Source organism: Macrobrachium rosenbergii, chromosome 51, assembly GCF_040412425.1.
Source record: "Macrobrachium rosenbergii isolate ZJJX-2024 chromosome 51, ASM4041242v1, whole genome shotgun sequence".
Classification (NCBI taxonomy): domain Eukaryota; kingdom Metazoa; phylum Arthropoda; class Malacostraca; order Decapoda; family Palaemonidae; genus Macrobrachium; species Macrobrachium rosenbergii.
This window is the reverse complement of record NC_089791.1, coordinates 73,644,677-73,788,855: the sequence shown is the minus strand read 5'-3', so window position 1 is coordinate 73,788,855 and position 144,179 is coordinate 73,644,677.

Here is a 144,179-nt window from a genome sequence, read left to right as displayed (position 1 = left end):
TGTGAATGAACATCTTTTACAGCTCTTTAGTTTCCAGTAGAATGCCACGAATTGGTTATGATCTGTGGCACATACTTTTCAGTTGAATGTTTATAGATAGTATTGTTTCTCTGACCTGGTAATATTCAGACACTACCTCCTTTAGATTTTAATATATATTGCAGGGAAAAATGAAAGACTCGTCCAACTTTCCAGTACTTGTTGGCATCATAGTTATTTAATGTGCAGCATCTAGTGATTGGTCTTTCCTGCATTTTCATCTCAAGGATTTTACTGCTAGAGCGAGAAGAGTGTACTTGTCACGTCCCGGCAATATATGAGTAATTTTTCAATGCATCTTTCTTATCATGTTTCAAGTACTTCATAAGTCACTAAATTTTCTTATTTATCCGTAAACTATGCGTCAAACACAAACAAATAATAAATATGGATGCCAAATGCATTTTATACAGTGGGAATCTCTGAATATTACTTGAGTTGATTTTTGTTTTCAGTTCAACATTACTTTCACGTAATCTTCCACATTTCTGTATTTTCTCATTCCCATTTTTTCACACTTCCTTAATTGTCATTTTAGTTCCTGTATTACTAAACGATCTGAAAATAATTTGTTCCTTTGAATCGTCCTTCCAACCATCAGTTCCAACTAAAAACCCTACGGTTAGTAATTTCCTAACAAACTGGATGTAAAATTCAATTAAACACTTAACGGAGCACATACAAACAGGAGAAGGACCTAAAAATAATTTTTCTTGTATAAATGAAACAAAACAAATTACTGTTACCATGATGTTTCTTGCCTAAACAGCAATTATTAATTAGTTGCTGTAAATGCAATATGAACATATTTTACTGCCAGCTCCAATATTTTATACTGGTTGTGTTTCAGTGAGAGAGAGAGAGAGAGAGAGAGAGAGAGAGAGAGAGAGAGAGAGAGAGAGAGAGAGAGTGTAGTGTGGAGGGGGTGTGATTAAGGATCCCTGGGTTGAACACCGGATGGTACGGTTGATGTAATATCTAGTAGAGGATTTATTTGAACCGCTTTCTGCTTGTTCTGCTCTTTAGAATCTGGGTGCAACTGACGGTTACGACTGCCGCTAGACTTCACACTATTAAGAACAAAATCGTTCTGTATCCCACACTTAGAGAAAGACAGTGGAGATTGTCTTAGTAAATATACAGCAAAATGAACCGTTATGCAGATATGAGTTTCTTAACATTTTTTTTTTTTTTTGCCTTTTTCCCTAGCTGAAAACTAAGATTTAGTGTGGGTCAGGCTCTGATGCTATTTGGTAGAGTCAAAGTGGGAATTTACGCCGTTAATGGTTTATCACTTGTATATTTTGATAGCGTTTGAAAAGGTGAGAAGAAATGGGTTCCAAAAGAAGAAAATTTTTAATTCCAAGTCTTGATTTAGTTGTCTGCGGATTTCTTTAGAACCTATTCAGATTACATCATAATTTTGTGCAGTAGCCTATTCAGTTTTTCTAGTTTATGAACACCACTCTCTTTTGAATTTTATGTCTGAAACTATAAGTAAAACTCTGATATTAGATGAAAAAAATGTTGCCCGTGACATCAACAACCTTTCTTTTATCATATTTAAAGATTTCTTCATAAGTTTTCCAATTTGCTAATGCTCTGGTATTTCCTTAAAAAGACGTAAATCATAAATAAAATTTAGTTCTTTCCTAAATTTCTAATTAAGGGTTATTTCTTTTCTCATTTTACTTTGTTGGCGTTTACCCTAACTTCGATTTCTAAGGATAAAAGCGCTTTCCCTGACAGTGCACTCTTGCGTCATAGAATTTCCGAACGCATGACAAAAAGCATTCGCACGAGATTACCAGTCACAAAGCCATCACGCTAGGCATTCCCATCCACGGACCAAATACACTCACACATCACGTCTTCAGGGCAGATACTCTCTACATAAACGTTCAACCAAAACCCAAAGGTGATATATTAGCTATTCAGCTATTCGCAAGAGACGCCGCATTATATAAAAAAAATAAGCAATCAGAATTTGCATTACAAATCTGCTTTTTTTCCCTGAGGCAGTAAAAGCTTGACTTCTAGCATCACTATCTGAGAAAGTAATGTAAGCTAAAGTATTTATGGTCAGATGTAACTTTAAACTTAATCCTTTAGACTAAATCATTTACACTAAACTAAACTTTTTCATGCTATTAAACAAAGCTTTACAGTCTACTGATTGAGGAATACATGTGTAATATGGATCCACAGAAATATTGTAGGGGGAGAGGAACGTAAATGATAACTACTTGAAAATATCAAGAAAGTATCATTAGTTGTTCAGTAGATTCACATTCTCCACGACTGCTAGTGCACTGTAGTGAAAGTCGACTTTTCATAGGGTCCACTCCATCCCGTCCATACGGGACAGAACCAGAACACGGTCTTAATACTAAGACTAAGTGAATGTGGAATCATCCTCCCTTTATCTGTGATATTGGGTTTCCGGCCTCAAGCCGAGAGCCCTAACCTAAGGATCAGCATCTACTGGATTCCGAAGAGCAAACCCTTAAGGATACTTCTGCTAGAGAGGTCCGTTAAACCTCTTTCCAACGAGATCCCTTCTCCCATTGACCTTGGCTCTGAAATTTGACAAATAAGAGAATGCCTACGCCATTTACCTCTAATTGTTTCCGATATCATCACTTATGTAATAGTCACTTGGGTTGGATAGCAAAATGGCAGAATGCTGATAGGCTAATAATATGAGAGATTAAGAGATTGAAGTAACAGTGAGAAGGGGAGAAAGATATATAAAGATATTTACATAGATCTAAACCAAGTGAAAACAGATTCTCAAGGTTCGAACATCACAATGCTTCAATACATAATATTCCAGGGTAAAGCCATATGACTTCAAGAAGGAATTGTCTCACTGAGAGGCTAATAAAAGAATGGAAATGGTAGCTAAACTGAAAGAGAATAGAAGATGCAAAGTACAACCATCAGGTAAGAGGATGCAGACTGGGTGATACAAGGTGTTGTTGGATTCCAACGAGGACTCACGAAAGTTATAAAGGAGTTCATACTGTCTGGGCATTCAACTGGTGAACCATCTGCTTGATAAGCAGCAATTCAAGACTGGACAATTGATAGTCATTTAGAGCCTTAGAAATCATTTCAAATTTTGGTGTTTAATACTGTATTAAAATTTAACACTGTATCTAAATCTTTCTACCGCGATTTCTAATGGCTCAAATTTCACAATTTAATTATTTTACACCCGCAGGCTCTTGAAAGTAACAGGCTCTCATCTGTGTTTTTATTGAATTGTTACTATATCCCATTTCTAAAGTAATTTAATTGTGGCACAAAATTGTAAAACCTTTTGGTATATAAACCATTAAAAACAATGATTTCATCATAATTTGGGCATATTATACAACTAGATGTGTGCATCTACCGATGGAAATGGAAAATGACCAGGAGAGATAGTGGTGGGTTTAAATATAGTGTCTATAGAAAACCCATTTGCATTTATCAGGTTTTCAAATGGGAAATATTGATGATGAAATAGATAAGATTAGGAATTAGAAAAAAATTAATGAATCATATCCACTGATAGTGTATTGAACAGTGGATTTGAAGCGGTAAAAAAGACTATGATTAAACCAGAAAGAACCTTACAACACAAAAAATTTGCTTGTTTTTGCCTTATAATAATAATATGTTTAATAATTTACAATACAACAATAAAAATATATGAACTGACAATATAAATGTGTATATAAAATTCCGTGTATCTTGTGGAAAAAGAATATAAGAAATGTATATATATTTGTACATATAAGGGGCAAAAGATTGTATATATAATGCATCATATATATAAAAAGAAATATAATATAATATCAGTATATATATAATATCAAAAGAAATATTATATATATATGTATTATTATCAAGATAATACACTCATGTCAGGTGTGAATCTGATGGGGTATGGTCTGTTTATCAACAATTCCCTGATGCAATAAGTTAAAGGAAAAAGGACTAAGCAATTAATTCATCAACTTCAATTCATTTGTATTAATCATTGTCAATGGCAAATAAAGTCGTGGTAATGTGTGATAAATGAATCACTCAAAACCTATATCTCTCACCACTGACTTTGGTTAAAGGAAAAGGAAGCAATTAATTCATTCAATTTAATCTTGTAGGCTTTTCTTGTCCAAGTGCTGCCGGAATTCTTTTCTTGTCCAGGTGCGGACCTGATCAGAGCTAATCGTCGCCCAAGGCAGGTCAGCTGGCGAGTTGAACATGTTCTTTCCGCCATCTTGAAAGTTCAGCCATGCTGCCCGCATTTCCATGTGGGCAGAACGATCCAAACACCACCTAGGAGGAGAAAAAACGTAAGTCCCGAAAATTATAAAGGGTCTTGGAGAGAGACGCTCGGCCTTGGAATTGTTCAGGCGGCCACAGAGGACGGATAGCCTGTCCTTTGCTCCATTAAACTGCCTATTTCAACACGTGTCTGTCAGTAACCAAAGTAACTTTTGTTGTGAACTAATACACTTGCCTCCCTCTCACTGGCCCTCAAAAGAAAGACCAGGAACTTCCTAGCTCCTAAAAAGCTAAAGTACCAGGATTTATATTTTGTTTTTCATCAGCATTTACAAGAAGTGTAACATTCCCGTTTTCTATCAGTTCCTCGATTCAATTACAGTGCTAGTTTCGGAAAATAGTTCTTTTGGAGGGTGGGTAGAGCTTTTTTTATTCATCAATGAAGAATTAGAGGAATTTATTTCTGGTATTAGAAATTCAGTTTTCGTCATAATGTGGTTCGATATACCTATAGTGAAACCTGTTATTGTGGTCTTCTTATATTTTGTGCTGTTTAATTTGCAAAGCATTTACAAGAAGTGTAACCCCATAACCGTATGATATTCGAGTCACTGGAATCGAGTTCAGTCTTACACTACCACTCTTCTGATGGCGTTTTCTTTTGCAAATATAATGAAGTTAAACCTCGATTCCTCCCCTCTTGATTATTTTGTTGTTTATAATTTGAGCTGACCTCAAGGCCAGAGTCCAGATTTTGTGATAATTAAGGTAAGTTGCATATCATCTTAGTATAACCCATTAATCTAGCAAGACCCCAGCTTTAAAATTATAACACTGGCGATCAGATTGAGTCCTTATCCTCTTTGCAACGTGCAGTTATCAACTAAATAGCCTTGCTAAGAGCTGAATGCGAGACAAGAAACGAACCTTCCTAATTAGCGTAAATTCCCCTGTAAGCGCATAAGCGCACAAGTGATCCATTTCCACTGTAAGTATCGTGTTATTATTTTTATTTTTGTTACGTACGAACAAAATCGTGAGCGAGATAGAGTTGGGAATTGTTAGAGAACGTGCATGCATCCCAGTTATAGAGAAGAGAGAGTTATTAACCTTTATACACAAGCTTTTGATGGCTAACACATGATAGCTTGCATAACTTCCATAATAGGCTAAATAGAAAAAGTGAAATTACGAAGGGTGTAACACGAAATAGTGCGGGTATTTCCTTCCCCATGTCATTTAGCCAATTTTTAATTCGGAAAATCCTAGTTATGCACATTGCAGCCCACTCAGGCTGACCCAGTCCAGCAATTTTCATATCACTGGAGATGGGATATTTTTACTCTCTCTCTCTCTCTCTCTCTCTCTCTCTCTCTCTCTCTCGTAGAGGTTAGGAATTCGCTAGCCAAAGATATTATTCCTCCTTATCGAATAAATCTCACAAATCCGTAAAAGTTTGTTCAGGCCATGCAAGCTGAAAATCTTGGTTAGTACTTGCATTTGGTTAAATTACTCTATAAACAGAAATGCACATGGTGAAGTCCATTCCATTCAAATTTCAGTAAACAAACCGTGAGAAAAAAGGTAACACCCGTTCATTCATTCCCCCAGACGAGAGGGAAATCTTCCAAAATTTTTCAGTCATCCCATTAAAATTTGCTCAAAGCTTCACTCGGCCAGGTGTTCAGCTGAGCCAGGACTGTGTCGTATTTGTTCGCTGTATTTGTTAGTTGTTTCTCTTCACGCGCATGTGCGGAACTATCCCCTGTCCCGAGGGATCGCTAAAGGAAACACTCCACGCCATGCTTAATCAGGTCTCTAGAATACAGTAGATATTTTTTGTTTCCCTTTTCCCTTAAGCACGTGAGATATCCTTGATAGTACTACTCTGTCCGTGCATGGTAAATTTAATTTTTTTTTTCGTACTTGTCATATTCTACCGAATTTTAATATCGTGCTTTTGAAATCAGCACATTCTTTTCTTGTCGCATTTTATGCATTTTCTCTCTTAGCCAAGAAGCCAGCTACATTGTTCTCTAGCATTTAATTGCGTATATTCAGAAGCAACTGCTCTCTATTTGCCTAGAGCAATATAATTTTATAATATTCGCTGCCACTGCCAGCATAATCATTCATTCACACATTTAGTTGCGATTTTTCGAAGCTACCGCTTCTCATTTGCCCAAAGCAATTTTATATTTGCTGCAACGCCAGCATAAGCATTCATTCAGGTACTCTGACTATTTATGTGAGCAAGTAAAAATTAAAAAGAATATTAAGCGGTACCCAATTCTACATAAACCTGTGATTTTAATTCTGCCAGTTCTGACAATTCTCTGCAAATCATTATTTAAGGCTTGCGTTAAACCTTGTGCTAAAAATCCAAGTCCTTATGGGACTGCCTTATTCCAGCTCATCAGAACAACCTTCAGTCTTCTTAGACATGAAAATCGAGTCCATTTCGAGACTTTATATTAGTGTATTTCACACAATCCAAGTCCTTGTGGGACTGCTTATTCCAGTTCATTAGAACAATCTTGAGTCTTCTTAGACGTGAAAATCCAAGTCCATTTCGAGACTTTATATTCATGTATTTCACACAAATCCAAGTCCTTATGAGACTGTTTATTCCAGTTCATTAGAACAACCTTTAATCTTTTTAGACATACTGATTAGTTCATTAGAACAACCTTGAGTCTTACAAGACCATTTAGCAAAATCAAATTCTCATGTTATGATCTCGCCTTTCGAGCACAAATAAACAAAATTCTCACGAGAACACAAAACGAAAAAGTTACCTTAAAATTAATCGCGTTCAACATGCACGAACTTGATCAAGTTCCCTGGAACGCCTTTAAACTTTACAGCAGCAATCAAAACTGGAAAAATCCGTAGAGTGACATAAAATCCATTAAAAAAATTATCAAAAACATAGGCATGGGCAGTTCAACATACTTTCGAATAAACAACAGGCATAAATAAAATTCGTTTTAATCAAATAACAAACAAACTAAGTCTTATTCAGACATAAATAAATAAAATTCGACAAACTCATCACAAACAAACTAAGTCTTTGAGACATACTGAAAACAGTTCATCACGAACAAACTTGAGTCTTTTCACACACCCTGAAATTTGAGTCTTTTCAGACATATTGATTATTTAAAGGGTCACGCCCATATAAGCGTTATCTCAAGGTGTCTACGACATCCAGAGCCCAGCAAAATGAGTACTTCAAGTTCTATATGTCCACTGGAAAGGACATGCAAATTCGTTCATGGAACGCCTGACTGTCAGGAAAAAGCCCTGAGGGATTGGGTTTATCCAAACAAAGAAGTCTTATTAGACGATGTCAAGGCGGAAAGAGAGGCAGAACAACAGGAGAAAGAGAAGGAAAGAAAAGTGCGTGAGAAACAAGAAGAGGCAGAACGGCAGGAGAAAGAGAAGGAATGAATTGGCCCAAGGGAGAAAAGGCGGAAGAAGAGGCAGAACGATAGGAGAAAGAGAAAGAACAACAGGAGAAAGAGAAGGAATGAATAGCCCGGGAGAAACAAGAAGAGGCAGAACGACAGGAGAGGGAGAAAGAAAGAGCTCATCAGCTTGCGATGATGGCTCAAGGCATGCTCAACACTCCAACGCCCTCTTAACATTCAAACCTCAGCAGTGTAGGTTCCCTCATAAGAAAATGGGATGAAGCTGAGCCTGAAGCCTGGCTCGACCATATTGAAAACGTCCTGACAACCTATCAGCCCTCTACTGAAGAAGTGTCTCTGATCCTGGGACAGCACCTTGAAGGGAAAGTTGCCACTGCCTTCAATACTCTCCCTCCTGAGGATCAAGGAAAATCTTGCTCTTGTCTGCCAAGCCATTATAAAAGCTTTTGAAATAACTCCCTACTGTTGGAGGAAAAGGTGGAGAAATATGCCCAAAGAATCAGGCCAAACCTAGTCTGAGCGGATCTTCAAAAAGACCCAGGCCCTAAAACGATGGCCAGAATCTCTTAAAGTCACTAGTGTGGAGGACATCCTCAAACTCTTCCAGCTCGAGGACTTCTTATTTTATTCCCTGCCAGCCTTCACCAGCCATCTATGCAACAAGGCGCCTGAGACAGTGGTCGAGTGCTGTTGTTGGGCTGACGCCTGGAGGACCAATCATCCTCATTTTAGTTCCCATGGAAGAAAATTATATCCCTCCTTGCCTGCCTCATCCAATTCTCAGCAATCTCTCAAACATGGGCAAGCCCCAACGAAACCAGTGTGCGGATATTGTGTTAGGAAAATTGAAGAAAACAAATCTGGTCTGGAATGCCTTAAACTGATTCAGTCTATACAGGCAGTCCCACTTTACAACGTGGTCCGCTAATGACGTTCGAGGACGACTGGCCTTTCAAATATATTCATCAGAAATTATTTCCCGGTTTATTTACGCATGTTACAGGGGTTACAACGCTTTACGACGCTGAGCCAACGTTGAAAATATGGTTCCAAAACGGCAGAATAATCAAAATTTAGAGGTTTTTTGATGAAAATCAATAAAAATGCAGTTTATAATTTTCAATGCACCAGAAACATTAAAAGTAAGGTTTTCTTTGGATTTTTACTTTTCAACGATATTTAGGTTTACGATGATTTTCGGTTCTGACGACGGTGTAAAGGCGGAACCCCCGTCGTGACTGCCTCTACACTATCTGATATATAAATATTGCCTCCATGGCACCTTATCTCAGTTTCCGCAAACCGCAGGGCCAATGTCTATTGTAATGAAATGGAATATAAAAATTTTGAGGTAAAGGCCAATCGCTAGAACCTATGATGAAATCACGCAGCGCTGAACCAATGTCTAATGGCAAAAATATAGTAGCTTGTCAAAATTACTTTGTTTCTTATGGGAGAATTTTAAGGAAAATATTCAACTATTAAATTACAGTAAGAAATAACAAATCAAAAGACAAATCTCGAGTCTTAGCTTTGGAGATTGGTGTGAGAATACTAATTTTCAGGTCAAAATCACAATTCTTTTATATCTGATACCTTATGAAAAACATGACTGCTTTTGTTTTCTGAAGAAAACTGAAAGCCTTTGATACTGCCAAGGTATCTACTTTACTTAATGGCAATGTTGAGAATATGTTGGCTACACTATAGGTTTGATGAAGTGTGGTTTAATTCTGCTGAGTGGGTGATTTATAATACTGCTTTTACTATATATTTGCATGGAGGAGCATTATGCCACTCAGATCACTTCCTCAGGGATTATATATTGTCTTATTTATGTTTAGGTATAAAATGCTGTCCAATCACCTGAAGAAAGCAGCCTTGTTGTGAAGGTTTTTAAGAATAAAAACATAGAAGTCCTCGAACACTGTAGTTCTACAGTGCTTTCAAAATACAGCACCATATCTCCAGGTAGTACCATAAGCCTTTGGATGTCAAAATATATGGCAATTGTTACTTGTCTCTCGTTTTTTTAAATAAGATTTCCTAAGTGACATAGTAGGTCAAGTGTAAATCTAATTTTCTATAATAACGTAGTGGGTTTTACCTTGAATTTCGGAAATTCTCAATCACTTTACATAGATAGCTTTTAAATCTATTGGTATACAGTTTAACTGACAACTAGAATCAGGTTTTGGTATTGGAATGACTATGGCATGTTGTCAATCTTTTGAAACAGTCTCTTGTTCAGTATTGCTTATAGATCTGACATAAATAGCTTCTGACTACTGGGGCTGGATGACTGATCAATTCAAAACTAGTGTTGTGACTTGAAGATGAGTTGTTGAAAAAGAGGGTTAATTCTAATTCTTCAAATGAAATATTTATTATATAGTAATATAGATACTGTATTTGGTCATTTCACAATTGATCATTTCAGATTCTTGCATTTTGTTTAAGTTCACAAAATATGTATCAAGCTTCTGTTCACTAATAATATTAGCCTTTCCAAGTTTATGCTCAGAAACATTGTCCATTATATTTACAGTATGCTCCTGTGTCCCAGGTTTGATACATTAATTTTTAAAAATTTGTACAAAGTTTCTTAATAGGTGTATATTGGGGAGATGTGTTAGGTGACATACAGTTACCACAAATTATTTTTCCTCTTATTACTTCCTTCAAATTTACCTGATAAATGACTGAATACTGATTTTAATGTTTTGTTACTGACTGTTAAACATATAATTTTAGGTATTTTGTCTTCTTCAGAGGGCCAAGATTTACATGATTATCAAGCTCTTCTTTCAGTCAGTCCAGCTGATGATGATTCTATGTTTTGGAGACTCACTTGATATTTCTTCAGACCAACTATGGACTTTTTTTTTTTACTGTTGGTTGGTAAGGATTGTGGATCTAATAGTAATGAAATTTTGTGATATATTTTATGCTTCATTTGTATCTTTAAAAGACTCATATGAAGTTTCTATAGTATGTAAAATCTTTTCCAGTCTGGTTATTTTATGTTAAAGTTGTTCTTGAAATTAGGAACATACACTAATGTTATAAGTATGTAATTTTTTAGTCAATGAGCAAAGAATTTAATTCAACAGGATATAGTAGTAATCTTATCTTTAGTACCTTGAAGGAAAGTACTAAAGAGACGATGTCTTCAAAGCAAATGTGACAACAGTTATGCATAAGTAGTCAAATAATTTAATGACTCACTCTAACTGAATGGGTAGTTCATCTGGCGGTAGACTCTGATAAACACATTTTCTGAATTTTCACTGATCACTTACATTCACGAGTAAATCAGCTTCATTCCTGTGCTGAAACATAAGTGCTTTTTCCCTGTAGCCTGATTAATAGACAAAATATAAAAACTGTTGATTCAAAATGAAGAGAAGCAGTCCTGAATATTATTTGAACAGCTGAATCACATCAAGTCATAATTGAAATCTGTCATTTTAATTACAAACATTAAGCAACATATTGTAACAGCAACAGATTTTAAATGCAAAATTAGAAAGTTCTTGTACAGGTAAACTAAAGCAATTTCATTTGGTGAATTTATCTGAACACTGATCTAGGTATGTCATAAAGTTAAGGTCATCAAAAGCCAAATTTATAAGATTCATAATACTGTACACTGTTTTACATAAACAGTCATTAGCAAAAAGATGATTTCATGAAATTACGAATAAAATTAAATAGCCAGAAGCATCTAGGGATGATAATAAGTTTGGAAGCTTGATGGAAAATGTTTGTCTCACCAAAGCAACTTGTTATATCCCCTTTGAAGGGACAGTCTCTGATGATGATAAGCTTTATGCCTAATAACTCAACAAATAGTTACTGGTTTGTTTGGAAATTATTGAAGCATCAAATGCATGAACCAGATTTTGAATATGCACTCTAAGCAAAGCTCAGGCTGATATATATCTCCAACTTTCAGGTCATACAGAACTTACCGCTTAAGAATAGGTATCTAAAAACTTACAGCATATCCTATAAAGCCCTAATACTTCTGTGATGCATGCTTTCAAAACTATGTCATCTTTCCTATCAAAAATTGAAAATGATTAAAACAAAGAATATGGAAAAACAGATCACAAAAACTTTTATCAATAACTTTGTTATAATATTGACAGCTATATTTGTGACAATATGCAATTTACTGCACAAAGTACTTGCATCAATATTCTCCTTGTATGGAAAACTTCAGCCATTCACTGACATCACTACATGTACCAAATACACAGCAGTTCCTAGCTATTAAGAACAGCACTTTGGAAATACAGTAAACTTCTATCAGAAACAAACTTATTTATAATTAACTTTTTCAGGCTAATAATAACTTTTATTAGAATAGTAATATGGTTTCTTACCAGCAATATAACAGATTAAGTTGAACATTACTTGAGTTGATATAACACATCTGCATAAATAATATCAATCCCATTGTCAGTTTTTTCAAACTTGCATAGTGCAAAAGGAACAAAACTTAACATTTCCACAATTCATGTCATTGCAACTGGGGAAAAAAAATGTTCAGGTTAAATTTTTATCTGGAGACTACTTCTGCAACAGATACTAGCCCCATATAGTACTTTTGAAGTAATGAAATTTTGCAATTTGACCCTTGTTCAATATTTTATTTCTGTTGCTTGAAATGGTTATATCATTTCTGTCAAATTTGGCTAAAAATGCTTAATGAATTTCCTTTTCACACACACATACACACATACATAAGCAAGAGTCAGGAAAGCTGATGCTGTACAACAACAACAAAAAATGGAAACAATTGTCATCCCACTGACTGTGACAAGCTTTTGAACCTACCACCTTCAGATGGGAAGTTCAATTACTTATCTGTTACATAACATAGTCTTGTTAATGAGAATGATAAAAGTGAATTATATTCTTTGAACTACTGCATTTAGAATCCTAATTTATAACTTGCTATTACCTAAAGAATATTTTTCATAATGTCACCACAACTTTATTTTTCATTTTCATGAGGTTGTTTTATTACTTTAAGGCTCTGAACATAGCTTTCTTATTGCAATCAAGAAATATATGTACACAGTCACTACTGCACTATTATTTATTGAGCTGCCTGTTTTGAATCTGGGTATTTGTCTACCCAGCTATGTATAATATTCCTGGAATCTGGGAATGCAGAAAGATACTAGATGCTCTGAATCTGGGAAAATAACTCAGATACAGAGTTATCCATCCCAAAATCCAAGTAAGCAGCAAGGCTATATAAATGATTTCTGGGAGACTGTACTCCCTGGCCAGATTCAAAAGTCCAGGTAAGCAGCCGCCCATAAATAAAACCCGGTTTGTATTCCAGTACTTCAAAGCAAAAACAAGGGATTTTTTTCTGAGAGAGCAAAAGGAACAAAAAAGTATATACAAGTTAAAAATGTCAGCATAGATAAGACTCAGAACCAAATACTATATTTCCCAACAAAATTCTCTACCTACTGCTGAAAGCACTTGGGACTTCCACCTCACATCATCTCCTGTTTTATTGCCCTCACCACAATTCAAGAATGATAGGCTGGCACAAAGGTTGGAGTAAAAGAGCCAATCTGTCTCATGGGCTGCATGAAAAGGTCCTTTACTAGAAGTTTCATACCAAGCAAATACTGTACAGTATCTAAAAAGGCCATCTCGTCTTTATAGAATGCAATGAGGAAGTTACTAGTTTCTGGGGTGAGAACTACTGCATGTACCTGACACTGGAAACATTTAAATACATGCCACTGCTACATAATGAGTCTGGAAATGAATGAAAATGTATAATTTTCAAATACTGATGATACTGTGTAAAGAAAGTAATTTTAGTCTTACTAAACCTCCATTTAAAAAAGTGATTAACTATATTCATCACATAAAATCCAGTATTTAGCTGATAGTGATATGGCTTGATTCATTGTCAGCTGCATACCTACATTTGCTGGAGGGGGAAAAAAGATTTAAATACATTAAACAGAGAGAATTACTTACCCAGCAGGGTTTAAAATCCTACATCTCAATGCTACTTAGACAGCCCTCGAGTTTCAAAGGTATGGCTTTTCTGATCTTGTTAAACAATACTAAAAGTAGTGATTAAATAATCTTGTACGAAGCTTTTATGAAGAACATATCTGTCCTAAATAAGAGGGAGGAAGGGCCACGTTGGTATAGGGTAATGATTTGTATTTTGCATAAATTTAATAATAAGAACTTACAATTCATTCCATACAAAGGCAATAAGTTGCATCATACTTGAAGAAAACACAATAAATAAATAACAGAATAAATAACACTAAAATTAAAGTTGATTCCATGAAATATGGTAATAACCTGAAGTCAGACTCACAAATGCACAAACACAACATAAAATCATAGCAAATCATCTTCTGTACTGTTATAAGCACCAAATAAGGACAAAAGAAGACTGACAACCAAATACCAACTCCCAGCAGAGAAAATAAAGATTTAAAAGCAAAACTCAGGGAAGAGGACTCACCCAAAAGCATTAATCATTTCCATTTCTTCCTCGAGATCCCAGGCAGATAATCTACAGCAATTAATGGAATGGTGATTCTGGTAAGGGAGGGGTTACCTATCACAGACACCACCTGCTTACAAAACATCAAGTTACGAACATCTTTCAGAGATACGAACAAACGATTGTCAATTAAAATTGTGTTCGGAGAGCTCCTTTACCAACCCATAAATTTAAATTTTGTGCCGCACACCCATGTTCTGCTTAGTTACAATTAGTGAAGTACTATACCTATAAAAATATAGTACTGTATACAGTGTACAGTACTGTATTGCATTTTAGATGAAAACATACAGTACTGTATTGAAGACCAACTTATGAACAATTCAAGATACAAACAGCTGTTCGGAACATAATCAAATTGTTTGTATGTAGGGTAGTGTCTGTATCTATGTATCACTTTCATTTTACGAAGCTATTTAAAAATCTGTCTGGTTACCCTACAGGCAATCAGCTGTAAATAAGAGGGTTCACTGTTTGCATGAAAATACAGTAGGTGCATCAATCCAGTGCCCCAACTCTACACAAATTCACAACCTCCTTCATGGAAATCTAATGCCTCAACTTTATTTAATGATAAGACATTCTTGTCCTTTTCCTTCATTACTGCTTCTCTATAATGTTAATCTTGGCTCAAAATTTTATTAATCAGTTTTAACTTCTCTTCTATACCAGATACGAGTATATTTGTGTAACTACTACTACAACAACTAATAATAATAATAATAATAATAATACAATAATAATAATAATAATAATAATAATAATAAATAACAATAATTAATGCATTGTGGCAGAAAGGTTTAGCTCATCGATGGACTGCCGCTAGCAACATAACTGGTCAGCTGCTGACGTGACCGCCTCCGAAGTTGATTCCTTGGGAGCATCTTTACCTATACTCTCCTCAGTCTACCCAGCTGTAAATGAGCAATTCTTCTCGATGGGGTAGGGTCCAGAGTTATGGTTAAATAGCAAACTCAGCAATGATGGAAAGAGATGAAAAAGAATAAACGACAACAACGTAAAATGGAGCCTCTGGTAACAGAGAGGAGCTTCTGTCCAGCAGCGAGGCATACAACCCTATCGACGGGGGAGGGGCAGCCAGCAACTGACCACCACAACGACAGTAACCAGCAACCAGAGACTGAGCTACAGAGGCAAATCAGAAGAGGAAATGGACAAGAGAAGAAAAGGAAATATGGGAGATGCTCCATCAAAAGCAACCTGGACATAAGGAGGAGGCAGAAGAAGACTGGTCAGCATCTGAATGAGAAAAATAACACCCTCAAACAGAACAGAGGCTGGCAAAACAAGTAAAAACATAAAGAAAAACAACTGGCTCTCCAAGCAACAGAGAGGAACTGAAAGAGAAATAGGCACTCCAGCAACTAAGGACAAGAAGACGAACTAAGAGATGATGACACAGAAAACAACAGGAATGATGAGCTACCAAACAATGACACATGAGGAAACACCAAACATGTAACAGATAGCTCGGAATGGGTGGAAAGATCAGACAATGGATGAAGCCAGACACAGAAAGAACAAAGATCCTCCATGAAAGCTTACAACACAAAGAAACTAAGTTAATGAAATAATGAGACTAATCCACACCACCAGTATCACAGAAACAAATAAATCTGGCATATGCAGGAACAAGACTAGTAGTAGAACTCGTATGATACAAACACCAACCCCACATCACAACCAACCCAACAGAAACTAAACAGCAACCGCCTTGGAAGTGCCTGAAAAACAAATCATGGTGATGAGGTCTGACTTGAGTAAACTGGAAAGAGATGGCAGAAAAAGAGGTTAAGAAGCAAGAAAACACGAGAGGAAACTGAATGAGAAATATAAAGTACAGGAGAAGGGACTCAAAAACACAACAGAAGATATAAAACAGAGGCTTAAAGCCAAAGCACATAAGATCCAATGGTACATGAACAGGAACAAAGGATACCAACAGAACAAACTCTTCGAACAAAAACCAGAAAAGACCATATAGACAACTAAGATGGGAAGACAACTGCCAGAAATTCCTGAAGCAGAGCCAAGTACGAGACTCTATAAAACATATGGAGCAATCCGTAGCACACAACAAACATGCAACATGGCTCCGTGAAATCAAGGCAGAAAAAAATGGGGAGAATAAACAAAGATTTACCGAGATCACGACAGACACAGTCAGACACCAACTAAAGAAAATGCCCAACTGAAAGCCCCAGGTCCCGATGAAGTCCATGGATACTGGCTCAAAACTTCAAGTTCCTGCCATCGAATAGCAGAACAACTCCAGCACTGTATCACAAACCACCATGCACCCAAATGGATGACCAGAGGGAGAACATCCTTTAGTACAGAAAGACAAGGACAAAGAACATAGTAAAGGGTACAGGCCTATCACCTCCCTCCCAACAATGTGGAAGTTACTAACAGGCATCATCAGTGAAAGGCTATACAACTACCTAGAGGATACAAATACCATCCCCCACCGACAGAAAGGCAGCAAACGGAAGTGTAAGAGCACAAAAGACCGGCTCCTAATAGACAAAATGGTAATGAAGAATAATAAGAGAAGGAGAACCAGCCTAAGCATGGCATGGACTGACTACAAGAAAGCCTTCTGGATGATACTGCACATGTGGCCACAGAATGCCTGAAAACATATGGGGCAGAGGAAAACACCACTTCAGCTTCCTTAAAACATACGCGAACTGAAAATACAGCATTACAAGCTCTGGGATAAGATTAGCAGAGGGTAACATCAGGAGAGGGATCTTTCATAAGCGACTCACTGTTCCCACCATTTCTTTGCAGTAGCCATGATTCCTGCAAGACAAAAGTATTGCAGAAGATGGATGCTGGGTACCAAGTCAAGAAAAGGAGGTAACAGAATTAACCATCTGATGTTCATGGATGCCATCAAGCTGTAAGGTAAGAGCATCATGAAATAGATACCCTAATCCAGACTGTAAGGATTGTATCTGGGGACATCAGGATGGAGTTTGAATAGAAAAAATGCACCTGGTCAACATACAAAAGGCAAAGTAACAAGGACTGAAGGGATAAAGCTACCAGACAGGAATAGCATCAGACACATAGATGAGATAGGATACAAATATCTAGGAATAATAGAAGGAGAGGATATAAAACACCAAGAGATGAAGGACATGATCAGGAAAGAATATATGCAAAGACTTAAGGCAATACTCAAGTCAAAATCTCATGACGAAAGCTATAAACACATGGGCAGTACCAATAATCAGATACAGCACAGGAGCAGTGGAGTGGACGAAGGCTGAACTCCGCAGCATAGACCAGAAAAACTAGAAAACACATGGCAGTACACAACGCACTACACCCAAGAGCAAATACAAACAGACTATACATAATACGAAAGGAAGTGGGGAGAGGCTACTACACAGAGGACTGCATCAACATCGAGAGCAGAGCACTGGGGCAAAATCTAAAACCAGTGAGGATGAGTGGCTAAGGAGGCATGGGAAGAAGGACTGATAAAAGCAGATGAAGACCCAGTAACATACACAAGACAGGAGAATTAAAACAGAACAGAGGAATGGCACTACAAAACAATGCACGGAGAGTACATGAGACAAACAAAAGAACTGGCCAGTGATGAAACATGGCAATGGTTACAGAGGGGAAAAATCAAGAAGAAACAGAAAATGCTAACTGTGGCACAAGATCAGGCCCTAAGAACCAGATATGTCCAAAGAACAATAGATGGAAATAACATCTCACCCATAAGCAAGAAATGCATTATGAAAGACGAGACCTAGCAAGTGAATGTCCGGCGCTTGCCACAGAACCAGTACAGAAAGAGGCATGATTCAGTAGCAAAAGCCTCCACTGAGCCTGTGCAAGAAACACCAGCTAGCTTGCAGTAATAAGTGGTTTGAAACACCAACCTGAGGGAGTGATAGTGAACGATCAGGCAAAGATCCTGGGGACTACCACCCTATCAGAACAGATAGTGATCCTGCCAATAGACCAGACGTGACTGTTGATTGACAAAATCAAGAAGAAAGTATCACTTCTTGATGTCGCAATACCATGGGACACCAGAGTAGATGAGAAAGAAAGAGAAAAAATTGATAAGTATCAAGACCTGAAAATCGAAAATAAGAAGGATATGGAATAGCCAGTGGAAATTGTCCCATAATCATAGGAACACTAGGCACGACCCCAAGATCCCTGAAAAGGAACCTGGAAAACTAGAAGCTGAAGTGCTACTACAGACAGCTCACACAGGAGAAAAGTGATGGACTCCAAGAGGCAGGTTGCAACCCGGAACCACACAATATAAAACCACCCAGTCGAATAGGATGACTGTGATAAACCACCACCCCAAAAGTAAATAATAATAATAATAATAATAATAATAATAATAATAATAATAATAATAATAATAATAACGAGAATGGAATGGGCATAACGTTTGCTGTTGTTCTTACTAATGACCCTAGGTCAAATGGAACACCCACTTACACATACTCTGAACCTTGCTCCTACGCAATGCTGCTTAATCCTGCATCCTTAACAGTTTTATAGTAAGCAGTTGGTTTTCTCATAAAAGTACAGCTAAATAGTATCTATTACATCTGATGCTTGTACAGTCTTTACATCCAAGTCGCTCACAAACACACAGAGAGAGAGAGAGAGAGAGAGAGAGAGAGAGAGATTTCTATGGAAGAAGAAGAGGAGGAGGAGAAGGAAGAGGGGGAGGAGGAGGAGGAGGAGGAGGAGGAGGAACTACTGTAATAAGCAAACAGCGGTGATGGAGCTACTGGTCCTGTAGTATCTGCCTACAGATAGCTGCAAGAAATAGCCATAGTAGTTCTGTGACGCAAACCTGAGGGAATGTGCAGTTTTAAGAAAAGTGAGAAAGAGTCATGTAACTAGCTAGAGGCTGTGTGACCTTATTAGAAGAATTAAGTTGCTACGACAGTTTTGGGAAGCAGAAAATATACTGTGTGGCAGTAGTGTTTATAAATGTATATTTACACATTTTAGCAAACACGCACGCAGCACACATATATATGCACATGCACACACACACACACACAGATATATATATATATATATATATATATATATATATATATATATATATATATATATATATATATATATATATATATTATATATATATTTACGTTTTTCCGTGGTTTTAGTTTGAAATATGCTCTGTGAGACAGGTAGCAACAATTTAAGGTAATTTAGCCTTGGAACATTCATGCAAGATTTTCAGTAAGAAAAATAAGTTAAGAATAGGAAAAAAGTTAGGAAAATTATATATGCTTGATTGTTTCCAAAAGGCAGCTGCTCATTGTTCAAATGTATATTCAGATGAAATCTTGTGGCATAGACGATTTTATCATCTTGGAATGAATAATGTGAGAAAGTTGATTTCCAAAAATGTGGTTAGTGGCATTGATTGCAAAATTACTAATGACTCATATGTCTGTGAAAATTGTTCTGATGGTAAAATTCATAGATCCTCATTTCCTACTGAGAGGTTAGAAAGAATATAAGGTTTTAGATTTAATTCACAGTGATCTCTGTGGTAAGATGAACCCAGGTTTTGGTAGAAATATTTTTGTTAATTTTATAGGATGATGCTCAAGGTATGTTTGGGTGTATATTTTGAAGGGTAAAGGGATGTTTTTAGTGTTTTTAAGAGTTGGAAACTCTTGTTGAAAACCAGTATGAGAAGAAATTATGATTTTATGCACAGACAATGGTAGGAGAGTATATATACATCTGTTGAGTTTGAAGGATATCTGCAAGATGAAGGTATCTGTCATAAAAGACACCTCAAGACTCCTGAACAAAAATGGGGCTGTAGAACGTATGAACAGGACTCTTGTGGAGGCTGTGGAGAGTCATGTTATTTGATGGTTGCCTAGACCTTTGGGCTGAAGCTGTGTCAACTGCAGCATATGTGCGTAATAGAAGTCTCAATTCTGTCTCTGAAAGACAAGGCACCATGAAGCACTGAATGGACGGAAGCCTCTGTACGTAAAACATTTCCGTACCTTTGGCTGTATTTCTCAAGTCCATAATCCAAAGGATGAAACAGAGAAATTAGATTCTAAATCAAGGAAGTGCATTTTGCTTGTTATGGTTCTACAACCAAAGGCTATCGTCTTTACAACCTTGACACAAAAAGGATTTTTCATAGCAGGGATGTTATTTTTGATGAATCTAAGTCTGTAATTTTTGAGGAGGAGTCACCATGTGAGGATTCACCATGTAGTCCAAAGTACATTGAATTTCAAGCATCACCTGAGAGTGATATTGATGAGTCTGCTGATCCAGAAATAAATATTCGACGTTCAGCTAGAGAAAGGAAGCCTCCTATCAGATTGGGAGAATGGGTTAATTCATGTATAGGAGAACTGGATGAACCTTCAAAAGTTGAAGGAGCTCTTTGTGGTCCAGAAGTTGAAAAATGGAGAAGAGCTATGCAAAATGAGATGGACTCTATGTACGAGAATAATGTGTGGTCCTTAGTTGAATCTCCATTAGAACTAAACCCATTAATTGTAAATGGATCTTAAGAAGAAAAAGTAGATGCAGATGGAACTGTGCTCTACAAGGCCAGATTAGTGGCACAAGGTTTTTGCTTCATTCTTGGCTTATTCTGTTGTCATGTAAACCTTGTATTATACAGTATTACAGTGAATAAAAGCCAACTGATTATGAAGAGATCATCTTTTAGCTTCCAAACCAACCAAGTTTTAACACTTATAGTAGGTAAGGTCCCTTTCTTGGATTCTGTTGGAATCAAGAAACAAGAATTAGCCGATAGTAAAATTAAATCAGTTCTGAAATTCAAAAACTTCGACATAACGCCAAGGGAGAAGATTCTCTCTTTTTACAAATCTAATTTTAAGAGACCTTTAACATCTGACTCCGAAAATTCGGAGTCTCTGAAAGGTCATTCCCGATATTCAGGATATAATTCGATAATTATGAGGACATATTCCAGAAAAAAGAGCCATTGTCTTCGTTCTGTATTTTGAAACTATACCATCAAGATCTCGTTTCTGGTATTCTTATGTGGGTGGAAAAATGGGACAACTTCCTCTTAATGAGAGGTTGTGTTAGAGAAGAGAAAGAGAGGTCCTCTAGAGCGTTTTCATTTGTTCTCATCAGTTAAACCCGGAAGTTCCTTTTGAAGAAGCAGCTGTAGAAGAGTCCGAACCATGAGAGAGAAAGAGAGAGAGACAGAAGGGGTCGTTCTGTAGGTGCCACCAGCTGCCTCTCTCTCAGGAGGAGGAGGAGGAGAGAGGAGGAGGGAGGAGGAGGAGGGAGGAACACAAACTGAAGAGTGAAGACCTTAGTCAAAACAGAAGAAGAACTACAGAGGAAAGGAGGTTCCCAATGGTGGTGGGCAGACCTTCGCTTACCGCTGTCCAGCCGCCATCTTTCCGCTCCGATTCCCTCTACTATTCCTCCTCCTCTTCCTCCGACAGTGGTCTCTCACCTCTATTCCCTTCCCTTCCCATTGGAGGAGGAGGAGGAGGAGGAGGAGGAGGACAATTCTACAGGCTCTTCGCCAATGGCGTCATCACTCCCCCATCCTCCCCTCCCAAAAGGGATAAAAGGGACAGCCCTGAACACTCTTGAGGGGAGGGAGGAGAGGACAAGAAGAACTACGCCCCTCTTGAGATTCATCTTGAAGGAATCAAAAACGTGTAGGCCTACGAAAACTTTTCTGAGTCGTCATCATTAGACTCATTATTATTATTATTATTACTATTATTAAAATGAGGTTTTATGTATTATATTGAGACAATGTAATGACGTCACAAAAACAGACAGGCAGACAGTTCTGCAGACGATTTTGGTCAAGTCCTTAGAAAGTTAGCTTTACCCCTGTCCAGCTTATTTCTTCTTCTTCTTTCTTCTTCTTTTCTTTTTTTCTTCTTTTTCTTCTTCTTCTTCTTGCTGTTCTGGACCAATCAACTTTGTTCTTGCATCGGGCTCGTGGCTATACAGCCCAATTGCCAGCGGAGGCCTTCCTGTTCTCAGATGGAGCTAAAATGACTATCCCGTGACGTCATCTGATTCTTTTCAGTCTTCAGCTGTGGTTTCTGATTTGGTCTTTCTTTCCTTTTTCTTCTTTCTTATCTGACTTACAACACCCTCTCTCTCTCTCATACTTAGTGTTGGTGTTCAGTTTATTTTAGTCCACCTTGAGTATGTTTTTCATTTTCTTTGTTAGCCTAGTGTTGCCATAAACGCTAGATGTTGTAATGAATGCTGGTGTTGCAAAACTGCATTTTCCTTTATGCCTAATTTGTAGGTCTGTAATGTTTTTATTGAGTTTCTGTAAAGGAGTAGTGACACTCATTTGTGTATTATCTTTTTCAAAAGTGTTTGTCTGTATCGTGTTGATAGTCCACTGTTTGTTGTGGGTGCCTGACAGATTGTTGGAACTCCAAAAGCCTAGCAGGTCCATGCTTCATTCTTGGCTTATTCTGTTGTCATGTAAACCTTGTATTATACATTATTACAGTGAATAAAAGCCATGCTTCATTCTTGGCTTATTCTGTTGTCATGTAAACCTTGTATTATACATTATTACAGTGAATAAAAGCCAACTGATTATGAAGACATCATCTTTGCTTCCAAACCAACCAAGTTTTAACAATGGTTATGGGCCCAGTCACAAGTGAAGATGAGAAGACAGTTTACGGTGTACGGTAACGGTAAGCTAGGCTATGGACAATAATCGTTTGTTTTGGGCGGCTGTGATTCGACGGAGTACCAAGGCTGTGATAGGCTGGATTAATGCAGAACCTTATTAGCAGGGACAGTTGTATGCCACAAAGAATAGTTGGTGGGTTACTGTCATTTTTGGTGTGCTGTCGTCATCTGTGGATGTCGGTGGAATCCTGTCATCATCGACTGTCGTCGTTGTCGGATTACTGTCATTTTGGTGAGTTGTCAAGAGAAGATACCCAGCCATGGAGTCTGGTAAGATTGCCATAGTACCGTTAAATGAGAAGAACTATGCTACGGGGAAAATGCAGGTAAAAATGCATTTGGTAAAAGATGATTTGTTCAGAATTGTGGAAGGAACAGAAGAAGCTCCTTCTGCAATAGATGCTGCTGCAGCTGTCCGGAAGTTTGAGTTAAGAAAAGACAGAGCTTTAGCTGCAATTGTGTTAGCGGTAGAGCCTAGACTTCTTTACTTAATTTAATAGGTGATCTTAAAGATCCAAAAGTGGTATGGCAGAAACTGCAGGATACATTTCAGAAAAAGTCATGGGCCAGTAAATTTAGGTTAAAAAGAAAATTATACAGTCTGAAGCTGAAGCCTGGTGGTGATTTACAAGGACACCTTAAAACTTTTGCAGAAATTTTTGAAGAATTAGCAGTTATTGGTGATCCAATAGAAGATGAAGACAGGGTAATAAATTTATTAGCTTCACTTCCTGATGATTATTCAACTTTAGTGACAGCTCTGGAAGCTTTGGAAAAAGTTCCGGTAGATCTAAAGGAGAGCTACGTCTCGTGTTTGCAGAAGAAAATATATTTTTCCGATGTATTTTTTATTGATTATGCTGAAACTGATCATTAATATTGGTGGCATCAAGCAGTTACACCCTTTTTCCCATCTAACAATCTTGGGGGATCCCGGTGGGAACCGGGGTTTTTTTTTTGGGGGGGGGAGCAGGAGAAAAGTGATTTCCAGGGCACTACCTAACCAAACAACCACCTAACCTAACCTAGGGCGCCGTTCCCTTACCTAGGCCTAGCGGGGTGGGGGCTTCGACCCCCCTTAAGGGCACTACCTTCCCTGCACACTTCATGACAATTCCGAAAAATTTGAGGGGCCATTAGGCTAATTAGGCTAACTGAGAGACAATACTCCAGCATATTTCACACGATAATCAAAATACAGGAAATAGCTTACCTTACAGTGGAGGATAGAGTTCAGCAGCAGCTTTCACAAAGGCGTGAAACCTTCGTAAGGGGTCTTGAATGTGCAATTTAAAATATGCAACGGCTAAATATCCAACAAAATGTTTTTTTGTCGGCCATATTTTGGGGACCAAATTCTTGACATCTCTCCACCGTCTCTCCATGGTATTGGTATGGGCGCGAGTTTGTGGATCAACAAAATTTACACTGTGATTGACCTGTAAATGTTTGTAGCCCTGCTTGCCAGGCAATCGTATGCTTTCCAGCAATCGGAAATGATTGTTGTTCCTGGTTCGATGTACTGTTTAATGACAGCAAGCAAAACCTCAGAGTTTCATTGTTCAACAGGATCCATAAAGAACTCCCTAGTTTCCCTACAAATGCCCCCAAATACCCACTGACCCTCTATAATTCTGCCCACATTATACTTCCTCTTACCAAATTTTGATTCATCAGTTTCCACTATTTTACCCTCCCCTCCAATTTTATGAGACCGTCTAAATACCCAATTTACTATTACTTCCCTACAAAATGAAGCCCAATCATTGGTGGTGGGATCGCTGAGATGAAGCTCAAAACTAGCAAACTTATAAGAAAACCAATCAGATACAAAAATAAAGCAAAATGTTAAATTAGTTTCAATATCCACGTGAGACTTGGAGAACCATGAGTTTTTAAATATTAAGACATAAAAATTACACTTTTTTTCCTTGTTTGGACACTACATACGTTTTATCGCACCGAAAGGCTTTTTTGTTCAAGTCAAGACGGCACTTTTCCTTACATGTCGGGCAAATGTGTTCTCTTGATTAAACCGTGATTTTGGGCAAATGTTACGAGCCTTTCCATATGCCCAAATTAATAGTTTGTGAAATCTCTATAATTCACGTAACAATTTTCACACACTGCGGGGAAACTTTCCTGGGGAACACAATCGGAGCTTGTAGACGGCCCTGCTAATTCACTCATGGCGCTAGTGCAAGTAACGCTTAGTTGGAGAAAATAGGTGTATTTGCCGAAAAAATGAACGACTTGGCAACGTTAAATATTTGTCATTGGCTGAAAACACTGTGCTTTCTTTTGTTTCAGAGAAAATTGAAACGTGCTTATTTATGACTGGATATTGTCTAATGATGTCACTTTTTGGGTGGAGTTTTTTTCGTGATGTCATTCGGAAGGTGTGGTTTCCCCATGACAATTTGAGACTGCGCAGCACACAAACGAACGAACAGGAGCTCAGTAAAATAGGTGATACGACAGAGACAACAGGAAGGACTGTTTTTTTCTGTAGGTACAAATATTCAAGTTGTGTTTTCTAGACCGATAGGACTTACCGCCACTAATTTCCTTCTTCATTAGAACATACCGAGTATCTTCTTTCAATGTATAAACACATTTATACTAAAAATCGGCCGGAGCACTTATTAAGTTTTACCGCCTATGCAAGAAAGTGAAATTAAGTCTTTACTTGCTAAACGAAAAAAGAGTGTTAAGTGTTTTGAATGCAACAAGACAGGTCATGTAAAGAAAATTTTTTATATTTTTATTGAAAAGTGCAAGAAAAGGAAAGAGAATAATGAAAAGAGTCAGGGTCATAAGGTTAAACAAAGTCTAGTTGCCAAAGGGCAAGGTAGTGATGATGAGGTTACTCTATTTGTAAGTGTTTTATCTACTAGTGACATGTAATGACTCTTGGGTACTTGATTCAGGTGCTAGTCAGCATATGTGTAATGATAAGTCTTTCTTTTCTAATTTTGTAAATCTAAGAACACTTGTTAAAGTTGAGGTGGGTGATGGGAGACCACTTACAGCTGTTGGTGAAGGCAAGTTAATTTGCCTAACAATAAGGTAGAAAACCGTATACTTGAAAAGGTTTTGTATGTGCCAGATTTAGCTTATAACTTGATTTCTATTTCTCAGGTTACAGTAGGAGGTAAGGTGACACAATTTTATGAACATTCATGCAAGATTTTCAGTAAGAAAAATAAGTTGCTAGCTGTGGGGAAAAAGTTAGGAAAATTATATATGCTTGATTGTTTCCAAAAGGCAGCTGCTCATTGTTCAAATGTATATTCAGATGAAATCTTGTGGCATAGACGATTTTATCATCTTGGAATGAATAATGTGAGAAAGTTGATTTCCAAAAATGTGGTTAGTGGCATTGATTGCAAAATTACTAATGACTCATATGTCTGTGAAAATTGTTCTGATGGTAAAATTCATAGATCCTCATTTCCTACTGGAGAGGTTAGAAAAGAATATAAGGTTTTAGATTTAATTCACAGTGATGTCTGTGGTAAGATGAACCCAGGTTCTTTGGGTGGTGGAAATTATTTTGTTACTTTTATAGATGATGCCTCAAGGTATGTTTGGGTGTATATTTTGAAGGGTAAAGGGGATGTTTTTAGTGTTTTTAAGAGTTGGAAAACTCTTGTTGAAAACCAGTATGAGAAGAAAATTAAGATTTTGCGCACAGACAATGGTGGAGAGTATATATACATCTGTTGAGTTTGAAGGATATCTGCAAGATGAAGGCATTCGTCATGAAAAGACAATTCCCAAGACTCCTGAACAAAATGGGGTTGCAGAACGCATGAACAGGACTCTTGTGGAGGCTGTGAGAGCCATGTTATTTGATGCAAGGTTGCCTTAGACCTTTTGGGCTGAAGCTGTGTCAACTGCAGCATATGTGCGTAATAGAAGTCCTAATTCTGTCTTGAAAGACAAGGCACCATATGAAGCACTGAATGGACGGAAGCCTAATGTAAAACATTTCCGTACCTTTGGCTGTATTTCTCATGTCCATATTCCAAAGGATGAAACAGAGAAATTAGATTCTAAATCAAGGAAGTGCATTTTGCTTGGTTATGGTTCTACAACCAAAGGCTATCGTCTTTACAACCTTGACACAAAAAGGATTTTTCATAGCAGGGATGTTATTTTTGATGAATCTAAGTCTGTAATTTTTGAGGAGTCACCATGTGAGGATTCACCATGTAGTCCAAAATACATTGAATTTCAAGCATCACCTGAGAGTGATATTGATGAGTCTGCTGATCCAGAAATAAATATTCGACGTTCAGCTAGAGAAAGGAAGCCTCCTATCAGATTGGGAGAATGGGTTAATTCATGTATAGGAGAACTGGATGAACCTTCAAAAGTTGAAGGAGCTCTTTGTGGTCCAGAAGTTGAAAAATGGAGAAGAGCTATGCAAAATGAGATGGACTCTATGTACGAGAATAATGTGTGGTCCTTAGTTGAATCTCCATTAGAAAGTAAACCCATTAATTGTAAATGGATCTTTAAGAAGAAAGTAGATGCAGATGGAACTGTGTGCTCATACAAGGCCAGATTAGTGGCACAAGGTTTTTCTCAGAAAATTGGGATTGACTATGATGAAACATTTAGTCCAGTGGTAAGGTTTGAGTCTGTCCGTTCATTGTTGACTCTGGCAGCTCAGCATAACCTTCATGTTCACCACATGGATGTGTCATCGGCATTTTTGAATGGCAGACTTTCAGAAAAATTGTATATGACTCAACCTGAGGGTTCTATTGAAAAAGGGAAGGAAAATTTTGTCTGTAAATTAGATAAGGCAATCTATGGTCTTAAGCAGGCTCCAAAATGCTGGAATTCATCCTTGGATGCTTACCTAAAATCACTGAAATTTCAACAGTCAAGTAGTGATTCCTGTATTTATACTAGTTTTTCTGATGATGTCTTGTGTATTGTTGCTGTGTATGTTGATGATATCGTAATTGTCTGTGAATCTCTGGATTGTTTAACAGAAATTAAAGCAGCATTAAGTAACAAGTATAAAGTGAAAGATTTGGGTAAGTTGCATTATTTTCTTGGTGTTAGTGTTTCAAGATAGTGATAAGATTTGTATTAATCAGTCTGCTTATACCGAAACATTACTCAAGAGATTTGGTTTAGATGAATCAAAACCTGTATCTACTCCTGCTGAAGTTAAGTGTACCCTTGAGAAGGCTACAGAAGAATCAGATTTGTTCAGTAGTGAAATTTATCAGTCTGCTGTTGGTAGTTTATTTGTCTACTAGAACTAGACCTGATATAACATTTGCTGTATGTAATGTTGCCAAATTCTGTACCAATCCAACAAAGTATCATTGGCCTGCTGTAAAAAGAATTTTTCGTTATTTACGGGGCTCGTGTGATTTAGGTATTGTGTATTCTAAACAGAATTCATGTTCTTGTGTTGGGTACTCAGATACAGATTGGGCTAGTGTATTCTAAACAGAGATAAAAATGATCGCAAATCTACATCAGGATATTGTTTCTCACTTAGCAGTGGCTTAATATCATGGCATACAAATAAACAGTTATTGTATGTTGCATTGTCAACTGCTGTCTAGTGCTGCTCTAGAGGCAGTTTGGCTAAAGTCACTTTTTAACGAATTACATTTTGGTAATAGAGGTCCTATGTTATTATATGAAGATAATCAGTCTGCAATATGCCTTGCTAAGAATCTCAAGGACCATCCTAAGACTAAGCATATAAGTATAAAATATCATTATGTTCGTGATCTAGTTGCTTGTGATCAGGTTGAAGTACAGTACTGTCCTACCTCTGACATGTTAGCTGATATTTTCACAAAAGGTTTGCCTACAGAAAGATTTGTTAGACTCAGGTCAATGTTGGGTGTGTGTTAGTTTTGAAAAACACGCTCAATGTGAGAAGGAGTGTTGGTGTTCAGTTTATTTTAGTCCACCTTGAGTATGTTTTTCATTTTCTTTGTTAGTCTAGTGTTGTCATAAACGCTAGATGTTGTAATGAACGTTGGTGTTGCAAAATTGGATTTTCCTTTATGCCTAATTTGTAGGTCTGTAATGTTTTTATTGAGTTTCTTTAAAGGAGTAGTGACATTCATTTGTGTACTATCATTTTCAAAAGTGTTTGTCTGTATCATGTTGATAGTCCACTGTTCGTTGTGGGTGCCTGACATATTGTTGGAACTCCACAAGCCTAGCAGGTCCATGCTTCATTCTTGGCTTATTCTGTTGTCATGTAAACCTTGTATTATACATTATTACAGTGAATAAAAGCCAACTGATTATGAAGATATCATCTTTGCTTCCAAACCAACAAAGTTTTAACACTTAGGTCATGTAATTAGTGAAGATGGACTGCCCTTGCAAGCAGGCAAAATAAAGGCAATAGTTGAATGGAATAAAGAGCAAGAGACAGCCTTCCAAACACTAAAGAGTAAAATGACAAGGAATCCTGTATTAGTCCACCCAGATTTCTCTAAAGACTTCTATTTAGCCTGTGACGCCTCAAGTACAGGGCTAGGACCTGTATCATTGCAAAAGGACAAAACCAGAATGAGGGCAGTATATTATGCCAGTAGAGTCTTAAATGCAACAGAGAGAAATTATAGCACAATAGAAAGGGAATGTTTAGCATTATACCGGGGATTAAAGAAATTTAGGCACATAATCCTAGGGCATAAAGTTAATGTACTTACTGATCACAAACCCATTTGTGATTTGTTTAAGAAGAGAACTTTTACAAATAACATGAAATTCAATAGATGGTTCATTAGTGTGTTAGAATTTGCTCCAGAACTCAGATATATCCCAGGGAAATTTGGTACACTGGCAGATGCATTATCCAGATCCCAAGAAAAAACAGAAATGCATTACCATTAATACTTTTTTGTTTTAGCTGGCAAGCAGTAGACTTAGACTTAGAAAGAGTACAAATACAACAAGAAAAAGATACAGAAATCAGACAGATAATAGGACAGTTAATGATAGATGACTCTTCAAAACCTGATTTTGTTTTAATCAATGGGTTATCGTATAACAGACCAACAGAGAAGAATGGTTATTCTCGTCTATACATCCCAAAAACACTAATCAGAGAAGTTTTAGAACTAACCCACTCATATAAGTTAGCAGGACATCCAGGAATTAAAAGACAAATAGAATCATAACCAGAAATTATTTTTGGCCACATTGTGGTGAAGATGCCAAGAACTTTGTACAAATTGTGAAGTTTGTAATAGAAACAAGGGTAACGTAAATCCAAAGGCTCCACTTGAAAAATATCCATCGGAAATTCAACCGTTCCAATGCGTGTCAGTGGACTTTTTAGGTCCATTTCCTACCACTGTTAGGGGGAATAAACAAATACTAGTCTTTCTAGACTATCTAACAAGATATGTAGAGATTGTACCAGTAAGAAGTAGAGATGCAATTACAGTAACAGAAGCTCTTAAATCTAGAATTATCACGAGACATTCATGTCCACAAGTTCTTTCTGATAACGCAGCTGAATTTACTAGTGAACTTTTAAGAAAATTGTGTGAATTTTACGAGATAAATAAATGTCAAATAACAGCATATAAACCAAGTTCAAATGGAGCAGTAGAAAGAACAAATCGTAAAATAAAGGATATCCTGCAACCTTTAGTTAAACCTAGTACAGAAGACTGGGGTTTAGCTTTGGAAGACGTACAGTTTACTATAAACAATACTGTAAATGAAACAGTAGGAGAATCACCGCACTACTTATTATATGGGTATCAAAAACGACTACCTAATACCTTACTAGATGATGCAACACCACCCCGACATACTTATAATTATAATGACTATATTGCATGGAAAACTAGACGTACTTATGAAACGATCAAACAGACAAGGACTAGACTTAATGAGTATCAAAAAGTTCAAGCAAGGTACTATGACAAAAATACGACTAAACCAGACATTATAGTAGGTGCTCAGGTACGTGTTCAGAATCATGTTCCAGAAGGTCCTAATGCAAAAGTTTCTCCTAAATTTCATGGTCCTTATAGAGTATTAGAAGTGTTAAAATTAAATAAACTTAGAGTTATTAATGAGAGTGATCTAAAAGAAAGGATCGTTTATTGCAATCATGTGAAGGTAATAAAAGCAGACGCTTGGTTCACTAAAAAAGCTAGAAGTATTAAAGTAAGATAAGGAAGAACAGGATAAGCAAAAAATATGAGTTAAGAAAAAGATAAATTTATGTAAAGTGTTGAACTGAAATATCATATGTAAAATGTATTTGTAGAAATTAAAATACCTCATGTATATAGAATATCTGATAAGGCTTATTCTCACAGATACAAACATGCGGCTCCTCTTGGTTATCATAACCCTACTTTGTGTGTCATCTGAAGTGGTCCTCCGAAAGGGTGCACTACTAGAGAAAAAGGGATCTGTGAAATTAATAAAGGATTTAGGAATTGTAAGTATAGACATTTCCTCAGTGCTTATCAATGAAATGACGTTGAAAGATGTTCAAAAAGAACTCAAACCATATTACAGAAGAATGATAATAACAGTGCCTTACCATTGTTGAAAAGATTAGATAATTACATAGGAAATGTATTAAATACAAGGTCCAAAAGATCCCTCTTACCTTTTATAGGAACAGCACTAAATCAACTGTTTGGAGTCGCAACTGAATCTAATGTAGAAAAAGAAAAGGCCCGAATTGATAAACGGGAACAATGGGCAGCAATAAGAGGTATAGTGTTAAATAAAATAATAACTTCTCAGAACTTAAATGCCCAGGAGATAGAAAAGCTAAAGGTATTCATTAATAAAATAAGTAAAAATATAACGAAAGAACTAAATGTTTCAGAAAATCAACAGTTTTTGAATAGTTTTATTCTGAATAGTGAATCAATCTTGCAAGAACATAGAGACATGTTAAACGCAATTTTGTTAGCTTATGGGGAAATGTTGAGCCCAACCTTAATCACTCCTAAAGAATTAGAAGATATAATTAATAATTTTTTGGTAGAAGGGCATTATACCCCTATGGTAAAGGATATTATAACCTATTATAATTTGATAACCACCAAGGTGGTTAAAGATAAGATTATTTTAGTATTACCATTTAATAATTTTAAAGGAAAGAGAATACATCTGCAACCTTGATAACCTTTACGAAACTACTAATGCCTATCCTTGTGTTCAAGAAATAACTGAAAATAAAAATCAAGAAAATGTATTATGTATCCATTTATCCAAACACAGTTTTGTTTCCATCTTAGTAGAACAGTCAATTTTTGTGTTTTCACTAGATACTGTAACAGCCATAATCAACTGCCATAATCTAAGCACAGAGGTAAATTTCAATAATGTTCATGCTTTTGATAAGACTTGCAAGTTAATAATACCAAACCAGTTGTACTATGAACCTCATGTTTTTACTGAAATCAAGTACACAAAGAAGGCCCCATACATGAACTAAAACGACTGAATGAGTTACCATTGGTAGATGAGTTTTTCTACTATAAAGAAAAGGTTTCACCAATTTTATCTCTGTTCGATTTGTAATTGTGATATTTGCAATTTTAGCCAAACGTGCGGTGATGTCAAATATTGAAAAGATTATAAAAGAAATAAAAAGGCCAAGGAAGAAGAATAATGTTCTTATAGACATGATTTATTGCCAATTTCTCTATATGTTGTTAATTTCATTGTGTATTCACTATTGCAGTTAACCATTTTACAATGTGATAATTCATTGTATGTATGAATGTTTCTTTTAAATGATAATTCATTGTATAATGTATGAATTTTCTACAGTATATTATTAGTCTGATATTTTAACATTAGTGTGTTGACTCAATTTGTGCAATATTTTGAAAGTATTAGAATGTGGGCAGTCCTATAAAATGCTTTTTGTGTGTGAATATACAATTATCCATTTGAAGTATAGTTTTCTTGTCACACTGAGGGCAGTGTGAGATAGCGTGACCGAGTGGTGTTAGGAAAATTAGATAAGGAAAGAATAGAAAGAAAGAGAGAGAGAGAGATAGAATAAACAGAGAGGGAGAATAAAGAGAGAGAGAACAATAATTAAGCCCGGGTTGTTTTTGCATCAAGAGACTAGAAGTGCTGATTAACTTAAACCGCCTTCCACGAACTCAAAACAGTGAGCGAGTATATTGCGCCCAGGGCCATAAAACTGATAGTAAAATCTGGAAACTGTGGCCTCACGATTTAGCTTATTCAGGATTACTCAGCACCTCGTCAGAAGCAAACATTTCAGCCAAATCTACAACCTCACCTTCAATAGGTGGCGTTTATATGGAATTGAGGCTGGACAAAGTGATGTAATTCAACACCCTCCAATCAAACATTCTAGGGAGGCGTCTTTACACCCCCTCCTAAGATCATTTCCAGTCAAATCCTCTAAGGAGAGATTTGAACAACACCCACCAAAGTCCTTCCCAATCAACTGTTTGAGGGGAGGCCTTACAGATAAATTCTTCCAGTGGGACACTGGAAAGAGGAGGAGTTGCAGATTGCAAGAAAACCCAGGGGTTCCAGAGAAACAAGAAGCAAGAAGAGCTGCATTCGAGTTCCTGTCCACCAACAAGGAGAGTTATATCTCTCATTGCTATCATGTTCCCAAACAGACTGAATTGAACTGTCTAACAAGAGTGATTTCGCAATCGTAACTGTAACCGTAATTTGTACTTAAGTTTGTAGTTAACTTTCATCATTAAAGCAAGAAACTACTGTCTCGTCTCTATTACGCCTTTCTGAGAGCTAACATTACTTTAAGATAAATTCCCTTCGAAATAGCAGACTCGTTAGTGGCATACGACAAGAGAGGCGCTGTGGACGGCTGTTTCGGCACTTAGAAGAATCTTGCAGATAAGAAGGGAATAAAAAGAATGTCGGGCACGACAATTGCAAAAGAATAGGGCACCCCACCGAGCAGTGCCATTTCAAGGCTGAGGCTCAGCCAGAAAATCCTTCTAAATCCTCAAATGGGACAATGCCCCAACAAGCCCCATCTGCCTCTTGGACGAAAAGTAAAGGGGGCAGTGCCGAGCAAAGATTATAGCAGGAATTATTGACCTGCTTGCAAAGTTTATGGGCACTCTCCCACATGGGGAAAATGCCCTAATAAATCAAGTACATCTGCTGTTGCTTTTTCAGTTACAAATTCTAAGTCTTTGGGCCCTTCAGCCAAAGGTCCCATATATGTGGCACCTCCTCGAGGTAGCTACCCTGCATGCCAGGTCCAGGCATTTGATGACTCTGGTGCACAAATTTCCCTCACAAGGAAGGACAAGGTTCTCTATGGAGTTACATTAACTGACGTAGACTCTTCACAATTGAGGTATCAATCAATTTAAAATGATGCTCCCTACTGTTCAGTTGAGAGTCACGAGACCTCATAAATCCAAAATCTGCAACCTTGCTGTAGCAAGCTACATTCCTGGAGGTTATGACCTCCTCCTGGGACAAGACTTCCAATCTCCATCAAAATACAACAATCTGGGTTTCCGAGCACCTCAAGTTATTCATTAGGCATGAGTAATTCTCAAGAACCTCCTTTCATTCCACAGCCAGTGCCACCTGAGTACTCTGTACAGTGGCCACCTCCATCCAAGCAGATTTCAAAACCCAGTCCTGTGCCAGGACCTGCCCCAGTGCCAGTGCCATGGCACCCAATAAATCTCCCTCCTGGAGATCCCAAAGTTGACTCTCAATCTCTACCAGTGCCACTTGAGTGCACTGAGCAGTGCCAGGCTCCTTTCGTCCTGAATGGCGAGCAATCTCCAAATCCTATACCAGAGCCTGACCCTGCCTTAGTGCCAGTGCTAGAGCATGCCCCAGATCTCCATTCGAGAGATCCCAGTCTGGATCCCCCATCTTCACCTGGCTTGGCTCCGCTACCAGTGCTGGTAAGAGAGACGGATTCTCCCGATCATAGCAGACGTGAGTATGAGTAAGGATTCTGCCATACCTCAACTGGCCGATGAACTCAAGCAACTGCAACGATTTGGGGCAGAGGCTGTAACGAATGCACCTGCTCCAGCCATCAAAGAAGCCGACCCAGGTGGCACTACGTTGTCCCCCCTCAGGCTTGGTTCAACTGATTCCCCTATCAAGGAGAACTGTCAACCTAAAACAGGCCCACGGAAGAAAATCATGGGCGTAGATGGCTCCATATCGCCAAAAGAGAGCCCCTGAACTCCTTTGGCACTAGTGCCAACCTGGCACAGTACCACCCCTCTAACCTATGAGGACCTTGGCACCTCTATCCAGAAGAGGGTTTCAGGTTTCTTCACCTATTTATTTTCGTTATAACTCTGTAATTTATTCTTTTCCTTTAACATTTTTCCTTTCATTATTTTCTTCAAGTAATCGTATTATTTTACGTCTCACAAAGGCTTATGGTTACCTTGTTCCCACTCTGCCAATGCAGAGTGTAGTTGACAGATATCCCAATTTTGTAAGTTCTATGACTTCTCTTTGAGGCCTTTTGGGGTAAAGAATGAACCTTGCTATTTTCCATAGGCTAAGGAATATAATTTCGGCATATTTAATTGTCACCTGTTTAAAACAATTATTAATTACTTTGTATCTGTCATCTATTGTTTTGTTATTCTTTTGTGATGAGTCTCGAGTCCCAGACTCGCAAACTGTGTAAATTACCCACAATGTTATACCTCACGTACATAGATGAGTGCCACAAGGCACCTATAAGGTTAGTGCTGTGTTGTCAGTATGCCTAATGAGTGACTCACAGAGTGAGATACTCCCTTTTATTATTGTTCTTTTCCTAGTAATTTGTAACCTCTGGCTTCCATAGCCAGTACTACGTACTGATACATCTCATGTACTTATAATATGTGCCCCTGGCACAACTGTTTATGATGTCCTGAATGGCACTGAGGTGTCGCTCAAGTATCGTGGCAACACCTGACTAAGCCCACGAATACTTTCATTGTACTGCCTCCTCAAGGTATATTAACGCATGACCTTGTGACAAAAAATCTTTTACTATTAAGTGCATGATGTATTCTAAGTATATCAATATTAACTTCACAATGTTAGGTTCAATTTTATTACCAATTAAGTAATAATCTAGCTATTTTATATTCGTTAAATGCTGCTTATTCTTGTTTCTTAGAGGGTAAAATTATTACTGTTGCCAGTAGCGTAAATTAATTTTGCAAAGTAAAATAAAAGTCAAAAGTGATTTCTTTTATTTATAATTGACTCTGATATTTAGCATAAATATCATATTTAAGAATAATGTACCCCAAAGGCTGTGAAGAGAGAAATCATTACCGGTCGCGATAACGTAATTTTAGCTATTTCAACTCGACTATGGGTGTGAATGCCATCAAGGTGGAGGAGGTATCAAGAGCATCCTCTCATACGCCATCTTCCATGCAATAAGTCAAAGGAAAAAAACTGAACAATTAATTCAATTTAGTATGATTCACTGTAGGAAAATTTGCCTCTAAAACCTCTCCTCACCACTGCCTTTTGGGGGAAACCACTTTAATCTCTTTTCTTGTCCAAGTGCTGCCGGAATTCCTTAATTCCAGGTGCGAACCAGATCAGAGCTAATCGTCGCCCAAGGCAGGTCAGCTGGCGAGTTGAACATGTGCTTTCCACCATCTTGAAAGTTCTGCCATGCTGCTCGCATTTCCATGTGGGCAGAACGATCCAAACGACACCTAGGAGGAGATAAAATGTAAGTCCCGAAAGTTATAAAGGGTCTTGGAGAGAGACGCTCAGCCTTAGAGTTGTTCAGGCGGCCCATAGAGGATGGATGACCTGTCCCTTGCTCCATCAAACTGCCTATTTCCAAGACGTGGCTGTCAGTAACCAAAGTAACTTTTGTTGTGAACTAATACACTTGCCTCCCTCTCACTGGCCCTCATAAGAAGAGAACTTCAGCTCCTAAAAAAGCTAAAGTACCAGGATTTAAGGTTTTTCATCAGCCACGTTCCCTATTCGCCTTCAAGGATTTTCTTTTTTTATTCATAGTGCGATATACCTATAGTGAGACCTGTATTGCTTCTTATATTTTGTGCTGTTTAATTTGCAAAGCATTTACAAGAAGTGTAACATAACTGTATGGTATTCAAGTCACTGGAATCGAGCTCAGTCTAGGCGTCTTCTATGCAGTTCCTCAATTCCTTGATTTCAGTGCTAGTTTCGGTTGGGTAACCATAAGTGTTTCGATTGCAGATTAGGAGTATTCAGCTGTGGATCTGCGTATCATCTTGTGTGTGTAGTGGGCTCCACTACCTCGTTTTCAACGCCCTTTGAAGCGAGCAACCCATTGTATTCCCTCCAGGCTTGGTGGATAAAGAAACTTACCATGACTCGCTTCTTGATGGTTGCAGCCTCTATTATTAAATTCCACTTATCTTCCGAAGTTGAGGATTTATGCTGGATCACTGCCATCTTCAAATTGGAAGACGTGTCCGGAGTACCAGTCGGGAGGTCCTTTCTGATTCACCGCTCCACCTCTGGTTCAGTTAGAAAGTCAGGGGGATCTCATTATCCCATGGTAAGGTTTATATACCTTTGAATAATATCGATCACGGCTGTGGATTTGTTGTGGCTGCTTGGTTGGGCCTGAGTTGGTTAACCACCTTACTCTACTCCAGACATGGAGGATACACATATTCTTCGATGGGAATATAAATAATTTATTCATTCAAGAAGCTATTAAGTGTCAAATTTATTTATAGGGAAAATTAGTTTGTAACTTGTTAGGTTTTTCTTACTATGCGACTTCCTCCACCTTTCTGGACCCCCCAATTTTTGGTTTTGAATGTTAAAGAACTATCTTAAGTGTAGGTGTATTTTGGATGATCATTATTACAAGTGAAAGTGATTCATTTATTACCTGTATTAAAGAGGTTCAGGTGCAATTTCTATCTGTTTATTTTTGTATTAAATTTATGGTTTTTCGTGGTGTTTGTTTACTCCCCTTTGAATTCATTCTTGCACTGTGTTTATTGAGTTATGGTATGATTCCACCCTATTGTGGACTTCATATCTGGGTTATGTGGATACTTGAGGAGGGAATTTTTGAGTAAATTTTGGTAACGGTTAAAATGAGCCGTTACAAATTGGCGACCGTGACAGGATAATACGATCCTGTGTATCCATTTGTGTGAGTGCAAGATTGATTCTTGGGGAGAGCAGGTTTTTCGGTAGGATACATATTTACACCTCCTCGGTTTTTGGTTTGGTATTAGCCGTGTTGTTTTGGTGAAGATAATTAGTGTAAAGTGTCAAGCATGCCTACGTTGGATGTTAATGAGCTCCTGAGTGGAGAGGGGTGGCAGGAAAGGTTGGCTGAGTTAAATAAGCCTGAGTTAGAACAGGTAGCAAATTATTTTGAAATTGAATATCCTGTGTCAATCAGAAAGGGTCTATTGTTGCTTCAGGTTTATGGATATGTAAAATCTGGAAAGGGATCAGGTGGTGAAGAGGTTAAACAGATTAAGGAAACAGCATCTGTAGAGTTGCTGTGCAAACAAATTGAATTAAAAACTTTAGAATTTAATCTGGAAAAATTTAAGGCTGATGAAAGGGAGAAAGAGAGGTAGTTTGAAAGGGAGAAACGTGAGGCAGGTCTTTCAGCTTCTTCTCCTAACCCAGATAGGTCGGTAACACCTACAATCAATTTGGCACAGGCTCTTAAATTTGTTCCGAATTTCCAGGAATGTAACATTGTGGAATTTTTCGTTTTGTTTGAAAGAATTGCAGCTACATTAGGTTGGCCACAAGAGTTTTGGACTACTCTTACACAGAGCAAACTGCTCGGTAGGGCTCAAAAAGTATATGTTACCCTTCGATGAGGATTTGTCATCAGATTATGACAGTGTTAAATTGATCGTTCTGAAGGCGTATAAGTTGGTCATTGAAGCGTATCGTCAACGCTTTAGGAATTTACAAAAAGGGAAAGATCAAACCTTCGTAGAGTTTGCGCATGAGAAAAAGCAGTCTGCAGAGGATTGGTTTAAGTCTAAGGAGGTTGTCGACTTTGAGAAAATGAAAGAGTTAGTGTTGGTAGAGGAATTTAGGTGTGTTCCAGATAAATTGAAGGGTCATTTAGAGGAGTTAAAACTTGATACTCTACAAGAGGTGGCGATTGCCAGTGATAAGTACCACTTGTCCCACAAAAATGAGTTAGGTGGTTTGTCCTCCAATATGAAGCCTGGTTGGGAAGAACTGGTTGGAATAATACTTTTTATAATAGGTCCACTAATGGTAGTAATAATAGTGACAATAATAGGGGTAACAAAGCTGGTAGCTCTAATAAATATTTTTCTCCCAACAGGGGTAATAATAATAATAATAATAATAATAATAATAATAATAATAATAATAATAACAATAATAATAATAATAATTATAATAATAATAACTATGACCCACAGAAGGCTAAGTCAGTAACGTGCTTCTTCTGCAAAAAGAGGGGGCATATTAAAAGCAGGTGTTATGCCTTCCAGAAGTCCCAACAAAGACATCCGACCAATGACTGTCTGACATGGAATCCTTGAAGCCTTTTTCTCGTTTTGTGTCTCTTGGCAGTGTCTCTGTGGTTGACGGGTCCCGTAAGAAGATGGTAAGAATTTTACGTGACACGGGAGCGGCCCAGCCTTTGATCTTGCGAGAGGCTTTGCCACAGGGTTTTGTTGGTGGACAAAAAGAATTTGTGCTATTGTCGGGTTTTCCATATATGGTACAGTCTTATCCAATTGAGAGTTTTGCTTTGGATTGTCCTTCTTTTACGGGAACTGTTAAATTGGCCGTGGTTGAAAAGTTTCCCGTGAAGAATATTGACATAGTCCTTGGAAATGATGTGGCCTTTGAAAATAAATCTTGTCCAATATTAATTAATCCCAAGAACAAAATTTCTGTTGTCACTCGTTCTCGGCCTGCAGTTGTTGACGCTGCAGAGTCAACAGTAGACATAGATTTAAGTAGTTTAGACCATAGTAGTAGTGTAGTTTTAGGCGATATTAGTATTAGTAAAGATAAATTGAATTGGACTACTGAGGAGTTAATTAAAGCTCAGAAGAAGGACTTCGCAAATCTCCCTATTGAGGCAGGTGAGACCTCGGATTTAACAGCGCCTAAATTTAAGATTATTAATAATATTTTGTATAGGGTGAGTAGACCTTTAGAGGCTAGTAATGAAAATTTTGAAATTGTCAAACAAATAATGGCTCCTTTTGATTACAGGAGAGGTTTAATGTCGTTAGCCCAAGAGAATGACTTGGCAGGGCATTTTGGTATTCACAAGACGTCGGGAAAATTGCTTGCGGGATATTTTTGGCCCAAGTTGAAGGCGGACGTCAAGAAATATGTGAATAGTTGTGACGTCTGTCAACGGGTTGGTAAGCCTAACCAACTCGTTCCGAAAGCACCATTGTTTCCCATCCCTGTTGTCTCGGAACCATTCAAGGAAGTCATCATAGGCGTTAGGGACCCTTGCCTCGTACTCGTAGCAGTAATGAATATATTTTTACCTCTTTAGATAGGATGTCTCGTTATCCAGAAGCTATACCGTTACATAGTATTAAGAGTGCTAAGATTGTGGAGGCATTAATTGAGTTCTTTACCAGGTTTGGCATGCCCAAAATAATTCAGTCAGATTGTGGAACCAATTTTATTAGTAATTATTATAGGGATAAAATGGCTGAATTAAACATTACGCATGTAACCTCTTCTCCTTATCATCCGGAAATCGATGATGAAAAAGTATTGCCTAGGTCATGGTTTGGAGTGGGACAGGGAGTTGCCATATCTGTTATTTTCATTTCGATCAACACCAAGTCAGTCCTTAGGTTTTTCACCCTTTAATTTGGTTTTTGGTCACTGTGTTTGTGGTCCTCTTGATGTCGTGAAAGAATCATGGGAGGGAGACGTCCCTCACGTTAATTTGTTGGATTATGTCTCAAATCTTGGGGACAAATTGACCAAGGCATGGAAGTTTGCTGGAGAAAATATGTTGAAAAGTAAAAAAAGGATGAAATTTTTCTTTGATTGTAAATCTAAGGAACGTGATTTCGCTGTAGGCAATAAGGTGTTGGTGTATCTACCCATTCCTGGTAACCCTTTGAAGGCGTCTTTCTCTGGCCCCTGGAAAATTTTGAAAAAAATTGGTCCTGTTAATTATTTAGTAGAAGCTCCCGAGAGGAGGAAACCATCCCAACTATGTCACATAAATATGCTGAAGGCGTATAGGGAGCGGGATACGGTGGCCTCCATGGCTACCATAGGGACTATTGGGAAGTCTGCTAATAATAATAATAATGACTTTGTTTCTTGTTCAGAGGTTAAAGATAATGAAAGTAATTTTATTGATGAAGGTAATTGGCGCTCTAGTAACAAAGGGTCATTAGCAAACCTCGGCAGTATGGTTTCACATTTGAATAGTCATAAGCAGAAGTCTTTAAAGAGGTTAGTGAAACGTCAGTCCGCCGCTATATAAACCGCCTGTGTCCACAATAAAGTAGCAGTAACTTTATTCTGCTCGTTTCTTTTGCACCTCTTAAAAGTTTATTAATTAATTAACGTAATTTATGAGGCCTTGAGTTGCCAATGACACACGTAACCTGTCAATTAAAGTTACAGTTCACCTCAAAGACAGACAATTACTTAACTGAGTAAGGTCGCCAGTCAGGGAAACAATATAGGATAACAGGCTACTCTGCAACAAATGGATGGTCCTGCAAAGAAAGAATGTGTAGTGACAGCAAGGAAATTACATGAACAATTGGTCAGTGTTTGACACAGTCAGTTTTCCCCTTGCTTCAAGTAAAGTTATAACACAACGGCTGTCTGTACTACTATATATTGTATGCAAGTTATTACTGGTAAAGGCTATTTCTCTTCCGAACAATGGGATCGAGACACAAGGCTGCCTGAAATTTACTTACTTAACTTTCCCTAAGTCCTACCTACTGCACGGGAATAGGTTACATAGTGTTGCTAAGCAATATTAATTATTCTTACACTAGACTTCATAAAAGTGAATTGGTTATACCAGGTTATGGTAGATGGTGGCAAAGTGGGAAAACAAAGGAAACTGGAAATATGGAAAGAGATACTAGCAAGTTGACAAAATTTTGGCAAATTTCAAACTTACCGTTGACATGGGTCGCTTGCGCATGCAACTGATGATCAGAAGTCTTGAAAATAGCCGTTCGTCTCACTAATACCAATGAAACAGTAAGAGAGCAAGCACAAAGAATTAGTTACACACAACGCGTGTGCTTTCCGCAATGGCAGGACTCTCTCTGACCTCTTTCGGGGTCTAACGCTGGGTTGTTTTCGCATCAGTATGTCTTTATGCCTCGGGCAGTCTGAAAATTTGGCAAACATCGCTGATACATAGAATAGGGAAAAGGAGCTCAAGACCACCTTTACTAGAGGTTACTTGGTGAAAACCCTCTCCGTGGGTTAGGTCCCTAATGCTAACTAAAGACATTGCTTTTTTGAAATACATCCAGCCTACCTCCGCCCACGAAGTGTCCCTTAGCATAGACAGAGACGTCTTTCTGTCTTTGTTAGAATAATATTCTTATTTACTAATGCAGAGAAGGCGAACAGCGGAATATTTATAAAAGCTACCCCCTTTAAGAAGGCCTTCACTCCCTTTCAGGTGTGAAGGTCTGTACTAAGCAAGCTGTTCGCCTCTATTACTTTAGTCTTCTTCCCTGAGCAGATTTGTCCCATGCAGTCTGACTAGCTACGGATCTACCTAACCCTAGGTAGGATATGAGCTTTGATCACTTATATTACAGAATCCTAACCGTACTTAAAGGTTCTTGCGGTTATTACGTGCTCCCTCCTATAATCGTGATTTTTAGACCTAGCCAAATGGTACATTCTATGGTATTCCCTAGCCTAACCTATCTTAACATGACTAGCACCAACGTAAAGGACAATGAACTAGCTAAATTACAAGGTTTTCTGCAATACAGTTGGTAATTACTGGTTAATACATGAGGTTTGCCTCATATGATAAATGCTTGCCTCAGTGAGGTCTTAGGCCATGCGTGTCATGAGCATAGTGGCTCTTTTTACCATAGTTTAGATTGTCTGATTTTTGTTACACTACTTACGTTATTACTGCAGCTCGATGGAAAGTGGAAGGGACAAGGTTACTAGTCTGATGTACTTAATCTGGTCTAGGCTACTGTGTGAGGAAAGAGATCACACTGGCTACCTTCTCTGGGCAAGGGGCACTGTGCCGAGAGGGCACTAGTGCAAGGATGAGCTCATGGATCTGCGACTACTGGGCTCTCTTCCACCCCTTCTTCTTCTTCAGGTTCCTCCAAGGCCTATCTGTGTCAGACCTAGGAGGTGATGAGGGCACCGACTCTGGGGAAAGGCCAGAAGGGCTAGCGGGCGTGAAGTCAGGGGTAACTACAGAAGCTACAGGAGGGCTCCCTACTCCAACTGCTGCGACAACCTGAGCGAGAGCGATCTCAACCTCTGCGTCCGAGAAGGCTAGTTCCTGGTCTTCCAGAGAAGATGTAACAGTTTGGTCCACCAGGGGTTCATCCTCTGGGGGTGGATTTGGTGAAGAAGTGTCGGGTGCTGGAGGCTCTCTGGTTGCTATGATTAATGCTGTGGGGAATCATGAATCTCCTGGAGGAGGATCCGCCTCATGATTTGGACCAGGCACAGGGTCCTTCTTAATTGATGGCTCAACGTCCGTGCTGGATGGAGAGTGGCACTGCTCAGTGCTCGCAAGTGGCACTGGCAGTGGTTGAGGGTCAGGCCTGCCTGACAAGGGGTCCGGAGCTGCAATACCTTGTGGATGGCTTGAATTTGGCTGTGGCAGATATTCCTGCCCCAGCTGGAGATCAGAGCCTCTCAGAGAGTCTTGCTCGGGGGCGTCCGCTGGGCGTTGCTTACTCAGGCAGCCCTCCCAATTTGTGGAGTGGCCTGTCCTACAGCGGTACTGCTCCTCCTGAATGTCCCTTCGTGGAGAGGGAGGACCTCTTTGTTGGCCACCCCTTCGCAAATGGAGAGGGCTAGGCCGAGAACGGTTCAGTGTGGGTTTTTGTCTTGATTGAGTTCTCCTACAGTCTGGGCCTCTGTGGAGGAGGTAGCGTGGCTGCGAAGTGGCGTTGGAGAAGGGTTTCCCCAGAGAAGGTCCCGACCTAACAGGAAGTCCACTCCGGGCTGAATTCCACTCACCACGCCAAGGCAGTGTGGTAGTGTGCCCCAGGGTGTTGTGACCTGGAGCTTGACTGTGGGAACTGTAATGGTGTGGCTCTCTATCCACTTCATCTCCCACCAGGTTTTCTCATCAACCATGGCACCGGCTGTCACTTGGGCCCTGGAGATCAGGCTAATGTCTGCTGAAGTGTCTACTGTGACCGGAAGGGTCACGGGCAGTCTAGAGCCCTTAAGGGGGCCCACCGAGATGAACTGGGTCTCCAGTCTCTAAGGGTTAAAGGATCTTTTGCGGCCCGGCCGCAGAGAACGAGGTGCTAATGAGGTTGATGAACTTGGTGGTGGGGACATGATGTGGACAGGCCGAATATCCAGCACTGTAGTGGCCAGCAGCACCACAGGATTTGTACTGGCCTCTTGTAAGGGCTCGGTGACCTGCAGTAACTGTTGGTGGAGATGGTTGAGTGGATGAAGAGGACGAGGAGTTCTGGCTGGTAGTAGGAGGCTGCTTGTTAGTGCCAAGCTTGTATCGGCAATCAGCTTCAGTGTGCCCCACCCTCTTACGGTAGGTGTACATAGGCTTGCTCGGCAGTCCATTCTTCGGACGAGTTGAGCCTGAGAGGTACCCGGCTGGCATTATGCACCGCTTAGATGTGCTGTGGGACTGGATGAAGGTTTCTCATGAATCGGCCATGCAGCAGGCTTCCATAAGGGTGGTGGGCTGCTTATCATTTAGATATACAGCAAGGGGCCCAGGCACACATTGGTAAAGATCCTCCAGCATGGTCCGATTGAAGAGGTCCTCAAACGTTGTGCAAGACAAGGAGTCGAACCAGTGGGTACCAGACTGGGTCTTGTTACAGGCCCATTCAGTCCAGGACCAGCCAACTTCCTTGGCAAGACCTTGGAACCGCTGTCACCATTTCTCTGGGGTTACTTTGTAGGCCTTAGTGATGACTCTATGCACTTCAACCATGTTGCCTCTCTGGCTCTTCTCCAGTGAGCGAACGGCTGCCTTAGCTTACTTGGCTAGTATTAAGGCCCTCTCTGTCTCAGTGGTGCTGTAGTTATCGAAGAGTGCCTCGATTTCCTCCAGCCATGCTTCTGGCTCATCCTTAGTCCACTTGGGGATAGTGCAGCAGATTGCTGTAAAAATCGTTCAGATAGTGAAACAAGCATGAAATTTGGCACAAACATTCCTAAGACTACGCTCTCTTAGAAAAGGGCGCTGGCCACCTGAAAATCCAAGATGGCAGCTATTTTTCAAAATGGCCGCCATCTATGTTGAGATTCACTGGTTTGGGAGCACCTATTGGATGGAATATGCCAGTTTTTTTTTTTTAAACCTCGACTTTTAGGTTATAAAAATGTTCCATACCACACATTTTATTGAAAACCCTTACTAAATGAATTGTAACCAAGATGGCGTACAAAATGGTTGCCATAAAAGTTTTTTTCTATACACAGCGCTAGCAGACATAGAGACCAACTGTTTTTATTTAATGGTATATTCATGTGATCAGACAGTTTAACTAATATGCTATTTTCAACTGAAATAGTAATGGTATGGTCACATACAACATTGTGTCTAAGACTGTAACCATAAAAAAAAAGAAGAGAAATATGGACTAAACGCAACCAATCTATGTATAGGTCTCTCAACCTACACCTTTGAAAAATTCGAGGATAAGAAGGTAGGCATAGCATGACACGTTGGATGCTCAAGCTAGATTATCTACTGAAGAGAGGGCAATATTTATCTAGACTTCACATTTGCAAGTGCACAGGGCTGTGCAGGGAAGACCCAGCTTGTAGCACTTGCACCTTTCCCGACAGCCTGCTTTGCATCCACATTTGGTAAGCTGTTGGCAACTCTTGGCTAAGGGCGAGTTGGTTGTCCAGAGGACTTGCCATGCTTCACCAGACTTTTTGCCATCCCCACTCAGCAGGGTTCTCTGGCTGTGGCTGACACTGGGTGGCCTGCCCCCACACACAACCAGCCTGGTACGCAGCACGCTTGGTGTGTGGAGGAGAGCTCCTGGTTGGTGGAATGGCCTCATATGCCCTTTGTTTTCCGGCAAACATATCAAGTCTAGCCTCATCCACAGTGCCAGCAGTGCTGGATCTTTCATACATAAGTATGACAAACCTCTCCAGGACCTTCAGGTCACTCTCTTCCACTCTGAGAGGGTAGTGACTCAGTTTGGAGAACACAGTGGAGGCCTCTGGAAAGATGTTCCATGTCTGCCAGGCGGTCTTCTTGCCCTTGCTCCGGAAGGCTGACACTGTATCACAGCCTGTGAACGCATGGAAGAAGAGCATGCCATTCACCTTCTCCTGGCCCAGAGAGTTGCACAGGTCATGCACAGCAATCCAGCGCAGGCTCTGGCCTTGGCCAAATGCCACCCATAGCTTCTCTAGCCCTAGATTGTGGAGAGTGGAGAAAGCACTGACTGCAACGACAAGAACATCTGTGTCATTTGCTTTAACTGTGATGGTCTTGGCTCCATGTTCTGTGGCATATTTGGCATGGAGAAAGATGCAGGTGTCAGCTTCCTCATGAGAGCACTTTTCCAGTCCCTGAAGACTAGCCTCATGAGTGCTGAGGACAGCAGACCCTTTTCGTGGCAATGACAACATTTGTGGCAGACATCTGGGCAACTTTGTCTGCCAGGAACTGGAACAACTCTGTCTTGTTGGCATCGTGTCTTAGGAAATTGCGCCAGTTGGATGGAATTGTGTTCTTGTCTGTCACCTTGCGCCTTCCTCCTTGACCACGTTGGAGCCTGGTCTCAGCTTTGAGGCTGGATGTATTGTATACATCAAATACAAGATGTGATGATGTGTACTTGCTGCTATAGGATTGTATCACAGGCAAGAAGTCGCAAAGTGCATAGCCCTCAAAGGTCTTTCCTTTCTTTGGTGGCAAGGCATGGACCAAAGCTGATCCATCTACAATGAGGACATCAGTCTTTGGTTCTTTGTCTTCTAGTGTAACATGAATCTCCAGGACCGAGGTCAGCTGAGACTTCTGACATGTGTACAGCCTACCACCCTCACTAAGGGAAGCTGGGAATGTTTGATTCTCGTGCTGGAAGAATTCCTGCAGATCACATTCACGGCTCTGACAGGATATAAATAGCTTTGAGAAAAGCTGGCAATCCTCCTTCAAAGTTTCTGCTTTGACTGTTCTACAGGAGCAGCTTCTTGCCTGAAGAAGTCAGTTCTGTTCTTCTTTATCGGCTCATAGAAGGAGACTGCATTGTTTGCCAAAGAGTCTGAAAACTTCTGAAATTTAGTGCGGCCTCTGTCAAGGTGTGTCTGTAGAAGTTCTGCTGAGCTGGGGTGGGCAATGTCTTTGTTGTCAATGGAATACAGATCCTGGCTCTCTTCCTGAAAAGGACTTCCCAAGTGTTGCAAAGCCAATGACAGCTTGCTGACTCTCTCCAAGAATGTCTTCTGCGCATGAGGTGTTTGTTCATGGTGTGTTGTCTGCTCATTAGACTCCTTACTTTGAACCTCTGTTTCGTATGCAGACACCAAGCGGATGATCTCTGGGCCAGCCACCATCCATCTTCTGAGTGCTGACGGATCTTCAGTCAGCCCAATGGCTCCGCCATCAGCCTTTATAAAGGCATTGGTCTGCTCATGAGCTTGGTCAAGAGCCATTGCTGAGAACTGGCGACTGGTCTTGTGCACAACAAAGTTGCCAGCCTTGAACTCCTTGTGCAACTCTGGGTGTGAACTCTCTAGGTAAGCATGTCCCTGAGGTGAATAGGCAGCCAACGAGCATAGTTTGTATTATCGTTGGAAAGAAGTAGGGTATCAGCTCATGCAATGCCTGGCAGTAGAGGACAAAATTGGCCTCACGGAAGGACCTGATCAGTAGGAATATCACAAGTTCCATAGACAACACCATGTGCCAGAAGTGGAACTGTGGACTCTGCTGTCTTCGAAGGTCACACCACTCCTCAAACTCTAATGCCTGCTCATTGTTGTTTGCTTTCTCAGCACAGTAGTCAGTGTATGCTGTCCTCAGGAGTTTGTACAAACTAGAGGCTGTAACCTGGTGCATCTGCCGTGTCCTGGTTACACTTGCAGCTGACAGGAAGGATTCTGCAGTTCCAGATGAAGCAACTCCTGCCTCCACCAGAGCTCCTGTCCAACCACTGCCATGAAGAAGAGTACCAAGAGATGTCATTGCTGCCATCTCAATGTGCAGACCACCAAACATTACCAGATACTTGTCTTCGCCATACTGATCAGGCCACTGCCACTGCACCTGCTTTGCTACGGCATAGATTGGCTGATCAGCTGTGATTATGGGTATCTGGCCAGGGTTCAGAAAATCAGTGACATCCTGCACTTTCTGCATCACGTGTTTGATCGTAGCAACAGAATGAGCCTGATCACGCAGGAGAGGAAGCAATGAAGTTATGGTTACTTCAAATTCTGGGCTTCTCTTCATTGAAGCGTGATGAGCTGACCACGTCAGATTCACTGCATCATCTATTTCCTGGGTGACTATGACCTTGTCTAGCCACTGATACTCCAGTGCAAGCTGTGGCCCCAAGATATCTGTGGGTGGCTTTGGTATTGCAGTGTTTGGTGGCACAGGGTTCTTTGTTTGAAAGGAAGCTGGTGAGATGTTTGTGAATGTGTCCGGCAATTCAGGCACCGACCTCACTTTCTCAGGTGCAAACTTTAGTTGCTGTCTTTCCTGTCCAGTGTTCTCCTTGGTGGGGTGCTGAAATATGGAGATGCTAGTTCCATGGAAGGAGGTAGTGGCAGTAGTTGCAGATGGGTTGTGGTCGATGTTGTCCATCACTGCAGTGGTGAACAACCCTTTTCGCAGTACTGGGGACAGACCACACCCTCCTCCACATATTTGCTAACTGTGGCATCTCCTAACTGTGCAGAGACCTCCAGTACTCTGTCATAAGAGATACTGAGGCCATACTGATGTAGCATTTCAACCAGGTTTCTCTTCCTGGTTTTGGCATAGACTGAGAGTCCCATGTAGACTGGGAATGGTGTTTCTCTGTCTTTGGAGTGTCTATGAGTTGTTGCTCCTCTTTGTATCGGGAGTAGCAGTTGAACTGCATGAGCTGTGCAATGGCCTGGTCTGACTTTGATGCTCCAAATCGTAACTGTGACTTGATGTCAGCCCCATGCTCAACCATCCCTACAAACTGGAGCAGGAGAGGAGGCACAGAATTTCACACAAGCCTCAGAAAATGTGCCATCAAATCGTGACTGATGATCAAGTATAGACTTTCTGAGAATATTTGCTGCTTTAGCAATGATAACTGCCTCTGAAAGATCAGATGATTGAGCAAGTGCTTTTCCCACATCCTTTTGAAATGCAAGTAATACATCTCTGCCAGATTTATGAGCCTCAAGTTCTGGAATTTCTGCCAGAAGTTTGTCTTTGAGTCTCGTGGAATTTACACTTGGTGACTCTACACCTAATTGTTCCAGACGTTGTTGGTAGAGGTGGCAAATATCTGCCAGCCGAAATGTGACTGGATCATCTGAACAAAGGTTGTTTTCAACAATGTATGTCATCAGTTCTGACAGAACTAGTGGATACACATAGGACGAGGGAATTAATGTTCGAGATTGGAGCACTTGGGGGCAGCGGGTGTGGGGCTGGAGGCTTGCTGTCTAGCCATAGCTTCGGCATTTTCTCTTCTCATTCTTTCCAGCTCAAGCTCCTTTTCTTTGAGAGCTAGCTCACTCTCCTTGCAGGCTAACTCATGTTGTCTCCTTTATTTTCTTTCATCTTCCAGCTGCCTCTGTTCGGCTTCATACACCCTCTGTTTGGCTTCATAATTCTGCCATTCAAGTCTTTCTTCCTTCTCTCGCTTGGCCAAGTCATCCATCTGCTCCTTGACCTATGTGGTGAGGTCTTATCCGGTGAGACCTGCCACTGTCCCCAGCTCCATGAAGGCTTTATAATTCTCTGCTGCCATGGTTCTGGTGGGGAAGGGCGTCTATCCTGGTCGACTGAAAGTCCTTGGGCAGGAAGGAAGTGTCCCATAGATTTAGGGTGACTCTTCAGTGATGTGGCACCTTTTCAATAAGGTGGCACTGTGGTTGGGTGTGCCGTGTAAAGGTCACACTGGTGGCACTCAGTATCCTTATGTACTGGTGTAGGTTAGGTACCAAAAGGACTTTTCTTTTGTGTTCCTTTTGTCTGTTTTTTTTTTCCTAGTTTGTTTGCTTAGTGGCACTATGGTGCCAGTGCGTTCCTAGGAGAGTTCCAGCAGAGTGTAACAAATGAGTGAGAGAGAAAGGGAAGGTAAGAGAGAGAGAGAGAGAGAGAGAGATGTAAGCTATTCGGTTGATGACAGTGTTTCAGAATAGTGGCACTGTGGAAGGAAAATTAAATTGTGGTTGCTTATGAACCCCTTGTGAGTGTCTGGTCCCAGTACCCGCTGTGCTACTACCCCCTTCTCCTGCAGAGGGGGAAAGGCTACTTTCTGCTTAAGTCTGGGTAAAAGACCTCACTTGTGACCAACAGTTTCTAACTGTAATTACACTTAACTTGTCCTCATCTATTTGTGGGACAGAGGTGTTTCTGGTTATTTGGTTTAGTTAAATTAATTATCCCAGTGTCGGCCCAAACTTTCTATGAACAGGGTCACATACACTCAGTTAGGTTAGGTTGAATGCTGCCTGAGAAAATTTAAGTAATATTTTTATAAGTGAACACTGGCAGGGTTCTTATTAGAAGATACATCGTCTTGGGCTCTCTTAGGAGATTGTTTTAACAATCGTAGCTTTCTCGGTAGCCCGAGTTGTACGTCTTACTCTGAGGAGTTATGATTAAAATTATAAGTTCTTTTCTTTATATTTCTCACGCCAGTGGATTTGTATAGGAACTTGTTATACTGTATATTTCCTAAGACCTATCATTCTCTGACTAAATTATATCTTGTTTTTATCTATTGTATGGAACCTTGTCCTATTTTCTATCTATCGAAGTCTATCTGGCTAAGATTTTGCAAGGGGATTACTACGCACAACAAAGTAGTTCCTGAAGTGGCAATAAGGCAGAGGCTAAAGGTGATGGTTGTGCTACAAACCAATCACACAAACAATAACAACAAAAGTTTTAAGATGGCGGACATGGGGAGCGGTCAACTAGGGCTCCCAAAATGTCGGACGAATCCCGTTAGCACAAAGCAAATTCAAAACAAATGCGGCTGGAAGCGGGCTTGGCGGTTGAATACACTAATTCTCGAGGCGCATTTGTCTACAACTGAATCACACAAAGCACTCAAATTCCTCTCACAAAATAAATGAAGCAAATGCAGGAATACAGATTTACTCTAAATACATCAACAATGCAAAGGATTTTACGTTAAGGAGATGGAAAACGAAATTATTATGAAATGGATTCTTTGACGTGCTGTCCTGACGAGACTGAATTTACTTTACTCAAAAAAAAAATGCAAATTATTACAAAAGTAGCTATTGCCGTTCGTTTGCTATATTAATGACACAGGATTTTGATATGCTTCCCTCTATCGGAACACTGATTAATTCCATCATGCTCGATCGGACCTCTTCGTAGGCTGAATGGTTACTGATTTTGAAATTCGACGAACTTCACAAATTGTTGTTCTCTACCTAAGAGAGACACATTGTGCACACTTTCTCCGTTCTTTGTCATGCACTAGTTAACTCGTTCAAAAATCAATATCATGCATTAATCCTTGGCCGGGGAAAATAGCAATATATTAACAATGACACGATAACTCGGCCGACGACCTTCGCTGGAACGTAGCACCCATGGTATCCGAACGCGGCAAAAGTGCTTCTTTTAATGATTTGTAAATTGTTAATTATAACTGCTCCAAATGCACACTTTCCTACCTATGCTAATTTCTTAATTATAACTGGTATTCTTATTATTATTATGCCTTGTACTGTCCCCTTGTTTGGAAGAATAGCATGAAATTAAATATCTGACTTTTCTCTTTGGAATTAATGTGTAATTAATTTTAACTCCAGATTCTTTCCTCTAAATTAACTAGATCCTAGGCCAGATCACCAATGTTACGTGTGGGGCTTGGCTGATGAGTTTATTAATTAATTAACGTAATTTATGAGGCCTTGAGTTGTCAATGACACATGTAACCTGTCAATTAAAGTTACAGTTAACCTCAAAGACAGACAATTACTTAATTGAATAAGGTCGCCAGTCGGGGAAACAATATGTAGGAAAACGGGCTACTCTGCAACAAATGGATTACATCAAACCCCCTTACTTCCCAATTGGTCCCGACAAAGAAAGAATGTGCAGTGATAGCGAGGAAATTACATGAACAATTGGTCAGCGTCTGACAGAGTCAATTTTCCTCTTGCTTCAAGTAAAGTTATAACACAACGGCTGTCTGTACTATTATATATCATATGCAAGTCAGTACTGGGAAAGGCTATTTCTCTTCCGGACAATGGGACCGAGACACAAGGCTGCCTGAAATTTACTTACTTAACTTTCCCTAAGTCCTACTTACTGCACGGGAATAGGCTACACAGTGTCGCTAAGCAATATTAATTATTCTTACACTAGACTTCATAAAAGTAAACTGGTTATACCAGGTTATGGTAGATGGTGGCGAAGTGGGAAAACAAAGGAAATGGGAAATACAGAAAGAGATACTGGTGAGTCAACGAAAATTTGGCAAATTTCAAACTTACCATTGATGTGGGTCGCTTGCGCATGCAACTGACAGTCAGAAGTCTTGAAAATAGCCATTCGTCTCACTAATACCAATGAAACAGTAAGAGGGCAAGCACAAAGAATAAGTTACACACAACGTGTGTGCTTTCCGTGATGGCAGGACTCTCCCTGACCTCTTTTGGGGTCTAACGCTGGGTTGTTTTTGCATCAGTATGTCTTTATGCCACAGGCAGTCTGAAAATTTGGCAAACATCACCGATACATAGACTAGGGAAAAAGGAGCTTAAGACCACCTTTACTAGAGGTTACTTGGTGAAAACCCTCTCTGTGGGTTAGGTCCCTAATGCTAACTAAAGATGTTACTTTTTTGAAATACACCCAGCCTAGCTCTGCCCATGAGAGACGTCTTTCTGTCTTTGTTAGAATAATATTCTTATTTACTAACGCAGGCAAACAGCGGAATATATATATATATATATATATATATATATATATATATATATATATATATATATATATATATATATATATATATATATATATATATATATATATATATATATATATATATATATATATATATATATATATATATATATATATATATATATATATATATATATATATATATATATATATATATATATATATATATATATATATATATATATATATATATATATATATATATATATATATATATATATATATATATATATATATATATATATATATATATATATATATATATATATATATATATATATATATATATATATATATATATATATAGATAGTTAAATAAGGATGAACTAGTGCTACCCAGCATAGCCTGAAGATTCATATCAAAGGAGTTTAGCCTGTTGTTGAACTCATAATGACATTGTAAATCCTCAGTTTCCTCCCTTTTTAAATGCTTTTTTTTTAGCTTGCTTTTATTACACATTTTATTTAACATGACTTCTGTCTGTCTGTCTGTTTGGGTCATAACTTGTAATTCAATTTTCGACCTGTTCTCTTCACCCAACCTTACATGATCAGTAGATCAGCAGTGACCTCTAGTGACCCTACAGTGACCTCTCCCAGTCTCTCAGGATTTGTATGAAGTGAATAACTCTTTGGATTTTTCATACCCTCTTTGACTCAATAGACTACGGATTTTTCAAACATTCTTTGGCTCAACAGGATCTCTTTCAATTTCTTAGCTACAATTATAAATCCGTTACGGTTTCTGTCAGACTAAAAAGTATAAAATAAACAAATAAGCAAACACTTTAAAACACACATTTATTAAAATGCACTAAAAAGTAAAAAATAATTTTTTGAGACACACCAAGATTTTCTTACAATCAATCATGTCTACAATATTAAAAGCATGACCGCCAAACGGGGAAGGAAATGCTACAAGAAAAAAAATTTTGTTTATTTCTTGTAGCATTTCCTTCCATGTTTGGCATCCACGCTTTTATTTTTGTAGACATGATTAATTGTAAGAAAATCCTGGTGTGTCTCAAAAAAGAATTTTTCTGCTTTTTAGCGCATTTTAATAAAAGTGTGCTTAAATTTTAAAAAAATTTTTTAATGTGGATACATTTCATTTATTTCTACAAAAATTTTCAAAAAAAGTGATGCAAATGGAGAATTAAGAAATCCATGTGGCTGTTAATATCTAGTAAAGCTGACAATTAGATTAAACAAAACACATAAACAAAAACACACACACACTACATATACATATTGTAACATGGGAAACCACTTTATAAGCAAACCCAACTTCCAAACTCTCTTATAAAGTAAATGTAGTATTTTCACACTGATAACTAACTGAGGAAGGGCATGAGGAATTCCGCCCCCACGTAAATTTCTTTCCATGCTTCCCTTTTTGGTACATCCTTTATCTTTCCTAAGACCTGGTGACTGCTTGAAATACCTCTTTTCAGCTAAAGTCAAATGGAGACGGAAGCCTGCCGAAACCCACCAGAAAAGTTGAGTCCCTCATAGAAACAAACATGGGGTTGCCAGAGGTCACCAGGGTTTGGAAGGTTCGTATGTGGTCTTGACAAAGAAAACGGAGATCGTGACACGTGACTGAGTCTCCATCTTGACCCCTAAGGCCAGATGCCAGCAATCCAAACGCTCTCTGAGAAGAGCAAGAAAATAAGCCTCCGAGGGCATAAAAACACAGGGCTCTGGCCTCGCTCTCAGAACCCTATCCTTATTGAGCTGACCCCACATGGCCATCCTTCGGCACCCCAGTTACATTACCTGTGCATTCCCTTTAAACTCATGCCTCCATTCCTGGTGTAATTTCGACAAGACTCTCCATCGATACGTTTTAAGGTAATGTCCCTGATTTGAGGTTATTTCAACGGTCACGTAACTTTCATTTTTTACTGAATTTCATTTTCTTTGCTGAAGTGCAATTTCTTACAAAGTCCTGGCTTAGTTAGTCCAGTGTGAAGTTTTAACGCAAGCATCTCACACCCAAATTGAGTTACCTTGGCACCATATGTGCAACCCTCGTTTCGCCCAACGTTGTTATAATTTTCCGTACGTAACTGCTTGCATTCTCTAATTGCACACAGTGTCGCTAGCTGTGGAAACAACTACTTATCTTGTGCTTCTTGCCGTTGTATTTCTACTGTGATCAATTCTTCAGAGTCCCTTTCAAGAGGATTTCACATAGATTCTTCAATATTTGAACAATAGCTGTAATATTGAGTCATGTGGCAGTACTTTGCTTTACCTGCCTATCATTCCCCATTCTTCTGATTAATGTGTTTAATGGTAAATATACTCCATTTAAAGTACCCCATTCTTCTGATTGATGTGTTTAATTGTAAATATATTCCATTTAAAGTAAACCTAAGTTTTTATCTGCACAGTTCTTTGTTGAAATATGGTCTTCAGCCCAACTATTTTTCTATATAAGTTTCCACCTGACCTAGCGATCACAGTCAGAGTGACAAGGTTACATAATAAGTTCCTTGTTCTTCAGGCTAGGCCCCAGGATTGGATCCTGAACAAGGAATACGGTAAGTAGTTCAGATTGAAAACTTGATAATAACATATATATATATATATATATATATATATATATATATATATATATATATATATATAATACAGATTATATATATATATATATATATATATATGATTTTCCCTGGTTTTTAACACTTTAACAGGTCAGCAACGGAATTTTACTCACTTGGCCTGCTTTGATATCTGACTTTACAGGAATCATAAAAAGAAAAGAAAAAGGGATGATTCATATGAGCTTAGGGCTCTACCTCATGAGGGAATGTTACGTAAACACTGGGGTTAACTAAAGTAATTGTATTTACAATAAAAGGATCAAAAGAAATGGAAAAGTAAATAATATGGAGGCTTACAAAGCCTGGAGTTCTTCCTAACTGAGACTTGAATGGTCACAAGGCACAGCCCAAGACGAGTCCACGGCAAATGGGTCCCTCTGCAAGAGAGATTTAAGAATTACAGGCCAGTAAGGGAAAATAGAAAACATACAGATGGATCAAGACTGCACTGAGGGTGCCAAGGTCTCAAGGAATGAATGAACACTTAATACTGGAACACTAACACTTGAAATAGCACTGTGGAAAATGGCACAATGGATGCAGAAATGTACTGGCACTCAACAAACACTTCTAAGGGCAAAACGTTGTGACTGAAAAGCCTTCACTTGTAGTTTACCGTGGGGGGAAGCAGGTCTCTGGTGAAGACTGACGATGGGCAATCGCACTCGTGGCACTCTACACTAGTTTACTTGGGAAGTCTGTCCACGCGGTGATGAAGGGACTGGATTCTGAGCCAGGAGGTTTAGGTGGTGATGGGGGGCGGGGGACACGCTCTCAGCATCTTGTAGCTATCTCCCTCGTATGTCTGGATAACTGCCAACTCCCTGACAGCTAACTGCAAAAATCTCCCTGTCCTGGCTCCTTTTAAGGCATCTTAGTTCATTTAAGCTGCTTAAGGGAGCAGCACTCAACCTCTCATCCTTGCCCGTTTTGATTGTGCCACCCAAGTGTCTGTCCCAGGTAAGGAAGAGACAGATGAGAATACTGATAAGATTTATGTGTTGGTATCTGGGTCAACTTGGGTCGGCTATGCAGCTTCAAACCCACTCTTAACATTCTACAGGGTTGGCTTTTAACGACTTATTACAAATGATAAAATATATGTATATACATATATAGCGAATTGGATATTAAATGACATTTATTCCTTAATGCTTATTTATATAAATATATATATATATATATATATATATATATATATATATATATATATACAGTATATATATATATTATATATATATATATATATATATATATATATATATATATATATATATATACAGTATATATATATATATATATGTATATATATATATATATATATATATATATATATATATATATATATATATATATATATATATATATATATATATATATATATATATATATATATATGTATATATATATGTATATATATATATATATATATATATATATATATATATATATATATATATATATATATATATATATATATATATATATATATATATATATAAAGCAATTGGATATTAAACACATTTATACCTTATTCTTATATATATATATATATATATATATATATATATATATATATATATATATATATATATATATATATATATTACATTAAAATGACAGTAACAGAATATACAGTGAACTAAAATTGAAAACTATCCGTGAAAGGGTTACAGAACAAAAGATTAAGGACCGACCTGGAGGAGTGACAGCTTTAAACTAAACATAAACATAAATAGAAAGAACACAAGTCCTCTATATTTATCCTGACTTGTACATCTGTGTGTCCTCTGCCCTTCATTGATGATTTTATATATATATATATATATATATATATATATATATATATATATATATATATATATATATATTTATGTATATATAAAAGCATTAAGCTATAAATGTCGTTTAATATTCAATTTGGTCTACCTCGGAAATCATATATGTGTGCATAAATATGCACACACATTTATATATATATATATATATATATATATATATATATATATATATATATATATATATATATATATATATATATATATATATATATATATATATATATATATATATAAAATCATCAATGAAGGGCAGAGGACACACAGATGTACAAGCCAGGATAAATATAGAGGACTTTGTTCTTTCTATTTATGTTTATGTTTTAGTTTAAAGCTGAAACTCCTCCAGGTCAGGTCCTTAATCTTTTGTTCTGTAAACCCTTTCATTGATAGTTTTCAATTTTAGTTCACTGTATATTCTGTTACACACACCATTTTAATGTAATGATTTTTACATTTTTGTTCTTTAATTTTAATGTTTGTGTACATTTCTGAAATTTTTGTATGAATAATTTTAGCCTTTATTTTTAGCTTGTACGATTTTACAAAAGAATTTTATTTCTTATTTTAACAGCCCTGATGATGTAATTAATTCGATAATTACGAAACGTTGGAATAAAGTCAGCTTGTATATCTGTGTGTCCTCTGCCCTTCATTGATGATTTTAAGTATGGATTGACTCCTGACTCCTCACACTAAACACACACACACACATATATATATATTTATAGATTGGGTCTCGTTGGAGGAATGCAAGGGTTTTTTTTATTAAGTTACTGCCTTAAGGCCAACAGAGATACCAACCTGTAACAAATTGAAGGGGAAAATGGATAACTTACCTCAATTTTACAATTAGTTAATCAGCGATTGGAAGGTCACCATGTGAAATGAGTATCTAGTTACGTTAAACTGAATTTATTTACAGAACAAAAAACAATCAAGAAGGTAATCTGAAAGCCTGATGATACAGCAATTTCGCACAGATAATGGAAAATGCAAAATGGCAATGCGTAGCAAATCTCCATATACGACGAGTTAATTTCTTCTTGAATGATCAGGCTCCCTTGTATGCAACGAAAGGGGAACAGATTAATGTTCCGGACTGCGGACCAGGGGATTCTTGCAGTTATTGGAAATGGCAGTACTTTCAAGATAATTTGAGTCACAAGGCCGGGTTGTCTGAGGAGATAGTAGAGAGGACCCTGGATTAGCATGCCACACAAAGAAGTTTCTCTCTCACTAAGCTAAAAAATGCACCATGGAGGAGTTGATTAAGCAAATTTAATTAGCCCGTGGTAACACTATGGAGGGAGTAACCTACTGCTGATCACTGAATTGAATCAAAATCAGTTTAGGGCTAGTCATGGGGCGAATTTTGGGCTGCTTTGTCTATAGATTCTTAACAAATGGGGCTGGTTTAGGAGAATGGAAAGGTTGGAAAATTGAAAATGGAGAGAATTTTAAGAAGATGAAAAAGACTGGCAGGGGACTGCATCCCAGACATACCTTATCCTGTTTTATATGAGCCCTTTGCAAGACGAAATCTGGTAGCTGGCAATTACGACCGCACCCCATAGAGAAAAAGGGAGGGAGCCGCTCTCACACGTACGTTCTGGACCAAGTTTTCTTTTTGTCTCCCTGCGCTGGCTTCTCCCAGCATCTGAGAATGTTTGTGAGTTTGTATGAAGGCAGATCACATCTGAAAGCAAATCCCACAGCCAGTAATAGGTTCACACAGAAAGGGGCCTTATAACTATGTCCCTAAAGGTCAAAACAGTGGCCCCCCTTTTGAAAGGCTTCCACCTGTTATACCTAACGACTTTCCTAGTCCCCCAAAATCATGCTATGGGTTTGGGGGGCGAAGGGGTGGTATTGTTTTCACCTCCACTCAGGTGACGCAAGGGGGAGGCTTTCTCTAAGGTCAAACAGGGCACTAACCTGCCTTCCCATCAATAAATAAAGCCTACCAGTTAACTGAGAAGTGTTTTTGTTTAGAAATTCAAATTTTTATTTGGATGGCTAAGAGGGAGGAATGAAAATACGTGAAAGGTCCTCCCTTTGAAAAGGCATTCACACCCTTTCAGGTGTGAAGGTCTTGGCTAAGTAAGCTATTCGTCCCGACTAGACAGCTTTGCATCCCTACATGAATTGTGCTCTTGCACTGCAATAGCTAAATGGACCTACCTCACTGCTAAGATGGGTACTTCTGTTGCTAACTTACTTACTACAGCAGAGCCTAACCTATACAGTGGTATAGACAATTTCTACTGGCCGTCTCTGACAACAGGGGAACTCTACTCCTGGGCAATGGGCACATGGTAAATCCCTGACATAGCCTACTATCCTACGGCTCTGGCACTAACTAATGACACGGACCTAACTAAATGCAATTAATTATGGATTACGCAATGCTTTATGAATAATGCACACAATAAATGAGAACATGAGTAAACTGAAGGGTTTATTATAGTAAGTGACCAGGGCGTGTACCAGCTTGAGTATTGGATAGTTAGATGATGCTAGTCACAATGTTAGTATTAAAAAATGCCTAGGGTGTTAAGTGTTAGTCTACTTGGGCAGAGATCATGCAGGCTACCTTCTCTGGGTAGGTGCCAAGATCACTCTGAGATGGAAGCTACACTGTGCCAATGGGACACTAGTGCCAAGGAGAGCTGGAGGCTCTGATTAGTTAATTGGATCTCTTTTGCCCCTTATTCTTCTTCTTTGAGGGCCTTCAAAGTCTGGCTACACCATTCCTAGGAGGTGACGAGGGCACTGACTTTTGGGAAAGGCCAGAATTTCCTTCAGGAGCAGGATCAGGGGTAGCCCTAGTAGCTATAGGCTGGTTCCCTACTTCAGCTGCTGCAACAACCGTTGTAAGGGCAAACCAGCGTCTGTGTCCTGGCCGGACAGTTCCTGGTCGACCAGAGAAGGTGTAGCATCCAGGTTCGCCAGAGGGTCATCCTCAGCAGTGGAAAGAGATTGGGAAGAAGAAACATCAGGGGTCAGGAGGTTCACAATGGTCAAGGACTAATTCGGTGAGCTTTGGAGGATCTTCCGTAGGAGGATCCAGGTCATGGTTTGGATCTGGCACTGGCACTAACTCGGGGTCAGGCACTGGGATTAAGGTTAGTATAGGGGTTCCATCCGAGATAGGTGGAGCTTGGCACTGCCCAGTGCTCTCAAGTGGCACTGGCAGAGGATTGGAGTCAGGCATGGCTGACAAGGGACCCAGGGGTGCAAAACCCCTCGGTGTACCCCGAAGTAGTGGGAGACAGAGATTCCTGTCTTGGGTGGAGGGCAGAGCCTCTTGGAATTGTTGTGGTGGTGGATATCCACTGCGGCTAGCTTGCTAGGGCACCTTGCCCAATTTTCAGAGTGCCCTCCTATGTTGCAGGTCCTGCAGTGGTACCAGGTGGTGTCCCTTCATGGTGAGGGAGGAGATTTTTGGCAGCTATCCTGTTGTGCGGACTGAGGATTAGGCCTGGAGTGAGTTGCAGGATGTTCTCTCCGTTGCACACCTTGGTGCATGGAAGATTGGGCTGACGGTGGCACGGCTGTCACAATGGCTGTGTCCCGGTCAGGTTGGTTTGGAATGGCCTCCCTGGTGGAGGCAGATAGGAAATGGAGTGGCTTGGGGGACGTCCATCCCCAGAGAATGTCTCGTCCTAACAGGAACTCCACTCCGTGCTGGATGTGGTTCACCACGCCAAGGCGGTGAGGTTTTGTGCCCCAAGGGGTGGTTACTTTGAGTTCGACTGTGGGAACGGTCTTGGAATGGTCTTCTACCCAGGTCATTGTCCACCTAGTCTGTTCATCCACAGTGGCACTGGCTGGCACTTGGGCCCAATCAATCAGGCTAATGTCTGAGCCAGTGTCTACGGCAGTTGGTAGACTCACTGGTAGGCTAGAGCCATCAAGAGGTGCCACTGAGACGGTCTGTGTCCAGACCCACTCAGGGTGAGACATCTCTGGCGGCAAAGCCCTGGAGGATGTGGCACTAATCAGGCTGACGTTCCTGGGAGAGACCATGTGCTTTGGGCAGGCCGGATATCAGGCAGAATAATGCTCTGGAGTTCCACAGTCTTGGCAGATTCCCTTGGGATGGGCTGATCCTCCCATAGTGACGGTTTGTGGAGGAGGTTGTGCAGACGTAGAAGGAGAGGAGGTTTGGTGGTTGTTGGTATGCTGCCTATTGTTGATCAATTTGAAGCAACAATCAGCTTCGGCATGCCGAACCTTTTGCAGTTGGTGCAAGTGGGTTTGCTAGGCAGGCCGTTCTTTGGGCGAGTTGAGCCTGAGAGGTACCAGAATGGGTCTTGTGATAGGCCCATGCTGTCCAGGACTTCCTTGGCAAGACCTCGGAACCGTTGTCTCCATTTCGGTTATCTCGTAGGCTTTAGCACTTACCCTGTGGACTTCAGTCATGTCGCCTCGTTGACTCTTCTCCAGCGGCGGAGGGCTTCAGGCTTTTCCTTCCATGGGTTTGGAAAAGATCACTAAGGCCAACTCTGTCTCAGTGGTGTTGAAATTGTAAGAGCGCCTCAATCTTTTGCCATGCTTCTGGCTCTTCAAGTCCACTTGGGGACTAGAAATTAAGTCTTGAGATAGAGCATTTGGTGCAGCAGGTATGGGGTTGGAGGCTTGTTGGACCTCATTGCTTCAGCACTCTCCTTCCTTGGCTCTCTCAGCTTGAGCTCCTTTTCTATTAGAGCCAGACTTCAGGGCAATGTCGTCTGCCTCTGTTTGGCTTCATAAATCCTCTGAGCTTCTAGCTGTTCCTTGGCCGACTTGGGTGCTGATCCGTGGACTTTTCCTTCCCAGGTCCATGAAAGCTTTGTAACTCTGCTCCATGTTGCTAGTGGGTAAGGGCGTCTAAGTGGGTGGACCGGACGACGTACTTGAGGAAGGGGTTGTGATGATGGGGAAGTGACCCGTAATTGGGTGGCACTTCAGTGGTGGTGGCACCTTTTCCAATAAGGTGGTACTGTGGTTGAGTGTGCCATGCGAAGGTCACACCGATTGGGCGATCCTGAAGGTATAATATTCCTTATGGGCAGAAACACTTAGGAAATGGGGGTGATCCTGAAGGCGCTACGATCCTTGTGGGCGGATAAACTGTTGTTGGCACTCTGTGCCTCAGGTACAGCTGCAGTGGCTTATAAGTGATTACTTTGATTCAGTGGCACTGTGGTGCCGGTGGGCTCCGGGGAGCAACACTAAAAGGTCAGTGCAACCAAACGCACTGAAAGAAATGGCATTCTGCCTAAGACAGAAGGTGATTAAGATCCTCGTGAAGAAAGGTAAGTGCTTCAGTAGCATTAAGGGTTGGCAATGCCTCTGGATTAGTTGGCACTGTGGGAAGGGAAACCCTTGAACGTGCACTCGTGGGTGGCTAGTCCTAAGAAATAGTGGTTGCTCCCTGACATGAGGAAAGGAAGCCTTCTTCCTGATATGAGGAAAGGGAAGGTATGGGGTTTGCTCGCAATATGCAATTTGGTGCTTGTGGCATACGCAGTCTTGGATAATGAATCCCCACTTGTGCACGGCAGTTGATAAATGTTATTAAATGGCGGTATCCTGACAGCCTATAAATGCATTCCTTCACTGGGCAGAAACACTAATGGAAAAAGAAGAGATGGGAGATAATTCAATGAACACTGGCACGTAAATAAATTCACGCACTATGTGCGAATGAGTAAAGAAATAATGAAATTGGGTCTTAAAAGATCAGCAGTTGGACTAAAATAAAAAGAAAATTCATATTGTACTTGGTTTTTATAAGTTTTTGGGTTTATTTTCCAATACTCATTGATTAATTGTTAGTACCCCTTTGTTATGATGAGAAGAAAAAATCTCTCTCTCTCTCTGAGAGCGTATGGTAATGGAAACGTAAACGTTATGATTGAAAGAAATGGCCTTTTGCCTAAATTACATTTGGAGTAAAATTACTTTAAGTTATTTTTTTCTAAAATGAACTTTTGCTATTTATGTAATTTCAACTGGCTAGCGCCCGTCGTGACAAGTGATGGTGGGTAAAGGGTTGCAAAATATTTTCGAAGAAAGATATCAAGCCTTTCGTGAAGGTTTACGTTAGAACGAAAGTGATGAAATTGCTTCTGAACAAATGATTTGCCACTCTTATGATTTCCATTGGGAACCTATGAATCCTTTATAGTACAAGGTATTATGGTATATATCTAATATCCTGTTTTTTCTCGCAAGTATTTTAACTGATCCTCTTGATAACTTTGGGCAAATCAAAATATGCAAATCTTGGTTGCCATTATATAAAATTCAATTTTTTCAATATCTCTGTAAATTTGTAAGATAAATGTGATATGGGATGTCCATACCCATGTTTTCATGGTTAAGAAATGCACAAAAACCGATATAACATGTGCAGTTTTATTTGTACAGACATTATGACAAATAAAGTTATAAAAATCTTAAGACAATACATGAAATTCGACATATTATTTATTATTGCAAACTGTTCTTAAAATTAAACTTATGCTTTTGTGTGTATTTTTAACTGCCAAGATACACAGCTTCTTACATCATGTACATATATGTGTCCAAATAATAATAGAAAAATTGTGTGTTTAGTTGTGCACTGAAGAAGTAAAAACAACATTCGTTCCAAGCATACTTGTTGAAATAACTTGTTCCTCTCTGCACGAAGAAATTGATGTGCAAGCAGTGTTGGTTTTATTTATTCACCCTGTGCTTGCCTTTGGATGCTGCCGTTGTTCCATGTGTGCAGATAAATCATCATAGTTCTTTTCACCATCTTGAAAAGGGTGGTGCAGCAGGACAACAGTTACCATGCGGAATGCTCTCATAGCCCTTACCTATGCCTTTCTGCTCATAACTCTTGTAAGATGTCTAAACACTGCCCCAACTAGAACATCGAGACCTGTTCCCTTCATTAGTTCCCCTATGCATTCCAAGAAAGACATGATTATGTGCATTGCTCCTGGACGAAGTATAACATCTCTGAACCTTTCTGATTCCCACCACTTGATCTGCTGAGGCACCATGTACAGCTGCATATCAATGGACAGGTTGGCATAAGCCATTCCCTGCTCAGCCAGTGACTTTTTCATGTAGATAAGTGATGTAAGCACTGTATCTGGATGAGAGGGTGGAGAATCTATCAGATGCCCAATTAGATACACTGTGGCAGCTTTGGGTGAAGGTGGACCTTGCTCTCTGGCAGCTTGACTATTAAATCCATCCCACTCCATGGAACAATGTATTTAGCCACTGGGCATCTTTTTGCTGAGCAGACTGAAGGCTCTTCTCCCTGGCACATACACCTCTTTATGGGATTCCTTCTGTTATTGAGACAGCAGGAGGTTAACTTTCTTTGGACCAGTGTAGTGCTGCAGTGCAATAGGCTGTGTAATGCTGGGAGATTGTGTCACTGTTTTGCGCAGGCGAGGAATACTATGGTTCATGACTCCAATCTCAGCACTTCCCTTCTCAATGATGCCAGCAGGATTCATCTGAAAATCATGAGCCATGACATGGGTTTCTCGACGCCTATTTGGAGTTGAGACCTGGAGCTCAAAATTATCAGACCATCCAAACACCGGGCCCACTCTCTGAGTCATTCCCATAGCCTGATGTAGAAGACTGCTGTTGTCTCCCACAAATTTTGCAGCTGACTTTCTGAAGTGTATCACCTCATCATATGAAACAATGAAACCATAGTCATGCAATAGCTTGATTAATTCAGAACTCCCATACCTGTGGTGCAGCTTCACAGCTAGGCCTAGTGCTTTTTGGTTTCTAGTACCTGTAGTGTGACTCTGCACAGCTTGAGCTAAACTCGGGGATTTTTGAGTCACTTGGCCATTTGATACTAGTTCTGAAATTATTTTAAGTAATGTTTCACTTGTATGTTTAAGTATGTTGTTATAGAATATAGATGAACTCTGCAAGATCATAAACTGCATTATTACACTGCACAGATTTTGCTTCATGTCTGACCTGCCTAATCAATGCTTCAATAATGTCTTAATCAGCTGAATCTGCTTTGACTATCTTCAGAGTCTTACCCACAAAATGTCTAAACCCAACAACTGAGGCACAACCCTCCATATGTACAACAACAATATCATCTTCTAAATAGCTTGTAAGTTTTGTTGGCGAGACAGAAGACCTACAAAACCACAGTATGTATCATGTAGTTCAATAGATGTCCACATGTGTAGATACTGATTGGCATATGTGTCATCACTTACCATCTTTAGTGCATCATCATCCAATACTAGGGACGGGGTTGCCAAATCTGTGTATTTCGGAATTACTATGAATTCATCATAACACTTTTTATGGTATTGTGCATCAGCAGCAGGTAAATCAGAAATAGCCCCTTTCTTACGGATTTCAACTTGTCTGCCCCATTCTTCATTTCTCTGCTCACAGACATCCAAAAGTACATCTTTAAATGCAGGAAGTCCAGGGCGATCCTTAGTCTCGCATCTCACAACTCGTTCCCAGCAGTCAGGGTGTTTTGGGTCTTTTGGAACACAATCTTTGCCACAGATCAGGCAATGTTGTAGGAAGTGAAAAGTGGAAAGCTGAAACCTTCTGACCCTGGAGGTAGTTGGCTCTTCACTCTCAGAAGTTGAAAACCCTTGTTTTCTTTTCTTAGATACATATTTTGCTACATTTTGCTTGCAGGTGTAAGCACAATAACATGTTTTGTGACATTCAACAGTTGCATTTTGTCCAGTTGTATCAAGAATAGCTTGCAACTTTAAATGGAAATTATCACCTTTCTCTTTTACTATGTTGAATCATTGTGTTGATACCTTGTATCTTGAAGGCTTGAAGAGCTCCCTCCGTACAACACGATGGAATCAAACAGGATTCACCAGCCATCTGAGGAAAAAGTACCAGCACCATGTAAAATACCACAAGAGTGATTGCACTGAAAGTTAACACCTTATATCACCCAACATCACCTTGCTAAAAATAGCAATTGCTGACTAAGGCTACAATTACATTATTACAAGGCATACATATAAGCATGCACTATATAGATAATGGATTATCCAAGCAGTGGCTACATCTAGACATAAATCCAGACCTTTATGTTCTGCAGTCCAAATTCTTAAACAACTTTTTTAATTACTATATAATTAAAAATAAAGATCTGGTTAACCTGAAAGTTAGGTGCATTACCTCTGTGGTTCTCCATTCATGCAGGATTCAGAGCAAACTAGTTTAAGCCACTGGATAAACATATAGGAACTACTTCATGCCAATACTTCATGCTAGAGTAAAAATCCTGTAAATAGACATCTTTATGTTAGTATTCAAGGACAAACAAAGATGATTTCACATTGGTACACAGTGCCAGTACACTAAAGAAAGAGTTGCACTTGCTGATTTATTTAAAGTTTTTGTTGTACAAATTCACATAAGGAATTATATCACCTCTTTTAATTCAGCTTCTAGCATTGTCACATGTTATTTTTATGTAATGGTACAATACAATTCATGCATAATGGCTAATAATAAGTAGAGCTGCCTTGACTGTGAGTACTACATTTTTACAATAATGAAAGTGTATGAATTGTCTTGGGTGAAGTTTTGAACATATCTTTACACAAATTAGCTGTTCACTTACATTTTTGGGTACCGTGAAGAAGGGTATTGTCTTCAACTTAGTGCCTGGCGTGCATTATTGTCACCTATCAAAATGTTAACGAAATCAAACAATATAAAATAAAGGCCTCAAAAGTTTGTTTTTTCTTTGACAGCTATTATTTACTTTATATAAAAATTGTTACACCTGATTGGACGATAATAAACCTGCAACAAAATATTAAATGAGTTTATCATGTTCCTTGACCTTAAAAACATAGGTATAGGCACCATATTATTTATATTATCATGTATAGAAACAAAGATATAGAAGAAACTAGATTTTTTAGTAATGGCCGCCATTATTTATATATAACACAAGTTGCCCAAAGTTGTCATGAGGACAACCAAGTTGAAAAACCTAAAAAACACCTTAGGATAGCAAATCTATCAAGAAACCTTGTACTATAGAACATTCAAAGGTTACCCACTTTGGCAAATGGACTAAAAAGGTGTGGAACTGAGTCACGTGGGTGGAACAGCTGATCGCTACTGGCTGCGCGTTTTGTTTCAGTGTGGCGAATGAGGGCAAATGTAAAAAAAAAAAAAAAACTCTACTTTCTTGGCTGAAGGCAGGGTTTTGAATGCAAAATTGAATTATTTAATTTTAAACATCAGCAATGTCTTTACGTTACTGAATATCGAATGTAAGTTTTGTTAAATGACTATGTTTGGAATGTTTTTCATTGTTGGGGACAATGGAATGATTCACACCTGCACAAACTGAACACAGTGAATGTTTACTTATGCCAGAGATCGCTACACGTGGTTTAACTATCCCCACATCACAGACAGAGAAATTGTACACTTTCTCTGCCGTAACTGTTCTTGGATAAAACTCCAGGCTGACTTTTCGTGGCTAACACATGCGATAATCTCCCTAGCAAAGCACTTCCAAACTCCTACTGCTCATTCATCTGGCAACACAACACAGCTGCTCCTTACACTCGAAAGTTTGCAGTGGGTAAAGTTCGTGGGCTGCCGCTCTGTCTCACTAACTTAAAACCTATGCGCTTTCGCCTGTTTTATGAAGAGTTCTAACTTCCGAAACTTAGTTGCGTTTTTCACTCTTTCTCTAAAATCATAATATATATTTCCTATTTGTCCCTACGTATCTTTAATGTTACAAGACTTAATAATAATAACCTTTACCTTGATACTCTTGCTCCAGTAGCCTCGATGCCTTTGTGAAATAATGGAATTAATTAAGTTAAATGAATTATTTATTCTTGGTTCGTTCGTTCCTACTTTTAGCAATTTAGCCAAGCTAGTTATCACTAGTCTATAGGAATCCTAGTTCTAGGTCGTCACTTTTACAGACTGGGTCTCGTTGGAGGAATGCAAGGGTTTTTTTTTTTATTAAGTTACTGCCTTAAGGCCAACAGAGAATACCAACCTGTAACAAAATGAAGGGGAAAATGGATAACTTACCTCAATTTTACCATTAGATAATCAAGGATTGGAAGGTCATGTGAAATGAGTATCTAGTTACGTTAAACTGAATTTGTTTACAGGAAAAAAAAATCAAGAAGGTAATCTGAAAGGCTGATGATACAGCAATTTAGCACAGATAATGGAAAATGCAAAATGGCAATGAGTAGCAAATCTCTACATATGATGAGTTAATTTCGTCTTGAGTGATTAGGTTCTCTTGTATGCAACGAAAGGGGAACAGATTAATGTTCCGGACTGCGGACCAGGGGATTCTTGCGGTTATTGGAAATGGCAGTATTTTCAAGATGATTTGAGTCACAAGGCTGGGTCGACTGAGCAGATAGTAGAGAGGACCCTGGATTAGCATACCACACAAAGAAGTTTCTCTCTCACTAAACTGAAAAATGCACCATGGAGGAGTTGATTAAGTAAATTTAATTAGCCCGTGGTAACACTATGGAGGGAGTAACCTTCTGCTGATCACTGAATTGAATTAAAATTAGTGTAGGGCAAGTCATGGGGCGAATTTTGGGCTACTTTGTCTGTAGATTCTTAACAAAAGGTAACAAAAGGAGGCTTGTTTAGGAGAATGGAAAGGTTGGAAAATTGAAAATGGAGAGAATTTTAAGAAGAAGAAAAAGACTGGCAGGGGACCGCATCCCAGACATACCTTATCCTGTTCTGCATGAGCCCTTTGCAAGACGGAATCTGGTGGCTGGCAATGACCGCACCCACAGAGAGAAAAAGGGAGGGAGCCGTTCTCACACGTGCATTCTGGGCAAAGTTTTCTTTTTGTCTCCCTGCACTGGCTTCTCCCAGTGTCTCGGAATGTTTGTGAGTTTGTACAAAGGCAGGTCACATCTGAAAGCAAAATCCCACAGCCAGTAATAGGTTCACACAGAAAGAGGCCTTATAACTAAGTCCCTAAAGGTCAAAACAATGGCCCCCTTTTGACAGGCTTCCGCCTGTTATACCTAACGACTTTCCTAGTCACCCAAAATCATGCTATGGCGAGGGCGAAGGAGTGGTATTGTTCTCACCCCCGCTCAGGTGATGCAAGGGGGAGGCTTTCTCTAAGGTCAAACAGGGCACTAAATTGCCTTCCCGCCAATAAATCGAGCCTACCAGTTAACTGAGAAGTGTTTTTGTTCAGAAATTCGAATTATTATTTGGCTAGCTAAGAGGGAGGAATGAAGATATGTGAACATATATATATACATATATATATATATATATATATATATATATATATATATATATATATATATATATATATATATATATATATATATATATATATATATATATATATATATTTAATACAGGGTGTTTCAAAATTAGAGCCCACCACCTCTACAGCATAAACTAAAATTGATATGGACAAAAACAAAAGTAATTCAGAACAGGTATTTATATAAGTTTCTCTCTGAGTATTTAATATTTTGTGTGGCCTCCATCTGCCTGTACCACAGCCTGCATTCTTGAGGGGTATGATTTCAGCAAATTGCAAAAAAGCTGAGACTTAAGCTCCATTTCCCTGAGCACTTCGGCCACCTCTCTTCGCAGGTCGTCGAGGCTTGGTATACCATCATAGTTCACTGTGCGCGCTTCAACACGATACTTTAAGATACTACCAATGTTTTCACACACATTAAGGTCAGGTGAGCTACTTGGAAATTCACTTGGTGAGAAGAAATCGATACCAATGTTTCGAAGCAGCTCCTGTGTCTGAAGAGCCTTGAAACATGGTGCCTTATCATGCAAAAATGTGACTTTTTCAACAGATAACACATTTTCAGGATCTTTGAGGAAAGGAAATACTCCACCAGTAAGCACAGTTTCTCTGAAGTATTCGCCATTCCATGACTGTCCTTTTACTTTGATGATCCTCATTGACTGTTTGGCTGTGAAACAGAAAAATTCTCAGACATTCAGGAAATTTCACAATTTGGCAATAGCCCACATCATCCCTGATATCATCCAATTTTGGAGCCCAAATGATGTCATTTTTATGATTCGGCTTCCTGACTGTGTAAATGAAGAATTCATCTGATGCGGCAACGTGGAGAAAATCAGCTTCATCCCAATCTTTAAGAAATGAACCACAAAGCCATGCACAGTCTTCTCTCTGTTGCTGAGTGATGTTGGGCTTGCTGATAACAGAAATGGCTGACACAAGATTTTTTCAACTCACGATATACAGCACTATAACTTCTCTTCTTTCCTCTTTTTGTTTCTAGTTCAAGAGCCAATTTACGTAAAGACTTTCTTGGTCTACCCACTGCCTCAGCTATGATGTCTTTTGACTCCTGAGAAAGGACTTTAGGCCTTCCAAGATTCTCATTCTTTTCACGATGACAGTCATATGGATTTTTGTTCCAGTTTCTTTTAAAAAGGATTCATCTCTTTTAATGTATTTAGCTATCCAGGAATGTTAAATGAAGGATGCGCCAGCATCCCTGTCCTCTCTGAAGGTTATAGTCCGGATTCGGTCAATCCATCTGATTTCCTCCGAGTCGTTAGCCATGACTGTATCTAACTCCGTCACTTAGTCTGAAAATACAAGAAATGTAAAATGAAAAACAGCTTAATAGAAACTTTAAATAATGTACTTGGAGATAGGCTATAGCAGAAAACTTCATAACTTTCCATTTGTTCTGTGGAGGGGAGGCTCTAATTTTGAAACACCCAGATGTATATATATATATATATATATATATATATATATATATATATATATATATATATATATATATATATATATATATATATATATATATATATATATATATATATATATATATATATATATATACATATATATATATATATATATATATATATATATATATATATATATATATATATATATATATATATATATATATATATATATATATATATATATATATATATATATATATATATATATATATATATATATATATATATATATACACACACACATATATATATATATATATATATATATATATATATATATATATATATATATATATATATATATATATATATATATATATATATATATATATATATATATATATATATATATATATATATATATATATATATATATAAGCATTAAACTACAAACGTCCTTTAATATAGTTCACTCTACATATTTAATATATTTTCATATATGTTACCTGAAGGGGAATTTTTTAGTTGATAATAAGTTCGTTGTTTCGTGGGCTCGAGCCCACGAGACGACGAACTTATTATCAACTAAAAAATTGCTCTTCTGGTAACATATATGAAAATATATTATTCCCGAGGTAGAGTGAATTGGATACTAAAGGATGTCTGTAGCTTAATGTTTGTGTATAATCACGGTGATATGATAAAAATTCATTCATATATTTATATTATTATAAGGTATTATAATATGTATAACCATTTTATAATGTCTCTGTGAAAATTTTGATTTTTGCTTACAAGATTCATCATTTGTTGTGAAGACGTGATTTTAAAATGTCTTTTCTTACAGATATTATATTATGTATATTAGTATGGAATATGATTTTGTATTATTACAAAAATGGGAATAAAAGCACGTTAAAAGGAATATTTTTCCTTTGTTCAATGTTTGATGTGTTTTGTGAAATGCTTATCAGGTCACCACATCCTGTTAGCTGAGAGAGAGAATAAAGGTTTGCTTCCATGTTTACCCAGGTGTCAGTAACTCGCACTTAAAGGCAAAAGAATTCACTTATGTTATTGTGACGAGCTGTCACCCAGTCAGCGAGTTTCCTGTTATATCTTTGGTTCTGTATGCTTATCCCATCGTTATTAACTCTGCCTATGCTTATTCTGTTTGTAATCTGAGAAGGAGAGAAAGAGGAACAGCAGATAAGTGGTGTCGCTTTGGATCTAAGAGCATTTTCCATTGTGTTCCCAGCTGCGTCAGGCTGACAAAAGGTTTGGTAAGCCCTGAACAGGAAATGTCCATCATGTTAAGATAAGGATATCGCCCTCGAAGCTCACCCGATGTGTACTTGTATACTTTGTATACATGTGTGTATGTGTATTCATACATGAGTATTGTGTGAACACCCTATGTGTATTCTCGAGTATTCTGAAAGGGCCTACGAGAGTTAAAAGCCAGTGTTTTCTAAAGACACCAGTAGTCTGCCAGAAAGAGACCTCAGAGCCACATCTCTCTCTCTCTCTCTCTCTCTCTCTCTCTCTCTCTCTCTCTCTCTCTCTCTAATCCCATTATATATAGAGGGAATAACAGAAGGACATCTGTTGTAAAAGCTCTGTTAAACTCACCCCAGGAGTGTGTTAATTTTGTAGAAGGTAATCAGGAATATTATTTTGTGCAAGTGTTGAGGAGACGATGTATATTGGTGTAATAATTACAAAAGGTAATGTGGTGATTACTGATTTGTAATGGTAAGACTTAAAGTGGTATTCTTGGTAAAAGAGAATTGTTGTTTTTGAATGAGTCTTAGAAAGACGTGAGTTTAACTTTTCTTTTTATAGGGAAAAGTTATTGTGAAAGATTGATATAATCTTTAAGCACATTATTGGTGATTGTTGTACTTCCATTTTTTGCATATCACATTCTTATATGTCTGTGCTATCACATTATTATGATTTTATTGTTACTGTGTTTTGCTGGTGATTTCTTAGCATTTTGTTAGTGCCTACCTGTTATAGAGATTTTGGAGAATCTTATGTGGATTCCAATCAGTAATATTTTGGTGACTGTTTGTAATGTTAAACCAGGTAAATACTTGGCACTTAAGTGATAGTTAATAGTTTGATTCTTACCTAACCAGATTGTTTTCTTGATAAATTAAAGTTTTTGTGAATTAAGCTTGATTAAGAAATACTTAAATCTTACACTGTTGTCAATTAATGGTAAATCTTTTGAGATTGTGAACTTTTACATATAACTTTTGAACTTAGAAATAAACCTGTTTGTTTAAAGTTTTTAAAACATAGCGTTTCATTTTGATCACCAGTACTTACAGACATTAATGAGTGTGTACAAGGTAAGTGATGTATCTGTTTGTTCACCTGAGACTTATCTGGGTAAAATAGAATCAGAGAGACAGCTACAGTGCTGGTTGAGGATAACCAATATTCCATTAATCTGGATATAACTTAATAATTGTTACCTCATCCATAACTTGATAAAATTACATTGATTTTCTCAAGTGATAAGTAAGTTTATGGGATCATTATACCTTTAGAGATTCAGTCACTCTTTGTTATGAGGTTTCAAGTATCTGGTCGATGTGAGGTAACTTTTGGTATTATCATTGGCACAAAAGATTTGTTGGCCTATTTGTGTAATAACCAGGTGCTTGATCACTTTGTAACAATATATATATATGCTATATATATATATATATATATATATATATATATATATATATATATATATATATATATATATATATATATATATATATATATATATATATATATATATATATATATATATATATATATATATATATATATATATATATATATATATATATATATATATATATATATATATATATATATATATATATATATATATATATATATATATATATATATATATATATATATATATATATATATATATATATATATATATATATATATATATATATATATATATATATATATATATATATATATCTATATATATGATATGATATAGGAATATATATATATCATATCTATATGACTGATGAGGGAAGAACAGGTGGTGGTCCTTAAAATACATTTTTTTTTGCCACGCTTCAGAACACAAAGTTTCATTTTCAAGCTAAGAGGACAAGGGGACAACAATAAAGCTTGACACTAACAAAGTAAAAACACAAATATGAGAAATAATACATTATAAATAATAAAATTAAAATTGAGCGTAACAGAAACAAAGATCAAGATAGAAATGCAGCGAAATGACGAAAGGAACAAACAGGAAAACATGCCGACAGTTCACGTAAGGTCTAAAGTTGTCGAGGAAGGCTGTGTTCAGTTGCTTAACTGTTTTACAAGCAAAGATTCCAGAATTGTCAACTGTTTACCATTTGGTGCCCGTTCCAATATTTCAAAATCTTTGTACTGGGTATTATGCTCACATTTCTTTGCGTGTTCTCCGTTACAGAGAAATTCAGGACTTGTAAGTCTGCTACCAGTACGATAGCTAATACCTTTGTGGCAATTACTTTTGACCCTTATAACTACTGCATGGGTTCCACTTAGGTCCCTAAATTACGTCTAGGACAACTGGATTTGTACATAACGCGTGATATCATCGAAGGGACAAGTTTATCCTTTGAATTTAAACAAGCTGGCCGTAGCAAAGGATTTGTTGTGATAAGATTAAATTTAACTGCGAGTATATAATTAAATGTAAGTTTTCCTTGTTCATCGTAACAGTTCTTATCATGGATCCTACTGTAGGTAACATTTGCGTAAAACGTAAGCGTAGGAACAGTAGGTAAGAACATTTTTGGAATAATACCCCTGCTGAGAAGTTTGAAAACACCTGTGGAAAAAGGGTGGTGGGAATTATTTACTTCTTGGAAAAACAGCCAACTAAATGTTAGCGAGAGGACACGGTAAAATAATGTAGATGCAGTTTAAAACCATAAAAAATGACTATAAAAATTTGAACGTAGTCCTGTAAAAGTTTTCTTCCTGGAAACTGATGTGTTAAAAAATGTTTTTAAAAAATCTTAAAACACGCTTGTAATAAAATACAATAAAAAGTAAAAAATAATTTTTGAGACACGCCAGGATTTTCTTACAATTATTCATGCCTACAAAAATAAAAGGGTGGGCCCCAAACATGGAAGGAACTGCTACAAGAAAAGAAATATATTTTTTTTATCTTGTTCTTGTAGCATTTCCTTCCCCGTTTGGCGCCCACGCTTTTATTTTCGTAGACATGAAAAATTGTAAGAAAATCCTGGTGTCTCAAAAAATAATTTCTTACTTTTTATTGCATTTCAATAAGAGCGTGTTTAAATTTTTTTATTTTTTATTTTATACGTTTTAGTTTCGACAGAAACTGTAACCGATTTATGATTGTAGCCAATGAAATTGACATCCTGTCGAGCTAAAGAAGGTTTGAAAAATACGTAGAGTTATTAACGCATTCTACCGAGTCAAAGAAGTTGTGAAAAATCCGAAGAGTTCAGACAAATCCTGAGATACCGGGAGAGGTCACTTTAAGGTCACTAGAGGTCACTGTAGAGTCACTAGAGGTCACTGCTGACCTACTGATTTTGGAGGGTTGTATTGTCACCGGGATTGAGGAACCATGCAAAAATTTCAAGTCCATCGGACGAAGGGAACAGGTCGAAAACTGAGTTACAAGATTTGACAACAGATAGACAGACAGACAGACAGACAGACAGACGCAGAAGTCAAGTTAAACGAGAGCATGTAAAAACCATCTTAAGACTTTCACACTCAACACCAAACTTCTATCTGGGTGTGTCCTCCTAATAAACTCCAGAAGCCTTTCGGCGCAAAGGTATTGTCACCATACCTTCCGCAGATCAGCGGATGGCAACTGAAAGGACATGTGTACAAAATATAAAATGCCTGCAAATATGGGCCTAATGGGAACCCCTTGTCATACCATTCTATTTGAGTGTAGCAATTGTCGTTAAAAATGAAGGCTGTGTCATGCACAGCCAGTTGTAAACGTATTTAAAAATCAAACTGATTAAAACTGTTAAAAGAAGGGTCAGTTTCAGGAAAGAGTTTGTTTACAATAATTTCAAGTTTCATTCATAGGCACGTTAGTAAACACAGACCCCACATTATAACGACCATAAAGAGGTCGAGTCTTGGCAAAGCATGATTTCTTTGAGGCGGAGGGAATTTTTGTCAGCATACTTATTTTCTATTAGTAGAGAAAGGAAGGGGACTCAGCCAACCCGTTGTACAGTATGACGCTAGTATAGATCTGATGGGAATCCCTTCTTTGTGTGCTGTGGTCCATACGTAATGATTTAAATAGAACCGGTACTGTAAAGAGAATGGTATTTTTCCTCAGTTATAATATTTTATTTCAAATGTCCTGCTGGTTCACGAGAGAAAACTGTCTAACTTGGTATTGACTTCCACGTGGGATCCATGCTGAGGTTATTAAAGGTCAGGATTGATTACCACAAAGGTATCAGCTATCATACTGGTAGCAGGCTTTCAAACCCAGAATTTCCCAGTATCAGAGAACATGCAAAGAAATATGAGCATAATACCCAGTACAAAGATTTTGGAATATTAGAACGGGCACCGAATGGTAAACAGTTGACAATTCTGGAATCTTTGCTCATAAAACAATTAAACAATAGAACACAGCCTTCCTCGACAACCCTATACCTTTAGTCCACGAGCCAGGGGCTATTTATTTCTTTAAAGTGACCAGGTATTTGAGTGGTATCTCTGAAAGCTTATACTTTTGACTATTAGATAAGCCAGCTCTTAAGCAAATCGCGCAACGGGCAAGGTCAAGAGGTCATGCCAAAGGTAAAATACAAGGAAATTTTTTTTTTACCTCAATGACTGTATTTAAATCTAGATTAATCAATTAGGTATAAAGATATCGAAATAGGGATTTGTTGCAATTTAAAGCTTAATAATAGATTTTTCTTTAATATTAAGTCAGTAAAAAGCCTAGGAACGGTATTTCAATAAGAAAAATTGACATGAATGTCAGATATACCCGATTTTATAGCATTCTTAAAAGTTTAGTTACTAACAATTTTATTATTTATCGCTATATATGAGATTGTTTCCTTACATATTATAGAGAATTTATTGGAATAATCATTAAACTTTTCAGAAATAGCATTACTTCAGTCGTTTATGTGTGACAGCTAAAAGAGTGACCATGGGTGTAGTATGCGGTTGCGGCTGGTGACCCACAATCGCACTCACTCCATAGTGCCATGAGCAGCATTTTTTTCTTCTAATACCTGTGTTTGAATAATATTCATGGAAGGTTGTTGATGCAAATATTGCAGAAAATCAATACTTATTTTATTGGTAACTGAAAAACCATATATCTTTATTTCTACAAGAAAATTTAAAATTATATTAAACCTTAGCTTACATGCAACTTAAAATGACATGTTGATTTTTAGCACCACTTTGCTACTAAATAAACCAATACTTCTAATTTCAAGTTTAATTCTTTTTTTATTTTTTCCCTTGTTTCAGGTAGAAGCCACCACAAAAATCAATTGGTCAACTCTTCAGAATGTAGTAGCATCCCCTGCGTGATGTTGTAAGGGCCTTGAGCAATGCATGATTTCTTTTTCTAACACACTGTTGCATGAAGTCCCAGGTGAGTCATCACATAACATTGGTGTAATGGTGCATTGGAATAGTGAATGAAAAATTAAACAAAACTTGAACTGAACCCAGAAAGTAACAGCCTATCTCAATGTTTTTTTTTTATCATAAACTGCAATATTGATAGATAAAGCAAACCGATTACTTTTTCTTATACATTAATCAATTAGAATATATAGTCTGAAGAGACTAATGTCAAAGGATACTGAACATGTTTTCCTAATTTTGTAATGCTTTGCATTTATGCTTCCATTCTTTTAGGGAGTGACTGCTCGAGCCTCTTTACAAATTTACAATGGGTTCCTTTCTATCGTTTTAGGCGAGGCTTCTCTAAGATGTCAGATTCATGGCCAATCTACATACTTCATATAGGTACTCCAAGTGAAGTGTGTGATGAGCCCGTCAAAGTCTTAGATAACGATAAATGGAGTAAAGTGAAGGATGCTGCTCAAAAAAGACTGTCATGTCCACCAGCAATATGACCAACCTGCCAGAGAATCTGTCCGATACATGTGGCTATCATAGTTCCTGCTACAGTAGGTTTACTGCAATATCAGGAAAAATATCAATAGAGGACAGTACTTTGGATATCAACAAACGTGTACAGTACTCCTGAGAACTCAGAATCCAGCTCGATCTGCCACAACTCGTGGTATCCTTCCAAAGGTGTGCATATTTTGCATCATGACTCGAAAGCAGAAAAAAAGAAAGGCACTACCTCTATCAGCTGTGAGTATGACACTTCAGAGTTTAGGGTTAAAGAAGCTGCTGAGGTTCTAGATGACCAAATATTGTTGGCGAAAATTGGAAGTATGGGCTTTCATTCCGAAGAGGTTAAATGCCACAATAAATGTAAAAGATATTACCTAAACAAAGCCTGCTAAAAGAATATCTGTGAACAATGCTCATGAGAAAGCATTTCAGTACTTGAGTGCTTACATTCAGTCATCAGTTATCGACAACAATCGTCCAGAATGCTTAACTTCATTACACTGGCATTATTGTCAATACCTTGATAAATTATCTGTAGAAACAGAAGTAGCTGTAACTTATTCAACTGCTAAACCTTTAGGGGACAAAATTGTACAACATTTTGGTAACAAAGTTAGCCTAGAAATGATGTGTAAGAAACAAGGGTTATTTTTGTGTAGTAAATCAGTGTGCAAGGAGGAGGCATTTTGAAGGGCAGTAAACTGTAATTCTTCTGGTGAGTTTAAAACTGTAGAGGCAGTTTATACTCTGAGATCAGCTATCCTTAATTTTGTTGTAAAATCAAGCCCTTCTTTACCAATACCTTTATCAGTGAATGACTTCAAAGAAGGTCAATCCAAACCACCAGACATACTCAAAAAGTTTCTTGAGATTTTATATTGCGGTTCTGAAGATCATTCTTCTGAAAGGGCTAGTCCCACTGCCCAAGACATGTTGTTCCGCACATCTAATGGTACAGTAAAACCTGCAAAATATCTTTGCATGGGTGTAGGAATAAAGAGCCTAACTGGTAGTCGTAAAATCGTAGATCTTCTAAACATGTCGGGTCACTCAGTCAGTTACCATGCTGCTGAAGGTATAGAGACTGAGGCTGCTTCATCTGTTACTGAAACAGAGAGGTTGCTTCCAGATATTCTTCTACAACAACCAGGGCTCTGAACAGGCTTGGCTTTTGACAATTATGATGAGCTAACAGAAGCATTGTCAGGAAGAGACACATTACATGATATTGTTGGTATCTGCTTTCAGAATAGGCCACCTGAAAATACTGCAATCACCATAATGGATAAAGTAACATCCATTGAAGATAGAGTAGGTGATTTCCCCAAAAGACACCTTAAAAGACGTCGACAATATGAACCCGAGGATCGTATAATATTACCCTTCAATAAGAAAAAGATTTACCTTCAATTTATCTCAGTAAAGTTTGAATATTTTGGCAAGACTTACAACCTTGGTTCATGAAGATGAATCACACAGCAAGCCATTTATATCAGTAAAGACTTGATGTGATCAGAAAAAAAAAATGGATCGAACCTTCATTTGATATGACAATGTTTCATTTGTATAGCATTTCACTTAGCTATGGCTTATTTCTGCCATCTTTCATCTGGAGCTGAGACTCTGATGTGACATACTTGCTTCTGGGCCAGTGATGGGCTTCAAGAAAGCACTTCAACTCTAAAATTGCATCACCCTTTTAGCAGCAGCCATCTAAATTCTACACTTTCAGAAATTCGCCGAGGAATATGGTCCGGTATGAAAAGAGTTGCTAACTTCTTTTTCTGAATATCTATCACAAGACACTCTTACTGGCCTCCTAGAAAATGAAATTTGCGCCCCATTGCTTGAGAGGTACAATGCCTATTGTGAAAAGACAAGACAAGGTGATCATGGCAAAACAGCAATGTTCTGGATGATCTATGTTGACCTGGTCCATTACTGCTTGTTGTTGGGCCGTGCTTGTCGAACTAATGATGTTGGCTTATACATATTTGCGCTCAGTAAAATATGTCCAATATTTCTCATAACATATCGACCCAACTATGCTAGATACTCCACTAGACATCTTCTCAAAATGCTGAATATGGAGAATACACATAAGGGAATTCGTGCAAACTTCGAAGGTGGACCACTCTCTATTCGTCGTACTCCAAAGTCCTTTTCTCGCTGTGCTGTTGATCTCACACTGGAGCAGACGATCAACAAAGATGCAGCTTCTCGCCATACAAGAAATTCTGCACTGACTCAGTGCGTGAAAGCCAGAAATCGATGGACTGTTGCTTGTTCTATGAGAGGAGCTGTAGTTGCTTGCCTTCTAGAGATGGCTGTTACTAGTCTAGTTGTCATAGTATGGTTTGATTAAAAAAACTTACGATGAAAACTTAATTGTAAGTTCATATCATTCAAAATGTCATAAAATAGGTAAGATTAGTTAATTTTCTCAGGTTTATGATTCAAAATATTCTTTTTTAAAACCATAAGTGCAATGGTTACTTTGCAAATAATAAATGCTCACGATAATTTCTTGTAGAAAAAAAAAGCATTTGAAGTTAAGTGTAGATTTCGCTACATTGACAACCTATATTTGCCTGAGAAGTAGAAACTTAGACATTTCACAGACAAGTAGAGAATTTGTATAAAGTCAAACTGTTTATATTTGCTAGATTCATTGTTTTAGGTGTTATGTCAGTATGATCTGATTTGAATCGTTTGGTGAAAACTAGAAATTATAAGTTTATGTCAATAAAATATTTAAAAGATTAGTATTTCATTGTTTTCACGTTTTTGAATTAGAAATTTTCCTTTTTAACTCAAGAATTGTATTCCTTACGTTACAAACCAAGAATATTCATAATTATTTTTTTGTTGTAGAAAAAAACAATTAATGCAATATGTTTCAGTATTTTTCTTTAAAGAAAGCAAAATACGTTTGTAATCATTAACATCTTATCTTATGTATTCTGATACATAAAGTTTCAAGTGTATTCCAATACTTTAGTTAAAATGTTTCATTTCAACATTTTCCCTCCCAGAAATCAATGCTTGATCTACTTGGCCTTTGACCTAGAACTCAGACTCCATCTACGACCACACTAACCTTAACAATTGTTAAGTAAGTTATATATTCTAACTTGTATTATAATTATGGAAGATACATGATTACGTTTCTTTCGTAAAAGTTTGCTATATTTTGAGGATTTGAAAAATAAAATTATCCTATTTCTGAAAAATTCAATGACTAGCCCAATTAATTCTCTATAATATGTAAGAAAAAAATCTCATATATAGAGATAAATAGTAAAGTTATAGATAACTATATTTTTAAGAATACTATAAAATCGCCTATATCCGATATTCATGGCAATTTTTCTTACTGACATGCTATTCCTGGTTATTTTACTTACTTAATATTAAAAAAAAGATCTATAATTAATCTTTAAAATGCAACAAACCTCATTTCGATATTTTGATTCATAATCGAGTACCCTTAATTTAAGTACAACTATTGAGATGAAAAAATTTTTCTTGTATTTGACCTTTGACCTGACCTCTTGACCTTGTCCATCACGCGATTTGCTTAAGAGCTGGCTTATCTGAGAAGTTCGACACATTTGCTGCATATTTGTTCAGAAAATGTGGTCGCTCTCGGCAGGAAAAGAGGATCAGGGATCAATTGTGAATGTGAAAGATCTGTTAAAATACAACTTATGAAAAATTGACAAACACGAGACCATCTGCCGATGGTCCAAGTCATAACTGCTCATGTTCGGAACAAAAACCTACCACGACGAACCACTCTATCTAAAAGAGATAAATCTGTGGCAGAAGCAGACATCCACACCGGATGGCAATATTCTAGTAAAGGAAGGACATTGACCTAAAACAGGTTGCATTGACTTTATCACGGTTATAAATATATGAGGCTTTTCGTACAATGACTAACTTTCGTAAGGCATTTGCTGACACTTTCATCTGATGTTTCTCAAAAGTCAAGATGTGAGTCAAAAGTTACATCAAGAATAGTTAAAGCTTCAAACTCATTCAGCAGAGTCCCATCTACCTGAAAGGGAGGATGGGGTGGAAAATCTGTAGATCTGCTAAGTCAAGCATACCTTAGTTTAACCAGACCACTGAGCTGATTAACAGCTCTAATCAATAATGTTTTCGTTTTACTGGAATTCAACCTCATACCCCACACACTACACCATTCATTGATCCACTCCATGTCACGACTGAGACCAAGTTCAGCTTCATTTCTCGTAAGTGGAGACTTTACTACACCCACAAGTGTTGCATCATCGCATACTGAACACTCTTGTTTTTCCAGATCATATCACAGGTATACATTAAAAATAACAGCGGACTAAGTACACTACCCTGTGGAACTCCAGACACTACGAGTCTTGGTTCGCTAAAGATCCCATCAACAGGAACTCGCTGCTGCCTACCTTGACGTAATCCTAAAACCTCCACCCACACCAAGATTCTGAACTTAAAAAAAAAAAAAAAAAAAACTGGTAAACGGACGATAAAGAATTACAACTTGTGAAGGGCATTAGAACCATGAAGGTGGAACAGGAGGTCCCACAGCGCCACTTACGTCAATGAGATACTTACCTCAACACAAGAACAAAACGACTCAATGAAATTTTACACTCCATCAAAAACCGCTAAAGCAAATGAACCGATTTCATATTTTCTTATGGAGGTGTGTTCTAGCGCAAGGTCTACGCTTGATTCGCATCTACTGTGAATGCTAATAAGATAAGAGAGGGAAGTTCTCGGAAGCAATTCGAAAATGTTGTACGCACAGGACATTTCTTAATTCGTTCGCCACTGTTACATCTACGCCTTATGATTCATTTATATTTATTTCTGCATTGATGTTTAGCACTTGTGTGATTTCTGACAAGTCCTGCATAATACACGAGATGCTGAAAGATGTCAAAAAAGTTAAGTATACCTTAGTTTTACCAGACCACTGAGCTGATTAACAGCTCTCCTAGGGCTGGCCCGAAGGATTAGACTTATTTTACGTGGCTAAGAACCAAATGGTTACCAAGCAACGGGACCTACAGCTTATTGTGGAATCCGCACCACATTATAGCGAGAAATGAATTTCTGTCACCAGAAATAAATTCCTCTAATCCTAGAACTGGGGCCTAGCTAGTGCTAGCCGACAACTATTTTAGAGACTATAAAATATCAGTCTACCGTATATACAGTATGTCATTTTACACAGAAGTTGTATGAAAATCCTGCCACATCAAATCACATCGAAACACTGATAAAACTTCATTACAGCACATCAATTCGTTTGTCCTTTTCTGACAGCTCGCATTATTCATTCAGTACAAAGATTATGAAAACGACAAAAATTATCGTAAAAAAAGACAAGAAATAGGGCTCAGCTCCAGTGATGACCACATCACCATGTACTGAACTCTTAGATAACCTAGCTACAAAGGGGAAAGTGCGCCTATAACTCATACAAGAGTCTGGAAAACCCTGGCGCACATCAGCAGAAATGAGAAAACAGTCACGATGTTAGGGAAACTTATCTTTTCCTCCAGGAAACTCTCCGTCATTCTGGCTAATTAGTAATAGTGAAAGGATTTTTCTTCAAACATGCAATCAATCTTCTTATACCTCAGAAATAGAAACCAGGAAACAAATTAATGTCAACGTGTCACACTGACAGGAAAAACCAGAACGATGTGAGGAAAAATGTATTTTAGGAATATTTATGTTTGAGAGAGAGAGAGAGAGAGAGAGAGAGAGAGAGAGAGAGAGAGAGAGAGAGAGAGAGAGAGAGAGAGAGAGAGAATGTACTCAATTTGCGTAGGCAATGGTAGAAAGTGATAAAACACAAAATTTGCAACATACCGTTACCAAACTCACCAGAAAAGCGAACCTCGGTCATTGTAACAAAAGAAATCACAATAACAAACACAAAGTCAGGCAAGAACGAAATGCCGAGAGATAACCGGATAACCGGTATAGAAGCGGAGATGAAAGCTGCAGTTTAAACGAATTCACTCGAGTGCTCGCTCATTCGCATCCCTTCGGGATTTAAAGGACTTAATCCCCTCCATGAGCCCACACAGCAAAGCATCGCCAGCATTCAACAACAAACCCATCCTAGACCCTCTTCGTGTAATATTATCTCCCGTTTGCCTCGCATCAAGAAAATGCTCTCAGGCACTCCACTGCATCTTCACTGTGTGCTTTTTGTGAAACACATAAATACACCATGAAATTCTACATTTATGCTACATGAGTTGAGTTAAAAACCACATTTTGTATGTATATATATATATATATATATATATATATATATATAAATATATATATATATATATATATATATATATATATATATATATATATATATATATATATATATATATATACAGGTATATATATATATATATATATATATATATATATATATATATATATATATATATATATATATATATATATATATTTATATATATATATATATATATATATATATATATATATATATATATATATATATATATATATATATATATATATATATATATATATGTGTGTGTGTGTGTGTGTGTGTGTGTGTGTGTGTGTGTGTGTGTGCGCGCGTTAGTGTGTTGTGTTGTGCTTAGTAACGGTGTTATCCGCAATCATTTCCTTCCGCATGACTCATCAATAATAGGGGATTCAAACAGCTCTCTGAATGCAATCGGCAACTGTCACCGCTATGTGTACCGTGGATGTTTACTGATTACTGAGGCTTTTATCAACTTCATGAATTATTGAACAAAGGGACATTAAGAAAGACTGGAACAAATGACAGAGCAGATGCTCTGTTATTTACGGTGTTATCCGAGTCGATCTTGGCAGGTCAGATGGGGAACATCTAGTGTTAATCCCGCAGAGTTCTTTCAAAAAGGGAAAAATCAATACTTGGTGCAATACAGCGATCGATAACTTCCGAAGCATTTGCTTGCAGGCAGAGAGAGAGAGAGAGAGAGAGAGAGAGAGAGAGAGAGAGAGAGAGAGAGAGAGAGAGAGAGAGAGAGAGAGAGAGAGAGAGAGAAATCCGATTATTAAGTACTTTAAAACGTTTTCATGGCAAGAACTGCTTACAATACATACACGGAAATACATTGATCCTTTTAGTTACAATATTTTAGATAATTTAATTTGCTTTCCCTGCAAGTTAGTCCTTAGGGTTTATACTTTACGCACGCACGAGTGAGCTCTGCATATGTGATGTGATCAGAGGTCCGTTAATGAAAGCGATTCCAGATGATGTTCTCGCTAACCTCATCGATATTTATTTTTTGAAACAGAAGAATTTGTGTATATATATACATATAACATTCACACAAATCTATATAATAATAATAATAATAATAATAAGGGTAAACGATTCGTGATGAAATTCCCGTCTGGCGGTATGGACGGACTTCTTCCAGTGGAGAAGGAAAAGCTAAACCCCACCAAACAACGAGCGAAAGAAGAAAAAGTCTTCAGTGCTAATGAAAGGGGGCCTGAGATCCAGATCAATAAGAGACCTGGATTACGAATTCTTATCGGACACAGCCAGAGCAACAACAAAAAGGATTCTGAAGGTACAGTAATATCACGTACCCATGAACCACAAACTACCTTGAATTGTCATTACCTCTGGTCCATTTGGATTTAGAAGGACCAGTTCTTGAATGGACTCTAAAAAATTCGTTTTTGGATAAATTTACTATGGACTCTAAGAAATCGCTAATCTGGAAAAGTGCAGTAATGCACTGTACAGAACAATCTCCTATTTTAGTCTTTACTTAAAAGACATTAAACATTAACTAGCCTAAAAACAGAAAATAAAATAAAATTTTATATACATATGATTTTAATCATATTGGACAATACAACGCATGCTTTTGGCAGAAGAAATGGGAACCTGTCAGTAAACTAAACAGTTACAGATTATTCACTCTCAGCGTCGCTAACAAGGAGATATAAACCCGTAGAGTTTTGTGTGCTCATTGCTCGTTCCTATGTTAAACCACATTTGACATTACTCTTACTAATATTTCACTTTCTGAACTATTCCCTACCATAGTTAGCTAGCTAACTGTCCTCACTCTTCTTTCACCCATCTTACCTATCAGCTGCTAAAAGAAAAAAAAAAATTCGTTGTTCGAAATCGCGTGAAGGACAAAGGTTACACAGCGCATCTTAGGAAGACTGACTCGCACACACACACACTTGTCATTTTATAGGGATTCTCTGATTTCATGGTGCTTAAGACGAACATTTTAATAAGTTCAGAAGGCATGTGTGTGATACATACATTAACGAGTAAACTAAATGATACATCAGTGGTACGCTACTTTGGCTTGTTATCTATGCGTCATCTACTCCGAGGTGTTAGTACTAAACACCGTATAGTAAATGTAAAGTAGACGGCCGCACGAAGATATCGTTTATTAATATAATTTGTCGTCGACCACACAATACAGAAATGGGTGTATATAATACTTTGATCCCCGAGGGACCAGTACTAAAGACGGCGTCCCAAGGAGCTTTGCCATGTTTAGTACTAGCACCTCGGAGTAGGTGACGAGTAGATAACAAGCCAAAGTAATCAATACAGAATGATGTATCATATAGTTTATGATACATCTAATATGATCCTGCCATAATGGCTTTCTGTGTGCGTTTTCAATGGATAACTAAGAGTGATGAATTGTGCTCAGGGAAATAATTTGGTCACAACTTATACTTCTCTACAATTCATTGTTTCATGCTACTGTCTCTATTTGTTGGTGTCATTTAATGATATGTTCAATGCATGTACGTGCTTATATATATATATATATATATATATATATATATATATATATAAATATATAAATATATATATATATATATATATATATATATATATATATATATATATATATATTTATATATATATATATATATATATATATATATATTTATATATATATATATATATATATATATATATATATAAATATATAAATATATATATATATATATATATATATATATATATATATTTATATATATATATATATATATATATATATATATTTATATATATATATATATATATATATATATATATATATATATATATATATATATATATATATATATATATATATATATATATATATATATATATATATATATATATATATATATATACACACACAAATATATATATATATATATATATATATATATATATATATATATATATATATATATATATATATATATATATATATATATATATATATATATATATATTACTAAAAGGACCTCATTCGAACTGGATGGTATAAATACTCCATTACATACCACCCAGTTTGAATGAGGTCCTTTAGTAATTCTACTAACTAATGCACAGAACAATTGTGTATGTGATAAAGTTAATATATATATATATATATATATATATATATATATATATATATATATATATATATATATATATATATATATATATATATATATATATATATGTTCTTCTTACAAACGCCCATAAAGAGGCCCACTATATTTCGCCCAGTACACATCAGCAATCAATTTTCACAGAGACTAGGGCTGGTGAGTATTGGCTGAAATATATTGGCCTTTTAAAATCTCTTTGTTTCTTCTATGGGCCTTTTTAAGAAAAATATCAAACTGTTGAATTACAGTAATCAGTAATATATATTTACATATATACCATCGTATATATATATATATATATATATATATATATATATATATATATATATATATATATATATATATATATATATATATATATGTATACACACACACACACACACACACACACATATATATATATATATATATATATATATATATATATATATATATATATATATATATATATATATATATTCACCATATACTTTTTCTATCAGAGGATGTTCTCGGTAAGTCTTCAGGAATAAAACTGCCGGACCTAAACCAGTCTCATTCCTGGCTGCAACACATCTAAGTCGATTAACTACCAGGTAGCCTACGTGAGCGGATCTTAAGGTCAACAGAGGTACAACCTGAATGTTCGTAAAGTGGTGCAGGTCACTTGGGAATGAAGCTTAGGCGCTTATCGCAGGAGAGCAAACATCCTAACCACAAGTGTTCAGACGTGTACTGTACACTATATAGCTAGTTAGTTAGTTTATTGATAAAATTTACAATACATTACGTAAGTAACATAAATTTATACAAAAGTGCATTGTTTTAATTACAAAAATCATTAAATCCAAACATATTTTTTTCCTTTTTCATATTTTGTCCACAATAAAATGCCAAACATATATATAGCAGGTGAACGCTTCACTGATGTAGCCCAAGTATGTACGTTATGGAGATACCTACACAGTCAATGATCACATCAGGTTTTACATTCACTGGCTACACTTGTCAAATTTAACCTTTTATATCTTGTGCGACAATTGTCAGGGAGGCGACAAGTGATAATTATGTACATGACTCTCTGATTGCATACTACTATCATCACACTAGGAAGTTCTTGCAGAGGTGGGGCATTCAGTGCGCCCAAAAACCCACCGGAAACAACGGCCTCTTTTAACACACACCCTAAACTATCAATACATACAATAAACAATATGCAACTTGTTGGAGCACCTTGTCGAACACCAATGGTGACGTTAATTGATGCTAATTTCAGAATGTGTTTCGCACATGTATACATTGCCTTAATTGCCATTAACATTGCTGGTACTCTGACGTACGCTTTAGAGAAATCAACAAGTAAAACCATAGTTTGACCTTCATAGAACTAGCAAAATTGCATATCAAGCTTGACACTTACGTATGCTACAAACGAAGTTAATCGATTAAGAATCCAACATCATAACTTTTTGCTAATGAATCCATTATTGATATACCTCTAAAATTGCCATAAGGCATTTTAGTCCCTGCCTTTAATATTAAAACTATCACCATGAAATTAGGTCATTAATACTCGTATTTACAAAAGTCGTATTAAACAAGATTAATAGAAAACAGTCAATACACAGGCAAGCAATTCAATATTCCAGGACAAATACCAATACAACTTTTATTTTTGTTTACTCCATTCACGGCTTCTTTTTGTTCTCGCGTAGAACAGGAATCCTCAAGAACTGGAATATAAGGTATAATCTCATCATGCTCTGTCTTAGAGCACTCCGTACTACCTGCGATTTCCGGCTTCAGCAAATCTTCAAAACAGTTTTTAAACGTCACATCGTTGGGCTGGTTACACTCATCAGGCTCGATATCACGTTTCCAATTAATGGACTTCCAAATCAGCTTATTTTCGTTTGAGTGAAGAACCGTAGCCCACCTAGGCTGGTTTCTATTCCATTCACCACCTGTAGATCTGGTTTCTTCTGACACCTGACAGCAGTACAATCGAAACTCGAAGTCAGTCCATGTCCAAGTCGTTACTATCTTCTACAGTTGGAGGAGGAGGGATATCTTGTCAATTTCTTGTAAACAAATCTACATCGACTTCCTTATAATACACATCATTTGGTTGTGCGTGTGTGTGTGCGTGCGTGTAAACATCGGCAAATATGTACATTTGAAACATGTAACTTTTTCTGACACTCTTTAATACATTTCCTCTGTTAACTACATTCGCATTAGATGCAAAAACACAGGTTCACATATTCCGAATCCAGGTTGTTACAGATTCAGATTCTCCCAAAAACACAGTTCCGCTCTCATTCTTTTCTAATCGTGGACCACATGCTCAGTAACTCCATAAACTAATATATTTGCACTCTTCCTCGAAGCCTTCCTAACGCTACAACAAACACTATCGCTTTCCAATCAGATTTTTTTTCAGGACCTGACTCAAAATGTCCTTCCCGTTCCTGCGCACATGGCCTTGTAACCCTTGTAGGTTTCAAAATATCCAGCCTTCCCTTCTTAAACAAAAATACTATCATTCATTCATATCTTCTCTTTTGCATCACATCTTGGCACATGCAAAAACCAAAGACAGTTCATATACATTACGCAGAGCTGCGAGAATGCTACTATATTCATTTCCCGTAACCATGCAAGCTTGGTCGCTGGTCTCGTGTACTGCAAATTAATATCCGTAAGAGATAGAACACACACACAGATCCCATGTCACTCTGTCGTCAACAGCCACAAAGATGGCGATAACAAAGGAGCAGTAATCATGGGCGGCCTGAAACACTTCGATGTCAAAAAAATGTTGCCAGGGTAAATTAGGGAGAAAAACCGAGAATGAAGAAGAGTCAGTTTATCAAAGAGAGCTCCGAGATGACACGCAGGTCAAAAGCCCAAACGATGTCCGACGGAATGGAAAAACCGATTACTGATGCGAACCACACCTACTACACGTGCGCGCCATTAATTCAATTTCACAAGTACGCCATAATCTCATTAGTCAGAGGAAAGTTACGGTCGTAAACCAGCCCTCACGAGTAATACGTGAAAGCATAACAATGAGACATTCTCCCCGAGCAAGCTTCACCAAAGCGACGCCTTGATACGAAATCCGCTCCGAACGTCAGACTTAATTATAATGGATGGATGGAGGGTTTTTTCTCTTTTGATCCCGTGCAGAGGTGGCCTTTAGGAAGCCAACTGCAACGCTATTGCGAGGTCCATCTGGACTCACTTATACAAACGATGATCACAGGGACTGAAGCTCTCTCTCTCTCTCTCTCTCTCTCTCTCTCTCTCTCTCTCTCTCTCTCTTCTCTCCTCTTCAGTGTAACTTATGTTTCCTTTACTTTTTTAGCGTAAACATACTGAATTTGACATTTTAGAAAATTAAAGACACGTTAACGTGTAAATCATCTGAATCAATAATGGAAACCAACAGTAATGGAATATAAACTTTGAGCATAAAAACTTTAATTTTATTCGTTGTTGCTACTTCTGCTCTCGTGCATTGTTGATATATTCACACAAATTTGAGAATCAGCTCGATTAGGAAAGAAATGATGTAAATAACGTAGCAGTTCCTAAAATTTCTAGTTTCATCATTATAGAAATCTTGTCTCAAATCAGGATTTACAATTACTATTTATAAGTGAAAACTACAGAAATGAATTGCTTGGGAACTTGAAAACTATAATTTTAACTTAGACTCTTTAAACTGGCCAAAATTATGGAGCCTTCACGATAAGAAATCAAGTCTAGCGAACTGTCACTGAACTGACAACCCTCAACCACATTCTGAGTCACTGCACTCAAGAGGCTCATCACTGCTAAGGTGAGAGGTCTGCTGATAATTTAGAAATACAATACAAGTTGTTGACTCCTTGAATGTTCTTTTAGTCTTGAGAAACAAGGCACCTGTGAGGGTTTTTTTTTATTGGAGAAAATATACAATATTTTACAATTTTAATAGCATTACAATCACAGTTTGATCAAAGTTAACTTTACCAAAAACAAATATAATTTTACCGTACCATTCGGGTTGACAAATATTTTATCATGTACATTTTACAAATAATCTATGTTGATATTTTTCTGTAGTTGTCCATACAAGATTTTATCAGTACATATCTATTTTTTATTATCTTTGATTTTATGAACCGTCTAATACTATCGTTTTCTTTTATCCCTGCTTTGCTGGCTAACCAAATCCCAACAACACAGTCACAAATCAAAACTGCAGCAGTGTTCCTGTCCTTTTTTGATTTTGCTTCAATATCCAATTTTGAAATTTTCAATAAACTTTTTGTCTTGATGTGACACAATTCATTTAGTAAATCACAAAACCAATTAAGCAGTTTCTTGTTACACTTACAGAAATAAATTAAATGCATCACATTTTCTGGCTCTTAGCAGTTTTCACACAGTTTACTATTTGACATTTTCATCATATACTGTACAATCTATCTTTTTTGGCTAGAATTTCATGATTATATTTGTACAAAATTTCTCTACCATAACTATTAATCAATTTGCTGTTAACATTTTCCCAAACAGTTTTACAGTCAAATAAGGGGTATTTCTCTCACAATTTTGGGTTGAATTTCTCATCTCTAGATAAAAACCCATAAATACTCTTAGGGTTCACATTTGGGTAGTTTTCCATCTCCATTACCTTCCGTAAGGTTGTTGTTATGTCACCATAGTCTACGGGGAAGGATGCAATAGCTATATCTGTCATATTTTGTTCAACTTCCAAAAGATACGATGTCCTCATCTTACAGTAATGCACAATATGTTCATAACCAATTGCTCTTTTTATGAAGGACTTAAAAAATGTGTTGAAAAATACTGAATCGGCTTTCGTTGCTACATTGATGATTCCAATGCCTCCCTTCTCTCTTTTTAAATACACAGTTTAATGGGTGATAGTTTCCGTTCCATAAAAACTTAAATATACATCTTTCTATTGATTTCCCGGTCGTTCTTGGTAAGGGAAAAAATGGGACATATACCAGGCCTCTGATAAAACCTTTGAATTTACTGTTATTGACTTTTGGAGTAGTGACAGTTATCTAGAATACAATTGGCCTATATTGCATACAATACTGTTTTCTATGACTTTCCAATTTTCTTCTCTTGCCTTTTCGCAATCATTATCATAAATTACACCGAGTATCTTAAAGGACCCTACATTTACATTTATACTGAAATCTGGCCACACTTCCTTGTTTTTCCATAAGCCTATTCCTGTTATAGTTGTAAAAAACAATTAAGTCTTTCACTTGTTGCCTCTTCATAGTCTTTTATTATTCCAAAACAATCTTTAATTGATTCATCAGACTTAACTATAATGGCCGTGTCATCTACAAATCCTACAATACTAATTCTCAGTCCATTTGGTAGTTCTAAAGCTTTCGTAAGCAGTTTACTCTTTAACATTCTGTGTAATGGTTCCTGAGCTATTACAAAGAGAATCATAGATAATGGACATCCTTGCCTAACAGACCTCTCAACAAGGAAACAATCGGTCAGGTTCCCATTAATACAAAGACAATTTTGAGCATTAAAATAGAGCATTTTTATCAAACCTATAAAACTGCCTGTAAACCCCATTCTTTCTAGTATCTGAAAGACAAAATTTAAGTCAACCCTATCAAACGTTTTGACCAGTCAAGAGAAAGCAGAGCTGCTGGTATTTTTTATGAATTTGCAAAATAGGTTATGTCTCTCAGAATCATATTGCAATTAGTGATTGATTTTCCCAGCACAGAACAGAATTGTTCCTGTGATATAACCAATGTAGCTAGTTTTTTTTTTTTTTTTTTTTTTTTTAGCCTGTTAGCATTTATTTTTGCAATTATTTTGTAGTCCACATTGGGCACAGTGACTGGACACCAGTTTTTAATATCATCATTACCAGTTTTGGGAACTAATTTAATTAATCCACTATTTATGTTGCCACAAAAAGTTTCTTTAAATACATACCTAATTACTTGCAAAAACTCCCATTTGATAGTACCCCACATCTCCCTATAGAATTCAGCTTGCAATCCATCAATTCCTGGGTATTTACCAGTTTTCATGCCTCTAATTACCTCCCAAACCTCCTTTTCTGTGACTACTTCTATTACCAATTTGTTTTCACTTTCTCCTATTGTTTTCCCTATCTGTTCCAAAAATTCTAATTACTTTTTATTGTTTGTGATACCTTTACTATAAAGTTCCTTGTAAAAACTATAAAACTTTGCTTGGATTGCTTTATTATTCGCGAGAGTCGTTCCATTTTCTGTTTGTACTTTTACAATATTAGATTTGACAATCTCTTCCTTACCTAATAGTTACAGAGAAAGCTTTCCACCTTTTATTTTCTCATCCACCTTAGCTCTTATGCTTATTCCATCACAGATTTCGTCCTCTAGAGTTTTTATTCTCTCTTTCAGCACATTTATTTCTTCAAACGGACAACAACTACTAGAATGAATTTCATATTGTCGCCTTAGGAGGGACTTCAACAGGTTTAGGTATCTATATTTTTCCTGATTAATAATTTTTTTATGTTTTCATGAAAAACTTTTTCATTTGCTCTTTGGCATCTAACCACCATTCTAGCACCGAACAATCATTTTGACATAATCTCATTTTCAACCTTCCCCATAGGTCCACAAAGTTACCAGTTGCCACAGTATTAGACAAATTGTTGGAAATTAACTTTCAATAACCTTTTCCTATTTCTGACTCACTCCCAGGCCACTGGGATACTTTCTGTGTTTTGTACTTTACAATCTAAATCTTTAACATAAATACGGTCTAATCGAGATCCATAGTTCTTTTTCACATATGTGTACTCTTTGTGGTGATTTGTTAAAAACCGCGCATCCTTCAATTTTAACGCATTTTTCAAGTGTAATAAAGCTTTTGATGAGAGGTTACTATCTGAATTAGAACCGTCTCTTGGGCTTGTTATGCAGTTCCAGTCCCCTCCTAACACCAGATTTTGCAGGTTGTTTCTACAATAGTACAGTAAATCATTTTTGAACAGCTCTTCTCTTTCTAATTTTTTATCACTACCAGAGGGTACATAAACATTAATTAACTGGAAATCACCTTCCATAAAGCTACATTTTGCACTGATTATACATCCTTTTACATCCATTTCCTTACTGAGAATCCTCACCTGTGACATTTTATTTACCAAAGTTGCAGTTCCCTCGTTTAAAAGTAGTGTGGGGTTCAAAATAATTTAACAGAATTTCTCAATGTACTCTAACTGCTTACTATCCTTTACATTATGTAAAGGACAAATATATTAAATGCTCCAGACAGACTGTCATTGCAATGAAAGTGAACAATGAAATCTTCGGTCAAACAATATAGTTTCTCAACTTTGAATAATTAAACGGCTCAGAGAGAAAATAAAATGGACAATAAACTCATTCATTATATCTTTCCTTTTAACGTAAGAGGAAATGCATTCTCTCTCTCTCTCTCTCTCTCTCTCTCTCTCTCTCTCTCTCTCTCTCTCTCTCTCTCTCTCTCTCTCTCTCAACTATTATCGAGATCAAGGGAAACACAGACTAATAAAATAAATATCTTCATGGTTCCATTTCTTTGGACATTATAAATGTCAATAAAAATTATGAGAGAGAGAGAGAGAGAGAGAGAGAGAGAGAGAGAGAGAGAGAGAGAGAGAGAGAGAGAGAAAATGAACGAGGAAAAGCAACACAACACTAAGTCTTCGTGTTACCGCAAGAAAACAGTCCTTCGACTTTATAAGAATTTTGCTCATCATCATTCTATGGAAATTTTGTTGAGAATTTTCGAAGCAGATAAAGGAAGCATAATATTTTATATTTAAAAACTGACGAGGATTTCATTTTCATTTTAATTCCATTAATCCATATGCTTGCTCAAGTTTTCGAAACATAAAATTTAGCTGTAAATCTGTCTTGACATATATTCTTCGGATTCCTTAAACTAAGCTACAGAAAGGGATTTCATGCTTATGTTACATGCATTCAAGTATGGCTTCCTGTTTGGAATGATTTTTCAAACAATATCGCTTTGATGAAGAGAATACACCAATATCTCAGTGATTCAAAAGATAACTGCTGAAACGAGATATAAATACAAAGTAGAATTATATCCCCACTAACCTCTGCCAGATATATATATAAAAAAAAGTCAGTTCGCACAGAATAACAAGCTGATTTTTTTTTTTGCCATAAAACCAGGGCCACAATCCATTTCCAAAGACGTTTCATTTCATCACAATGATCTGATGAATAAAATTTCCATGGCAAATGTTAATTTATTTTGTCTGAAGATTCCTTTATGGTTTATTTCAAGTTCTGACCAGCCACACTACAATCAAGCCACAAGAAACTGGCAAAAAATACACATCGTTTTGCAATTCTTTTTAGTGTGTAATAATCTTACAAAATACAAATGTAAAGATGATTTGGAAATATAAAAATGCAGATTGCCCAAAGACTTCTATTGCATATAGAACCAACTATAAAGGTTCAGTCAGTATAAAAACATTACATTAACTATCTGCATCACGTCTATATTAATGATAACGACAGCAACAGAGATTCATTTCATCACTGAACTTCCGAATAAGAAAATAATACTCCCCAATTCAGTCTTCTTTCGTGAGAAGCTTTCATTTCTTAAATCCGAAGTTCTATAAATGCTTTGGTATCAAAGAAAGGAAAAATCACAGCTTCCCGATGAGATGCCTTAAGAGGAAGAGAAAGCAGTGTTTGGTAAATAGCATCAGTATCCAATGAAGAGGTAAAGGAAGACACTAAATGACCGATTCTATGATTAGTTTCTGCATACTGGCGTTAGCACAACAATAGGTAACGACGATGGATAATATCTTGTTGTAAATGATTTAAAATCCTGATAAAAATGTTGCAGCAACCATTCATATACTCTGTACATACTTTGCAAATACTTATAATTTAAATTTTTTATAACATCAACGATAAATTATATATATATATATATATATATATATATATATATATATATATATATATATATATATATATATATATATATATATACTGTATATATTTTTTTCACGAAGTGTTCCAAGTACCTGGTTATTACACAACCAATCACCGAATTTAAAATTTTACCTAACTTCAGCCAGATACCTCAACTCTCATAACAACAAAATTACAACTGAGTACTCTAAAGGCAATAGTGATCCCTTAAAAAGCTTATTAATCACGTGAAAAATCAGACTAAGTTTATCAAAACTAGTGTGATGTATCAACATTTAAACAAGAAATATACTGAAGTAAAAGGGCATCACTCTATCAAACAACTTTAACTGTTTCCCTGGTCTTAATTCACTTCAGCAAAACTAAAGGAACAAAACATGTTTATCACTTTGCCTTATGTACACAATTAATCCTATTCACTGGTGGTCAATAAATGAAACGCTGTTTTTAAAAATTTAAAATACAAAAATTTATTTTTAAATTCAAAATTTACTATTTCTTGAAAAAAACACAAAATTTAATTGATTGTTGAGTTAAATTACAAAGGTTAATTTATCAAGAATTTGAATTAATCAAGCAAAACTTAAACTATTCAGAAATATTTCAGATTTGAGAAGAAAATCTAAGTAAACGAAAATTAAATTAAGTATGCAATGTTAAATTATCAAGAAATACGTAAAATGGTAAGTAAATAAATGTTAAATCACCACTATATAAAATGTGAAAAATTAAGAGATTGCAAATACAAGAATATACAAAAAAACAAAAAGATTTATCAAAAACAACGTCACTAAGGCAAAAATCCCTTAATACACCTTATTATACAATGGTAATAATAAATAAAATTCATTTTGCCTTAAACAAGCTTATGAAAACTTTCACAAAATCACCCCAAATTCAGCTGCTTGAGATTCAAAAACACACTTTTTTGGCAGGCACCATTACTAATATATAAACTTTTTACCACTACTAATGTTATCAGATCTCAAAAGCTAAGATTAATATCAATGACCACATAAATATTTTATGTTAACAACTTCTCTCTTTTGAAGAGAGAGAGAGAGAGAGAGAGAGAGAGAGAGAGAGAGAGAGAGAGAGAGAGAGAGAGAGAGAGAACCACACAAAAGGTCTCTGAAATCAGAATGAGCAAATTTTTAGGATTCCAGCTGAAAGTAAAACAATCAGATGATGTTATTATTAAGGCATTTTGGGAACGAGATACAAGAGAAAATTCCAGAAAAGGAAGATGATGTTACTTCCTGAGCAAAACGTTTGGGGCCAAAACTAGCATGTTAGATCAGTACGTGATCAGAGCAGTGTAATCTTAAACATGACGCAATTGCCGTGTGCTTCGGTGCAACAACTCCCTTGATCTTAAAACAGAACGATACATGTAACATTGTGAAATCATTCATCTTCTTCTTATGAGACAAAAATCTTACAACCTCGACTGTTATCTCTCGCTTGTCAACGAGTTATCCTCCGCGATGACAATCGAAGCAAAACAATGCATTTGTAGAACACACGTGGCTGGGAGACAAAATACGAGATCATATACTACGTTATTATTAAAAACATATTATTAATTTTAAATCATGCTCTAAAGTTATCTAAATCATTAATTCTTGTGAGATCTGACATTACAAAGACATTCATATAAAACTAATACTAATATACAGAATACACGACAACTGGAATAGTAAATATATCAAAATCATGGAATGATATACATATTACAAGGCAATATCGTGAATATAATATATATATATATATATATATATATATATATATATATATATATATATATATATATATATATATATATATATATATATATAATTTAATTTCCTCAACAAACCTAACTTGACGCTATTTACATAAAAGTCCCTCTCTGAGAACCTAGAGAGAGGATAATTACTCTCAGGTCTCAAAATCTAGAACATTTAACACTAAATGCCATAAAGTCGCTGAGGCTGTTCCATGGCAAACGGTAGTTTCTCATCTTCTAGGCATCTTCCTCAATTATCCTCCATGGTTAAGGCAACTTTATCATTTCCAGCATCAATCCAGCAACTCCTACTCTTCCATAATAGCTGCCAAGTCTGCCAAGTTTGCTCTTTAATAAGTGAGAAAAAGACACTAAAAGCACAGCATTAAATTCTGTGGCTTTCTTTGCTAAACTATCAGCCTCTCATTTCCAGCCATCCTTATGCTGAATTGTACCCAACCAAAATCAACTACATTTCCTATACAATTTCTGTAAACATAACCCTCTCAAAAATCTCCACAATCAATGAAAGTTCTGAATGAAAATACAAAGTCTGAAATGTAGTTAAGGAATCATTGTGAAAAGTAAAATGTTTATTTCCATGGATTAACATTTCGCTTAGCACCATTAAAATAGCACTAAGGTCTGCATTAAAAATTTAAGAATTCTTCAACTGGGAAAGGAACTATTTTAGTCAACATTTGTAAAAGACATTTCTTAGTCAAGAACAGCAACGAATTTGGACCCATCTGTATATTGAAGAATACGATTTTCATGATGTAAAGCATATTCTACTGAAATAAAACACATCGCTTCATATGATATAGATACCATTTAAGCATGGTTAAATGATCAACGGCTGATGATATACCTGTATATTTCCAAAGGCTGATTGTCAATAGCATATATGCCTTACATGAGTGCTGGGCACTTTACAGTAAGGACAATAACTAATTTATGACTGCCATGCTAATTACAGATTCTGAGACTGTCTGAACCTCTACCAACTACGAACCAGCAATGTGTCAAAATAGAGCTCCAAAAGAATATCGTCAGCATCCTTTAAAAAGGCCTAATTTAGCCATAAGATGCAGGCACTCAGATTTTTCTGCCAACCACAACCAGACCAGGAGGCTTAAACAACATTGTGACATTGTATCCAAATCCATCAATGGAGAGAGCTCATCTGGAAACCATAAAATTATGGAAGGCTACATCAGCAACACATAACCAAGCCTACCAAGAGAGTACAACCAAAACGACATCAACACAGACACGACGTGGCTATTCTATTAACTACCAAACAGAAAACTACAATTTAAAGGTAAGCCTTGTCATGATGGCAAAAACAATGATGAGAGTTTGACAAGAACAGAAAATTCAAACCCCTATTCATGAGAAGTTCGCCAAACTTAGATGCTTTAAGAACGTCAAGATTCTGCCTGTTACATAGAAGTCCAGCAAAACGTGTGGATGACCAGACAGAGGAGAAAAATTCTACTTTTCATCAAGGTATCATTTGGAATTTTAAACGGAACTACAGAACTCATCCAGAAACTCACTGAAGGCCACAACACTCACACATCTTTTACTGTTAATGTCTACACAGCGATCCTCATGATATGTAAGACTTGGCAAAATGTAAATCAATTTTGTATCTGCAACTGCTTCAATAATGGTGAATTTCATCAACCAGCAGACCCCATCAGAAAAAATCAAATGACGGCAGTGATGACAGTGTTCCACTTCAACACCTTCAAACCAACTTGCAGTGTATTAATTTAATGACAGCAGTGCCAGACATTGCTGACTTTGAGACCAACATGTGTGTTGACGATGATATGCTTGTTGCTAGTTCTATCCTGTTTAAACAAGGGAGATAATCCCAACTTTCCAAGAGTTTCAGCAAGTGTGTGTTTAGAGGGCAGACTTTCTGAAGGGTTATCTCATGTTTTAGCCAAAAAAAAAAAAAAAAAAAAAGTTTTTTGCCGTCAGTGTGTATACATTTCATATTGGCTCATGTATTAATAGTGATTCTACATAATACCTGGCATTTAAGCTGGAAAGTGTTGTTTAATTGCAGTTATTACCAATTTCATTCTCCTCCATTCAGTCTTCGAAATCCTTCAGGTTACAGTTTCACTATGCCTATTGGCCCCGGGAGATGTTTAAAACAGTGTTGCGTATATGTTGGTGCTTGGCCCTCCCTTTACCCCAAAAATGTCATCCGACCAACCTCCCACCATTATGCCTGTGACCCTGGCACCTAACGACACCTGCCCCTCACACATACAGTATATCACATACTCATAAATGATTGCCTTTACTTTGTACAGTACAAATCCCACCATTCCCATGTTGATTCTATTATTACAATCTGCGATTGCAGCCTGATACATACTGAACTCGTTCTCCCAGGAGTAATCCATGAAAAACTTATTTTATCATAAGAAAGTATCATACATCACTACATGGCTAAGGACCTGCTCAGTGCCCATCTGTCCCAGTGACCTTTACACTCTGCCACCAATGGGGTCTGCTAGTCTAAGCCTGTCTACAGTTTGCAATATGGCAGTAAATGCCTTCCAAATGGTAAAGTTACTCTCAGAGATAACTGTGGATAAGAACACTATAAAAAAATAATCATCATTCACTGACTTGGGCAGTGATCAAAGGAATACAGAAAACCCTTAAAAGACTAACAGCAAGGCTGCCAGACTTTTACAATGGGCATCAGCTATGGAGGATAAGATAATTTCAGACAAAAATCCCAGCTCTTAAAAATTTTTCGAATTTAACTCTCATCCTCCACCCCCTCTAGTTGATGATCATGATGGGAATGGCAGCTGGTAGACACAAGGCAGCAAAAAAAAAAAAAATAAAAGAAATGAGCCACCTGACTGCCCAATGAACCAAACCCCAATCCTTGCCAGTCATCTAACCCTAAACTAAAAGAGATGCCACGTTGTTATTCACAATTTGCACTCCTCAATGAAGTTGGGCGACACAGTAAAGAGCCAAGTTTCTCACAGGCTCCAACCTTCTTATCCTCAATGAAATCCCATGAAAAATCAGACATAAAGTGGCCAACAGGGTTACCTGCCTGATTCAACATCTTGATGTTTTTAAAGATGTAAATTTCAGTCCCAATATAATAGTCTCAAGATATAAACTAACTTGGGACCAATTACCCCCCAGGAATATTCACTGACACTCCATACTGTAGTCTAGGACCAGACCCACCTTCTACCACAAGTGCCAGCTCATGCCAGCCTGCTGACCCCCCTCCACTCAAGAGATCACCCCATTCATTTCTCTTCTTCATAAGTAGCCATGGGTTCATTAAATATAATTTCCTGGAACCTTTTGACCTTATTGAGAAATAAGCATCTCTTAAAGATGTTCTGCAAAAACTTCAAAGGCATCATTGCATTCAATGGGATTCTCCTTTGGCCATATGACCTTCCAAACTGTGATTCAGTGCATGATCACTTCAGAGCCTACTCGACCTCATTGATGCAAGTTATGGATTGCAGCATAGCCAGTCACACAAAAGGAGGTTTATCTTCCTGTGGCACAAGTTCCCAAATAAAATAATGAAAGTAATTACTTATCGGAGTGAGAGCGCGTGGTTTTCAAGCGACCGTAGAGGCAAGTCAGATCCTAAATATTAATGTTTATATATCCCTGGGAAAACAACACAACTTTTTTTTTCAATATTACATTATCCTAGATGATTTACACAGCGTCTATCAAAATCACTCTTTCCTCATTAACGATGTTACACTCCTTCCTCCCGCCTCTTGTACATATACACAGGACAGATCGAATGCAATTACTACCTAATGGCAGGAACACTGCATCACACCTCAACACTTCATGAGTCCATCAAGAGCTGCAAAATTTGTTATGATCTTGCAACAGGCTACTGTTACATCCCCCAACAGGGGTCATTCAATACCCTATCGCTCCCCAGCATTTAACCCCATAACTGAATGACTGCCTGTTGTTAATTAGGACTTTAAAAACCACCAGAAAGCCATTTTCTTTAGGATGACTTCAGAAACTAAGTGGCAGTCACTAGTTCAACCTACTAATGCTATACTTTGCAACAACCCCTTCCTACACACTTCTGACAACCAGTATGGATTTAAAGCAAACCACCCAACTGACACCAGCATCTATATCCTGAAAGAATTGCTGAGATATTACATATGATAGGCCTCTCCTGTCTTCTCATGTTTTGTAGATGTGAGAAAAGCATTTGACAGAGTAAATACCCTGAAACCCTTCCTGAAGCATCACAAGAGATACTCCTTGATATGTGACTGGATTTTATATCGCTGGTTCTCCATAGAGCAATTCTGTGTTAAATAGGGTAAGGTACTTTAGCTTCCTAAGCAGGCTCCATCAAGGCGGCATTCAGCCATTGTATCTACTAAATAAAATACACACACATATCCTGGATGGCTTTGAGATATGCAGATGGCTTTGACAGCGAAACCAAGACTCAGTGCATGTGTTGTTCCCGCGATCGCTTAAACAAATTGAAGAACCACAAATATTCCTTGGAAATCACCACCTGGAATTCTTTCATGAATGCTTGTATCTGGGGTACATCATCCCGTATAATCTAAAAGATACAGCCAGTATAGGACAGAGGTGATGTAACTATGCACGACTAGCAACATTTTGCAAGGAGATTTACTCTCTGTCACCAAAACACAAAGTTGCTGCTACAGTATTTTTGGACATTTTATACCAGAGACACCATGAGACATGTTATTGTTGTTCACAATGACATTCTGAGGTGCCTCACCAACACACCTCGCTATCATTCTGCTATGCAGATGCTCATAGAAAACTGCCTAGATAATTCAAAGATCATTGTTAGGCAAACCACGTCCAGTCTGCTCACCTGAATAAGAATTAGCAGCAATCTGCTTACCCAAAACTCTTAAACAGAGCTAGAATGTGATCGAGATTGTGGGAAAGATATATATATATATATATATATATATATATATATATATATATATATATATATATATATATATATATATATATATATATATATATATGTTATGTTCTGAGTCTGGTTGGAAGGGTTAAATTGAATTTTAATAATTTTGAATGTAATTTTGCCTTAGGGGCCAACACCTAGATCTCAGAACATAAGCAATAAATGTAATTAATACTATGGCGTACCTTGAAATTACATCTATTCAAAGAAAATGGGAAGGTCACTTTTCAAACCAGTCGGTGAGATTAAGTTAATTTATTTAAAGATTTGCAACAAGAAATGGGTATGTATAGGCTGGCAGTTCAGCAATCAAGGCATGTGCAATGTGCCATAAAAAGTGTAACTACAGTTAGCAAATAAATAAAAGTTTAATTCAAATCTTATAAACCACTTACGACTGGCTGATAAAATGATTTTACATTAGCACAACATTAACGCTAAGGGGCCTAACATGTGGCCCTTGTAGACTGTCGATGGCAGAAGTGTCTTACACGTGGCAAGATGGAAATGAGTCTTCTAAGGCAAGGGCAGGGGCAGAACACAAAGAGCCAGATAACAAGATTCTGGTAAAGACTTCCTTTCACATGAAATTAGATATTCACGATGGAGGGAATTATCAATTAGATTTAATTACCACATGGTAACACCACGGTGGGAATGCTCTAATTATTATCACAGAACAAACTCAATTTAGGCTTGGACCAAGTCATGAGGGAAAATGTTTTGCATGCTTAGGGCTGTGAACATAAGAAACAAAAGGACTTTGTTTGGGAGAATGAAAGTTGGAAATATTTAAAGATTTGCTGAAAACTGAGAGAAATTCAGGACTAGTTAGCAAAAAGAACACTTGGCTGTCATTTGCAACTTCAAGATGTACCGATGGCAGAAGTGTCTTACACGTGGCAAGATTACATCTGCACATGGAGCTCACTTCATTTACACAAAGCAGAAGATGGATTTAGGCTGTTCCTTAGAACAAACTCGGCTTGACACGTGGCCAGTGTGGGTAGGACAGAACAGCACCAGACTTAGTGGAGTTGAGAGTGAAGCGACCTTGTGCTTCGGAGTCGGGGAATGGAGTGAGGACAATTCAGGTCACGGAGTAGCCCCCTTAATAGCCACAGTGAGCACAGGACAGTGGTACATCTGAAAGAAATAAATAACAGCCAGCACAAAGGTAATAGGGAAGTAGGTCTTATAGTTAAGACTAACTAAGGGTCAGCCTAGTGGCCCATTTACTATCCTGACTTGTCCTTGTGCCCTAACGGCTTTCTGTTCCCCAATATCATACGATTGGGGTTAGGATGCCTACATTCTGTCTCCCCTAGTGTGGGTCTCCTCCAGCCACCATGAAATTTGACTTCCTAGCTAACAGACTGGAGAGACAAATTTTCTAAATATGAAAGAGCTCCTCACTTTAACAGGGCATTCACTCCCTTTCGGGCATGAAGGCCTTGGCTAAGTAAGTTATTCGTTTTGACTAGTCAGTTAGCTTCCCTAAATGAGTCTTACCTTTGCAATGCAGCTAACTAAAATAACCTACCTAACTGCTAGGAGGGGATACTAGTTTTATTAACTTACATAGTGCAGCAGAGCCTACCACTACACAATGGTATCTACAGACTTCTAAAGGCTGTCTCTGACAACAGGGGAACTTCATTCCTAGGCAAAGGGTACATGGAAAATTGTGTCTTGTTGACAGGGGCTGGTATCCTACTGCCCTGGCACTAACTTAAATGACACTGGCCTAACTAAATGAAATTATTTACAGATTACACAATTCTTTACAGAATATCACACAATATTTTTGGGCATGAGCAACCTGAAGGGTTAATTATGCTAAGTGGTCAGGAGTGTACCAGCTTGACTATTGAACAGCTTTACCATAAGTTCATCAACAGAGTTAGTATTACAAGATTGCCTAGGGTGTTAAGTGTTAGTCTAGTTGGGCAGAGATCATGCTGGCTACCTCATCTGGGTAGGTTCCAGGATCACTCTGAGATGGAAACGGCACTGTCAATGGGACATGAGTGCCAAGGAGAGCTTGTGGCTCTTATGGGTTAATTGGGTCTCTTCCGCTCCTTCTTCTTCCTCTTTGGGTTCCACCAAGGTTTGGCTATGCCATTCTAGGAGGTGAAAAGGGCACTGACTCTTGGGAAAGGCCAGAAGTGCTGTCAGGAGCAGAATTAGAGGTAGCCCTAGGAGCTATGGGGAGGCTCCTGACTTTGGCTGCTGCAACAACCATCGTAAAGATAAAACCAGCTTCTGCATCCCAGCCAGACATTTCCTGGTCGACCAGAGAAGGTGTAGCATTAAGGTCTGCCAGAGGGTCATCCTCAGCAGACGAAGGTGATTGAGAAGAAGAATCGTTGGGGCCAGAGGCTCATGATCGGCAATGATCAATGACGTGAGGTTTGGAGGATCTCCCGTAGGAAGATCCATGACATGATTGGTATCCAGCACTGGCACTAACTCGGGGCCAGGCACAGAGGTTAAGGTTAGTGGAGGCTCAACATCCGAGATAGACAGAGCTTGGCACTGCTCAGGGCTCTAAAGTGGCACTGGCAGAGATTTGAAGTCAGGCATGCCTGATGAGGGACCTGGGGGTGCAAAATCCCTCGGTGTACCTGAGGTAGCATGAGACAGAGATTCCTGTCTCAGGTGGAGGGCAGAGCCTCTTGGGTTTGTTCTGTTTGTGGTGTCCACTGCATTTTGCTTGCTAGGGCACCCTAACCAATTTGTAGAGTGCCCTGTTACATTACATGTCTTGCAGCAGTACTTGGCTCTGGCAGATTCCCTTCGCAGTGAGGGAGGAAACTTTTGGTGGCCATCCTTTTCTGAGGAACGAGGACTGGGCCTGGAGTTGCATGGAGAGTGCCCCTTCTGTCAACCACTTCGGTGAGCGGAAGGTGGCAAGCCTGTCATGGTGGTGGTGTCCCAGGCAGGGGATTTTTGAGTTAATGCCTCCCTAGTGGAGGTAGCTAGACAACAGAGTAGCAATGGGGAAGGACATCCCCAGAGGAGGTCTCATCCCAACAGGAACTCTATTCCGTGCCTGATTTTACTCACCATGCCAATACAGTGAGGTTGCGTGCCCCAAGGGGTTGCCACCTGAAGCTCGACTGTGGTAATGGTCTTAGTCTGCTGTTCTATCCAAGTAATTGCCCACCTGGTCTTTTCGCCTACAGTGGCACTGGCTGGCACTCGGGCCCTGTCAATCAGGTAAATATCTGAGCCAGCATCTACCATAACCAGCAGGTTCGCTGGTAGGCTAGAGCCATCCAGGGGTGCCACTGAGATGGACTGAGTCTGAGTCCACACCCGCTTGGGGTGAGACATATCTGGTGGCACGGCCCCGGAGGTCGTGGCACTGATCAGGTTTACGTACTTGGTAGAGGGGATATGTTTTGAGCAACCAGGATATCCAGCAGTATAGTGCCCTGCAGTTTCACAGTCTCTGCAGGCTGATTTCCCTATGGTGACTGTCGGTGGAGAAGACTGAATGGTTGTGGATGGAGAGGAGATCTTGGAGTCCTTTTGAGGGTTCTGCTGGTTGATTCCTTTCTTAAAGTGGCACTCAGATTCGGGGTGACAAACTCTCTTGCAGAAGTTGCACCTGTTGGAGGTTTTCCATGGTGTCCGTTCTTCTGGTGAGTTGATCCTGAGAGATGACCAGGTGGCACTATTTGCTGGTGAGATGTGCTGTGAGACTGGTTAAAGGTCTCCCAGTCATCGGCCATACGACAAGCTTCCACGAGTGTTTTAGGTTGCTTGTCGTTGAGGTGCACAGCGAGTGGTCCAGGAACACAATGGAAGAGATCCTCCAGCATGATCCAATTGAACAGGTCCTGGAACTCTGTGTGCCATGGCGTCAAGCCAGTGTTGTCCTGATTGAGTCTTAAGATAGGCCCATTCAGCCCAGACCCAACCAACTTCCTTGGCGACACCTCTAAAATGCTGTCTCCATCTCTCCGGGGTGATTTAGTATGCTTTGGTGATCACTCGTCGAATATCTACCAGGTTCCCTCTCTTAACATTGTCCAGCTAGCGGAGGATGCGTTTTGGCTTTGCTGTCCATATGCTTAGCAAGTAGGGCAGCCCTCTCTGTCTCAGTGGTAATGTAGTTCTCAAAGAGTACTTCTACTTCATCCAACCACACCTCAGGTTCATCCTCCATCCATTTAGGAATCAGAGCATTAATGCTAGATATTGGAGCATTAGGTGCAGCAGGTGTGGGGTTGGAGGCTTGTTGGACAGCTAGAGCTTCAGTACTTTCTTTCTGAGCCTTCTCCAGCTCAAGCTCCTTTTCCTTGAGAGCTAGCTCTCTTGCTGCCTTAGCTTTTTCATACCTCCTCAGATCTTGTCTTTCTGTTCTTTCCTGCTGCAGTATATCACACAGCTGTTCTTTCACCCACTGGGTGAGTTCCTGTCCTGTGTAACCTACGTCCTTGCCCATGTTCATGAGGGCTTGGCGCTGTTCTAACGACATGGTTCTAGTCTTTTAGGATGTCTAGGGGAAGGGGTCTGTGACAGTGGGTAAGTGTCCCATAACTTGGTGGCACTTTGTTGGAATGGCACCTTCTCAATAATGTGGCACTGTGGCTGAGTATGCCGTGCAGAGGTCACACTGATGGAGTGATCCTGAAGGAGAAATGATCCTTATTGGCAGATAAGCAGCTGCTGGCACTCTGTTTCTCAGGTGCAGGTGCAGTGGCTTATGATGTGAAGACTATGTCATGGTGGCAATAGGGTGCCAGTGTGTTCCAGGGAACAGCTCTAAGAGGCAGTACAACCAAATTGCACTGAAGGAAAAGGCACTCTGCCCGAGGCAGAGCGTGAGTAATGAGTAAAAGGGAAAGTGAAAGGTAAGCATCTATCAGTAACCAAGTCATTGGCAGTGCCTCAGATTAATGGCACTGTGGAAGGGGAACCTTTTGGCTTGCACTCATGGGCAGCTAGTTCTAAGAACTAGTGGCTGCTCCCTGACATGAGGAAGGGAAGTCTGCTTCCTGACATGAGGAAAGGAAGGTTTTGGGGTTGCACCCAATGTGCAATTTGGTGCTTGCTGTATAAGCAAGTCTTGGATAACGAAAGCCCACTCGTGCATGACAGTTAATAACTGTTATTAAATGGTTGTACATTCTTTCTTCAAAAAACATGAGAGCTCACTCTGCTGGCTGATGCACTTAATGTGAAAGTAGGTATTGGAGACGATTACAATGAACACGGGCGCGTATACAAATTTGCTCACTATGTGTGAATGAGTAAAAGGGAATTATTCATTGGGGATCTAAAAAAGATCAAAGTTTTGGGTATTAATGGTAAAAAGTTATTTGCCTTTTGGCTTTATGAATTAATGAGTTTATTCTCTAATACTTGCTTGTTATTATTACTATGCCCTTATTAACTTCCTTTGGTGAGGATGTAAGAATATTAGAGTTTTCTCTCTCTCTCTCTCTCTCTCTCTCTCTCTCTCTCTCTCTCTCTCTCTGAGAGCGCATTTGTACTGGAACATACTCGTTGGGTTATTTAATTTACTCTAATTCATTTTTATGATAATTTACTTTGAACAATTAAGCTAAGTTAATTTTTAAAATTTACTTAATTTAATACCTAGCTCCCGTCATGACACGTTATACAGTGGAAAGGGTTTTCAATTTACTATCAACATTTTTCGTTAGGTTTTACGTTAGGGTGCAAAAGAAATGGCATTTTCGCTTGGCGAGCAAACGATGAGAAGTAGAACGGGGTATGCAAGAGAAAACAGTTTTGTTGCTACTGGTGATGTCATGCATCTCATACAATACTCAACCGGTGATTTAAAATTTAGGAAAAAGAACACTTAAAATTTCCTGGTCAAATGATTGGTGCCAATATGTAGACTCGAATTATTTAACTTAAAACATCAACAATGCCTTTACTTTACTTAAAATGTTAAAATAAAAATCTGAACTGGATCTGGCAGTCTTGTACTTGTGGGAGTCAGATGTATATGCACCAAACGCTATGCTAAGAGTTGTCACACATGGTATTTTAACAAACATGAATTTTCGAACTACACTTCACTGACAAAGAAATTGTACACTTCCTCTGCCGTAACTGGTTTCGAACAACACACTTAGCTAACTGTTCATGGCAAACACATGCAATAAATCCCTGGCAAAGCACTTTCTAAATTCAGTGTTCTGGTGTTGTCAACATCTCTGCTACTCTGCTTCTCACAACGTGAAACTTCGCAGGCAGTTATTCTGCATCGCTAACTTAAGAACTCTTTTTGGCTCTCTCGCCTTTATTCTGTGATAACTAAAGATTTAGCTACAAATCTCTTCTTTTAAAACACTTCTGCCCTATCTTTTCCCAACGTACCCTTAATATTACAGCGATTATAATAATAACCCTTACCTTGTTATCTTTAGCTTTGGTTCTGTCACCCTTTATCTTTTGCCTTGTGAATAATGGAATCGAACTACTTTACGAATTACGTTATTCCTCGGTTCGTCTCCTTCCTAGTATAGTAATAGCGATTTATTCTCGGTACTAGTTGACTAGGAAACCTGGCGAGATCGACATTGTTATGTTCTGAGTCCAGTGGGAAGAGTTAAGTTGAATTTTGAATGTAATTTTGCATTAGCCAACACCTAGATCTCAGAACATAAGCAATAAATGTAATTAATACTATGACTTACCTTAAAATTACATCAATTCAAAGAAAATGGGAAGGTCGCCTTTATTTACAGAATTGCAACTGTAAATTAGTATGGACAGGCTGGCAGTTCAGCAATCAAGGTACATGCGATGTGCCATAAAAAGTGTAACTACAGTTAGCAAATAAATAAAAGTTTGACACAAATCTTATAAACCATTTAAGACTGGCTGATAAAATTATTTTACATTAGCACAACAATAATGCTGAGGGGCCTAACATGTGGCCCTTGTAGACTGTCGATTGCAGAAGTGTCTTGCATGTGGCAAGATGGAGATGAATCATCTAAGGCAATTGTTTCAGTAGGGCAGGGGCAGAATGCGAAGAGCCAGATAACAGGATTCTGGAAAAGAACTCCAGGTCAGCATTCATTTACACAAAGACTTCCTTTCACATGAAATTATTTATTCATGATGGAGGGAATTATCAGTTAGATTTAATTACCACATGGTAGCACCATGGTGGGAATGCTCTAATTATTATCATAGAATAAACTTAATTTAGGATTAGACCAAGTCATGAGGGAAAACGTGCTTGCTAGGCTGTGGGAAACAAAGGATTTTGCTTGGGGAATGAAAAGTTGGAAATACTGAAAACTGAGAGAAATTCAGGCTAGGAAGAGAACACTGGTGTCATTTGCAACTTCAAGATGTACCTTATTGCATCTGTGCATGGAGCTTGCTTGCAGAAGGTGGATTCAAGCAGCTCTTTAGGAGTTCAGACATGTGGCCAATGTGGGGAGGACAGAACAGCACTAGACTTAGTGCAGTTAAGAGTGAAGCAACCTCATGCTTCGGAGTCGGGGAACGGAGTGAGGACGATTCAGATCACAGAGCCGTCCCCAATAGCCACAACGAGCACAGGACAGCAGTACATCTGAAAGAAGCAAATAACAGCGAGCACAAAGGTCACAGGGAAGTAGGTCTTATAGTCAAGACTAACTAAGGGTCAGCCTAGCAGCCCATTTACTATCCTGACTTGTCCTTGTGCCCTGATGGCTTTCTATCCCCAATATCGTACAATATTGAGGAGACCCCCACTATGGGGGACAGACTGTAGCGTCTAACCCCAATATCGCATGCGATATTGGTTAGACGCCTACATTCTGTCCCCTAGTCAGGGTCTCCTCCAGCCACCATGAAATTTAACTTTCTAGCTAACGGACTGAGAGCCGAATTTTTAAAAATATGTAAGAATATATATATATATATATATATATATATATATATATATATAAATATATATATATATATATATATATATATATATATATATATATATATATATATATATATATATATATATATATATATATATATATATATATATAATATATATATATATATATATATATATATATATATATATATATATATATATATATATATATATATATATATATATATATATATATATATATATATATATATATATATATATATATATATATATATATATATATATATATATATATATATATATATATATATATATATATATATATATAAAAAATGCTTATTTCATTCATATCTTTTATAATCTTATTTTATCTTTGTTTTTACTATTGTCACTATAACTGTTTACATATTTATGTATAGATAGTATGAATGTAGCTCTTTTTTTTTGTATTTTTTCCTAAGAGGCAGTGTTTGTCCACATTCATATGCCACGTTGTATTCCCACTATGTTCACGATACTGTTCTGTACCATTTCTCTCTGGGCTGCATATTACCACCAATGATGTGATCTTCTCTAGTATCATATCCCTTCACTGCCACGTTTATGTTCTCTGCAGAAATTATTATTATTATTATTATTATTATTATTATTATTATTATTATTATTATTATTATTATTTTTTTTTTGGGTGTGTCTATCACAGTCATCCTATTCGACTGGGTGTTTTTTATAGTGTGGGGTTCTGGGTTGCATCCTGCCTCCTTAGGAGTCCATCACTTCTCTCACCGTGCGCTGTTTCTAGTAGCACACTTTTCTGCATGATTCCTGGAGCTACTTCGGCATCTACAGTAGTTTTTCCAGATTCCTTATCAGGGATCTTGGTATCGTGCCCAGTGTTCCTATGATTATGGGTACAACTTCCACTGGCATATTTCATATCCTTCTCATTTCGACTTTCAAGTCTTGATACTTATCAATTTTCTTTCTTTCTTTCTCATCTTCTCTGGTGTCCCATGGTATTGCGACATCAATGAGTGATACTTTCTTCTTGATTTTATTAATCAACGTCACGTCTGGTCTGTTGGCACGTATCACCTGGTCTGTTCTGATACCATAGTCCCAGAGGATCTTTGTCTGAGTGTTTTCTATCACTCCTCAGGATGGTGCTCTTACCACTTATTACTGCAAGCTAGCTGGTGTTTCTTGCACAGGCTCCAGTGGAGGGCTTTTGCTACTGAATCATGCCTCTTTTTGTATTGGTTCTGTGCAAGCGCCGGACATTCGCTTGCTATTATTATTATTATTATTATTATTATTATTATTATTATTATTATTATTATTATTATTATTATTATTATTAATGAAATGAAGACGACGGTCCCCTGGGATTCATTATGAACGAGCTCTACTTCTGTCCACTACTTCATTAACATGAATTCCACATAAAAGCGAACCTGGCAGGATTAAACAGAGTTATGCTGACAAGAAATCTAAAAGTTTTCACATAGGAGGAAACCAAGCAGGATTAAACAGAGTTATGCTGACAAGAAATCTAAAAGAGCAACTCTTGAGACCTTTGGACTAAAAACTGTAAACAATTAAAACTCATATAAAATCTAATGCACTCTTGCAGTCACAGTATATAACAAAGCGTTTTTCTTTACTATTCAAAACAAGTTCCAAAGCCGTAACTAATGCTGTCAGTTTGGCAGTAAATGAATTACAGTCCTTGCAGTACCCTTTTCTGATTCAGAACTATCCATAAACAGCTTCACATGATCTTTACAAACAGCATTATGTTCAAGGAATTTGGTTTTGACTTCTTCTAAGGAAGAGTTAGTCTTTGCAAAGGATTTGGCACGGAAATTTCAGGTATGATCCAAGGTGGAACACGAGGATGGTTAACTTCTGGGATAATTTGCCTCTTGATAGAGATATCATTACCTTGCTTATTTAATCTAATTAGAAAAAGCATAGACCTTAATCCATTAAACCTCTGAGTCACTGACTTCATTTGAAACATTGAAAGAGGAATTATTACCACAGACGCAACTCCTCCCTTCTCAAACCAAGTGATAATATATTAGTATCCTCATGGATTCCCAGTAAGAGAGGTTCTAAATTCAATGCAGCATATTCTAAAGCCAATATTTTACACAACAGTGAATTCTTTTAATTTAATTCTACATGCAGAAAAATCTGTTTGACAATCATACTCAAGCTTGGACCTATATAGCAAATTGTAAAACCTCAATAATTACTGTATTTGCTCTGCAATTAACATAAGATATAACTTACATTATTTAAACATTTCTTAAACTTCACTTTCAGGTCATCAGCGTGATTTTAGTGTCAAATATCATACCCAATTATTTGGAATTTTATACAGTAGGTATTACTTCATTTTGTCTACACCTAGTAAATTGTAAAGCAACAGCCTTAGAAGTTGGAAATTTCAAGCCTTGCTCATCATCCCATTTCCTGATGGTATTGATATACTTCTGTGAGTGTTTACACTTGATGTACATCATAGATATTGCAGGAGAATGCCAGTTATCAACATGCAGAGAGCTCTTTATAGGAGAGGATAGTGCCTCATCCATGTTGTTAACAGCTACCATAAAACATGTTTATGTAATCATACTTTGAGAAGAGCCATTATTTCATAGGCTCTGTAGTGTTTTCAAGTAACTTTTCTAAGAACACTAAATGTCTTATTCCATCATGGAACAGCAAGTTTGTGAGGTTTCCTTTTAGTTTCTGGTATAGGCATCGTAGGTGCTTTTTTTAGGTAGCTTCATTAAAAGAGAAACATAAGCTTCAAGTGAGCTGAGAGGTTCAAATCTCCGTCAAGGACACCACTCCAGTAAATTGCTCCAATCTACCTCTTCAGCCTTTCATTGAGGAAGAACTTCAGTAAGGGCATTTTAACACGTTTCAAGTAAATTCGGACGTGGTCACTTCCATTCAAAAATTCATTAACCATCTGCGCAGTCTAATATTCAGTCTATAAAAACTAAGTGATGGCCATAGGTATAATGAAGGTCAATGACCACTCATTATATAAGGTCACTGGATTAATGTTAGTAAAATCTACTATTTTCCTTTCTGAATCCAATACATCATCACCCAGCAGAGGTATATGAGCAATGAGAAATCATCACATGGTAGAAATGGAGAAGGAAGCTGGTTTATCAAATTCTGAATATCTTCTTCACTGAAGCCACAGTTGGGAGCAAGATACAGGAGAAAATGATCCAATGGTTTGCCTAAAGTTACATCAATACACATTTTACAGGGAAGTATTCATGTTATGACAGAATGCTGCAGAGACTTCAGTACAATAATTGCAGCACCACCAAGGCATGCTGCAGCCACCAATTGGAAGAGAAGAGTAAAACCGTATGATTCAATCCACGATTTAAAGGATAATTGAGTGCTAAGGCCTCCAATAAGGAAACAATTCCTGGGTTATGATTATGATTTTGCAGTTCCACTACAAAATGTCTGAACTGGATGTAAAATACTTGGATTTTTTAACAGTTGATACCAGATCTGGAAAAAGAAGTATGCAAGGAAAAGTATTGGTTTAACATCTATATCTTATAATGAAGAAAATCTCCGGTAGTTCCTTGAGCAGCGGAAAAAGGAACTTCAAGTTTAGGTTATTGAAGGCTTTAGTCTTCTTGAGCAATGGGGTGTGTGGTAACAGGAAAACATTTAGCAAAGATAGCAAAAAAATTTGATGTCTTGAGGGTTTTAGTAACTTTAGGTGAAGTAGGTCTTACTTGCCTCTTATCCTTGGCAAATACAAAACCTTCACTAATTTTCAGTTTTCTCTGTAGAGATGAGATAGATTCTGAATTTCTGGACTGGGTCTCATTGTTTGTGGTGTCTATTAGATAGCAGGGAGTAACTTGGCTGAATTAAATGTCGCTGAGATAAGATCTGTATCCTCTTTCCCTGCCTAAGTTAGTCAGATAATGAGCCTGAAGTGTCTGTGGAGGATTCAGTTGCAGCATGAAAGATAGCCTAGAAGAATTCAGATGATGCAGAGAGCAAGGCTTGCAGACAGTCCCTTTGATAGTGGATAGGTTGAGAAACTTTTTTAAAAATTTCATAAGGGTGGGATTATTATTCCTCAATATATTTTTTGAGTAGTTTGCATATCCAGATTTGAGCCAACTAGAGTTTTTTTTTTTTAAGTTTTTGATCACATGAAGCAACAAATGTTGATTCAGCTTTGTTTTAGCATTGCCGATAGTTATGTACTATGTGAATTTGGGTAATACCCTCCTTACAGTGAAAATAAAACCTACCTGCAGGATGCTAACCCATAAGATTGTGCTCTTACTTTGATTAGAATGTTCTTACCTTGGTGTTTAATGCTCTGAGGTGGGATGTTGCATATTCTTTCGAAGACATTCAAAGGCTATCATGATGTTAGACTGTCCCCTTCCTTATGATGCAATATGCTGTGACAAAGTTAGATCATTTCTTTTGGTAACTGTTTCAGATACATTCATTTAGTTTTGGGATGAAGTCCTATTCCTCATCCAGAACATTACAAAATTCAAATACAGTGGTCCCTTGTTCATCCACATTAATACATCCAAGGCCCTGCCATAAATTGAAAATTCCCAAATATCATGAAAAAATCACCCTTTGGATGTAAAATGGCAATTCATACCCTTAGCCCTCACTTCCCCTTCCTCGTCAGTACCTCATAACCGAGTACACTATATACTCTTTAAAACAACAAAAACAATTCGTACTGTAGTTAATACTAGATGCTAACCTCGAGTTCCTACCTTTTCCTATATTTGTAGCAAGATATACATCTACTATATGCTTATACACAACATGCAATATGGTAGGTACTACCAGTACAGTACACTACTGTACTGCACAGTAGTTAAGTAAAACAATAATTCATACCGTCTTTTTTCTATTTTGTCTGATGGAAATACAACAACAACGCAAAATAAAAAATAAAACAAATAAAACCAAAACTTTTTGTCTCTCTCTTGTGTATAAGCATATGGTATATGCATTTCTCGTGTACCTCCAGCAAACTCTAAGGCACTGGTAATGTCATTGCAGTTGATGCTGGGGTTCTCCATCAGCTTCATGAATAAATCCAAGACCATCTGCTGTGCCTGTAGGCTGCGGTTGGTTGTGACATAGACTCGTCATCAGTGTCGCCATCATCTTCAGGGGCCTCCTCCTCCATCTCACCAGCAGTAATTTCAGCAGTTATCTCACTGTCAGACAGCCACTCTCATCCTCTGAAACACTGTCACTTCCCTTCACGAGTTGGGCACAGAAGTCTTCAGCACTGCAGCTTTGGAAGTCAATCAAGCCTTCCCCCCTTCAGGATAAGGTTCCAAGTGTGCTCCATTGTCTGCACTGTTACATCCCTTTAAGCATCTGTGAAGCTGTAGATGGAAGATTTCAGCAAGTACTTCAAAGATTCTCCAGAGTCCATTGCCTCTGAGTATCTTCAGCTGGCCCTTGGCTGTCTTGATGCCCTGTAAGGTAGACCACACACAACATATTCACTCCCCGGATCCCAACCCCTTGATAAGGTTAGTTTAGATCCACTGGAGGGAGTGCATGCTCATTTACACCTACTCTCTCTGCCGTGGATTTAACCAAACATTGGGGGCCCATGACTCTTTTTACCCTCCTCCTCCTCCTCCTATTGATTTTCCCCTTCCCTTCTTCCTCTTTCGTCGATGAACTATGCATGGCATTTAATTACAGAAACCACAGCTCTTGTAACTTTGAAGGAGGGTGGAGTTGGATGGCATGCCGCTCCACCTGTAGGACTAGAGTATCCGACATGGCCAAGCGAGGGGAAATCTGTTAAATCATGCCTTCAGTGCTGGGTCTGATCTCGAGGGAATGACGACCCTAAGGCACTGGAGGGTATGGTGTATATACAGGTAGGGATCCTAGGGCAGCTACCACAGTGGGTACAGCATTGCTCCTCCCCTGTTGGGTTTCCCTGGTGAAAAGGACCTCATCCTGGATGAATATGAAATACGTCGTCATATGTGGACACAATCGGAAAAAAATATGAAATACATCGTCATATGGACACAATCGAAAAAAATATGAAATACATCGTCGTATGTGGACACAATCAAAAACCTTTTGATCTCTGGCTTGACAATGGACGACTCTGAAGAAAGCTCAGTTCAAGTAAATAAAGATGGTATTAACACATTAGTACCCTACAGAAGGCCAAGAAAAACTAGATATAGACAAGACCCAACCTTGTCACACCTTGACCCCCCTCTTTGGAAGTGGAAGTTGGCCAAGGTTACTGGCATTGGAAACATAAAAATATTGGCTTTAGAATTAAACATTTTTTACTGAATAGACATTCAACTTCTGAAATACCATTCAGACATAAAAGGCCAGATGCGGTATCTGGTTGATAGAAACCACAATCAGAAAATTATATGACTATAAAAAGCATTGACAATATAAAGATACAAATAAAACACATTATAGTATAAACAGTGTGCAGGATACCATAGTATTTCCTGATAATAATGAAGAGCCAATTGAAAGGAATATGTTATTGGATTCCCTCAAAAAGAGGTACAACAACATTCAAGACTGTGAAATATATGACACAGCCATTAGAAAAAGTAATATACAAATACTGCAAGTAGCAAAAACAAAATCTGAAGGCCAGCAATTACCCTTATTTAAAGATTAAAATTATGGGCCAAAACAGAGAACTAAGACCATATGTCCCAAAACCACTACAGGGCCAAAACTGTAGTATGTATGGAAAAAAAAAAAAAAAAAACTTGCCGAATTGCATCTGTATGTGTATTGTGGATCTATCGAACATGCATCACAGTGGATGTGCAGTGAACCAAAATGCGCAAACTGTGGGCAGAATTACTATACAAAGTCTAAGGAATGAAAATAGAATTAAAATTACTGCAGGAGAGAACGGGAATGCCTATAAAAGAAGCCAAATTAGAATTGAAAGTTAGGGGAATGCGTGATCCTCCTAGGAAACGTACTTTTTTTTTTTATTATAATAGGAACAAATAGTGAAACAAAATTGGGAATAGATAAAAGGTAACAAAACCCTGATATATAAATCTTAAAGAATAGTAACTACCTTACAAGAAGACTGAAATAGCAAAGAACCAACAACAGAAATGCTAATATGAATAATATTTGTTCTATTTCATTTGAGATATTAAGGCAAATGGAAGCATGTACTACAGAAATATTAGAGAAAGTTGTAATGAACTAGCAGCTAAAGATAAAAAAAAAGAGACCTTTAGAGAGAACTCCACACAAAACTAAACAATAAAAAATGCGCCGAAGTTTCTTTGGCGCAATCGAATTTTCTGTACAACGTATAATACTGTATAAAACTATCAGGTGCGATCCACCAGCACTCAGTCACTCCCTAGATGCGATTAGGTGGAAGAGCGTCACATGCTGCTTCCGGAAAGCGCCGCCAGGCGAACGATCCACGGCTAACCTTAACCTTAAATAAAAAAAAAAAAAAAAACTATTGGGCTAGAAGGTTGCAATTTGGTATGTTTGATGAGTGCAGGGTTTATGATCAACATAACAATTTGCAGCCCTCTAGCCTCAGTAGTTTTTAAGATCTGAGGGCGGACGGACAGACACAACTGTCACAATAGTTTTCTTTTACAGAAAACTAAAAAACAACTGTTAATAGAGAGACGTCAGTTAAACTAAAGAAATAAGACCTGAAGAAAGCACATCAGCCAAAAAATTATAAGAATATGCCTTTGTCTCCTAAAATAATAATAACAAAACCAATGGCAGCAGATGTTCAAAACATCGAAGAAATAGTAGAGGAACAAACCACAGACAAGAATTATGTGAAAGGGAGAAGAGATTACTCCATCACCTATAACTGGTGCAGCAAGAGTAAACGAAAGTAGAGTGACACATGCAAACACATGTGGATGCAACGAATGTTTCATTGAAATGTGCAGCAAAAACAGAAATATAACAAAAGATAGTTTAACAAACACTATACGAAATTTTATAAAATGCAGAAATAAAGAAACTACTACTTTAGACATTCACGAAGAGGGCTGTATGTGCGTTGGACACCTAATATGCTATAAAGAAAAAACAGATAAATGTCGTGAATAAAATCGTAGAAAAATGCAGACATCATTCCCCAAAAAAAAAAAAAAATCTTAAACGCTTTAACGTAATATTTTCAGTAACTATATTATAGAATGGAGCGTAAATGGTCTACAGACCAGATTACATCTATGTGAATACGTCGATTACTTAAAGAATACGAACCAGTGATATTATGTTCACAACATGTTAACAAAACAGTATCAACGATAGGCAAATACACTTTAGTATCTCCATCTAGCGCGGAAAAAGGAAATCTAGTCACTGCCAGATATGTAGGAATGTAGCCTACATAAAGAGTATTTTATGACAAGTACTCGTAAATACTACTGACTTACAATTGTCAGCAATTAAAATAAAAGAAAATAAGTATTGAATTAATAATTTATACAATCAACCTAATAAAAATTATAACTGAGAAATATGAAAAGAATTATTTGATAATAATATAAAAAAACCTATATTGGTAGTAGGTGATTTTAATGCTCACAACCCAATATGAGACTATAATAATAAAACTCAAATAGAGCAGGAAGTAAAATAGAAGAATTCGTGGATTCATATGACATGTGCTGTACAAATGACGATGAAATCAGAACATATTATTCAAAAAACACATGGAACATTTTCCTCAGTAGACTTGACTTTATGTGCATCAAGTATAGTATTCAGATGAGATTGGATTACAGTTGACTTGCACACCAATGATCATTTCCCAATATTAAATTCCTTACTACAGAAGAACCCTGCAGCACATATCCCGCACTAAAATATTAATTTTATCACAGGCAAAAAAGTGATAAAATCACAAAAGGGATAGTACAGTATAGCTCAGCCACAAGAGGCAGACAAGGAGGTCAGGGGGATACAAAGGAAGGGGTAGGGCGTAGGGCTTTACTCCGCAACCTGATGAATTATGATGAAAGCGAAAACTAGAAGTAAGTCTTTTCTCAATTAGTATAGAAAGCGAGTGCCATTATAATACGCATCTTGAATAGGCTTCGGTTTGGACGAACCACCACTTATGATGTGAAAATTATGCAAGAGCGCCTGATTCCAGTACCATCCAACACTGACCTGGCCAAGGTTTTTGTTGAACATTACTCTAGTCTCACCAATTCTCTGGTAGACATCAGAGGTGCCTCACACTGAGGGACCTGGGGCAACCCGAACGAATTGTAAGGTCTGTAAGGTAAGGTAAGGTCTGTAAGGTAACAGCAACAATCGGAATGAGTTCTCCGTATTATTCTCGACGACAAAAAAAAAAAAAAAAGAAAAAGCCCCAAAAATGTTACCCACAAAGAAGTGGTACGTTTAAGCGACTGCGCGCTTCTGAGTTGATACATTTGCTATATGTCTTCATATTGCAATGCTAAAAGAAGTGCCAGTGTCTATCTCTTCCGGCATGGTTAGTGTTGTGCATATCAACCGCCATGGTAGTTGGTGGTTAGTAAAGCCCAGCAACTCGGAGTACACTAAAACCCCTACTTTGGCCCTTTATAACTCTGGAAATATTCAACAGACCTGGATAAAACTCTGGCTTTAGAGGTTTCCCACTAGGGTCTCTAATCGTTATAAATTTCATTGAAATCCACTAAGCCTTTCCAGAGATCCAGATACTGATTTTTGGCATTCAGGGGATGTGGTAAGGTGTGAGTGGGTGGGTGTGTGGGTGAGGGACCTAACATACCTGTGGAGCAATAACGGTAAAAAATACAGCCGTGAAACTTAGTTTTGTATTTTGAAATAATGAAATTTTCAAGTTACAGTATGCCATTCAAATTAGCCACCAAATTTCAAATTTCCTGATGCTCAGGTACGGTCTGCTCGCAACATTAGAAGAGACACCATTTCTAAATGTGTGTGTGTGTGTGTGTGTGAATAGCAAGCGGATGCATTTTTAACCACGGAGGCCACTGCTCGTTTAACGCTGTAATCGTTCACATGAAGTTTTTTTGACCGCGGCGGGTTTCAAAATTAGAGGCCTCCCCTCCACAGAACAAATGGAAAGTTATGAAGTTTTCTGCTATAGCCCATCTCCAAGTACATTATTTTAAGTTTCTATTAAGCTGTTTTTCATTTTACATTTCTTGTATTCTCAGACTAAGTGATGGAGTTAGATACAGTCATGGCGACTCGGAGGAAATCAGATGGATTGACCGAATCCCGGCTATAACCTTCAGAGAGGCAAGGATGCTGGCGCATCCTTCATTTCACATTCCTGGATAGCTAAATACATTGAAAGAGATGAATCCTTTGTTAAAAGAAACTGGAACAAAAATCCATATGACTGTCATCGTGAAAAGAGTGAGAATCTTGGAAGGCCTGAAGTCCTTTCTCAGGAGTCAAAAGACATCATAGGTGAGGCAGTGGGTAAACCAAGAAAGTCTTTACAGAAATTGGTGCTTGAGCTAGAAACAGAAAGGGGAAAGAAGAGAAGTTATAGTGCTGTATATCGTCAGTTGAAAAAATCTGGTATCAAGCCATTTCATGTTATCAGCAAGCCCAACATCACTCAGCAACAGAGAGAAGACTGTGCATGGTTTTGTGGTTCATTTCTTAAAGATTGGGATGAAGCTGACTTTCTCCATGTTGCCGCATCAGATGAATTCTTCATTTACACAGTCAGGAAGGCAACCCATAAAAATGACATCGTTTGGGCTGCAAAGTTGGATGATATCAGCGATGACATGCGCTATTGCCAAGTTGTGAAATTCCCTGAATGTTTGGGAATTTTTCTCTGTTTCACAGCCAAACAGTTAATATGGATCATCAAAGAAAAAGGACAGTAATGGAATGGTGAATACTTCAGAGAAATTGTGCTTACTGGTGGAATATTTCCTTTCCTCAAAGATCCTGAAAATGTGTTATCTGTTGAAGAAGTCACATTTTTGCATGATAAGGCACCATGTTTCAAGGCTCTTCAGGCACAGGAGCTGCTTCAAAACAGTAGTATTGATTTCTTCTCATCAAGTGAATTTCCAGGTAGCTCCCCTGACCTTAATGTGTGTGAAAACATTGGTAGTATCTTAAAGGATCGCGTCGAAGCATGCACAGTGAACTATGATGGTATACCAAGCCTCGACAACCTGCGAAGAGAGGTGACCGAAGTGCTCAGGGAAATGGAGTTTGAGTCTCAGATTTTTTGCGATTTGCTGAAATCATACCCCTCAAGAATGCAGGCTGTGGTACAGGCAGATGGAGGCCACACAAAATATTAAACACTCAGAGAGAAACTTAAATAAATACCTGTTTTGAATTACTTTTGTTTTTGTCCATATCAATTTTAGATTATGCTGTAGGGGGTGGGAGCTGTAATTTCGAAAAAACCTATGTTATATGTATATATATATATATATATATATAAAACCCTGTGTTATACTGTATATATGTATATATATATATATATATATATATATATATATATATATATATATATATATATATATATATATATATATATATATATATATATATATATATATATATATATATATATATATATCTACTTCTTTTTGTGACATCCAATGTCAGAATGGACGGGAGAAATAGCTTGCATTTGGCTGTTGAATCGCAGACTGAATCGGCGCAAACAGCGCCAAAGACGGCATTGGGTACACCCAGTTTTACATGATAGACATACTTTTGTTTTATTTGTAACATTGTACCCATCTTTAAGAGAGCATGAAGAAAATTTTTAAAATTTTCAATTTCCTTTATGAATAAATCGGTATCAAAATGATCCCTCTCCATAGTTAACAGTTGACAGTGACAGCGATGCAATAGTGTGTGTGACTGTGATTACAGGGACCAGGCATGGTGGCCAGGGTTGCTAAGGTAATGCACAATCTCTTTTCTCATTGGCTGTCTTCAAAAGGGCAGTTCACCGCTGTGTGTGAACGATGTCACTGACTTGTATGTATCTCGACACGCCCAGCAATAGCGCGTTGGCGGGGGGAATCTCGTTACCGCCGCGTATTGGAAATACGTGTGAACAATTCCGTAAGCTAACATTGAACAATCGACCGCGTGTATCTCACCGCACGGTTAAAAACGCCTTGTGTGAACGTAGCCTTAGGAGAAGCTGGCTGACTTTCTGTCAATTATCTATCTATCTATAGAATACTAGAACTTGGAAATGTTTCGTTGTCTGCACACTGGAGAGTACACGATCAAGTGTTGATTTAGCTGTGTCCTCCCCCTCCTCTTCCCCTCTCTTTCCCTCTTCCTTCCCTTCCCTCTTCCATCCCCTTTCCCTCTCCTCCCCCTTCACCCTCACCTCCCACTCACCTTCCCTCTTCCCTCTCCTCCCCTTCCCTCTATCCTCCCCCTTCCACCTCACCCTTCCTCCTTCCATCCCCTTCCATCTTCCATTCCCCCCCCTTCCCCCTCTCCTTTCCCTTCCCCCTCATCTCCCACTCACCTTCCCTCCTCCCTCACTTCCCCTTCCTCTCTCTCCCCCCCCCCTCACCTGCCCCTTTCCCTCCACTTCCCCCTGCCCCTTCTCCTCCATGGGCAGGGGTATGGTTATTTGTATGAGTATGGTACAGGTATGGGTATGGGTATAGGTACGGGTATGAGTATGGTACGGATATGGGCATGAATATGGTATGGATATGGTACAGATATTGGCATGGGCAGGGGTATCATTATTTGTATGAGTATAGTACAGGTATTGGTATGGGTATGGGTATGGGTATGGGTATGGATATGGGTATGGTATGGGTATGGGCATGGTACAGATATGGATATGGTATGAATATTTGTATGGGTATGGGTATGGGTACAGGTATGGGTATGAGTTTGGTACAGATATGGGTATGGGTATGGTACAGCTATGGATATGGTTATGGTGCAGATATAGGCATGTGTATGGCTATAGGTATGGTACGGATGTGGGTACGGGTATTGGTACAGGTTTGGGTATGGGTCTTTTGTTAAAAATGTAGTAACTAAAAAAGTGACCCAATGGGTCATGGGTGGTCTAGTCTTAATTAACAACTATCACACACGTTGAATTTACCTTTGCAGTTTTGGTTTTCGAGATCATTGACCTATCCTATTTTTCATACACACACAAATACTGTATATATATATATATATATATATATATATATATATATATATATATATATATATATATATATATATATATATATACTATATAATAATATAAACTGTATAATTATGAGCTGAGCTGACCATTATCATGGAGAATCCACATAGGTCTAAGAAAACTATATCTAAAATCTAAACAACCCCATTCCTTTGTTACTACATTTTTCTCGATCTAGGGCATTGCCATTGCAAAAAAAGGACTGAAATCACAGGCAAAAAGTGATGAAATCACCAAAGGAGTAGTAAAGCCCAGCCACAAGAGACAGACATGGAGGTAAGGGGGTGCAAAGGAAGGGACAGGGCGTAGGGCTTTACTCCGCAACCTGATAAATTATGATGAAATCGGAAAGGTAGAAGTAGGAGTCTTTTCTCAATTAGTATAGACAGCGACTGCCATTATACTACGCACAATGGTATCCATACATGAAGAGATACACACTGGCACTTCTTCAAGCAATACAATTTGAAGACATACAGCAAATTACCCACTCAGAAGCGATCAATCATATAAATGCAATGCTTCTTTGTGGGGAACAATTTTTTTTCTTCTTTTTTTTTGTCGAGAATAATACGTTGAACTCATCCCGATTGTTGCTGTAGCAGAGACTAGAGTAATGTTCAACAAAAACCTGGGCCAGGTCAGTGTTGGGTGGTACTGGAATCAGGCGATCTTGCTTAATTTTCACAACATCAGCTGTGGTTCGTCCAAACCGAAGCCTATTCAGTATGTGTATTCTAATGGCACTCGCTTTCTATGCTGATTGAGAAAAAGACTCCCACTTCTACTTTTTTGCTTTCATCATAATTTATCAGGTTGAGGAGTAAAGCCCTACGCCCTGTCCCTTCCTTTGTATCACCTGACCTCCATGTCCGTCTCTTGTGGCTGAGCTTTACTACCCCTTTGGTGATTTCATCACTTTTTGCCTGCGATTTCAGTCCGTTTTTATATGGCAACACCTTAGATGAAGAAAAATGTGGTAACAAAGGAATGGGGGTTATTTACATTTTAGATATAGTTTTCTTAGACCTATGTGGCTTCTCCCAGATTATGGTCAGCTCAGCTAGTTTGTTGCATAATTATGCAATTTGTTGTATATATATATATATATATATATATATATATATATATATAATATATACAGTATATATATATATATATATATATATATATATATATATATATATATATATATATATATATATATATATATATTATGTATGTATGTATGTATGTACTGTATATGAGACATTGTTGAGGACAATGAGGCAAGCAGGAGATGAGTGTTGAGGAGATCTTGAGGAGTTAGCTCAGGACAGAACATGGTGGCAGGAGTTCATCGAGGCCCTGTGCATCCACGTCGATGCCATATGAAGTAATTGATTGATTCATTGATATATATATATATATATATATATATATATATATATATATATATATATATCTATATCTGTGTGTGTGCAAAGGGCCAAAGTCAGGGTTTCTATGTAGGATACTCCAGGTTTCTGGGCTTTAATAACCGCCAACTACCTTGGTGGTTGATGTATAAGAAAAATAAAAACTGAGCTATATGCTGCTGATAAGAGTTGAACAGATTATATTATTAGCCTACTTACATCACCACCCAAGTCAGGTGGAAGAGGTTAGCGTACCTGATTATCAAATATCTCCATATGTTCGGACATATATTAGCATACTTTCTGATAGGTCTAGTTTAATATTATTATGCCTGTAGGGGCTCTCCATCATATTTGAAGTACTCATTGGTTTTCGATCAGCTCTCTTTTCTGAGCGTGGAAGGGGCTTTCCCATTTTCATACACAATGTAAAAGCTCTCTTCTACTCCTCTATGATTAATACATATTTGTTGAACAAGAGGAAAAATACTATAATATAATAATACTTCTCTAATCTGGCAATTTAGCAATAATCAAGGGAACCTACATTACCTCTATATACAGTGGAACTGAGGGAATTAAAAGCTTGTTAGAAAAAAATATCTTCACTATTATAGTATGTGTGTGTGTGTGTGTGTGTGTGTGTGAGAGAGAGAGAGAGAGAGAGAGAGAGAGAGAGAGAGAGAGAGAGAGAGAGAGAGAGAGAGAGAGAGAGAGCAGCTTTAGTCTGAATGACAGCCAGAGATTATTTCCATATATCTAGTAATGTTAGCTACTGTTCTGGCACATTATCCCTCCTCCTCGAGGGCCATCGTTTGGATTTCTTGATCGAAACAGATGGATGGCCGAGTTTTACCTATACACGACAATATGAAGAGAAACAGATTTCACATTTCGTAAGGTTGCATTTAATGCTCCGTTCACGTCATCGTGTTTTTTCTTTGGGATCCTAAACCACCTCCTTACCTTGATCAAATATTTTATCATTAAATTGGCTCCTGATTCGTTAAAAGAGTACTTTTTATTAAAGCTATATGAGTCGTAAGAGAAATTTTAAAAGATCATTGGATAAAAAACTCATGCTAGACGATAATAGGCCATAGAAACTTGATAGTACTACAATACATTTCCTTGAAGTTCGGGTTTTAGACCTATAAGGAAAAGAAAGAGGGAAATTGAACACAATAACACCACAATGTCAGAGATAGATGACCTCAGATCGAAGTGGAATTGAGAAAATAAACTTCGTTCTATGCTTTCAGGATCGAAAGATGGAAGGAATCAACTTTCCAAGAAGCCTTGCAAAGCATGTCACTGATATTTTACAATAGGCCCAAAAACGGGGTGTCTACAATGAAAATTGCATTACATACAAATACTGTTACACTTACCAAGAGCCATAATAAAGAACGTAAAACTTTAATGATAGATGTAAAAACACCAGTTAGAACAGATGAGACATGTAAAAACACTAATGATAACAGATGCAAGTGGTACTAGATTTTTCACACCAAAATGTAGGAAATTCATTGCTTTAAAAAAAACTGCCATTAACACTTTTCGAGAAATATATTAAATTAGACTTAAAGCTTAAATGAACAAACATTTGGTTCAAGTCAATGAAGAGTATAACCTGACGCTTGTCGAAAACAGTGCGCGCTGTTAGTCTCGCATCCGCTCGCTACTGCAGACCTCTCAAGGCTGATGATCATTCACGACACCAGCTCAAGAGTAAAATGATTTCCACAGATAAAAAAAAAAAAAAAAAAAAAAAAAAAAAAAATTAAGAAAAGGGGCTTGTTAATTACATTAGATTTCCAAAATATTGTAATAATTGGAAATACAGTAATGGAAAGTTAAGAGACATTTGGTTTTCACCTAGATAAAAGAAAAAAAAAATTGTTACATAAGATAACAGACGAATTCACACACATTAATAAAACGCCATCTCTTCAAAGATTGTGAACAGTCCGTACCTGAGCATCAGGAAATTTGATTTTTGGTGGCTAATTGAATGTTTAAAAGACCATAATGAAACTAATAAATTTCTTGTTGATTTCATTAAAAATGCCTGCTAATAAAGCAATACCAAAATCAAAATCTCAGCCAACAAAACACAAGGTTCAATGGTGGTCTGATAAGCTAACAGAATTAATAAAAATAAAACACTCAATAGGAATACGATTAGATAATTTGAATAAAGAATTCAATAAAATGAATAAAAATTACCTATAATAGAATTAAATTTACAAAAAATTAATATATTATTACTAAAAATTGATACATTAAAACCTCTATACAACAAAGTATCTGCAAAATTTAAATAAGAAGTAATTCAAGGAAGAACCATTGCATGAAACAAATATGTATCAGATCTATCAAATAATACCCCATACAAACACTATGGGAAAAATTCAGGAAAATACATGGCACCCATATTAAACCACCTAGACATGCCATATTAAAAGATGGAAAAAATACTTAATCCTAAAGAAATGCTTAATATAATAGAAGAAAATACAAGTAACTTTTTGATAAATATTTTAAGTGTGTGCAAATTTTTATTTTATTCATATTCCCAGGAGGAGGTAGTTTTACTATTGAAGGTAACTGTGTACTTAAATTCAGTGACTCAAACAATCTTTTAGCTCTAACTGGTAAAGGTGGTGAATGATTATTTATAAAGACACCTCTTAACTGAAGTAATTTTTTCTGTTGGTGAATCACTTGTGCACACAGCACCTGCAACGCTGCAGGTACCACATTAAAAGCCATAAGACTGAGGGAAAGAATTATAGCACACAATCACAGCAACCATTATGAGTACGATTACTGAGAAATGATGAGCAGCTGAACAAAGGAGCAAAGTGAGTGCTACAAGGTGCATTGGTACTGTTCAAATGCAGTCAATAAGAGAAGGAAACTTCTATGATGTTATTATAATGCATATCTCTATCATCCATTCAGAAGCAAAAAAAACAATAATGTGCTGCTTTTGTGACAATAGAGTGAAAATTTTTATTTTACAAGCACATGATTGCTCACCCACCCAAGCACCTTCTACCATAAGTTGAAAGTAATAAACAATGTGAGGTGTGATGATGTGTAAAATGATGTACTACTTTAAACCAATAAGAGTCGCAAAAGCTCTCAAGAAGACAAAGGCCTGCCCAGCCCTTCCTGCCCAGATCTCTTGGCCTTCCCATCCCTTACCCTCAAAACGTTTTCCTTGGCTTGCCACCCTCACAATACCCCTTTCTCAGTGTACCAACGTTACCAGCCATATGGGTGAGTTTTTTTTTTATGAAATTGTATATACTTTATCTTGTGGTGCTGCAGACCCTCCAGATAGTGTTGATAGCCAGATGTGGCGAATATGGCTAAACGATGGACTACTGCATGTTAATTCTACACTCAAAATCTGCTTTTCTAAAAAAACAGTGAATAAAAGTTTGCTTTGCAAACAAAACTCTCTGAGAAAGTAATGAAACTTCAAAGTGCTTATGATCAGTCGTAACTTCAAACTTGATCCTTTGCAAAACTTCGTAGCCTAACGACTTTGGGATATATGTGGGATGCAGTGCCTGCATATTTTTATTTACACCAAGAGCATTTTTATCACCATAGCATCCCAGTGATTTTAATTTCTGAAAGTCTATAAGAGAGCCCATACCAAAGTTAGTCACTTGGCCAAAGTCAGTCACCTGAATGCACAAGGGTTGTCAAAAGTGCTATTGGTGAGTCAGTGGATCCAGGGGAGGGGCAAACATTTTTACAGGGGTTCATAAGAAACTGAAAGAAAAATGTAAATGATACCTGCTGGGAATGTCCATAGTTGGCATAGTGACAGTCAAGTTCCCCAGTGGTCCACTCCTTACCCTACCAATTCAAGATGGCATCAAAACACACAAGTGTGTGCTGAGCATGCCTGTTAAGACCGAGACCATGTGAACCTGGAATCTTCTGCCTTTTATCTGTAATGATGGGCTTCCAGACTATAGCCACGAGTCCTAGCCAAGCCGTGGGTTCCCTGGATTATAGTGAGCCAGTTCTTAAGAATATTCTGCCAAAGGGGTCTCAACCACCTTTAAGGTGGCTGATGTTATCCACAACTTCTGCAATGAGCTTCGAATGCCAGTCCCTTCCCAAACATGATTACTGCCCCCATTCATCTATGCAGTAAGTTTTGAAAAATATGTTAATGTTCATGCTATTAATGGCAAACAGTAGGCTATGATATCAACACCTGGAATTAGTAGTCATAGACGTTGGATAGCAGGCTGGAATAAAGCTCATTAAATCTGAAAAAAGAAGAGAGAGAGAGAGAGAGAGAGAGAGAGAGAGAGAGAGAGAGAGAGAGAGAGAGAGAGAGAGAGAGAATCTAAGATATTTGACTCGAAAAGGGGAATCTCTTTTCCCCAGTTCGAGAGCCCTTTCACTCCTCACGGGGTTTCAACAAAAAATATTCTGTGTTGAAGTCTTGTGACCTCAGGCAATCTCTCTCTAAGACGGTTTTTGATGTCAAAATTCTAAACTTATGCTTCTCAAGTTATGTGACGACTGTCAATGTAGGCTGAAGCTATCACTCCTAGTACTACCATCTTTGAGGTAGCAAAACACAGCGAAAAGTCAGTCATTAACAGATTTAACACATGTACGTCTAAAGAACATGACAAATTCCTGTTGCCTGTGTAAGACAGCATAAAACACGTGAAGTATGTGGGTAACTGTGTTAATCACATTATTGTAGATATGAAAGAAAAGGCAAAGCATACAGTATCCATTCTACTTGCCTTGGCATAGTTTGGTATTATACCCTTTTTCAATTGTTTCTCAGCTTAGTTCATTTACTTTTAACACTGGAAAAATGATTTAATGAGTGCCGTTTTGAAAGTGACATTTCTCAAAATTCGTGAACATTTTACATTTGAAGAATGACAGACAAATTGGTTTGACAACTGGTCTACTGTGTTAGACTTGAGTATAATTGCATTTGCCGTTATTTCTTTGGTTTTACAAAGAAATGACAATCTCACTGTAACTAAACATTCACAAAAACTTTTAGGCATCGTCATCATTCTTGAAGAATCTAAAAGAATTTATTTTCTGAAGTATAGTTAATGCTGGAAAACATTTCAGGTAGCAAAGGATTATGAAGAATATTTTTGAAAATTGATGTGTAGTATGAACAGGTAATTTGTTAATCTACATTTAACACTCTAGTACTTAGGACACCATATTTCTTGAGATTAAATCAAGCAAAGAAACAACACACTCATTATGAGGCCAGGGCTTGACTGATTAACAGTTATGAAGATGGGGTAGATTTCTTACCCTTGCAGCCACACTAGGAATCAAACAAACAGCTACTCATGAGAATATTTGTATATTTCAACGAACAAATGTTAAAGCTCCACACGCTGGCGGGGGAAGAGTTATTGACAATGAGTCCTTGGATTACATAGTAAATGCTGAATGAAACTTACCCCTTCCTTACATTATCTGCCCAGAGCAACCAGATTCGCTGAACTGCAGCACCAATATGCAGTAAATGTACCTCGCTGTCGTACTTCTCAGTTCCAGACGTCCTTATTCCTCACACCACTGGACTGTGGAACAGCCTCCCAGAGGATGTCGTGCAATGGAAATTTCAGAAGTTCAAGCAAAGATCAAATGCATTACTATCCTGATACTGTTCTCCTTGCATTTTATTGCATTTTTATCTATTTATTAATTTATTATTTTATTTTTTTAATAAGTGGGATCTCTTCTTTATTTTTTATGTATTTCCCTTTACCTCCTCTTACTTCTTCCTAATGAACACCATACTCTTTGGAAACTTGAATTTCAAGTCAATGGCCACTGTGGGCTTGTTCCATATGAATAGGTTTCATCTTCTGAATAATAATAATAATAATAATAATAATAATAATAATAATAATAATAATAATAATAATAATAATAATAATAATAATAATAATTTCTTATTGAAAAGGATGGCTGTATTATGCGAATTTATCTTATACAGGATCTTTTCTATTTTCCTTATAATTCGCTTTTCAGGCTCACCGATGTTGGTCAGCAACTGGTCAATATTCATATTGGAAAATGGATAGTGTGTGGAATGCGGGAAGTCTTTTATTGAATTATTCAACCAGAAATCTGTGGATTACTTCGTGGTCTGGATTCAGGTTCTTCTAATTCAGGTTGTGGCACCGTCAACACGTTTTGACCATCTCGTTGGTCATCGTTTGGATGTGGTTGAGAAGGATCTGGAGAAACAAGGAGCTTGGGTCTGTATTTATAGTGGGGAGGGGTCTTGATCAGTGCTAAATTATGACTGGCTGCCAGGTGCAGGTCATCTCCCATGTTGATGTTCGGGGCTTGTCTTGCGTGCGAGCAGCATTGTAGTGCTGGGGATGAATGGGAGAATTTTGATCCTCAGATGCGGAATTTGATTCACTAGCTCGCAATGGGGGTCGTTGGTGCAGGTTTGACTGCCGTGGGAGGAGAAAGGTTTCTGTGTAATGTTGAGGGTCAGTTTCTCCTTCCCAATGTGCAATGCTTCCAAGAGACGCAGGCAGTGGTGGTCCATAGTTCAGTCAATTATTTCCATATTCATGATTATATCTTTTCTTGCAGTACTGTAGTTATGGGCGGTCCTGGCATGTTTAAAGATGGCTCCCTCTTGAGCGTGGCAGGAAATCCTCTTGGAGAAACGCATGGTGGTCATACCGATGTAAGAACCGAGTTATCCTCGAACAGGGCATGAGTATCAGTATACCACGTTGGTTTTCTTCAAGGGGTCCTGCTGAGGGGGGGCTGGATTGTTACCCATCACCAGGCTGCTCGTCTTTTTTGCTCTGTAATAAACTGACCAGATGAATATTCTTATTGGAGTCAGGGGGCCAGACATTATCCTTGATGATGTTCTTTAGGGCACGTCCATCTTCTTTATATTTATGATGAAATTTTCCTTTATAGAACAGCTCTATGCGTTCAGGGGCGTTGAGGCTAAATATAGAAGAGTCTATCAAGGTGAACAACAATAAATGGTACCGGCAGGAACCTCGCCCCAATGCCCCTGAACCCATAGACCTCTTCTATAAAGGAAAATTTCTTCATAAATATAAAGAAGATGAACATGCCCTCAAAAACATCATCGAGGATAATGTCTGCCCTGCTGACCCCAACAAGAATATTCATCTGGCCATTTATTACAAGAGCAAAAAGACGAGCAGCCTGGTGATGCATAACAATCCAGTCCCCCCTCAGCAGGACCCCTTGAAGAAAACCAACGTGGTATACTGGTACTCATGCCCCGTCCGAGGATGCCTCGGTTCTTACATTGGTATGACCACCATGCATTTCTCCAAGAGGATTTCCTGCTGTGCCCAAGATGGAGCCTTTAACCATGCCAGGACCGCCCATAACCAGAGAAGTGCAAGAAAAGATATAATCACGAATATGGAAATAATTGACTGAACTACGGACCACAGCCGCCTGCACCTCTTGGAAGCATTGCACATCAGGAAGGAGAAACCAACCCTCAACATTACGCAGGAAACCTTTCTCCTTCCCCAACGGCCGCCAGGAGACCTGCACTAAGTGACCCCCATAGTGAGCTAGAGGATCAGAATTCAGCATCTGAGGATCGAAATTCTCCCATTACAATGCCACTTGCACGCAAGACAAGCCCCGAACATCAACATGGGAGAGAAGGCTCCGCCTGAGATGACCTGTCCCAGGAAGCCAATCATAATTCAGCACCAATCAAGACCCCCCTATAAATACTGACCCAAGCACCTTGTTTCTCCAGATCCCTCTCAAACACGTCCAGAGGATGACCAACGAGATGAATGATCGAAACATGTCGATGGTACCACAACCTGAAGTAGAAGAACCTGAATCCAGACCACGAAGGAACCCACAGATTTCTGATTGAATATTTCAATAAAAGACTTCCTGCATTCCGCACACTGTCCTTTTTCCAATATGAGTATTGGCCAGTTGCTGACCAACATCGGTGAGCCTGAAAAGCAAATCGTAGGAAAATAGAAAAGATCCTGTATAAGATAAATTCTCATAATACAGCCATCCTTTTCAATAAGACCTGTTGAAGAGAGGGTCTATTTCCTTCAAATAATAATTGTAATAATAATAATAATAATAATTAAATCAGATAATAGCTATGGTGGGACACATCTGGCCAACCAAACTTAATTTTTCAGTTTCTACTTTATTTTGATATCTGGAAGAACTCGCATCTTTGAAGACAGCTCGTGACGTTCCTAACCAGAGAAATAGTGATGCTATGAAAGTGACCAAGTCTACTCATGCCATATAGTACGACTGTTAGCCAAAGGTATGCAAGAGCATCGTGTATGTGTCGATGAAACTGTATTAAGTCTCTGGACAAAGTGTGCATTTTAAGAGTAAGAGTTAGTGAAAGGGTAAATAAGATTGCTGATGGTAGACTACTCGTGAACAAAATGTACTGGTCACTGTAGCAAAATCTGACCTTGTGGAAATTGTCAACCAACAGGTCAGTACCGTGTCTGTAACAAAGGATATTTTACATGACTTCACGACTTCTCGGTGACAAGAAGCCTGTCATAATTATGGACAGAGCTCTTATCCATAATGATATTAAGCATTTTCCTGATACAGAGATGGAGTATTTACTATTCTTCACCATTCTTAACCCCAATTAAGAACCGTTTTTCTGCCTTCAAATCGTATTTGAAGCATTACCTGCAGGCCCATGTTATGTAGTGTACAGCAGCTGAAGCACAGCTAAAGGAATGTGGTTATGTGAACTCAGGGAAAATGGAATCGAGCTTTGTTTTCTTAAAGTGCGACAATCACATAATAAAATTTATGACAAGGGAGAATATTTTCAGTTCATTAAACAAATGCACACAACTTGATCCCATATTTCCTATTGTTTTCTAAATGTATAATGGGATTACATATGCAATGAAGGGTGCTTTCTTTTTAATCTTGGTAAATATCAAATAAAATGGTCATTATTTGTATTAATTGCCAAGACCATATAAACAATGCGTTAACAGGTCAAAACCAACTGACAGTTGTCAAACTATTCACATAGCTTGTTCAAGAGGTTTTAATAAATGGTATTTCAAAGTATATTATGTCAAACTGGAGGCTTATGTGTCAAAAGCAAGTGATGGATTAGGAAAGTCAAATAAAAAATGGTATCTATGACAGCCATTTCTGCTTGAAAATTCTATAATAAGCAATTTACCCAAGCATGCCTTATGATTAATGCAACTTCAATTTTTGGTTTTGCCACAATTTTCCGATCATCCGTTTTTGAATGATCAGAACGACCTTTACTACTAGCATATCCGATAGTGCATTCCCCTCAGACATCGACCACCATTAAAATGGCACATTTTCCAAATGCCCAGTACAAGATTCCTCCCGCACTCAGTCTATCAAACTTTGGTCGTTTAGCAGAATTATTCATATCGATGCTCACAAAGTTGAGAGAGGCTGAGATACTACTTTCCAGGGCAATATGCCATATATTATACTGTATATATATATATATATATATATATATATATATATATATATATATATATATATATATATATATATATATATATATATATATATATATATATATATTATACATGTGGTTTTATATAATGCAGTAATATATATGTGCATATGTGTGAGTTGTTGTATGCTGTATAATTTTGTATTCCGATATATATATATAACATATATAATATATATATGCAGTGATTAAATATATACATATATATATGATAGATATATATATATATATATAGACATACATATTATATTGTACAGAGTCGTATATATATATATATATATATTCATAACTGCTGAGATAACACCTATATATATATACTATATATATATATACAAGATGTTGTATATATCAGGAATTTTTCCATGAGATGATATTTTTATTCTTATTATGATATACTATATATTATCTTGTTCTGAAATTATATATGATATATATATTATTGTTAACTGTAATTCCATTCTCTATATCTACTATAGAGCCGTTAAAGAGTCAGTTGTATAAAGATCTCGTCTAAAAACCCGTGACGCAGGTTCAAATCTGCAGCTGACTGGTCAGTGAAGGCAGACACTTTGCTATCCATGTAGACACACCTGGGACACATATGTAATCAACGGATCATTCTGAAAAGCAAATGGGTGTTACAGACTGATAACACAAACAAAGCCACTCCAACATCTTCTAAAAACTAACAGACACCTCACACTCTCTCTGTCGACCTACCCTGCCCAGTTCTCTCGCTGGGACTTGGGAGAAAGGGAGCTGTTGTAATGTACGTACACATCATTACCGACGATGGTCAGGCAGGGAACCTTCGAGATGAACGTAAATCAAAGTTATCTGAAGAAGGCATTGTATTTACCCCATTAGAAATGGGAAAAAGCACGTTAAAGACACGAAGAATATATACATATATATATTGTATATAATTATTGGTGTAATATATATAAAATAATATTTATTGATTATATGTAAAGATACCATTTATTTTAATATTTTTATGCATGTTATGCTGTTTTATAATGCAGTAATGTCCCATTTTGAATTGTTGTAATTTGTATAATTTTGTATTCTGATGCGCATATGCCATAACAGAGTTATTGTAAATTTTTGATTAAATTTTTTGGGTTGAGTATATTTGCGTGTTTTTGGAGAGACAGGGATCCATTGTTATTGATTGAGTTAATTTGTTTATTCAGTATTCAAAACTGTTGAGATAACACCTTTACTTGTATGACTTCCAGTATCAAGACGTTGTTACTTAACAATTTAAATTTTCCATGAGATAATATTTTTCATTAATTATAATAACTAGAGATTCTCTTGTTTGAAATTATGTAATCATAAATATTATTGAACTTAATTCCACTTTAATCTAATTTTCGTTTAAAGAGTTTTTTTAAAAATAAAGATCTCGTCTAAAAACCCATTCTGAGACCCTGTTAATGTCATGTATAAGGGGCATCATTCTGAGACCTATTGTTGAGAAAGAAATGGTACTGTCTCTTCTAATTTTCTCTCTCTCTCTCTTTCACTCTTGGGGCTTCAATGTCCTGTTGTGATGTAATTGATATTTTGAGATTGGTCACTATAACCTTTAGCTGTTTAATTCCGTGTAAATGTGTCTGAGTTATCTGTACAGTGTATTTTATTAAGTGTGTGTAAACCAGGCCTGATTAAAGACACAAAGTATTTGGTACATATTGTAACATAATTATTTGTTTCTTTAGTGCACTAAAAATATTATTTACAGTGATTATATGTAAGGATACCCTTTTCCTTTTTAATACTTTTTTCATGTTGTATGTTTTATGCTTTGTCTTTTGAAGAATTTTATAATTATGTGGTGTGTTTGCTATTGCCTTAATTTTTGCTTTACATTTTTTTGATATTTAATTTTTTGCAGAGTATATTTCTGTGTCTTTAGTATCCACATTTTTATATGATTGATTTAATTGCCTTATTTGGTTTAACATGGAAATTAATTTACTTGTATTGCCTTTCAATCAAATTTTGTTACTTAATAATTTAAATTTTACTGGAATAATTTTTTGATTAATTAATAAATTAATTTCTGATTTAATTTTGACTGATGATTAATTCAGATTTAATCCAATTTTGTTTAGTTTTCAAGTAATAATAAATTTCCCTGAGACTGTTAATGTCATGTATAATCTTTGAATTTAGAAATAAATTTTTGTATTTAAAATATATCAGAGTTTCATTTTATTGACCCACCAGTAATTTTGATTTGAATTAGATATAGAGTGGTAAGTGAGATGTTTTCCTTCAAGTAATTGAAGTGATCTCGAACCAGGGAAATAAAATAAAAATACTTTTATAATGTTACTGGAGTGATGCCCTTAGATTTTATCTCACCTGTTTAACGAACTTAATCTGCTTTCTTTCATGATTGACAAGTTTTATAAGGGATCACTGTTGCCTTTAGAGAAATCAGTCGTTTTGCATGTGTGATGAGGGTTCAGCTGTCTGGCTGTTGTGAGGCAACTATAATTGTCGAATAAATGGTAAGTTTGGTAATCAAATATCAAGCACTTAGATACCAGATTTAATTTGAAGATCAGACACTGGGCACTTCGTCACAATATATGTGTGTGTGTATGTGTATTGTGCGAGTGTGAGTCTATGCATATATGTCTGCTTGCGCTGCCCATACGATGATGTTTATATAACGATTATTTGAATTTAATTGAGTGAGTAAATATATGCACGCACGCATATACACACACGTGTACATATATGTGTGTATATATATATATATATATATATATATATATATATATATATATATATATATATATATATATATATATATATATATATATATATATATATATATATATATATATATATATATATATATATATATATATATATATATATATATATATATAGAGAGAGAGAGAGAGAGAGAGAGAGAGAGAGAGAGAGAGAGAGAGAGCACATCTCCCTACCCAAGCTTATAATAAAATGAAAATGATTTCCGGATGCTGCCTTGAAAAAGCATTATTGTAACGCAGAAAACTGGTTATCCTTTCGTTCTTTCTTCAGCACTTTTTTCCCTCGGGTGAATGCTTGCTCCTGTATGCATTGTGGGAAGGGCGGGAGGTAGCGAAAGGAAGTGAAAGGGCGGTGGGTCGGAGGGGAAACGGCCGGCTAAGAAAAGTAAGAGGGAAGTTAAGGGGTAAAGTTCGGAGCTTCTACTGTGAAGGACCAGATGTTTTCTGATCTCGTCTCCCCTTTTTCCTTTCCTAAGTATGATGTACAAAGCAACCTTTTATGACTTGCGCATAAAACGTTCAACATTATTTCAGACTAAAAACAACTGCTTTCTTTTACCATTCATCTTCTTACTTTTTTGTTCCTTAGGCTAAGAGAAACAAGGAATTGCTCAGTACAAGGATCGCGTAACTAAGGCACCGAAAGCGGGAGACCGCCATCTGTGAAACGGACTACAAAGCAAATCTATAATGAAAAGGGAAATTAGTTTGAAGAGACATTTGTCTGAGTTTGCAGTGGTCATCTCACGCATGCTAAAATGAGCATTTTCAGTGTCTACACATACAATACAAGTGCACATATATGCACACACACACACACACACACACACACACACACACACATATATATATATATATATATATATATATATATATATATATATATATATATATATATATATATATATATATATATATATATATATATTTTTATATTATATATATATATATATAATATATATATTTGGCTTTCCCTTTTTTAGTTATTCAAAGTTAAGATATTTTTGAAATTATTGACAAATTATATGAAATTACACAGATACACACATATGACACATATATATATATACATATATATATATATATATATATATATATATATATATATATATATATATATACATATACATGTATGTGTGTCTGTGTGTGTCAATAATTTGTCAATAATTTCATATAAGCCATTTTCTATGCAGTAAAATATTAAGCCAAAAATATCTTTACCTTGGGAATAACTAACAGCCAAAGGGAATTATATTTGACAAGTGTTTGTATTCCAACAGGGTTTAGAGATTACAGAATTTAGGCCAAAGGCCAAGCACTGGGATGTATGAGGTCATTCAGCGCTGAAAGGGAAACTGAGAGTAAGAAGGTTTGAAAGGTGTAACAGGAGGAAAACCACACGGTTGTACTATGAAACAACTGTCAGAGAGGGTAGAAAGTCAGAAGGAAGAAAGAAAATATGAATGGAAATATAGTGAATAAATGAAAGGGGTTGCAGCTAGGGGAGCCGAAGGGACACTGCAAAGACCCTTAAGTAATGCCTACAGTACACCAAATAAGATGCACTAACGGCATTAGCCCCCTACAGAGCTGAACGGATTTCAAACCCATGTTATTGGCCAGGTTTCGAACCTATGTTATTTGGGTTGCAACTATGATGACAATGTCTTTATCCACTCTGCCTCCAAAAGATATAAAGTTTGTTTCCACTCTGCTGTATTTACTGGGAAAGTCAGATTCTATACTTGGCAGGAAAATCATGAGATCCCAACAGGGATATCTAAAAGTTAAGTTTATAACACATAAATGTTTATGTGTACGACACTGTCACAAACTTTACACATGCCATTTTTATACCCTCAAACGTTAACAACCACAAATAACTCATTTATGTCGAAACAACATCACCTTGGGAAAAATTAGCACACAAATGAATTATGGTATATGAAAGTGCTGCTGCTATAACCAAGGTTCTAACCTATGTTTTTTGGGATGTTACAAAGGTGACAGTGACTTCATCCCCAGTGCAAACAAATAAAGTGTGCTCATTAATTTCTGTTGTAGATATCCCAGTCGATCTCAGGTTCTGGATTTAAAATCTAAATCAATCAAACTCCACTATGATACCTAAGTACTAAGCCAGTAGTATGTGGCTCGCTCTCTCTTTCTTTGTCTCTCCCTCATACATGTATGTACTGTATATATATTGCTAGGTGTGAATGCAGGGCCCTGAGTTTATTGGCCAAGGAGGGGGTGAGGTCACATCTGACCATGCTTCCACACACATCCAATATCATTCCATCAATTAATTATACAGGTAATTATAAGACAAAATCTCAAGATAATAAAAAGAATGTATTGACAATTAATTCAAGGTTGTGGAGGGCCACTAGGGTCCTGATACATTACAGCAATGGGTAAAAGGGGACAAAACACAAGCAGAGCGTGAGCCTTCACTACTGAAGGGGGATTGACAGGATACGTGAATTACTTCTATGAATGAGAGGGCCTTCTTGGCACTCGATGCAGGAAGATTCTACAAGAACACGGTTCACAGCGTCAGGTTTGATCTACAATGATACAGTCAAGAGGTTACCTGATGAATGGATTTTGGCAGTGAGGCAGTCCAGTTGAAGGCAGGGGATTCCTCTCTCATAAATATTCACAAGACACAATAATAACACTTCATCAATGCAAAATAATAATCAACAAACAGGTCACTAATATCACTCCAGGAATGGAAAGGAAGATATGATGAAAATTAGTAACAGAAGTAGGAAAGGTGACATGCAATCTCAACGTCTCACATTGCCTTGTCCTCAAGGACACCTCTGTGGGCTACTGACGATGGATTATGGCACTTGGCGGGGAGGCAAAGCTAAGACTGGCAGATGCTAGGTTAAGAGGTAAATGGGGGTGAAGGAGTGAGACTGTGGAGCCTCTCACCTGTTCTCTCAGAATTTAAAGTCGGTCTCTCTCAGCACTGGTCAGTGGCTCCCTTTTATGGGGTCTGACCCATGGGTCACAGATGTATGTTGGGAGTTGTGGCCATGTGGTTCCCACAGTCACAGATGCATGATGGGAGTTGGGGCCATGCGGTTCCCACGGTCACAGATGCATGATGGGAGTTGGTGCCATGCGGTTCCCATGGTCACAGATGCATGATGGGAGTTAGGGCCTTGCGGTTCCCATGTGGCACCACACCTTAATTTCTGGCTCATATCCTTGCAAGGTAGGGTCTGTCCTTGCACCAACTTTCTCCTTGCTAGTGGTGTCCTCTGGCTATGCAGGTGGCCGTTAATCCACTAATCCCAACACCAGGGTCCTGTGAGAGAGGAAAAGAGAACAAGAATCACCGTTTCATGGAAAGGGGGATTGAGATCTGAATGGGGGGGGGGGGCGTGGTCTTAGACGAGGAGTAGGGAAACTCCAAATCTGGGAGGTCTAGTTGACCTGACAAACAAGTTCTCTGTGCTCACTGGTTATTCGTTTATTCTAATTTGAGGCGAGTGGGCTGGCTTTGTATGAGATATGCAGGTGCAATCATGCCGTTTGCATAATCTTGTAGCATAGCCTCCCCAACAAGTAGACATGTTATGCCTTTAATTGATCGAACATGTCTGTATCAGCAAGTCACTTGCATCAAATTGCTCCTCATCTTACTCTACTTCTCTTGGATGTCTTATTGAATCAAATCAAGTTCACAAACTCCTGCGCTGACATTAATGATAATGGAATTACTTTAAATGCAGAAGGGGACGACTACTCTCAACAAAGTTTTATGATCATCAATCAGTTACAGAAGCAGCAGTTGCAAAGTATCTAATTCTAACATCTTTATGAATTAACACTTTATGTTAAATGCCACTGGTCATTGCTTGATCAATCATCAAATACTCAATCATGTTGTGACACTCAATCATATAGTCTAAATTAAGGCTAACTGGTTAACAAAATTTATTCATTATTTTGCTAGTTCAAATACAAGGCTGCAAATTCATGCTATTAGTTTTGCTTTGAGGAGGCATCAAATCGGGAGCACTGAATGTGCTTATGTTAGGGGGTGCCACAGTACTCACTGCAGCTGGCACTGTGCCACATGGCACGAGTGCCTGGGAGCTGAAGGCTCAGCATGTTTGTGATTGCGATTTCATCAAGTATCCAAGAAAAGATAGTATCAAGCAAGGAAGTAATTTCAGGGGTTACGTTCAGGAATGGGAGACCTGGACACTGCTCTCTGGAAGTAGGCCAGGCTATTCTGTGGTTCTGGGGTTGACTTAGTGTCTGGATAGAACATCGGCAATCTTATTGTCGGTCTCCTTGATATGCTCTATTTATAGTACTGCAAATCTATGCAACAACGCATTAAGCACTTATTTTGATTCCTGAACATAGTAGGATGCTTTATGGGGTTATGGTCCATGAGGACGGTCAAGGGAACTTTAGGATCTGCATGGTAAGATTCAAAATGCCTCATAGCGAGGATCATGCCAAGGAGCTCTTTCTCGATTGTGCTGTATCTAGTCTGGGCTGAGTTGAGCTTTTTGGAATAATAGTCAATTGGGTGCTGAATGCCAACATCTTCCTGGAACATAATAGCACCAATTCCTACATAGCTAGGCTGAGCAGTTGCTCGTAGTTAGGGGCGTGAAGAACAGGCTGGCTAGTGAGTGCAGCTTTTAGATGGTCAGTTTGTGATGGGTGCAGCCACATCAGCAAAATTTGGGATGAACCTCCTGAAGTATTGCACCATTCCCAAAAATAGCTGCGCATCCTTTTTCATCTTCGGATAAGGCATCTCTCTGATGGCTCTGACAATGGCATCATTTGACATCAGTTTGCCACTACCGACCCGATGACTGAGGTAGGTAATCTCAGCTATGCCAAACTGGCACTTCTTAAGGTTTATGACCAACTTCACTTTTTGTAGGGCAGCTAACACTTCCTTAAGAATGCTCAGGTGTTCTTCCCAGGAATTAGTGTAGATTATGATATTGTCTAAGTATATAATGCAATTCCTTATTCCAGCCAGAACCTTGTTCGTGAGGTGTTGAAAGCAGCTTAGGGTGTTCTTAGGCCAAAAGGCATGACTTTACACTGGTACATGCCACTGAGTATGATG